The sequence below is a fragment of the Varanus komodoensis genome, unplaced genomic scaffold, assembly GCF_004798865.1.
Source record: "Varanus komodoensis strain SLA01 unplaced genomic scaffold, ASM479886v1 scaffold1, whole genome shotgun sequence".
In the NCBI taxonomy this organism is placed as follows: Eukaryota; Metazoa; Chordata; class Lepidosauria; order Squamata; family Varanidae; genus Varanus; species Varanus komodoensis.
The window spans coordinates 31,701,165-31,845,343 of NW_025335268.1; positions in this window are offsets into that span (position 1 = coordinate 31,701,165).

Sequence of the window (144,179 nt, forward strand, 5' to 3'; positions counted from 1 at the left end):
GCACAAGCAGAGATCATCTTCCGCGTCACAGGCCATGGCACAAAGACAGGATGCTGCACACGGCACGGAAGAGGAATGCTGCTTGTGGAAGTTTGTAGGCTCAATTCCTGGTGAGCACTGAAGAAATACTGGCCATAGCAGACCAAAGTCTGGGCAACTGAGTCCAAAGGACTCAGGGAATCCAAAGGATCCCTCACACTCCCTGGATAGTCTGTCCATATGTGTTGCTCACTCTGTATTACTATTGTTATGATTAGCAGCAGTAGCAGCAGTACTACACTACATTTATATCTCCCTCTTTTTTTCTACTTGTGAAGGACCCAAGATGGCTTACTTGGCTCCAGATTCTCCTCACAACAACCTTGTGAGGTAGGTTAGGATGAGAGCTTCATGACTTGTCCAAAGTTGTCCAATAAGCTTCATGGCCTGGATGGGGACTGAAATCCAGATCTCCAGTCCAAACACCACACTGCACTGGCTCTCACTGTAGCTAAGGGACAGCTTGCTTGGACTTCTGAGCCATGCCAGAGTCAGATGCTTTCTGGGATCAGGTGGAATAAAATCTTTAAACCACTTTGCTGGGCTGTTACTGAGCCACTAACTACAATTAGAGACAGGGGAGAAATGTATTCAGTTCACATATTAATGGGAACATATCAATTTGCACCTCTCAAACTGAATCTCAGTTATACTTCAACAGCCACATTGTTATAAATGTTGTGATGTAAGGCTTCAGCAGGATGCATGAGAATTTTGTCTGTGCTTGCAAAACAGACAAGCATGCACTGTTCAAGGCTACAAACTTAAACATAAGCACATGCTAACTGAGAATGTTCAAAAATAATTGAACACTGGCACATAGAAACAGAGCGAGTCAGAAAGTGACTCCTGGGCCATCTAGTCTGACCCCCCACTCCAGCCGGCTCTGCTCACGACATGCCTACCATGTGCATGTCTAGCCTATCATTGAACACCCACACTGATGGGGCCTCAAACACATCCCGTGGAAGCCCATTCCATACCCTTGAGGTCCTAACCATCAGGAAGAACTTCCTGGCATCCAAATTGAACCTTGGTTCCCAGAGCTTGGCTCCATTGGAGTGTGTCCTGCCCTCCTCTGCAGGGGAGAACCTGGGAGAACATGTTCATCTTGTTCCTGATTTCTGGTTGAGTGTGCATAAATTCCCCAATTGTACAAAGTTTCTCTGTGGACTGAATCAGCCCCACTTTAGCCTGTGGAGAAAATGTGCACGGATTATGAAATATGTGCAGACTTAGAGAGATGCATGCGAGTCTTCCATTGGGTAGCTGCTCCATTGGTGTATTGTCCCCATTCATGAAAAGCAAGAAGCAACTGCAAATGTGAGCAGGAATCAGACATGAGAGGAGCAGCGAGGGATGCTCAGCGAATCTTGATGAGCATGAACATCACGCATGCACACATGCCTTTTCTCCATTCAGACACTGTGTACCAAAATGTGTGTATGTGTATGGAAATGCACGGATCAATGGAAAGGCTGTCCCAAAATGCTGGTGAGTTTCTGTGTGTGTATATACTGATGCAGAAATGATACGGCATAGACTTAGGGTTAGATAACTGGGGGAAAGAGTGAAACCAAAGCTGGCAAATTTGTCCATCCCTAGCTGTAATGCCACCTTGCCATGTTTAGTGGTTGTGTTGAAATAGGATATTGTGTTCAGTTCTAGTTGCCTTACCTGAAAAAGGACATTACTAAATTGGAACAAGTGCAGAGAGAGGCAACAAAAATGATTGGGGTCTGGAGTATCTCCCCCATGAGGAGTGGCTAGGGCAAGTGGGACTGTTTGGCTTTAAAAAATGGCGAGTAAGGGAAGACAAGATAGAAGTGTTTAGAATAATGCATGGTCTGGGGAAAATGGAAAGGGAAAGATTTTTGTCCCTCTCCCATAACACTCAAGCCCAGGGTCATCCCATGAAGCTGATTGATGGGAGATTCCAGACAGATAAAGGGAAGTCCTTCTTCACATGGTGCATAATTAATCTATGGAATTCACTGCCATGGGAAGTGGTCATGGCTGCCCATCTGGATGGTTTTAAAAAGGGAGTGGACAGATTCATGAGGGAGGAAGCTCTCACTGGCTACTAGCCTCGCTGGCTTTGTGCTACCTCCTTTGCCAGAGGTGGCCAGTTGCTGAGGGGCTTGAGAGAGAGTTCGTGCACCCATCCTGCCTGGAAGGTCACGTGGGCAGCTGGTTTGTCACTGTGTGTACAGAGCGCTGGACCAGATGGACCTTGGGTCTGATCCAGCATGGCTTTGCTTGTGTTCTTATGTGCTTAAGTGCAGCAAGGAGCAGTCTGGCAGGTGTCTCTGTGGCAAGCGGCCAAAGCAGAGCAGGGGGTAAGGCACCTTGGTCTTGCCTTCAGCATATTGAGGCCATGTGATCCATGGCCCTGCAAATCCCTGCCTTGACTGAACACCCAGGTGGTGCCATCTTCTCACCAGCTTTAATGGTGGTGCTGAGCGACAGCAGGGAAAAAGCCAGGAAGTCCCTCCTCTGGCGAACGATCAAAGTGGTGCAGAAATGTCTGCTGAACGTGCAGCCTGAAGAAATCACATTGTCAGAGCTAACATGTTGATCTGGCTTGTTCCAGGAGTTGTGACCCTAGTATTATGAGAGAGAAAGAAAGGGGGAAAAAAAACACGCAACACAAATACTTTTATATACTTTACTTACCTATATCCCTATTTACTTTCTGGGCTGCAAACATTGTAACCTTTCTACAGATGGGATGCTTCAGTGCCTTAATAATTTTGGTGGCCATATTATGCACATTTTCCATATCACAACTAGAAATGTTAACAGTATCGTGCGTGTGGTTACACCGTTGATTTGTATAAAGGGAATAAAATCTTGGCAGTTTCTCGATTCCTGTTCTGATTATGGCTAAGATGGATTTTTTCAAATAAGCTACACACTGCTTCTGTTGTCTCTCCACCACTCTTTCTTAAGACATATTGATGGATGAAAGAACATTGCAAACTCCAAGCAGGGCCCAAATGGCTTCAGAGAATCCATTGTTCCCCAAGGGAATCGTTGTAGGTGCATCCTAAGCGTAAAGGTCCTATTCTTCTTGTCCCTTCTATCTAATTTGAGTATTTTTCTTCCCTTGAATGACCATTGATTTACCTTCTACACATTGTGTGTTGTGGCTGCAGACACAGAAGTACCTCTGTTTATAGCAGGATTAAACTTAAAACTTTGACAGCCCTATTCCTTTTGTATATGAACAGTGGAAACAGGTTGTCTACTAGCAATAAATCCCATAATGTGCAATTGCTGGCTGAAGCAGGAGAGTGTGTTTTAAAAGAAACAGATATTGGTGCACTTAGACGGATCAGAGAATACAAAAAGTGCACTGCAGAATCAAAAGCTATTTAAAGTGTTTAATATATCACTAATATTTTGCCCCAGGCACCACAGAAAGCATTGATCCATTCCCAGCGGAATCACGTTCACGGTACTCATAAAAGTGATGCAAAAATGCTCCAGCTGTCTTCATACAATTTTTTTTAACCTTCTAAAAATCCACTTAGGTTCTTTTACTATTTCTTCTTCTTCTGCATTTTAACATATATGCGATTTTATATTGTTTGCAGAAGCTCAGCTTTAAATTTTTTACATTTAAATGTAAGGCGTAAATGGCGCAGGAGTTTCCTCTCTCAAACTAACATGTCATGGATTGCTCTTTTATCCTAATTTTATATCCTTTACTTAAAATGAATTATATAAACTTATATATAAAATATCATTGGCAGGAAGAAGGATCTGAACCCTTGGTTGCAAGAGCAGGAGACCAGATCTAGAAACCGAGGATGGTGTAGATAACCTTAATGCCTCAGAATGAATGTCTCCACTCTGCAAGGACTGGCGAAGCAAGGGCCCAGTTCCTATGGAATGCTATCCCATTATGGATTATTAACCCTTGGTCGGGGTACAGCATTTGGGGGTGCAGCCATGCAACTGCCTGTGCACTTATCCAGTCAGCGTCTGTCATGTCATGCAAACCCAGTAGGCATGGATATGTGAAGTCAAAAAGAAATTAGGGTTAATTTGTGGAATTAACAGAAATTAAAAGTGTGCTTAATCCTGAGCTCTTGTAGAAGCATGTATAAGAGTACCAAGCATCTATGGCTTCAGAATCTAAATACTGAAGTGAGTTTGTGCCAGCAAGCTCTCTGGAGCAGAACTAGAGTACCAGTTAGGAGTCCACAGGGGTGGCAAAAGATCTGTGAAAACTGAAGCAGGGAAATCTGGGGAACCTTCCTAGGAATTATTGAGAGGGAAATCACCCTGCAAATTCACCTTTCTCTGCTTTTAGAAGAGGGATCAGGGCACTTCTCGTTAACTTGATCTTTTAACGTGACCTACCTGTGAGATGGATTGACTCCATAAAGGAAGCCACAGCTGTGAATTTAGAAGAGCTAAGCAGGGATGGCACAGTCAGGAGATTTCAGACGGCTTTCATTCATAGGGTCACCATAAGTAACGACACCTGTGAGGGACTCTAGAGAATTTCTCCTTTCTCTGGCAACGTTTGGCAAAATTGCCCCTCCTTTCATCTGTTGTTTAATTGCTGTTATTAATGTCTTAATTCTGGTCTTACCCTGCTGATTTTAGTCTTTATACTCTTGTTTCATGCATTGTCTTGGTTTTTTTTCTTTTCTACGGAAATCTGGACAAGAATACTTTAAATATATGCCTGTATACACAAATTAAGTGGTTCATTAAGCAATCAGGCTCCTATACTCGCAACACCGTGGCTCGGAAAGAGCGAGGCACGGAGGTGCAAGACTAATGGAGGGCCTGATGGGAAGCAGAGGCTGATCTGTTTGGCCTGAGGAGGAGCAGAAGCCAGTGAGGAGATTTGCAAAGGGGAATCACTCACTGCCTCAGGTGGGGTGACTGAGGACAGAGGGAAGTAACTGCCGTTACTGGTAACCTTTGAGAGGTGGGTGTGGAGGCAGCGAGGCTGCTTCACCATCCTGTCAGTGTCTGGTTGCATGTCAGTTCCTCACAGATGAGCAGTAGTGGGCTGGCTGGTCACCCTGACATGAGCGACTGATGTCTACATGGTAGCACTCCTACGTCTATTGGGGCACTCCCATGTCTAACTCCAGGAAGAGGTGGAGATCCTGGTCTGCTAAAATCTGTCCTTCAATTTCCTGAAAGTTTTCTTCTCCCCTGAAACTTTCTTCCCCTTTGTCCTGCCGCACTTTCAAGGCATATAACAATGGTTTTCGTGGTGTTTTGGCCCTTAGCTAATCACTGAGGCAGCTGAGGGTTGGCTATGAAACATCTCTCCATGGCTCTGACCAGGCTTCCCGATGTGAAAAATGGCCATGAGGTCTTTCCTTTGGGTTTCAGTTGTTGTGTGGGATGCCAACTCTGTCCGAGAGGGTGGTGCAATGGAAGAGAGAGCGCACATGTGTTCTCTTTAACCGTATCCTAAGTAAGCACAAGAAAACTTGCCCCAACCCATGGGAGGCTGTCCAAATTTTTCTTTTCCTTTGAATGTCCTTTTCAAAGCAATTCTCCTTCACAATTTATTGAGAATAGTAAAAATAAGTGTGGAAGAAATTTTCAGTGCAGTGATAATGTACATGCAAATAAAAGCTTTGGCATATATTTTTCATTTTCTCAACTGATCTAAACTACAATTCCTTTTGTAACAGTATGAATGACAGAAGAAACAGTGGCAGTCCCATATTTTTGTATGCCCCTCGTGCTGTACAGCATCTCATTTATTGTAAGCCTTCCTGAGAAGTTTGTAGCAGACGGGTTAGAAAAGCTTTTAATAAATAAATAAGTGTGACTTGGCCTCTCTGCATGTTTAGGGAGCCAAGCTCAACCGGTGACAGCATTCTGAGTAGGAACTTTTAAAGCAAAGCATCTTGTGTATTGATCCATCTTTGCCATTGAAGAAACCTTTGAGATCCCATGCTCAGACATAAGAGAACTGCATGAATGTTATGGTCCCTTACACTCCTTATTTTGCTCTTAGCAGAATTCTCCCCTGCCACAGAATCCATTTTCTCTGACTCTTGGGCCGATTGCCTTGCTGTCACTGATAAAGAGGGCTCCTTGAAATCTTAATCAGTGTAAACATCAGAGAGGCTGTATCACAGCATTAACATGCAGGAGAGCTGGCCAGCTCACCATCTGAGGATTGGGGTGTAACCTGCTTTTTCCAGAGTTGGCTACAGGCACTTCTCAGACAGCTTCTTCTTATATCCCCACACCTCCACCCCAAGCTTATTGCAAGCTGTGAAAACAGACCCTTTGAGTTTGATTCATTGTGACTGATTGGATGAGATCAACTGTGCTATAAATAAATGTGAGGAGGAGAGAGCCAATAGAATGGAGGGTACTGACTTAGTGCCTTTGACCTTTCACCAAAGCATTGTCTGCTCCATGAATCAGATACCAGTAATGATTCCTCCCTGCCTTGTGTAAGAAACTTGCCCACTAATGCCCAGAACAAGCAACAGAATGCAGATGGATTTTCCTCAACAAGCAATGAAACTGTTTCAAGAGATTCAGTTTAAGGATGGGGTGGGGGAAGTGGAATTCATTCAGTTTTTATCTAATTCAGCAAACCAAAAACAATTATTCTTTGACGTTCAATTCTCTAAATTTTACAAATGGAGCTCGCAAATAAAAATGCTTATTAAAATGCACATATTATGAGAAATGTGAACAAAAATTCTGAGAAATTTGCATGTAATCTTAATAATGATAAGCTATTCTTAAAGTTTGCGATAAACCAAGCCTAAGACTGTGGCAAAAATTCTTCAGGTTCAAGATGAACAAAATCTAAGATTGGAAAAAAAGAAGAGAGAGAAACCAAATAGATAGATCTGGCCATCCCTACAAGTCCAATAATCCCAAATAGTCAAACTGAATGTTGTTCAAACACATACAACAAGAGAAATCTGGGCTTGGCCTGAATTTGATGGGGACAAATGTGTTGTGGCAGAACTATTCCAGCTACAGAACGTGTACACTTGCTGTCCATTCAGGTTGTCTAATCTATTGCTGTTGGTCCATCAAGACTTGTAATACAAGGGATGCTCAGGGAATTTGATCGTTGAGATCTAGTATGAATTGGTCTGTTCTGCACCTCCCAGGCTAATCAGTGGATCAGAATATGCTTATCCACAAGCTATTGCACTTGTTGCAGCTGTTGGGTGGCAAGATATCAATATACATTTAGAAATGCACATTTGCAGACTGAACATGTTTGTAGATGCATTATTCTTATAGAAAATGTGTTTAGAAACATGTACTGAAATGAGTACCATGTGTTTTTTAAACATGCACGTATGCTGAATGGTGCTACCTGTGGCCCCTGCTTGTTGTTTGCACATTTTAAAAAGTGTGTTCAAAAGTTATTTAGTTGGTCATTGCAGGAACAGAATTCTGGACTGAATAGGCCTCTTTCTGATCCAGCAGGGCTGTTGCATATTACACCACTTCAGTCTAAACCAAATCTAAGGGCTGAGATGTTGGCAACCCAGCCATTCAACATTCCAGTGCTAGCACTCTTCAGTGTCCTGCCAGCTAGTTAACACAGGTCACAGATTCAGTCAGATATTCTATCCTGTGTAGCTCTGAAGTTATAAGTTGCTTTAAGAAAGTCACACACACTCACACAAACTATCAGAAATGTATAAAGCAAAGTAATTTCTGCCATGTACTTAACAGCAGGACAATCCCAGTTGTATAAGGAGTATGCTTGCCCCCAGAGACTGCATATGGGGTCTCTGAAAGAGGAAAGAAGTGAGAAAACCCCACAAGAAGTTTCCAGCATCTTTGGTTCCATACAGGTTTCCTTTTTCCACACACCAATGCTGAAGAGGGAGCCTCTTGCAGGAACCACAGCTTGGCCTGTAAAATTAGGGACAATCTCAGTCCATCAGTCCCAGGCTGTAGGCCTTCCCCCTTTTTGGGACTCTCTCCTGCTTCTCGCTGGGCTAAGTAGCTTGCCCTCCTGTGCATGATCACATGGAAAGATCTTGACAAGGGTTATGTCAGCTTCTATCATGTTATCAGTGATGGGAAACCTCAGTACCACTTAGAGGCAAATATCATAACTTGTCCTTGATCTTTTTTGTAGTGGTAAGCAGTCAGAAACAGTTGCTTTATTCCAGGGCATAAACATTACCTCCAGTCTTTTAGCTAGTAGAGAAACGGCCTGCACTGTGTGTTTTCATTTAAGCTATAAATTAATTAATTTAGATTTATAGCCTGCATTATCCCTGAAGATGCAGGTTGGGTAACAACCTTTAGGGAATAAAATCAATAAAATGGGATTATAAAAGATTTAATGTCCTCATAAAAGATTCAAATACGTAGCTAAAAGAAATCCTTGCTTATTTGCAGCCATTAAATGCCAGGCGTGAATAAAAAGATCTTGAAATATCTGTCTCTGGGAGATGTTTAGACCAGAAGCTGCATGCAGAGTTGCCCTTCCATGAACAGAAGGGGTCGTGGTGCTTTTGAGAGGGTCTTGGATCCAGTAGCTGTTCCTGCTGGTGGAATGGGGACATATGTTCATCAATTCCTTCTTTCACCCTGGATCACTGCCGATGCTTTTCCAGGAGGGTTCTCAACTCTCAATCCCCCGAGGGAATTAGTGCAAATCCTGTTCCCCTATTTTTGCCAGGGGCACCGGTGAATAGACAGCTGCTCTCAGAATCTCTGGATCCAGACATGTGCGTACCTTCAAAGCAAGAGAATTTCCTTAGAAGTGAAGAGTCCATGATATACACTTAGCAGGATGCAAACAGGGTGCTTTGGGGTGACCCCATTATTCACGGTTAATAGCCGGATCACTGATCATGCAGATGCTGTTTAATGTGCATGTTTACCAGTGGCTGGGTGTACCAAATAAGGCTTGAAAGCACGGTGAAATGACTAGTGGATCATTTATTCATAAACCAGCCAGACTGGCATAAAATTGACATAGGCCATCTATAGAGGGGGAAAAAAGATGATTCATTTTTATCATCAGATCTGTGAAATAGGTCCCAGCAGTTTTGAGTATTCTCATGAACTTCATATTCATTATTAATTTAGCTCCATTTTTAGCTAGGCCAAAGTCTGAGATTTATTAGACTGCTGTTCAGTAGTCCGATCAGTTTAATATGTGAAATCTGATACCTCAGTTCATTTGTTAATCAGTAAACTTGACTATTTTAACATAACTTCTTTTGATTTATTTGACTTAAAATCCAACTCAGACACACTGTTTTAATGAGCATCAAATAGTAAGTGTGTGGTCTGACCAAGTGCAGGCAGAGACTTGCCTTTAAGTAAATGCACACCAGACTTAAGACATACTGAACTAGCTAATACACATTCCTGATGTATCCAAACAGGAATGCCAGTGCTGCTGCTCATTATGTTTATTATCAAGATGAACATTAAATGAATGCTTGATGTGTGTGTAAAAATATGGCCATAAAGAAGTGCTATTGTTATGGGCAGATGCCATCCCTAACTTTCCTGCTGAGCTAGCTTTGCTTCACTTTTCTGTCCCTTGTCGACTTGTTTAGCTGCATTCATATTCTTCCTTGTATTGGGAAGTGGCGTTACCCCATCCCTTCTTATCCTCACATCAACTCCATGAAGCAGGTTAAATTGAGAGCCAGTAACTGGCCCAAAGACACTCAGTGAGCTTCATGAACCCAAGTCTCTTGAGTCCCAGTCCAATGCTCTAATCACTGTACCCCAGTGGCTTTGTTCCTGCCGTCACAAACGCAATGATTTTCTAAAGCTGGGGAAAATGTTGTTATTCTTAGCAGAAGGGGTATTTAGGATTCCCTCATACGTGAAATTTTCCTCTCCCCTCCTGCCGCTTGTGACCTCAGCTCTTATGTTTGTACCAGCACATTCATTCAGGAGGAGAAGGTAGACAGACATACCTGAGATACTTTTCTATAGCATTTTGTTTTGGCTTTCCTTTCCTCCATGAATTAGCACTAAGTAAGTCATTATTTAGCTATTCATTCTGAATGATCCAGGTAATACTGGTCCAACATGGCATTGTTGGGAAAATCCAAATAAATCCTCAAATAAAAAGATATGCTTTTGCATGTTCTTCAATATAATATCTGGCAGCTGTGCTCTTGCTCCTCTCCACTCAAAGGCACTAGAATTTTTCAGCCAGGTCCACATGCCTGGGAAAAGCAGGCAGCCCTGGGGGCTCCAATATTTATGCATTTTCTCTCAGAATCAGACAAGCCCCTAGCAATGATTGCAAGCCATTGGAGAAGCTGTGCTTCCTTTGCAGTGTAAAAATACCTAAGCAGCTCATGCTTTGTCTTAAGGAATTCTGTATCTCTGCTTGCAGAAACCACAACATTTTAAACTGGTTAGATTTCTGTAACTCCGGATGGTTTTATTTATCTGTTACTCAAGCCTCACATGGGTCATAATGTTTTTCCTGATGCCTATAATGATTTCTCAATGTTTCAGTATTATTCCATACTGTCCTCACCTTCTCACCCATTCAGAATCTCATCACTGCCTTGAAACTGTGTACATGACCTCCCAAAATTCTGTCTGTGCTAAGCCAGCTCATAGACAGTTTGGTATACTGGCTACCCACTGTGCTGTTGTATTTGCCTCTGTCAGAGGGGTTCCAGGGTGTTCTGCCCATAAGTTGCTGAGGACTGAGTGTGCATCTTCCATATGGATCTGAAAGTACTTTCTTCTGGTTCTGCGATTCCGAGTTTTCCTGCCAGCATCTATTTGGTTACATTTCCCTCTTTGCTTTTTTCATATGTGCACATTTCATCAGAGGCGGTTGTTGCTTTTTTCTGTTCCACAGAATACTTCACATGTCCAAAAATACATAATGCATCCAGGCAGTGTTTGTTTTGGGTGATTTGATTGGAAATACCCAAGACAAGAACAGATTTCTCAGATATCCCTACCATAATATAAAAGGGAAAAAAATCAGCTGCAGATCCAAGATTCATCCAATGTGCAACAGATTCCCACCTGGAAAATGATTCTTTCTACTGCCATTCAGCTCTGCCAGCTTTTGGCAGCATTCACATCCCTTTGAGAAGGAAGAAAAGGCAGATCTGAGTGTGCAACAGAGGAAAGTTCTCAATGCCTGGCTGTGACCAGACTGCACTGCTGGACAGAACTAAAGTGAGGACTTCACAGAGTCCTGCTTTGAGGTAACACCCCAGAGGGCCTGAAGAAATGTACCACTGACCTCACAAAAGTCACAATTTAGTCTTTTCAAGTCGGAGAACTGAGTTTTGCTCCTTTTGCTACATCTATGAAAACATGAAGCAAAACAAAGACAAACAACCCATGGAAATAACATGTTAAAGCGAAACAGCCATGGAAAGGTGCCAATCTAGAACCTGGGTGGAGCTTAGGATGTCTCCATGTATGGCTGAGAGAAGGCATGGCAGGGATTGGGCCCATTTCTCATATGATGCAGCCTTCAGTGGCTGTTGGCTTGGATTCTGATTCAGTGGTGGAAGAAAAGGAGGAGTTGGAGTTTGCTGCTAAAATGCCAAGGCCATTGGACCCAATGGTAAACCAGTCACTGAAATCCAGATAGTTTCAAACTGGGGAATGGAGTTCTGGAGCAAACTGAGATGGATGGGAGTGAACATAATTCAATTGCATGGCATCAGTTTAAGGGTGGACCCATTCAGAAATGTCAGACAGGACTGGTGATTGGCCCTTGAAGGTAAAGTCAGCTGTTTTTGCTTTGGAAAGAAGTAGTATTCATTTCGGAATCCATTTCATTATCATGCGGTTCCATTCCTCTAATGGCCTACATTCTAACTTTGTTTCTGTCTTTAGCTCTTGACTTCTGCAATACTTTCCACTTGTAGCACAAAGCCAGCCTAGCTGCTCAGTTTTAACATAATAAAGACATTAGGAATACTGATTAGCTGGTCCAGATCTGCCTGGAAGCAGAGGGAGAAGACGGGCTTGCCACAGCTCCCACAGAAAGAGCTGCCATTTTTATATGTGTTCTGCTTTCAATTATCATGGCTTTTCTAACCCTATACTTTGGAATACCAAATGAAACTGACCAGAAGCCACATTCAAAGTCTGGTATTTTAACCATTTGGAACAAGTTAAATAATCCTATTCTACACTTCCATTAGAAAACATGGGTCCCAACTATTCTTTAGGGATGGGTGAGACCGTTACTTCAGTTTGGTTGTGATAACAACTTACAAAAATTCACAGTTTTCTTCATATTTGGGACAGAAGGAATGTGAGATTATTGGTTTAAAAATTGGAGCCATACTGACAGATTCATCCATGCACAGATCTGTGAATTTTTGAGGGGGGTGCCACAATGATGGGGGACACTTAGAAAAATAGTGCTTTTGGCATGTAATGTAGTCATCAAGGGGAAATTTATGGATAGAAGAAGAAGCAGCAACAAAAAGTTGATGGACACAGCATGGAAGCCACCTTATTAATTTCTCTCTCCCCAGTTCCAAGTCAGTGTGTTGAAAAAATAGTCTAAAAGTTTTCTTTTAACTTGGTTGAAAACTAGTCAGCATTATGTTTGTATGGTCTGAAAAGCACTCCATAGTCTGAAATCTAATTTAAAGATGTTTTCCTTTTAGTGAATCCAGTCACAAAAGAGCCTTTTGTTTACCATATATAGTTGTGACCTTTCAGCATTTCTCCTCTGTTCCAAACCAAGTTTGTTTCAAATTAGGAGGTGAATGATGATGTATTGGTTCCATTTGAGGAAAAATGGCTACAGCTGCCTTGATATGAAGAACAGATTCAATTTGAAGACATCTGACTAGTCATTAAAATCAAATTTGCAGTCATCTGACTAGCCATTCAAGTACCTCTGTGAGTCTTTAACTGGATTGCTGAAGGGATTCAGTGTGGAGTTAATTCTACGACTAGGTTTATGTATTGTAGTTATGGCTGCTGGTGAGTTACTTCTTGTGCACAGCAGTTCTTGATTGATGAGTGATTATGACATAGCTCCTGCATTGTGTGTACCTGAGTACCTACAACTTCATGTTGGATGCTCCCAGGGGTAATTGCAACAATTTTCAGTAAGCGACAATGCAGAGGGAGAGGTATTGATATTTCCCATCTCCATTGCCAAGCCCTTGTGATGTCCTGGTTGATGTGCAGCAGTGGAGACAAAGAAACTGGGAATTTGGGTTCTAACTCTCTCTCTTGAAACTCACTGGATCAGTTTGGAGTAGTTACTCATCCTCTGCATATCCTCCTTCACCCAGTTGTTGTTGTGACCATAAAACAGAGTGGAAGAAGACCACATAAGCCACTTTGGGTTTCTTGCAAGATGAAGAAAGGCAAGGTGTAAATCTAACATAATGATAGTAGTAATAATACATTGGAAACTAGAACATTTATTAGCATCATTTCTTTTTGTAAACTCTGGGGGAAATTGCCCCACCACGATCCTTGAAATCTTTCCAATCATTTCTGGGGTGAGTATAGATTTAGAGCATAAGAATATAAGAGCCATGCTAGTTGAGACAAAGGGTCAATCTGGTCCAGCATTCTGTTCATGCAGTGGACCACCACATGGCCATGAGATCTCACAGTCAGGGTCTGAGATCAACAACTCTCTTCTGCCCATGTGCCCTAGCAGCTTATGTTCAAAGGGTTGATGCCTCTGCTGCTGGAAGTATTACATAGTTATAACATGAACTGGCTTCTGAGGCTCTAATCCTGCAAATGACAACGTGATGGAAAAATCAGGGGCCAGCCTAGCTGGAATCTGGTGCCCAAGGTCTCTGGGAGGCATCATCCTCCCTTTGGGTTGTGGGTTGAGAACTATCAGAATTATGACCTCAAGGATGCCAGAGATAACAATGATGACTGGCTAGTGAGTGACACTAGGAGTAAAGGCTGCCCACAAGGAGTGGGAGATGGGCCGTCACCCCACAGGTCAGCTGACCTAAATGGGAGAAAGCCCAAGAAACAAAGCAGTCTTTTGACCCTCTCTTGGGAGGTCCCTTCTGCTGCTGATTCTCCCTGCCAAGGAGTGCTGTGGCATCCTGTGCTTCCTGAGTTAACATGTATAGGCTAGGCTAGAAGCAGTTTGTTATTTTCTCTGTCTGAGTGGGCCAACAAGGCCCTGGGAGTTGGGGTTTGGGTTAAGCCACCAATTTGTATGGGAATTGGATGAATTCATGGAGGAGAAGGCTATCAATTGCTAATTCCTGTGGCAGTAAATTCCATAACTAAATTATGTGCTGTGCAAAGAAGTACTTCCTTTTACCTTTTTGTAAGAAGGTCAGCAATTTCATATTCAAGATCTTTAAGACATCCAGGATGGATACTATCTGGGCTTGGTGATTTATTATTGTTGGGTTGGTCAACATGGCTGAGATTTTCTCATTTTTTGTCACTATTATCTGCGTTAATTCCTACAACTTCCTTCCTTAGCACATCAGTTCAGGAACTGGTATCTATTCTGCATCCTCAGGTGAGGAAACAGATAGAAACAATTCATTTAGCTTCTCTGCAATCTCCTTATCCTTGAGTTTGCCATTAATTCTGTTATCATCCAGCAATTCAACTGCCTTTCTGACTGGTTTTTTCTTCTTATATATTTTAAAGATTTATTTTATTTTTGATAATGCCTTGCTGATGTTAACAAAGTGCTCCTCAAAATGTTTTGATGCTTCTTTTATTATCAGTTTGCATCTCCCTTGGTTTCCTAATTTGGGCAAGATTACCACTTTTTGAAGGAAGACTTCCTTCAAATAGCTTCCTAGACTCTGTTAACCATGCTAAATGTATTTTTAAATCCAAAAATATTTATTTACATTTGGACTTTAATGAGGGTTAGGATTTTAGTCTGATTTCTGAAAAAGCAGATCGGCATAGCAATTGGATGGAACAGAGGTAATTCCCCAAAGATGCCTTACCCATCAATTTGTGGATAGGGACTGCTTTTGCTATGAGAATGAGACTGTGCCTTACTAAAGCAGCTTCAGACTCCTGTCTCCCAGAGCATCCTCTGACCTGTTCAGGTAGCCAATACAGACACAGAAAAAGGAACTGGAACCTTTTTTGTTTGTTTATATTCTGTATCCATATTTAATCATTGTATATCATTGTATTCAATAAACTGCATATCTTTTTCAACATAGGTTTCATTAATTCCTAAACTTTTCTAAAGCTGAAGTAAGGTGCCTTGAGTGGATCAGGCCCTGGAGTTAAAACACAGACCATTCATCCTTCTATTGTTACAAGCATGTGTGTATTAAGCCCTTTAGCACCCCTTTCACCTATCACTATGTGTTTAGCTTTTCAAATTGGCCACCACCTGGAGATAGGATGGAGCGTTTTTTTTAACCCCCTACCCTACCCCCTGGCAACCCTCAAACCCTATGATTAAACTGTCAGGGTAGTCAGCAATACAGACATGCCTTTAGCCCAGGTGACTATTGATTGCATTTTTTCAGGATTATTGCATTAATTTAAACACTGAAGGAAAGATTTGCAAACCAAAGAAAGGGAGGTGCTTATTAATCCTGTGTAACAGTTAATAGGATTATGCATATACTTCTGCTAGACATTATAGCACTGAGTTGGATAATAGAGAGCCTTATTTTAATGCTGAATTCATGTTCTGTTATTCCTGTGCTTTTAAATGCCATCTCATCATTCCCCTTACCCAAAATGTTCCTTCTTGGCTTGGCTTCCATACTTGTCTGTTAGCTTTCCCTGCCCCTCAGCTTAGAAGTTAGAAATTTGAATATCGATCTAATAAAATATTTAGGCATCCTTCTCTGTGTGTGTGTGTGTGTGAGAAGCATTCTCATGACCCACTATCAGGTGATCTGGTCTCAGGCTCAAGCTACCAGTTACATTAAATACAAAGAGTTGGATCCAGATTTAGTCAGACTTAGAGCAACCCATTAAAATAAAAAATACTTGTCTTAGTTATGATTAGTCATGAAATTTCATCAGTCAACGGATCTGCTCAAAGAATGACTAAATCTGGATCCATCTGGATCCAACCATTCTCTACACTTCAGATTTGAACCTGATCATATGATGAAGGGTGCCCAGTCCAATTCAGCGGCAGCCCTGTGTATGTGGAGGGAAGGTCTCAAGATCCTTGCCAAAATCCTCCTGAAAATTAGCTACTGTGAGTGCACACCACTGTTAATGGTGCAGGGGAGACTCTATTGAAGCCCATGGATTTTTAAAACTGCTGCTAAGGGCCATTTCTGGGGATTTTACAGAGGGTTATGAGTGGGCAGTGAAGGATCAAACCCCTTTTCCCCACATAGTATCATCCCAATCCAGCCCTGATGCTTACTTCTGAGTAAAACAAACAATTGTAGAACAGCACATGGGCACATTAGTTTGACTTTTCTGAGAAATGCATGAACTCCTGCATTAAGTACCTTTCCCCGAGAGGATGACTTCCGTGGAGTCCTTCAGCTCAAGGGCTGTCACTTGTGCTGCATGTAAAACCTCCACTCTGGTGTGCCTAGGCAAGGCTGGGAGGTTCCCCTGTGGGCTGCTGCTGCAGCCAGAGAGCCCAGCACTGGGTCATGTAGGTGAAGAAAGGCCTTGGTATACAACAGCTTCATCTGCAGGCACAAAACATCAACCCTGATAATGATTTCTGTAGCTGGCACATTCTAATTTTCTGTCCTTGGTGCAAAGCCCTGTGTATTGTTGCAATGTTGCCTGAAAAGACTATTCTTTTTGGGCTTGTTTTATAGTGAATAGTCACATTCAATAGCTAGCCATCAGCCATCAATAAAAATCAAGTGGAGAGCAGAACGAAAGGTATGTGTCATGGGAAGAAGATGATTTGAGTATAGATTTACAGATACAAAGCCCCCAAATGATCTATTCCACAGCTGGGACAAATGCTTCCTTTTTCACCATTCATTGGACATATGGGGATGAAACAGCACCCCCAAAATATGGAGAGAGGCAGAAAAAGAAAAATCTATGAGCTTTTGGTTGATGGTTGTTACTTATCTTATTTAACCTTACAAGGTCGCTGTGGGTTTCCATTGTGTCTTTGCTCTGAAATATTCTTTTTTAATCCCTGCACTGCTCTGTCGTATAAAGCTTTCCTTCTAGATTTTGGTTGCTCCCAAGGCATTCTGGCAGGGAGAGCCTTGTGGAGCATTGCAGTGGTTTAAAAACAGGAATTTAAAAGGCAAGGGGAAAATGGAAAGTAAAGTAAGTGACAATCCACTCCCCCAAAAATAATTTAAAGAAATGTCCTCCTCTCCCAAGAAATCGATAGAAGAATCTGTCCCTATTTTCACAATAGGAGAACATTTTCAGGCAACGTGACAGAGGGTGCTTGATGTTTTCCTCAGCTCCAAAACTGAAAAACACGTTCCAAACAATGGCTGCCTTTCCAAGGCAGGGCATAATATTGCCATTAGTTATAAATCAATGAAATTAGTACCACAAAACATTTAATCAATATACAATTGAACATACTGGTAATGTGCAGAGAGCTGTATTCCATATGCAACTATGTATTCAGAGATATTAGCGTGACCTATCTGTACTCTGCAAACTTGTCTAATGCAATAATTCATTTTTTTAAAAAATACCCAATTTCACCTGAGTTCTTTTGAGAACAGAATCAATAGCTACACTGGAATTTAAATTAGAATGTAAGCAGATATGGAACAGAAGTTACCTAAATTTCCCAACTGTGGCCTAGTTGGGTAGCCACAGTCTATATATTTTAGAATTAGATATGGACACCTTGGTCTCTATATTGATTTAAGCAATGGTAGTTTATAGTTTTTATTGTCATTGTTGTCATTCCTAATGAAAGAAAGCTGTGTCCAAAGGAAAGAAAGAACATGCCCTTGTTTAAACTTTATGGCTTTTTCCCATCAAAACTGAAATCCACTTCAGTAAGATGTAACTAGCAGTGCCTTGTTTGCATGTTTCATTCCAGTGGTATAATAAACAGATTGTTTCTTTCCAGACTTATCAAACAGATACTGTATACCATCATGACAGATGGTCTCAGTAAAAGAATTTTATTCAACTTTGTAGTTGCCTGGTTCTAGCTGGATTTATCATTTTAGAGAATCTTTATACAAAGACTGGACTCACTTTTATATCTTGGGGACCATCACATTTCTCACATGTGGCCTGTTATGTCATGGCTTTAACTTGGACTAGTTTCCCCAGAAAAGTTTGTGAATGAACCATTGCAACATAATCCCAATATCTGCCTTTTTATGACCTCAGTGTAGGGAAATGTGGCTGAACCTTCTGTGAGAACCAGTGGTTTGTTGTAGCTTGATCTCTAGGGGATGAATCAGGAAGATACTGGCTGGTGTCTCCCATCAACCATGAACTTAGGAGGTGGCCTTACATTATTGATGTGCATTTGATTCACTTAAGACAATTTAGGAGGAGGAAGAGGAGGAGGAGGGCTCAATTTTGGTTCACTTTTCATTTGTTACCAAACGAATTTCACAGATAACAATGAGAAAACAGGGAAAAGGAACTGTGTCATCTTCCCATATCCAATTTGTGCAAAAGTTTATGTGCTCTCTCTTAATCTCTCCCTAGTGTCTACTATCCTATTTTAGTCTGTAAAAATGCTACTATTGTGCTAAAAACTTCTTCCACATTTTTCAATCATTCCCAAACTGATAGAAAAGAAACGTTGTTGTTGTTGTTGTTTTTAAAGAAAGTCGAAGGAAATTTCAGAGAAATTCTCATGGGATGTTCAAGGAGTACCAGTGTACTGATGAACTGCCAAGTTAGCATCAGGGTTTAAAAAGGGATTCAAGGGGAGCCAAGAAATTACAGGCTGGAGAGCTTAAGGTCTATTCCAGGCAGATTGTTTGAGAGCATTCTCAAAAAGACAATTAGTAGAAATAGGAAGCAGAAAGGACAAGCCCTGCTGTAAAAGAAGCAATGTGGTTTCCACAAGTTCCGTCCAACCTTTTAGAGTTCTTTGAGAGTGGAAATAAACTTGTAGAAGGGAGAGATCTGGAAGACATTATTTGCTTGGACTTCCAAAAGACCTTTGGAAGTTCCTCATGATACTCCTGATCAAGCTCCTGGAATAAGAAGAGAGGATTTAATGGATAAGTAACTGGTTAAAAAACAGAAAATGGAGAGTTAGGAATAAATGATGAATTCTACTAATTAGGGAAATAAACAGTGAGGCATCACAGGGACAAATGTTTTTCAACTTGTTCATAAAAAGAGTGGACAGTGAAGTGGCCAAGTCTGCTGGTGACACAAATTTCTTTGGGGTGGTTAAAAGAAAAGGAGATTGCAAAGAACTCCAAAAGTCTCTCCTAACTGGGAGAAAAGACTGCTGTTTCCAATCTTCTCCCCACAACAACCCTGTGAGGTAAATTGGGCTGAGAGGCTTTAACTGGCCCAAAGTCACTCAGTTGGCCCAAGTCCCAGTCCTCTACAGTCACCACACCGCACTGGCCTGGGCAGCAGTTATAGTGAGAAGCAGCAGCAGTGGATTCCACAACTTACTTGCTCATTGGCTTTCTGCCTGCCAAGCAAGCAAAGCCAGCAGTGATGAGAAAGAGAGTGAGGAGAAATAACAGCTAGTAGCACTGGCAGTGAAAAGCTAACTGACAGGAGGAAGGGGGTGATCGGAAAATAGTTTTCCCAAGCTCTTCATAAACCCAGAGCCATCAATGGGTATAATCATGGAAGAAGGCAGCAAAGGAACCCTACACACACACAAGCACATTGCGAGGATCTTCATGTTGTAGCTCCAGGTCGATCCATATTTAAGCCCTCCTGTATCTTCCACATGCGGAATGTAAGCGTGGCGATGGAGGGAGCGGAATCACCCTACAGGCTTGCTCCCAGTGTCAACCTGGACATCTTGCTGCTTGATGTGGGGTGCATTCAGCCCAATGACTGCAAACAGGAGGACCTGCCTGGGGAGACGAAAGTGTGTAGACACCCCCTGAGATTAGGATCCCTGTGTGAATGGGGTTCCTGAAGCACACGGCACCACTGTCCGTTCCCCACATCCCTTTCTCCAAGGGTAACATCTACTGATAGAGAACACAGGAAAAGATTTTACACCTTATTTATTTGTGTCATTATAGCTATTTTGTGATAAATGTTCATGATCCTCAGCACACAGTTATCACTATACTACCATTTAGCATCTCTCCCTCCCTCCCTTTTCTGAAGTTCCGCTTATTAATAGTTGCTCTTCAGTCATTGCTTGTCATTGTCATTTACATTTATAATAGCTGAGACTGCCTCCTCATGTCTCCATTCCCGTGGGTGGGAAGGGAAAATGTGGTCTAGCTGCAGCAAAGGTCGGGGGAGATGGGGACAGAAAAAAGCATGGGCAGTTTCACTCCTCCAGCACTAGGCACGCTTATCAAAGACATCTGTATTGAAATCCTTGTCAAGTAAAATTCTCTTTTGCATAATTATATACATTAAACACATTTTCCTATTTGCCCCTTTTCCTTAAACATATTTTCTCTTATTATGTCAAGTGGCACTTGAAGCTTTTTCTTGCTTTCTTTATTTAAGTATCTCAAATTAGATGCCTTGTCTGAAGATTAAGAAAGGTATTTACTATGCTGGTGAACATACTGACCAAAGTCAATAAGTTGGTGGCCTGTTTAAAATGAATTAAGACCCAAACCTAACTGCAGAGTGTATTTGGAACAGTGCTACAGACTATGATCAATGCTTCAGCCCCTATACCTCATTCAAATCAATGGGGGTTACTTTTGAATAGGCATGTACTGAATTCCTCTCTACAATCCCCCATAGCATCATGTTGCTGTTGTTGTTGTTGAGCAAAGTCGCGTCCAACCCATCGCGACCCCATGGACAACATTCCTCCATGCTCTCCTGTCCTCCACCGTCCCCCGGGGTCCACCCAAGCTCCCACTGACATAGCCTCATGTAGGGAGACTTTACATAAGATATTTGTGTACCTTAGAAGAAGGTCCACACACTGTCCAAGGTGCAGAATGCAGAATCTTGAGTCTCACCCATCAGCATTCCTCCAGTGGCATCACCCTCTTCCTGGTGTCACTGTATTTTCCCCAGATACAACTGTCTGGTATCTCCTTGGCTTTTGAAGGAGTTTTCTAAAAAGTTGAAGGCAAATCCTTTCCTGCTTTCTCTTGCTATCCTTTTGAACTTCTCCTCTTGGAAGTAGTTCTCTCCTGAATTATGCTAGGCTGGTTGTTGATATGATCAAGCCACGTGTGAAGGGTCTGTGTGTGACAAGGGGAGAGGGGAATAGTACATATCTCTGTGTTCCAAAATAGTCACTTTTATTAGTCTATGAAATATTCTTTTTGGCTCTGCTTTTAATTAGTGCCTGCAATGCAATTACTAAAATAATAAATCTCAGACATAGTTTTCCAGTTAACAGCATTCACCTCCATAAAAACATATGAAAGGAATAACCTTGAAAATTGCTGCATTATCCAGACAAATTCATGAGAGGTTTAAAAAAGAGAAGTTCATGTGGCATGTAAATTATTAACTTTCCTGATGAGTTTTTCAAGAATATTCTTAATAAGTGACTAAGATATTAACCTTTTGGCTTATGCAAGTTGCATTTCATTTTTTCATGTTAAAACTATTTAGAAAGCCTATTTGCTATAACTTGATGTCTATATCTTTTAGTTTATCCAAGGCAGAAATGTTTCTGTCTAGCTAACAATCCTGCAAACTAGGGATGCCTTGGGCAATGCTGATTGCTGCTGATCTGTTTCTTTGAAGAGATACAGGATGGAAAACAATGGCCACTCCAAGTGGGGTGCTTGCCTCACTTCTGACACACCCACACCCATCACTCACTCCTTACGCAGCCTTGGAAAGAACAGGTTTGAAGACGAGAATACAAAGGTTGGCTATCTGTTAGTAGGAAAAGAAAGCAAAGCAAAGGAAAGCAAAGCAAAGCAAAGGAAAACCGTGAATTTAGGAAGGATAGGTTCTCAAGGTAGGACTGTACCAGCTGGCAGAGGGAAATTCCACTGTCCTTACCCTTCTTTCGACTTCCCTCAAAGGGTCTGGGCTGCTTGAAGGAACTCAACTCATTTCTGAGGAGAACAGCTTCCTGCTGCTTTATCCTTACTGAAAACTCATGCAGAACTTTATATATTTATTCCACTATTAAACCTCCTAATCGTCCAAGTTATCTTGATGGATTGACACTGCTTGAATAGGCACCTTGGTAGGGATGGTTTCCGGTGCCTTCATAGCTGGTTCCATTCCGTTTGGACTCTATCCATTTTAGTGCAATTAGCAGGCCACGTGAATGTCAGCCACCCCTCAGAAGGTGCCTCATTGGCATGAGATGCCAAATGCATAGTTAGAACCATATTCGTGGAAGCTTTGACATGGACCCTGACTGGCATGGGACGAGTGGTAAGAAAGCCACACATCACCCCTGAACATTTGCATTTTGATACTGACAAACTTTGGAGGAATGTGAATCTTGGAATATATCTGAATTTGGTTTGCAAATTGTTTCGAATGTACAAAGTTAGTAAATTTGTATTTAAATACAAAGCAAGCTAATTTCTCCCTGATGGTTTTACATATTCAAGGAACACATCACAAATTGAAGCACACTGAAACATTTAACCCAGGTGGGGGATTCTTGACTCACCTGTCTTTTAACCCTGGTCTAGTCATCATGTGAGGCTAGCAGGTTATTCTTACATGAGCAGATCTAAATATTCTACCATTTAAAACTGGGCAGCTCAGGCAGACCCCATCCATCTCAAAGAAGTGGACTGAATGAGTGCTGTACTTAGAGGTCTGACCCCTATGAGTTTAACTGCTTATGGGTCTCAACATGTTTCAACTAAGCCACTGGTGGAGTCAACATACTTAAGATATTTAAGTATGGTGGTAATGGAAATACCAGTTTTTACAGAATTTGCAGCTTAAAAAGCAAATGGAAGACTGTTCAAGCTCTCTTCCTCTTCTACACATGGGTATTGTGTGTGTGTGCTCTCGTGAGCTCAGCAGGACCAGCAGAGGTGGAACAGCTGTTCTGTTTACTGCCCCAGGAAGACTGAAAGACTGGAAAGTAATGAACCATCTTTATTTTGAATACAATCAAATACAAGGACAGCATTAAGGCAGCAGACCAGTGCCTGCATACCTTTGCATAGAGCATCTTATCTGCACTGAAATCCTACATGGCTGTGCTCAGAAGGAAGTCCCATTGCATCCAATAGAACTTACTACCAGACAAGTGTGATAAGCTTAGAGTTTGGCTAGTCCTGAGTGTTTTGGACCATGGGATTCTTGGAATAAAGCTGCAGAGGTTTGTTTAGCTGTACCTATCCAAGGGATACATTTCTGAACAATACTAGCCATACCAACCACTCCATATCAAATGGAGTGCAAATCAAATGAATGAATAACAAATGATCAGCAGCCTTAGCTTTTAATTGTCAACCATGGAAAAGGACAGATTCACAGGCTACATTATAGGCACTCTGGTCTTCCTTCCTTCCTTCCTTCCTTCCTTCCTTCCTTCCTTCCTTCCTTTCTTTCTTTCTTTCTTTCTTTCTTTCTTTGCATTTGCTGCTCTCCTTGGCTGCTAACATTCCCTCCGCCCCCATTTTATGATTATTCATGATCCTTGGGGAGAACACAATCAATTTTCTAAGCAGTAGGTCTTGTGGCATCTGCTGCCTTGTTACACAGTATATGAGAGGATGCCACATAATAATAATCTAGTGGTCACATGGATGTTCACTGGTGTTTGACCAATACTAGTCAAATGGGCTTGAGTTAATAAACTTAAGTCCCATTAACTTCAATGGCTCTACTCAGAATAGGATGAATATTGGCTATGATCCTAACTTAAAATGGCTACCCTGTTGATGATGCCTGTGGAAAAATCTGGAAACGTCTAAACAGAATGAGCCTGCTGAGTCCTAAAAATACTGCTTTGCCTTAAGCCTTATGAACAAAACATCCAATCAGTTGCCTTGTATTCTAAAAGACTTGTTCAGGTAGCAACGAAATAATGGAAGAGGCTGATTACTCCCTGCGGGTGACCAGCAATATAGTGCTGGAGATGATTATTACATGAAGGCAAGTTCAACATTTCTCAGCCCAGGAGAGAGCCGCACTTGTACGTACTTCTCCTAAAGTTACCAAGTTCAATTTCAAAGTGCAAAGCAATGCCACTGAAAAGAAATATCTAGAACACTACTTGGATGAACAAATTAGTGACATGGACAGTATCTGAGGAACATGGAGTTGATTATTTATTAATATTTTTACTAATATTAATTCATTTTATATCCCACTTTTTTTCCCTTACAGGAAATCCAGGGTGGATTATATGAGTCTCCTCCTCTCCATTTCATCCTCACAACACCCCTGTGAGGTGGATTACGTTGAAAGTCAGTGACTAGGCCAAAGTTACCCAGTGAGCTTCATGGCCGAGTGGGGCCTAGAACCCAAATCTCCCAAAGCCCCAACACTTTCACCACTGGCTCCTAAGAAGAAATTATTTCCACTGATTTCTGGAAGATATATGGAAATTGGACATATATTTTATTGCTACTGGAAGCAGCTATCTGCCTTTTCCCATTCGAATACACTTCAGATCCTGTCCTCAGATATTCCTCTTGCTGTGTCTTATGCAAAAACATACTCTTTCTTTTCCTTTACTCCTGACCATTTTGAATCCTTCAGTAGTTATTCAGATTGCAGATTCGTGGTTTAAAATCCAATTTCGCAATAAGAAATTGAGATGACTCTTGTAGAATGTGTGATTAGGAGGGCCAGATTCCTTGTTAGCCATTAGTATTTTCCCCACCTCTACTAGTGTTTGCTCTCTTCCGGGATAGTTAAAAAGCAGAAATATGGAATGCATTGGGGTGTGTTTTGGTGGGGGGTGGGAGTCTATGGAGGCCAGATATTCCAGCCAGTTGGAATATTTGGAACAGCATTGGTTAGATGGACGAATTCACCTTTTCCATCCAGCTAGTTAATTTCCCAAAGCTGAATCCATGGGGTCTGAGACTTACTTCATTTGGAGATAAATCGTAACTATACAGACAGCTTGCAGATGTATAAAACTTTAATAGTTGCTTTGGGCTTTGGCAAATATGATTATTATTACATAAAATTATAACATTTTGTCAATGGCAGTTCCTGGTAGCTTGTTCACCAGGAATGCCATCAGCAATGTCAGGACACAACTTTCCAACAGGGAATATATGCTATTTTCCATCCAGTTATTTCATTCTGCAATCCGATAGTCCATAGGAAAGCATTGCAGGGATATGTTGGATCTCCCCCTCCTAGGATGGATAAAGAGGCCCATTTCAAAACCGTCCCCCCAGCTGCAATCAAATCTTTGTGGCCAATTTTGATCCAATGCCTAATACTTGACACTGGAAAGAGGGGAGGGGAGGGGTGCTGGGGAGACTTTTCCATTCCTAGGCATGCCCTGAAATCAGTGGCGGATCTGTGCTAGCCCTGGAATGGGTGTAATTAACCCTCTCTCAGTGACGCCTCTATGAAGGCATTTTTAAATATCTGCAAAAAGAGGTTGTGAGAACAAAAACAACACTTCTTCTCCTTCTCCTTCCTTACTTAGTACGGCAGGGCTGTGGATGCCACAGCTTGTCCAACCACAGCTCTCCCCCCATTTGCATCGTGATACAATTTTCCTCTCTTTTGAGCTGTACTTGGTTTTCTATATCCACAACAGGACCATGCCTTCTTTAGCATCTTTTTTTTATTCTGCAACACAGTTGCATTTTCTCTGTAGCTTGCTTCAAAGCCTCATCAATAAGAGTAGGATGAATTCCATTTTTACGTCTGAGCATTCTAAATCTCGTTTGTAATGATTATACAATTCCATTCTGGCTTTCATTCATGGAGATGCCATAAGTCAGAGATGACCTGATGGGACACAACACACACCAAAGATACAGAAGACAAATAATGTTAATCCCCCTCGATAAAACAAAATGAAAGAGGTGGAATTCTCTTTCACAGTTGCAGCTGGAGCAGTTTCTGATTGGCTGCTGGTCATCTGGGGTCATCTGTAAATCCTTCCCGTCATACAAAGGTAATTACTCTGTACATATCCAAGCTTCCTAGACAATCCCCAGAGTGTGAGTAGTTGAGGTTTGTTTGTTTGTTTTTTTGACAGACTGATTCTCTCTGCTGACATGATGTACATAAACAATATGACAAATACATTTTGTGATTAATTAAAATAACACTTTTTGTAGTATTCATAATCAGAGTTATATTATAGATGTTTTAGATAAGATTCGGAGTGAGACATTCCAAACAATGCATTGTTGCCTGCCAATTCTCATGACTTCGTCCTTTCCCTTTACAACCAAGTGCCCTATAAAAAAGCAGCTAGTCCGAAAGTACCTCTCTGGTGTCCTTACAGGCGCTAGCCCTTCTAGGTAGGGAGAGGGTTTTTAAAAATAATAAGAAAATGTTCCAGGTAGTCCTGGCCTGTGAGGTGTGCCTGCTCTTTGCCTCTCCTCACATGAGCTAACGGTGCTTCAAGAGGAAGAGAAGGAGCTCATGGCTGATTTCTAGAATTTTGCTTCTGTATATGGTAACGCATAAATAGCAGGGCATTTCTAAAGGAATTGAAATCTGAGGCTCACTGGAAATGTAAGATTGCTGAAAAAGAGATAATAAAGACATGTATCTGTCAGGGATGCAGATGGAAACATGGTACCAAAGCTTTTCCTTATGCCTGATGGTACCATCTTGATGCAAAAGGATCCTATTCGCCTGCCAGATCCCATAGAACCCCATGCAATGCCTTACCACCTGGAAGATAAACTTACAGGTACTGCTTTGCAATTTACTTTTAAAGCAGAAGGGTTACTTCAACCTCCTCTTACACCCCTTCGTGTAGTTTGGTATCATGGTGCAAGGCATAAGAGAAAGAAAGTTTCTAAAAATACTTCTTGCAACAAACAAGTTAGCAAAACAGAAAGTGTCCAAGGAACAAGGAGTTAAGAATACATTGGAGCCAAACAGGATGAGAACTTAAAGTAACAGAAGAGAAATTGTCTGAAATGATTTGTCCATTAATCCAGGGCTGTCATGGGAGCCCAGATAAATAATGTGTTTAGTTTCAGCTATTTCCCTAGGTCAGTTATCTTGTAATCCTTCTTGTTCAAGGGCATGTAGTGAGGAGCCAGGAAGGTCATGGAAGCCATGATTATGTGAAATGAAGTGGAAAATCAGACATCTTTTTGGAGCATTTCTGATTTTTGTTACCAAGGCACCTGACAATTTTTCTGGTGAAATGCGCAGTTACAAAGAGAAAACTAGAAGAACAATCAATGCAGAGGGTGGGTGGGTGTGGCAGCCCGCCCACTCACCAGCACAGAAGAAAACAGTGGGTACTGTACGGCAATGGTGTGCAAAGCTGTTCCACAGCAAGTTCTTCTCATCTGATTTTGTGCTGCAGGAAAATATGCAGTGGAAACGAAGTATTTTGTGTACTTGGGAAGATACTTTAGTATGGAACAATGTTGTTTCTGGCAAGAAATAGATAAGAACGCTGTTACATTGCAGGCATATCCTACCTTTCTTCTACTTGCAAGGAACCAGGGGCAGCTTGCCAGTTTCTCATCTTCTCCAGCAACAACCCTGTGAGGTACGTTAGGCTGCGAGTGAGTGACTTCGCCAAAGTCACCCAGTCAGCATCATGGCTGAGTGGAAATTATAACCTGGATTATCTGGGTCCCAGTCCAGCATTCGTAACCATCACACCACACTGGCTCCAAATTTGACAAAGAAGCAGAACATTAAGAAGATTACAGTTTCTTTTCTATCTTCACAGCCTAAAAGTCATATATTATTAGAAGCCATACATTAGAAGGGCCAGCAGCTTGGCTAGTCCAAAGCATATATTAACTTATGTACACAACAATGGCGTATGTAGGTATAGAACAGTGGTGCATGGCAGTACAAATGCTAGAAAGACTGTTTATTTATACATACATACATACATACATACATGTATTTATAGGCCGCCTTCCTATGTGATTCTGCCATGTGCCATACCTCCTCTCATACTATGCTGATGTAATCAGAGAGCCTTCAGGCTATTGTGAGGTATAAAATATATTTAATAAATAAATAGTATCATAACCTATCACACACTCACACGTGTAGAAAGATTGTCAGATTAGCACTATCTGGAACTGGGTAGGTTGAGCAGAATTGCATGTAGGCCCCTGAGAAAATTCCTTTCAATCACATCTGCTCTCTTACTTTATCTGTGTCTTTGGTTCTGTCCTCTCATTTAGTCATCCATAGGTACCCTTTTGCCCTAAGATCACTTTTAATGTGAAGCTGCATAATGTCATGGATGTAAAAGTACTCATTTTCTGATTCCACTGAGAGTCTGTTCCTAGTTATGGACCTCAACGTGACATTCGTGCAGGTGTCAAATCTCTCAGGAGGCTTAGGTGTTCAAAAACGTTCCATGGAACGTTGAGATATTTTTGTACTTTTTAGATAATGTAAGAAAATGAACCAGATGGGACAAGGTCACCTTGGGAAGATCATTGATGCTTTCAAGCAACTCCTCATATGCTAGCAGATCAAGGTCTATCACTAGCACTTTGTGAACTGCTTCCAACTTTACTGAAGGTTGTAAGCTGGCAAAAGGCTTCATAATCAACAACCGATCAACATCAACTTCAAAGTATTGATTCAAGAACTCAACAAAAGAGTCGTCTACTTCATTACAGACAGGTGGTATCTCTCCCATTGTATACCTACTGATTGTGCTTCTTCTTCTTCTTCTTTGTTATCAGTTGAATTCCCTTCATCATCATTATTCAATCTGCCTGTGTAATAGCTTCATTCCTGACAACCTTGATCCACCCATCAAGTCAATACTGCTCTTTCAATGCCAATAGCTTTGATTTTACCAATGTTTTCAGTTTCTTTGTACTGAGGATGGTGGCCCCATCTCCTTGCTACTGGTACCTGTGGAGCAATGTAAGATCATTAACCAGGATGGGCAGAAGTCAAAGCTCATCCTTATCAAGAAGAAAAGTACAAAACTGAGTTGCAGGTCTCTCCATGAAGAAGACAAGTGAATATCATATCATAAGGACTAAATACAGTAGTGAGAAGAAAACCTTTGTCTACTCAGACCTAAAAAGCTTGGGGGTGCAAGGAGACAATAGTTGTTAACTTCTGCAATGTCCCAAAGTTTTCTGGATCTGAATCCTGATATGCAGAAAGATCCTACAAGCTGCTGGAAATGTGTTCACCAACTAAGCTGTTTGTAGATCTCCACGTACCTTTTGACTGGTGGACCCCACATTAGACCTTCAGCTGAGGGAGATAAGATTCTAGATCATCTTATCTCATTCTGGATTGAAAAAGAGTCAACAAACCAGACCTCTTATCTATGTTGACAGATGCTCCATCTGTGACCAAGGTGGCCACAGGCATGAAGATGTACCGAACTGCTGCTAGGGATGTGTGAGGAGTCCATCTAGGAGGTAGAAATCTATCAGGTTTCCTTAGTTCAGAGCCCTGGATCCTAGTATGCTTCCCACATGCCAGTATTGAATTGCTGCAGTGTGAGTCAAACCTATTAGCAGAATTCTATCTGTAAGACAGAATGAAATTTGTGTACTACATTTTTTCAAACTGCTGACAGAACTTTTGCAAACCAGCTCTGAAAAAGTTTGTGACTTTAACACAGTTAGCTCTGTGTGTGCAAATAACACTCAGCCACATGATTTTGGATGCCTTTTTGCACAAAACAAAGATATTTTTATGCACAACAGCACTCCAAAATACATAGTTTGCAGAGACATGTGCAAAGAGCACATTTTGTTGGGTGACATCAGTAAAACATTGCACCAAAATAATATTGTGCAAACATGAAGCTATGAGCCATGAATGCTAACTCTTGCCAAAAGTAAAAGTTGTGTCATGTCAGCAGTGATATTTCATGGGAACCATCAGGGTAATTATTACTTGCATACAGGAAAAATTTTGGATACCATATTTCACAAACTCCAAAGCAGTGGTAGAAAGTTCATTCAGAAGTTACTTTTGCTTCTTCTTGCTAATCGCTTCTGCCTTGAGCAGAATTACAGTCATTCCATCATGACAGTTAATGTCTTTGCCTATAATTCATATTCTTGAATTATTTATACTCAATTACTACTTCTTTCTTTTTCTTTAAATCCACCAATATACTAAAAGAATTAATTAAACCAAATTCCATCTTCATGCCTTTGACCAACTTTTAAAGACAGCAGGACAGACTTTCAAGATTCCTTCTTGTCGCTACCACATGACTGGGACCTGTCATGTCAAGGATGCTACAAAGCAATGGCTTCGATCTTCTTACAGTGAATAAGAAAAAGATAAGACATGAAACAGTCAAAAGGTTAAAAAAGTTAACAAATGACACGTGTCAATAAATATTCCAACCTGAGCAGCAGCAGGACAAAATAATTAAGCTTGCCTAGCAGTGACTGGAGCCAGTGGAACACTAGGAAGGACCCAAGGCTGACATGCTGGCCTGGAAGTCCTGAGTGATGCATGCGAGGCAGCCTATACACAAACGTTTTAGTAATGGGAGACCAAGTGTGGGACCTTCAGCGGCAAGTGTGGGTCAGTTTCCATCAACTCGTTTGGAGAGTCTTAGTCAGGTTGGCTTCATCGCCCAGAACCACCTTCTAGATAGCAGATGCTTTAATTTAATATATGCAACAGGCAGCATGCAGCTGGGGGAGGGACTCTGCAGGCCAGAGCCACAAATCTATTAAGGACGTTCTCCAAAGTGCCAAAATGTGTATGTAAGATTAACCCAGAGGTCATAATCATAAAATATCATTTCAATAGAGTGCGCCTAAGAAACGGAGACATTATTTAGTGCACAATTTCCTATTTCCCAAAAGTGTGACTACAGACAAGCCGTTCTCAGAAACAAGAACAAAGAGGTACAGTCGGTATTCCCCTGCTGCGCACACGTGCAGCCCTCGTCTCTCACACAGTGCACTCCTAGCCAGCATAATTTCCCCTCAGAATTCACTTTTCTGCATGAGGCCATTAATCCAGAGTATCTACTGTTGCTTTTGTTACAGAATTTAAAATCGAGCACCACACAAGGCAGTGTCTTTTCATGTATTTCTGCTACATAACCTCTTGGTGGCACTGTTGCATACTGGACTAGTGTGGATACATAAAAGGAACCAGTATTTCCTTTCCCTTTCACAATTAAAGTCCACATTTTCCCCACTCTACAGAAATACTCACGGAAAGTGCTGGTTAGGAACAGAAGCAAAACTGAATGGTCACAGTATTATCTAAAGAGCCTGTAAATCACCATGGGAGGGAATGATGGATACATGATGAATGTCTTGTGTAGAAAAGTCCAATATGGACTTCATTCTAACACCCTAGAAGATAGAATGAAGATCCAGGGCAATCTTGATAAACTTGAATTCTGTGCTGAAAGCAACAGAATGAGATTCAAGAAGGACAAGTGCCAAGTCCTCCATCTAGGAAAAAGAAACCAAAGGCATTGATACAAGATGGGGAATACATGGCTCAACAGAACTGAACAAGAAAAAGATCTTGGAGTAATTGTGGACAATGGGCTAAACATGAGCCAACAATGAAATGCAGCAGCCAAAAGGGCAAATGCTATTTTGGGATGCATTAACAGAAGTATTACTTCCAAATCACGAGAAGTAGTAGTTCCTCTATACTCCTCAGTAGCCAGACCTCACCTGGAATACTGTGTCCAGTTCTGGGCACCAAGATTTAAGAAAGATGCAGGTAATTTAGAAAGGGTCCAGCGGAGGGCAACAAAAATGATCCAGGGTTTGGAAACACTGCCCTATGAGGAGAGACTGAGGGGACTGGGCATGTTCAGCCTTGAGAAGAGAAGACTGAGGGGGAAATGATATCTCTCTATAACAGGGGTGGGCAATTAATTTTCCCTAAGGGGCCACATGAGAAACTTCGACAGTTGTTAAGGGCCGGACCAATACACTTATAGCTCTGCTCAATATATATCTCTATAAAAACAGTAAATGAAGCATTACAATGATACAATGAAAATGTGGAGCACAGAACAACACTATTTAATGAATATTCATAAAAACATTAACATTACATGAAAAGCAATAAATTCAATTCAATTTAGCAGATCCTTCAAAATAAAAGCAGTGCAGTTGTATTGCTTGCATCTATATTACGACGATATATTGACTTTTGACTTTTAATTTGCCAGTGACCTCATGCGGGCCAGTAAGGGTCAGCCATTGGGCCAGATGTGGCCCGCCGGCCATACAATGCCCAGGTCTGCTCTGTAAGTACCGCAAAGGCTGTCACAAAGAAGGAGGTCAAGATCTCTTCTTACTAATGCCAGAGTGTAGGACATGGAATAATCAGTTCAAGCTGCGGCAACCTAGATTCAGGCTGGACATCAAGAAAAGCTTCCTCACTGTCAGAGCAATGCAGCAGTGGAACCCTCTGCCTAGAGAGGTGGTGGGCTCTCCCACACTAGAGACATTCAAAAAGAAACTGGACAGTCATCTGAGTGGGATGGTGTAATGTGGAGTCCTGCAACAGCAGGCAGTTGGACTCGATGGCCTTCATGGCCCCTTCCAACTCTACGATTCTGATTCTATGGGGCATTCAGGGCTGCAATCCATCTCCCTTCTTCTTGGCTGAGAAGGAAGTTGCACCTTCCTTCTTGAATAACAGCCATGTTCTTTCTTAACTAATGGCAGTAGCACGAGGTACTGGGGATGGTGTTGTGTTGTTTAGGACTCTTCCCACGGAAATGTTGCTGCTGGATGGCCCAGCTCACACTCCACTCCACATTATATGCGTATTTATTTGGCAGTAATGCCCATTGAACCCGAGGACAGTCACTTATGGAGTAACACTGGGTCCTAGGCTCTTATTGCAGGATCTTATTGCAGTGTAATCTGTGTATCACATTCCATCAAAAAAGAATTGCACAGACTGTTCTCAAAATCATTGGAACCAGGTAAACTCAAGCTATACAACATAAGCTTCTGCTGACGCGACTTCCTAAAATGCTGAATTTGGAAATAATCCATGTGACATGTCATTGTGTTAGTGTGACCTTCTCCAACCTGGTGTCCTCCCATGGTGAATGATCAGGAATGCTGGGAATTGTAGTCCATGACAACTTGAGAGTGTCAGGTTCAGGAAAGTTGCATTACTGTTTTTCTTCCCATCCCACTGCATTGGCAGCCACTTGGGGGAGGAGGGCCGTGATGCTCCCCCCACATTTGCTGCAATTACACATCATTGAAGAAACATGCAGGGAGACGGAGGTATATTGGCAGCACTTGGACATTTTTGTAAAGTGGATTTTGAGCAGGACAGCAAAATCATCAGTTGAGACCATGAAGGTCTTGTCAACCAAGAGCTTTTGGTATTGGTTCTCCAGTCAGGTTGTTTCTCTGTGTTTCCTAAAGTTTTATTTATATTCGTTTTCTAGCCAGCTTCCTCTCTCTCTCTCTCTCTCTCTCTCTCTCTCTCTCTCTCTCTTTCTCTCTTTTTATCTCCCCCCCCTCTGCCCCCCCCCAGGCTTTGATATGCCCACTTTCTCCACCGCCTTTCATGTGTAAATGCTGCCATATTTCATTTGCCTATATGTGATTGATATGGGCTTGCATTGCCTTCCACTTTATTTGATCATGGGTTATTTAGATCTTCCATTTAATTTGATCAAACCCGTTCTGAAGCCAAACATTTGTATGAAAAGGGCCAGCACAACGTGTTCCTTTTACTTTGATCAATGTTGATCACTTTAAGCAGTTGTGGAGAATTCAATCACTGGCTAAGGGCAGTTTCCATTTAATTAATAAGAAAAAGACTGGAGGAAAGTGCTCAGGAGATATGCATAGAAGCTGTGGTATCTTAGGCATATGGTTGCAAACACATTTTTCTTTCTTCGCGGAGGAAGAAAATGGAAATGTTACTGCTGGAAACACGATCGATTTCTATTTGTATCATGTGCAAGTGGAGTCATATTGCTTGGCAAGAGGGCTGCAGTGTCACCACTGCCAGGAACTACCCCATCCAGTAATGGGGCAAGGCGCAGCAGAGGCTTCCAGAGGTTTCTCTCCAGTCAGTGGTGCTGCCCGGGAAGCTGCTGAACAATCTGGGAACCAGCTAAACGTGCTGCAGGACAGAGACCAGGAGGAGAGGGAAGACTCCAGGAATATAAAGGAGGCCCTCTGGAGAGTCCATGGAAAGAAACCAGGCAGCACAAATGCATGAAACAGAGGCAAGTCTGTGGGGGAAGGGAAAGATTGGTGAGATGTAGAGCAGGTTCACATGACACGCTAAGCATCTGGGGCTAAGAAACCCTGCTCTGCAGTTTCTTGGTGGGAGCGTCCCCAGGTTGTAGTCCCCCCCACTTTCCTAGGCAGCAAAATGCATCCCAGGAATCTCTGTGACAGAATCAGTGTCCTGTGCTGGATCGCCAGTTTTTTCTTCATTGGTCCCTCTCCATTATACCACTTGCTTTTTTCCCATTGGCCCATTTTATGACCAGGGCATGTTTATGCCCAGGTGTGCTTCCCACCCACCATTTCCTCCACCCCATCTAAGCTTTGCATCATCTGTTCCTGGACAGTGGTTTGAAAACTTTTCTCAGTTCTTGCCCAACCTTCTGCTTGCAGTTTTTGTTTTATTATGCCTCAGTGAAACAGACATAACTAGTGAGGAATGATGGGTGTGAAATGTAAGCCATTCCTACGTGGAGTTTGGGATCCAAAACTGGTTTCAGTATAGATGCAGTGCAATCTGTTGCTAAACTGAACTTGGGAATCAAGTTTGTCCAAGAGAACAGGAGTGAAAACAGTTCTTGGCTGTATTCGGCTCACTAGCTGATTGCCTCATGGCTCAAACAAATCATTGGATTCATTCACATGAAACATTAAGCTATGGGTGCTTAAGCAACCCTGCAACAAGCCATGCTCTGTTAAAATGCCTTTTCAGTCACAAACAACCCCCCTCTCCATGGGAAGCATGTTGGGTTGAGATACCACCATGGCTTAGAATGTCATGCAAACCTGGTTGCAGAGAGGTGAGCTAAAGAAAAGGAAGTTCCTGTCTCCAGGGCCCAATAAATTCCATCCTGGAATCATAAAGGTAAAAGAACTCTCAGAACCACTGTCTGTTATCTTTGAGAAATCATGGAAGATGGGGAAAGTGCCAGGTGACTGGGAAAAGCGAGGAGGAGGAGGAGGAGGAGGAGAAACTGGAACTACAAACCATTCAGTCTGAAATCAATCCCTGTGAAAATTCTGGAACAGATGTGCGATGAATTCATTTTGTGGCACCAGCAGCAGTGAGTTGGAAAGAAGGTTGGCCACTGAGTATGGAGGCTGGCATCCCTGCTCACTGCGCCCCCCTTTGCGTCCTGCAGCCACTCCTAGTGGGGAAGATCGCTTGCTGTGCAGCTGGGGCTCCATGGCTTCCTTTTGGTTCAGCTTATTTTGCAGGACTGGGTGGTTGGACTTGATGGCATTCATGAACCTTTCCAATTCTGTGAAACAGGAGAGGAAGTCCATGAATTCTGGAGGGACGGATTCCAAATGAGTTCATCCCAACGCTATGGGAGAACCTAATTTGCCACCCCTTCCATTCCTTTGTCTGAGGAGATTCCCACCTCATGGAAGGGCCAGCCCCAGAAGGAATTAATGAAGAAGGGTGGACTTAGACAAGATATCTCTCTGGATATCTCTCTCATCACAGCAGAACAACTTCAGTCTTGTGTGGTTGACTGTTTTTTTTTTTTTTTGCTAAAATAGTTTTTAAAAAATTATAAAACCAGAGTGTATAACGAGTCAAGTAATTCTCTTAACAGTTAAGAAAAAAACTAATCTCTGTCAAATGACCCTGAATGTATCCTCTGACTTTAAGAACATAAGAATTCCCTCGCAGGAACCCACCATGAGCCACCTGGCTTTTCATCCTTTGCAAGGATCACTGTAACAGATATACACAGGTGGTCCCCCTAAAACCTGAGATCCTCTGGAGGGCCTGGCACCTGCCTCCTCTCTATACTTGCTGAAGTGCTGCTGTTTTCTCACCTGTGGACTCTCTGGAATTTAATTTACCTACAGAACATCAAATTAGGAACTGCTTCATCTCCCACCCCACTTGCATTCTGCAAAATGTTCACACAGCTGTTCTAAAACACAGTATTGTCTGAAACTCATGAATTTCTGGTTACTTCAGGAACAGTGTAAGACATTTGGAAATCTTTCACTTTCTGCCATTACATTCTATTTCAAGTCATAAAGTGGATGCATACAAACTACACATTATATCTCTCCGCTGCACGCTGCCCTTGTTATTTGTCTGTTTAGTTTCTTAAAAGTTTAAGCAGTTGGCAAGCAATTGTTTGCAGAACCAGGTAACAGTCTGTCCAAGTAATGGACATTCAACAGTCAATTGTACTTCTGATCGAGTAAGCCCTCAATTTGTCTTAAAGGATTTTTTTTTAATGTTAATGTAACCCCTCTCAATAGATTTGGGTTCTTTTCACAGTTTTAGTCTCACATAACAAGTGTTAATTAAATTACTCTCCAACCAACTCCACTGAAGTCTACTTAAAAATCCCCATTGACGGAATGGATTATTCCCTAAGGCAAATGGCATACTGTGAAATGCCACAGTAATTATGAAGGAAAGGCTTCCCCCTTCACAAACCTCAGAGAGGAACAAGGGGAAGGCATCATTCCTATACTTGAGAGTACGCACCATGGAATTCAGTGGTTCCTACTTCTGAGTGGGCATGCCTAGGATTGCATGGCTGCTTTCAACTTATGATGATATTGAGATGGGGAGATCCATCAGCCTGGGTCTTGGTGAGGCTGTCACTTCTTTGAGGTCAAACTCCCCGTCCTCTTTACATATGACCTTGCAGTTTTTTAAGGGAAAAAGGCAATCCATATAGAATTTCATACTATATTTTTACATTAATATCAAACTTGTTTTGGAAGCATGCAATCATTGATTAAAGTATGTTTATGCACAGTTGGATGTGTATTAATTTTCTTTGCATATTTTTCAAGCATTGAATGTATGTTTGGCGGAATGTATCACACGCTTGGAAATGTATGGTCTTCTGTCTGCAGATGATGTTTGAGTCTGTAACTAATTCTGGGAGGTGTGAATTAGGTAAATCTCACTTGACAGCCGTCAATGATGCAGTTTTCTCACACATCCCTTTAAGATTTGAGTGACCACTGAAGCTTTGCTTAATTCCGTTGGCAGTAGGAACCTGATTTGCAAGGCAGGGAGACAATATATAAACTGGAAAGACAGAGAGCTCTGGATAATGATGGCTTGACATTCTATAATTCCAGCTAAGAACACTTTGTTCTGCTTGGTGCCATAGCTTCCCCTTCCCGTTCAGGGGCAGCTTCCCCATTCAGGTAGCAGCACCCGATCTCTATCCCATGGTCTGGAGTTAGTCTCAACAATGAAGTCCAAAGTAAGTCCACATTCCCTGTAATTCCTGAACAGTTTCAGTGGTCTGTGTAGAATAATGTGCCGGGGGTGTAAAAGAGAACTATGGGATCCTCACAAGAGGGAAAAAGATGGGATATATATGTGTGTGTGTAAAGAAGAAATGAATAATAGCTACCATCAGGATCGGTCAGCTGATGAACTGAAACAACAAGGCTAGAAAGCTCCAGTTGAGGAACTTGATCCTGAAAGCTCCAGGCTGGAGTAAGAGACATTTGTGCATCACGTGGCTGTGCAAAGTAATCCAAGAAGTCCAGCCTTGGACATAGGCAAGGTTGGAGCACAATTCTCATCACATTTGGAGGATTGTGCACCGGAGTTTCACCAGAATGCAGAAGAGAATTCTGGGGTGTGCCTCTTAGACCTTCCACTGTCTTCTCTAAACATGCTTTTGCCACAAGCCTGCGGCTACAGAATGGAATGGATGTCTTAACATCTGCATGCAGCTTCTGATTGGCCAGCAAACCTGGTGAATATTTTGAGTGTTATATGCTCAAGTGACCTATTAGGGGAATGGGGACAGAATGAGAGTTGGAAGCTCCAATACAAGACTAGCACTGGACAAATGAGCATTACTCTCTAAACAGTCTTGCTGCATGTCTTGTGCTCTGTCTCCATTCAATCTTCTGACTGCTACTTGCTTTGCACAAACAGGAGACTGGTGCAAATGGGACAATGATCAAAGAGGAGTTTTGCATGTATCTTGCAAAATTTGGACAAATGTCCTTCAAGCATGACAGATTTGAGGACATTTATATAAATTAGGAAATCTCTCAGACTGAACTCGGAACATTCTCACATTTGGGGCTTTGAACTGGGCATGGTTACATGTTTTGTGAGCGAACAGGGAATTCTTATAGAACTTTATATACACCAGCTGTGTGATTACTAGGTGAGGTGAAATATGTTAGATGTGGAATTCCAAACAATCCAGCAGTGGGGTGACCAGATCCACTAAGTTAAATCTCAAAGCAGTTAACTTAGAGAAGGTCACTTTGTCTTTTCTACTTGGGAAGGAAACTGGTGTTGCTTAACTGAACTAAAAATGGTCTCAGAAGAATCTCAGCTGCACTCACATTGATACAACCTGGGCTGAACTCCCTGGAAACACAATGTTGGTAAACTTTTTCTATTGCTTTCACACGTAGAAATAACCCTCGGAATGAGCTCAGACTTTGTGCATTGCTGTGGAGCAGAAAGCATAGTTCTGTAGTTCCTTAGATTTGAAATTTGGATCTCAAATAGGATCTACAGCCTGGGCCTTCATATCAGGAGGGCCTCCTTTTCAAATCTGCAGTCTCCTGACAAATCTTTCACAGAGCAAAACTGCTCCCCCAAATATATCCAGTGTGGTCCCCACTGAAATGAAAGGGAGTCACACAAGAATATTCAGGAATGGGTCGTATTTATTTCAGTGGGGCTCAGGCAGGAAATTATCCCAGTAGATTGTGTCCATAGTTTATTAAAAGCACCTGTTAATACAACAGATCTGTTAATACAGATTGGTTTGAACACAGCAGGAAAGTTACAGATTGTGCTGGGAGAAAAGATGAATACAAATCCACTGCTCAACACATTTATTCAGTGCAATAAACCAATTTCTTTGCATTCACTCAAAGACCTGGCAACTTAAGCTGATTATGGCAGCTCACATTGATTGGCCCAGAGTTTGCAAGAAAGTACAAAATTGGCAATTTTATGAGGTAGTACTTTCAATCTCCAGAAGACCACCCAGAATGCATTTAAATATTGTGTGAGATAGAATAGCTTTTGAACCAGCCCCCCCATATCTGCTTATTATTTAGCTGATACACATATTCGGCAGATTACTTTTTGCAATGCATAATTCAATCAGCTACTGTAAAATAGCCCTCTTGTTTTCCTTCCAGAGAAACCAATCTGACTATCAGTCAACACTCAATACCAGAATTTCTAACGAAATAATACAAAATCTGCTGCATTGGATCTTTCTCCCTCCTTTCTTTTTATGTGCTGCAAATAAACATGTCTACTATTGATTGTGAGGGAAAGAGCAGCCTGGCACTTTTGGGGGGCACCTCTAGACTACAAATGTCAACCATTTTCAGCACCTTCACAAATCTGCAGTATTCAGAGCTCTGTGAGGAAGCAATGATGTTTAAATTGATTTCAAATCAGTTTACACTTGGTAGTGTGGATTAGAAATGTGCAAACTAGCTTTCTCCTTAGTGCGATTTGATTTTGTTTGTTTTAGCCCGTCTGCCCCTCCTGGAAATCAGGGGGAAAATGAAGTGTCTCTTGAGTCCATCTGAGCACAATCCAAATATTTGGAAGAATAACCACTACTTCATTCACCTCCTCCTGCAGGCCCTCCACCCCTAAACTCCCACCTCTTCTTCCAAATATTTGGATTGTCTAAACTCCCACTTCTTCTTCCTTCCCTTCCCCTTCCCTTCTTCCTCTAACAGTGCAGTAGATTCTGGGAGGGCAAGAACATTGACCATTTCTATACAAATTACAAAAAAAAACAAAAAAACAAAAAAACTAACTCCCCAAAAAACCCTTGGAGAATCTCTTATTCAGTCCCACCACATTTCACCTCCATCTATTCTTTTGGAATGTTTCAGGTCCCAAAACAGGCCACTGTTTTGGTGGATGTCATTTTCATAACAATTGCCCTCCTGCCAACACACACACACACGTATGTGCATGCACACACACACATATGCGTGCGCGCACGCACACACACACACACACACATGCACACAATCACCTTTCTTTTCCTTGTTCTTTTGGGAAACCTTCAAACTGTAAGTAATCTTATTTGTCTCTTAAGAAACCTATATGCGGGTCAAGAAGCAACAGTGAGAACTGGGCACAGAACCACTGACTGGTTCAAAATTGAGAAAGGAGTTCAGCAAGGTTGTATCCTGGCACCCTGCCTATTTCACTTATATGCAGAGCACATCATGAGAAAGGTGGGGCTGGATGAATCACCAGTTGGAATTAAGATTGCTGGGAGAAATATCAACAACCTCAGATATGCAGATGATATCACTCTAATGGCAGAAAGTGAAGAGGAACTAAAGAGCCTCTTGATGCAGGTGAAGGAAGAGAGCGCAAGATCACCCCAGATGGGGACTGCAGCCAAGAAATTAAAAGATGCTTGCTCCTTGGGAGGAAAGCTATGGCAAATCTAGACAGTGTACTAAAAAGCAGAGACATCACCCTGCTAACAAAATTGTGTATAGTCAAGGCTATGATTTTCCCAGTTACAATGTATGTCTGTGAAAGCTGGATCATAAGGAAGGCTGAACGCAAAAGGATTGAGGCCTTTGAACTGTGGTGCTGGAGGAGACTCCTGCGAGTCCCTTGGACCACAAGGCAATCAAACCGGTCAGTCCTAGAGGAGATCAACCCTGACTGCTCTTTAGAAGGCCGGATACTGAAGATGAAACCCAAATACTTCGGCCACCTAATGAGAATGAAGGAGTCCCTGGAGAAGAGCCTAATGCTGGGAACAATAGATGGCAAAAGAAGAAGGGGAAGGCAGAGAATGAGGTGGCTAGATGGAGTCACTGAAGCAGTTGGTGTGAGCTTGGGTGGACTCCGGGGGATGGTGGAGGACAGGAAGGCCTGGAGGAATGTTGTTCATGGGGTCGCGATGGGTCGGACACAACTTCACAACTAACAACAACAACAACAAACTGTAAGTACACTCTTGCACAAAGCTTCTCCCCACAACCCATTTGAAATTTGGGATGATTTGGGATGCTCAGAAGAGGCAGCAACCAGTGCAAATGAAACCCAGCTTTGCCAAGAAATAAAGTTATTGGCAGCTTCAGAAATCAAAGGTACTAAGCACAAAAGAAACTGCACTTTTTTGTCTGGTGGGCATAAGCCCTTCATGAAGGATTATTATGCTTGCAGTTCTTGTCAATTTCTGATGAGCAGAAACAAGTTCGAGCGGTTCTAATGATGCTCAGTGGTAGCCATGAAGATTTAGATTTCTAAATCAAGTTTCGGATTGGGTTCTGAAGTGAGCAAGGCAGCTTCTGAGTTGGTCCCAGTCAGGCTGATTTCCAAAGTGCTGCACTGGGGCCTGAAGTGACCCTTGTGCTTGGTGTATACCCCTTACACAAATGTATGCATATACAAAAGTACACCAAAACTAGCACCTTTGATTTGTTGATCTGCTTAATTCATGCCCTGACTTTCTGCCAAAAAAAAAAAAAAGTACCCAAAGCAGCTGTCACTAAAATGGTGCCTGGACTGCAAGCCGTCCCTGGTGCAAGAGCTTCGAATGGCAGGTTCCTTGCTTCTAAGTGCTGCCCTTAATATGAGAGACAGACACTGTATCCGACACTAGCAGAAGCTTTCAAAAATATTAATATGAGAAGCTGGATAGAGCATTCTAAAAAAAATAAAATAAAAAAAATAGCAAGCTAATCTGCTGGAACCAATTTGGCATTCTGATCCAGCTTTTGGAATTCCCAGAACAACAGGGAGTCTACTATACATGTTTGAGTTGCTCTCCACAATCCTGGTATATTTTGACACCAGTGACCTAAACCTGGACTGGCAGGGCAGGGGTCAACAGAAATTACAATGTGCTGGACTTTTCCGCCTGTTCTGAGCTCAGGATGAGACTTATTGCATCTGTGGTTATATTAGTCTCAAGGAATGGTCTGGAACTACCTGGTCTTGCAGCATTTCTGAATCCAAATTGGCATAGATCTGGTGGATGCATTTGGAGGAAAGAGCTTTGGAAGTAGAATAAATTTATTCGTAAGAAAGAAATGGGTGATCCTCAACCTTTGTGTTCCTCTTAATCAGGTCCCTCTCTGTACAAAATACACCTCATCTGTTCTGTAAGATTGATGATTGGCCTTCTTTAGGTGGCCACTCTTTGTAACTGAATTGTATTCCACTTCACTTCCCACGAGCACAGGGCGGCATGGTTAGATGGAGACACGGTGACTGCTGCAATGTCATTCTGCAAGCTTCTGAACTCCTTCTCTGACACACTGCCACTACACTACAAGGTCTCCCATGTCATATGACCAATTACTCTACCATCTATATATATATTTATTTTATTTATATCCCTCTTTTTTCTTACAACAAACTCTAAGTGGCTAACATAATTTTCCTCTTTGTGCTCTCCATCTTATCCCCATAACAATAACCCTGTGAGTAGATTGGGCTGAGAGTCTGTGACTGGCCTAGAGTTACCCAGTTGGCTCCATAGCTGGGTGGGGACTAGAACCCAGATCATCTGCGTCCCGGTCCCATGCTCTTAACCACTACACCACACTGGCTCTTATAACAGGTACTCTAGCTATACTCTCCTTACTGATTACCTGGACAGAGCTAACCTGAAGATGTTCATGGTAAGAAGCCAACATTATTGCCTGCCCAGTTCTATCACATCCCACCTGGCAGTTTTGGAGAAAGCCTGTAAGGAAGTACATTTGAGTACTTCTGTATATGAAGGAACACAATTTCACAGCTTTTGGATAAATTATTACACGGGTAGTGTGGTGTCATGGTTAGCATGGACTGAGGACCTGGGCAATCTGGGTTCTAGTCCCCACTTGGCCATGAAGCTCCTGGTGCCCTCAGGCTGGTCCTCATTCTCATTTTAACCTACTGCACAGGGTGGTTGTTGTGAGGATAAAATGGGGCAGGGGACGCCTTTGTAAGCTATCTTGGGTTACAAACTGTCACACATTTCACACTGCAAGCAAACAACAGGATCCAGAAGTCCACATCAGCAATTCTCCTTTCTGTGCCCACAGATACATAAATGATCTTCCTCCTCCTGATCCTCTTTGGTCGCTGATTATTCATTTGCTTCGAGAAGCATAACAGCATGTTCTGATCTCATCTGCAGTCTTCAGAAGAATATAATCACAGTGAAAGTTTCGGCTTTGTACTCAGGCCAAGTTTTGTATCGGTCTTTTTGCACCAGCTATTTGCTATATAACCTGGCGCTCATGAGGCACGTACAACAGGCAGAAGACGTGTTTGTACTAAGCCTGCTAAAGATTAACAGAACAAGATTACTGAAGTCAGATGGTTACCAAGCATTTCTCTCTCACACAATATGACTTCAAGGAAACCTTCCCGCAAGTCCTGATTTTCCTTTCAGGCCTGAGGAGAAGATGACACCCTGCCCCCCTGCCCTTCCCCAAACTTCTGATTGTTTTGTGGGTTTCCTGATTTTGCGCTAAATTCTCCCCATTCTAAAAAAGGGGGGGATTTAAAATTTTATTTTAAAATTTAAAATGAAAAGGGTTGGAGTACTTTGTGTCAAGCACTGTTACTGGCGAAAAGAGCTTTAAATGAAAATATCCTGTCCTTTTTGCCCTGCCCCACTGGACTGTGGCCTAGCCCACCACTGGCATTTGATCCTCAGACTGAAGGGGGCTCTGCACCAAACCCTGTCTAAACTTTTAATTTTCCGAGCGTCCCTTGGGCTCCCAGGAAAGTGTCTCACTTGCTCAATTCAAGTTAGCACTAATTTTTCTTCTCAGGTGCTTCAGGTCAGCCTTCTCTAACCTGGAACCTTCTAGATGGTTTGGATGACAAGTCTCAGCACTCCTGGCCATTAGCCATGCAGGCTGGGGCTGATGGGAGCTGAAGTCCAAAATGTCTAGAGGGTATCCATTTGGGGAAGGCTGCTTTAGACCATGTTTCATGACCTGGCAACGTGCCTCCAGATAGAGGCCTGCCAACCCTTTGCAGTAATAATCTTAATTATAATTGTACGATTGGCTTCCTGGGAAAAATAGTAATTTAAGGATCACTTTTGGGGTTGCATTCTTGGCAGTGCAAGTCCTACTTTCAGCTGCTGCATTACAGTCTATCCATCAAGAATGTGTAGGTATTAAGGATTCGTTTCTTTAATTCCACATTTTATTGACTGCCTTTTGGCAGGATGGACTTGAGCCGCTTGGCAGAGCTAACAGCACAATCTGCAGCAAGGGGTGTTCTGGGAAAAGTTGCCATCAGACCCTTAGGCAGAAATCCCCATCGTTGCAATCATGTATCAACCGATGTGGGGAATCAGCACTGTTGCATTCAGCTGGTTTCATTGACCAGAAGATGTGTATGGGATTGGGTTGCTACTGTATTTCAGGGGCCAGCAACCTCTCTGGATAGGTGAGCACATTTTTCTCATTCCAGAAAGGCTGTCATGGGCCTTTCCCACTCTCACACAGCCCAAAAGGCTGTCCTGGTGTGCACGGCTAGCAAAACAGCAGCAGCAGCAGCAGCAACAGAAAGGTTCAGAGACTCAGAAGCTCAGAAACTTTGCAGCACTCATTGACCTCCAGCCTTGCCTATCTCACTGGGTTCCTGTGAAATCAAACTGGATTCATTGGAGGAAGGGCAGGACTTTAATGTAACAAATGTATAAGCAAGGGATACGTTTGCTTATCATTGCTAAAACATGCCTGCATCTGCATGAGTTTTAATAATGTAAGTGAATCTGTTTCCCAAGTACCAGGAAGGAGTTTGAGAAGTGAAAATTATTAGTCGGTATAGTATTTTCTGTATTGGGAAGAAAAGAAGCAACTTTTCACTCAACAATCAAGATGTTTGAGGATCTTATTTGGCCTGCATTTCAAAGTGATCTGCATTCTCTGCACTAATGCGCGCAGAAGATTAAAAATTGCATGTCTGATGTGTGTTCAAACATGCATATTTAAATCAGAGTGAAATACAAGTTTTCACATTAATCTTTCTGTCCCCCTTGTAATACTTTTTTTTAAAAAATGAAAACAGTGCTAAAAATAGAAACAACAAGCATGAAGAACATATGTAACAACCCAGCAAGAAATAAAGTAACTAATTCACTGACAATAATTTTCAGTATATAGAGAATTTTTCAGTATATAATTTTCATGGATATAGAGCGGTGGTGTCGAACCTATAGCACGCGTGCCACAGCAGGCACGCAGAGCCCTCTCTGTTGGCACGTGAGCCAAGTCGCCCCAGCATCGCCCCAGCAGCCGAGCATCAGATAACAGCGCACACAGGGGCAATGCGCATGCTTTGAAAGGAGTAGCAGCACCAGGCAATGACATCACGGGCCACAATTCATTAGCCGCGACTCGTTTGAGCTTTCGCAGGGCCAGTCAGTGCGCTGCCAAGGATATATATTATATATTTGCTTAGACTGGCCGTGAGTTGTTTTTTCTAAACTAAAAACTCAGTATTCAGTTTTTATTGCAGTGTTGGCACTTTGTGATAAATAATTGGGTTTTAGGTTGCAATTTGGGCACTCAAGTCTCTAAAAGGTTCACCATCACTGAGATAGAGGATTCCTCCTTAAAGATGGCCTAGAAATAATTTTAAATAAATAAATATGGCTATGCTTGTGGGACAGCTTGAGTTAAACAGACTGAGGAAAACCTCATTATCTAAACAAATTATATTGGTGGTGGTGTGGGGGTTCAGGTCACATATTAATATGGAAGTGGGTGTATCCTGTGCTGGCCCTTACAGTTCTCAAGACCAGATTAGGGTTAGGGTTCCCGATCATGGGAACCGTGCAAGTGCATCCCACTGAATCCCTCTTCAGAACTTGGTGCTTGACATGAGGTCTCATTGGGTACCAGGGTCATAGAAACTCTGTGAGTAGACTGATGTGCAGGCGCTTGTCCCCCATGCTTGTGTTAGCGACACACATAGACAGCATGCAGCATATGGCCGGGATGGAACAGCCTAACAAGCGAATACTGGCAAGCATGACCCATACTGGAAACAGACTGGTCCATCCATCCTTACTGGCAGCACACACATCGAGGCAGATCCCTCCATCACAAATACCGCATAATCATTAGGCTGAGATGTCGGTTGCTTTCAGGGAAACTTGTCTAGGAAAAACCAATTTTCAGCGTGAAAAACTTAAAACGTGATTCCAGGACCAATTTGTCTGTTGAAGAGATGGACATGTGTCCCTGATTAAAAGGAGCTGCAAAGCCAGTTAAGACAAAAATCCGTCATTGCCATTCCTGCAAGCAAGAATTGTCTGAGCTGAGGGGTGGGCTGGTGGAATCAACCAATCAAGCAGGCAAACAAAAACCTGCATCAGTTATTTCTGCTAAGCCAGGGTCTGTGCCAGCTGGGACTGATGGGCATTGAAGGCCAGGTCTTCTAGAGGTCTCACAACTTGACCACTTCAGTGCTAAATAAAAATGTTCTGTGACATGAAGCAATGGGAAATTACACAAAAGACAACTAATTAAACCTTTAGTGTTTCTACTGTGGGATGTTTAGTTAGACTGTGGGTCTCAGGAATTTTAGAAAGAATAGGGGACTTTTCATTCATAACATTTTGGCTCAGGTTTCAGTGGGTGTAGCAAGACTGACTCCAGGTAATGCTTATTTGAGTAAAGTATTCCATGGACACAAGAGGGCCTTGGCTGAGCAAATATTTTAAGACCCACACAAAACTTGCATCTATTCAGAACTATTTATCTTCCCACCTGTTTTTCACAGCTCTTCTTGTCAATCAAAGCAATATGTTTTTAACAAGGATTCTTCCCCATCAGCAGTTCCTATCTTCTACTTATTACCACATACCCTGCAGCATTGCTGGTACAGTGACAATGTAATCTCATCTCTTTTTTTAGTATTATTATTGCAAAAGTCATTAATGGCTGCAGCTGGCAATCAGAACTGGATAAACAGTCTGCCAAGTCAATTGCCCCCTTGCTCATTTTACGTACCTCTTCTTCTGAAGGAAGCTCTGACATTGCAGACAGTGTTAAAGTTTGTGCTTTGTGTGTGTGTAGCCAGAGAGTATCATCTGCAGCAGTAAGCTACTCAAAAGATCCACAAAAGGGGAAGAAAGGAGCTATTCAGTGCAGCCAATAACCCAGCTTCAAGATAAATGGTTGTTCTGAAGATATTACTACAGGTCGAACATCAGAATGGTTACAGCAGATGCTCAAATACACTGCAGGATAGCCGAATCATAAGATTATGACTTCACTGTTCATGAGGCAGAATTCAAGACCAAATAAATGCCTAAGGATGTCTGTTATGTTATTTTTTCATGTATTTTGCATAGAGGCTATATTCCATCTTTGTTCCATCTTTGCTCCATAGGAGCCTTTATTTTCCCCTCAGAAGTCTGTATATTTCTGTGCGCACTTTTTGAAATGCCTGTACTTTGGCATGCATTTTCAGATGTACAGTTTTTGAATGTGTGAACACCCATGAATGAATTGATTTGGCCCAGTAGGTTATGACTCAGGGGTGAGGTGAGCTGGAGGGAAAATGGGTGGTATAAAGGAAATTGAAATGTTTGATGTGCAAGGCAATGAGGAACCCACTTTTGCATCTGTGGCATATGTTACGTTTGCAGTGTTCAGGGCTCTGAGTCAAAGTTGTGATCTGCTGTGGCTGTGTTGTTGCATTGATACTAAAGTTGTCTAGAGAGGAGTAACTGCAGTGTCCAGTAATGATTTTTGAAGAATCCAGTTTATGGGATGGAACCTAATGGATTTCCTCAGCTCAGCCCTCCAGATGCCGTCCCATTTTCTCTCTGCCCTAAGTTGGCCCCACAACAAGTGTTTGCATGGATGTCTGGCAAGATGGGAGTCCAAGTGAGTCCATGAAGCTGGCTGATGCACACACCACTTGCACACCCACTGTGCAAGCAGAGTTCCGCGTGCAGGCTTTGTGCACTTTGCACAAAAAATTATGTACTCTGGGCAAATTACCTGCTCCGAGTACTTTGTGTGAAGAAGCTGCTACCATTTCTGCATGATCACAGATTTGATCTTGGCTCAGCTTGCTTTCTGGACAAACGGAGGATGAGAAAGGAGTCCAGCAAGCACAAGAGAGATGAATTCTGGCTGGATCTTCATATTCCCAGTGCCCAGTTCCTTGGTGAATCAGAAGAGGACCACTGGAGTGACCAGCTCTGATGCTTTGCAAGCACAACTTGCATATTTATATGTTGACTATTGGTTGTGCGTTAATAGACTGTGTACGTTTTAGATCTATATTGCCAACTGCTTTTTGTGTGGCTGTAGATCTATCAATTTAAATTAATCCTTGCAAGTTTTACTCCAAGTAAATCCCATAGGATCCACACAGGCAGAGCTTAAATGTGCATGATTCACCATTTGGCAAAGTGGCTGTTTGCATTTTAGGCATGCATATTTTTTTTTCCTGTTTTCGTGCATTGCAAACTCAGGCATCTTGGATTTCTGACCACACATTGCATTGAAATCCACGTTCTCAGAATTGGGGAGTCTCACACTGAAAAATGAACCCAGGCAATTTATCATGAATCATTTCTGATGAACTGCATTCATCAGAATGGGTGAAAGGCTGTACAGCCTGGAAATGACCATGTTAAGATATCCAAATTGCTGGGGTTTTTTTCCTATGGCTATCCCTGAACACTGCTTACTATTGACATTTAATCATCTGACTTTGAGGTGTTGTTTGTTTTCTGGAAGAATTCATTGCAGTGCAAATATAAAATGTTCCAGCTGCATTGAGAATTAGGGAAAAGGGTTGCCTTCAAGGTATTCTCATTTTTTCCCCAGAATTTTCAGGGTTTTTTTTTAAAGATTTTTTGTTCATAGAGTAAAAGGAGTTCTTAGCATCACCAAATGATACAAAAGCTTTTGCTCTGAGTACAGATAAAGCTAAGCAGATGTTGTTTGATGTAATCACAACAAATTTGCAATCTTAAAAGATCATAAACATATACTCCATGTTTATATTATTTGATGATATGATTGTTGGGAAAGCATGCTTTGCAAATAAGATTAGCATAAGTAATTCACCTTAAAGGGTATCTTAATTAACTGACTACATTGCTTTGGGCACCAACTCCTATTAACCAGACTACGTTATACTTTCATCCAAGAATCTAAAACTGTTTTGCACATAATAATTACACTTCATAAACACCTCTAGCAGACTGTGCCAACAACCCATTGTGTCTTGTCTTCTCAGTGACTATCTAGGGCTCCTGTCTGTCTAGTGAGTGAAAGCTGAAAGGAGGAGATGTCTTCTCAAATCAATCTCACGAATTCATCCTCCTGCCATCCACCTCCTCCACCCTTTTCTGATTCTGTTTGGAAATATAGTTCAATAGCCTTCCCTCCACACACATCCACACACACGGCCAGTCCCATTAGCTGCCACTGCTTTCCTTATGCCTTTGCACTCGCACTCATTACAGGTTCTTTTCCTTCCTGTTTTAATCCTACAGGCAATGCCAGCCGTGTGAAGATCACGACACTGCTATGCCGGCAATCAGGATTAGCAAAACAATTATTTAACTGAAGAGAACATCATGTCAGAGGAAGAGCAATGTTCCCTGATTAGGTGAACACTTTCTGAAGCACTCACCCCCTGCCCCCAAAGTGCCGAAAGCTTCAGTGATCTGTGCTGCTGCCAGAAATGATGGTGGCAAACCGGGAGCTCTTTTGGCTGCAGGCAGGAATTATTTTCACTTATGCCAGGATTAAGACAGAAAGTCCCAGTCAGTTTTCATGGTTTTAATTTGTGTTTCATTTCTTGTGTTTGAAACAATTGTTATGATATTTTATGGCATAGTTTTATGAACTTTTGTAAGTGTCCCAGAGAACTTCAGTTATTGGGTAGTACAAGAATGAAATACTTCTTCTTATGCAATTACTACTACTAAATAATAATAATAATAATAATAATAATAATAATAATAATAATAAAACTAAGTTCAAGGTCTTATCCTTGGTACAACAAATCCTGGGAGCTCTGGTTTGAGAGAACTAGGGACCTCTTCCAGAGAACTGTCAATACTCTCATCAGGTTAGGATTATTTCAGGATACTTACAGAAAGTCATGACAACTGAATTGGAATAAAACCAAGATACATTTGTGATGTAGATGTGCCCTAACTATGACATTTTGCATATTCTTACTAATCCTTCCACAGCTGGTCTTGTAGTTTGTAGTCTGTTAAGGATTTTAGCTTGCCTTCAACCCTTCTGGATATTTGCTGTACTCATCTTTTGTGGTCCACAATGGACCATTATAAAAATATATTCATATTTGCATAAATTGTTTGCAAATTAGGAGCTTGTTCTTGTTCTTGTTCTCCAGTTGGAAGCATCAGTCAGGCTTCCAGGACTTCAGCGTTCAGGTCCCAAATCCCTTCCCAACCTTCCCCCTGTAATAGCCCCATCTGGTTCTTGTAGCATTTACAAAAGAAAGACTAAATTTTGGGCCACTTAGTAATCATGTCACACTGACTCACTGTGTCAGTCCCTCCTGTAGACTGGCCACTAATCTTTAACAAGACATAATTTTACAGGGTTATTATTACTGAAACAATTGCCTCGCTTATATAATGTCTAAGCAACTGTCTGTGGGGCCTGGATTGATTTCTGAGAGGAATGGAAGAAGAGAAGCTCATGTTGTGACACTTGATGATGCAAATAGATCGTCTTCACCATAAGGTTTCTAATTAGCACAACCAGATTTCAGCAGATGTGACATTTATATTGTTTGGTTTGTAGTCAAGCACCATAGGTAATTCAGCTTGTGGAGCCAGGGCTATATCTATAACTCAGTGGGCTTCTCATGAAATGATGCATCTGAAATGCGGGAGGTCCTCAGCCATGCCTTTTCTTATGGAAACAGAAGCAGACGTGAGGTGACAAATGCATCTATTATTAAACACAGCATAACATTTCTTAGTTCATTAGTCAATACATTTTAACAAACATGTTTACAGCACAAAGTTTCCTATATATGAAGTTCATCATTTACCGTGCACAGGATATTTGAACTTGTTCCAAAGATCCTATGCCCATCTGTTGCGACTTCTGTCACCTTCAAGTTTAATAAAGACTTTTGTGGCTAGAGCCATTTTCTAGGTCTTGTTTTTACTGCTATTTTCTTGCTTGCTTGCTTTACAAACAATTTCCCCCCCAAATGTTTGTTAACCTTTCCTTTCTTGAGCATCACTATGCACTCCATACTGCTCACATAGAATCAAAGAAACAAAGTGAGTCAAGGGGAGTCTCCGAGGCCATCTAGTCTGACCTCTGGCTCCATCTGGCTCTGCTCATGTAATCCCCAACATGTAGTTGTCCAGTCTTTCCTTGAACACCCTCACTGATGAGGCCTCAACCAACTCCCTTGGAAGCCCATTCCATATCCTAGGGGTCCTTACGTCAGGAAATACTTCCTGACATCCAACCTGAAGCCTGGTTCCTTGAGCTTTGCCCCATTTGAACACATCCTGCCCTCCACTGCAGGGAAGAACAGGTCACGGCCCTCCTCCATATGACATCCCATCACATACCTATAAGTCACTAAAAGATCCCATTGGAGTCTCCTCTTCTCCAGGCTGTAAAGGCCCAGTTCCCTCAATCTCGCCTTATATGCCATCCCTCCCAGCCTGGCGACCATTCTTGTGACCCTGCACTGAACCAATTCTAACCTAGCTATGTCTCTCCTATAATGTGGAGCCCAAAAATGGACACAGTACTCCAGTTGTGGGTGCACCAGAGTTGTGTAGAGTGGTAGCAACACCTTCCTAGATCTGGAAGTCTTGCTTCTGACTATACACTCAAGGATGGCATTTGCCTTCTTAACCATCATGTCACACCACTAGCTCATGTTCAGCCTTCTGTCAACAAATACCCCAAGATCCCTTTCACAAGTGCTGCTCTCCAGCCACTTGTTCCCCATCCTGTACCTGGAACACCTATTCCTGTGTCCCAAGTGCAAGGCCTTGCACTTATCCACACTGAACGCCATCCTGTTGTCCCCTGCCCACTTCCACAGCCTGTCCAGGTTCTTATGGATCTCTATCACCTGATCCTCAGCTGTGGCCACTGCCCCCACTTTGATATCATCCCCGAATTTAGACAGCAGACAAGTTATCCCCTCCTCCACGTCATTGATAAAAAGGTTGAACAGAATCATCCCAGAGCTGAAACTTGGGGAACTCTGCTCATCACCAGCTGCCATCCTGATGATTCCCCACTTATAGTCAGCCTTAACATGGCCCTCCCTATGTTAGGTGTACTGCATCTATTGAATTTGATGGTGTAGCTGGATAAAAATTTTGTTTGGTCTGTTTCTGTCACTGATTGATTGATTGATTGATTGATACACGTATTTATAGGCTGCGTTAAACTGCCAAGGTCTTCCTAGGAGTCTTACAATACATTAAAAAACATTTGCAAATGTCTTTATATACTGAATAGAAAAAACTTGAAGCTGAAAAAACAAACTGAATGTGGGAAGAAGACAAACTGACACATTTATCCACCAGTATCTAAAATAGCTTGAGAGCAACTATTTGCTCAATAAGTTTCTCTAGAAAAGAGAAGACAGGATACAGAAAATCAGTATCCAACTTCAAAGTGTGAGTAAAAGTTATCTGGTTAGACTTCCTGGAAAGATACATTAATACATTGGTCAACACAAGTCCTAGATTCTCTCCTATGGATTCTCTCCTGAGACTACAGAGATCCAGTGTGTCTCCTACATCCCACTCCCGCTCCAGCAAGCGCCGGCTTTGCTTTGATGTAAGAGATGTAAGATGCTGAATCCTCTTCCCAGCGTCTGAAACAGGAGCTGACAGCTTGCAGCCCTGGGGGCGAATTTCATACAATCCTGAGCTTGGACTCAAAACTCCTCTGGGTGCAACCAGTTCCGACTCCAGGCAAGAGCAAGCTATCCTGGGTGCAACCAGTTCCCTGGCATCCTGCTGCATGCAAAGGAAGAGAAGGGGAAGGGGTGGCAAAGAGAGGGAGTGAGCCACTGGTTGTCGCTCTGCTCTCTCACTGCTGATTTGGCCCACTGACATGCAGCCCCCAACAGATCAACATGACCTTCAACTGAAAAAAAAATTGCCCACCTCTGCACAATATTAAGTCTGGGTCAAGCAGCAGGGCTTCCCTGCTCCACCTCCATTTTCACTCTAGAAAAGCACAGCATGATGCAACCCACATCCAAAAAGCTCATATACCCAGCAATGATGGGTGGCTCCAATGTCATTGGGGTGGTACATTCCCTCCAGGCTTTTAAGGGGGTATCCATGGTGCCGAACCCCAGCCCAAAACAGGTTCAGCGCCACAAATAGCTCATTTAGACCCAGAATGGCTGCACCAGCCCACTGACATTGGGACCACTGGCTTCCACTCTGCATTCCCACATGCACACGCATGTATCCCAATTCAGATCAGACCTTCTGTGTCTAAAGACACGGCTGCTGGACACAGCTTTAAAGCAACATCTGTTTTGGCTTCTAGACAAATATGTGAAATTTGGTCTGTGCATTGGTGGCACAGTCATCACAGTGGGCAGAAAAATGGATCCAGCCCAGGGGGAAGACATATGCTGTGTGCTAAGGCAATGTACACGACAAATGCTGAGATTATTTTGCTTGAAGGGTCTCCTGGTCTTTCAAATGCCATTTATCTGTGGCTTCCATTTGTGGTCTCTTGTGCTGCAACTTTTGTCAATGCTTCAGAATCGGAAGGCATGAGCAAGTGGAAGGTGTGGGCTAGCTCTCCAGAGCCACACAGAGTGGGCGGGAAGCATCAGCTTTCACTTCCAGAATGGTCTGAATGACAAGTGGGTTGGCTAGAAAACATAAAAGAAAAGGGAGGGGGAAAGGGACAAAAAGGGGAGAGGGGGAGGGATGCTCCTGCTTGAGCCTCAACAGCTTGTAATATTCTTGGGATGGGATGGGGGGGTGGCTCTGAGTACATGTTGCTGGGGTACAGATGTAGGAGGCTGCAATTGCTCTTATGTCCTGCCTGTGGGCTTCCCACAGGCAACTGATTTTCCACTAAGAAAAAAGGGTGGTAGATTAGAGAGAACTTCAGAACTAGCAGTGTTCTTCTTAAGAGGTCAATAAACACCCCACCTTTCCATGATATGAAGAAGACCAAGTTACACATGACTTTAATGCATTGGCAAACCAATATATCTCTTAAAAGCCCACCACCTCCAACATTAGGGTCCCAATCCAATGGGAGAAGCTTGACTAATTTAGAGAAACAAAGAAGAAAAGTTGTCACTCATAAGTGTGGATTTCAGTGGTTGTTTCCTTTGGTGTGTACCCACACACAAGATTACCATAAATCAGGCTGTTCCAAAGCTGAGCCTTTTAGTTGAGGAGTTCTCAGGAGGCCCCTTGCCCTCTTCTTGGAACATCTCCCACCCTAAATATGCCTCTAAATTCTGCTCGTTTCTACTGTTGTGTTGCTGTTGCCCACATGAAGATGTCATGAGAAGCAGGGCCATGGCTTTACTGAGTCCAGCAGGAGCTACACTGCTTGGCAGGAGCTCCTTGTGATCTCAGGCAGGGGTCCCTCACAGCCCTGTTTCCTGAGGCCTTTCTAACTGGAGCATGAACCTGGGATTTTATGTATGCAAATCATCACCTTGACCACACAGCTCTGGGAATTCCTTTCCCCTCAGCTGCTAGGTGTTCACCGATGGCCACAGATTCCCTGCTTTTACAGAGGTGCCTTTTCACCTTGACTGGTATCTTTCCTGAAAAGAAAATGACGTGCCCAGCTTTGTAGACACTTAGAAACTTATATTAATTTTCATAGTCACTTTTTTCATAGACAGTTTTACCACCGAAGAGAATGAGAGAAAAAGAAAATCTGCTTCTGGTTATTTTATTTCATTTGCTGTGGATTTACAGGAGCTTTAACTGTTCAGAATTCCTTGATAGATTAAGTAATAATAAGGCAAGCATGAGAGTAATATATTTTATTTCAGAGAACAGGAACATAAAAATCTTTGAGGAGAAAACACATGAGATGGAATCTTTTGCGGCGGTTCATTTACTGATGGCTATAAATACTTCTCTAATGGTCCAGAATGTTTCAAGGTGGTAAATGTACGCGCTAGGTATTCCATTGGCAGGATTTCCCTTATTAAATAAGATAAACAGGTATAGTAAGAGCTTTCTCTTTTTAGCCAATAAATAAAAAAGAATGTTCTTCCCCAAAGAGATGGGTTTGAATCATATTTCTACTATTATGATTCTGCATTTGTTTCTAGGAAGCTAAGTAAAGGCACCACCAGTACAGATATGTTTGTACAATGACCAAACTGGTGTGTCCCACCCAAGGGAGCAGGGCCAGCCCTACCTTAAGGGTGAGTGAGACAGCAGCCTCTGTTGCAAAGGGGCAAAAGCGGGTGGCAAATTACTGGAGGAGAACCTTGTGTATACCAACTGATCTTTCCCAAACTTCCAAAGCCATCTTGCTGCCTTCAGATGCACTGGATGCAGCAAGATACTGGAGGATACGGGAAGATCCTGTCCCACCACCCATGCTGGACTATGATTCAACCTCTAGTCTAGCTGACTTTTGTGCATGTTGTGAGGACACACTCCATCTTGTCTATTATTACTATTATTATTATTATTATTATTATTATTATTATTACATTTTATACTGCCCATAGCCAAAGCTCTCTAGGCAGTTGACAGCAATAATCATACAATCATACACTCAAGTCACCCATCCCATTTCTGCCCAGGCCTGACCCTGCTTAGCTTCCAAGATTAGGCAGGATCAGGCACTTCAGGCTACATGGAAGGCAGCAAAAGATCTTAGCCCAGCCATGCCAGCATGAAGGCAATGACCTCGTCTCTACTCGCTCCCCCAGCCACATTTTTATTGGGCAATAAGGGGAAAAAAACCACCAAAAACAAACAAACCCAAACAGCACCATGAAAAAAGGAACACAGTACAATTCCATAGTTGTAAACAGTTCCACAACACTAATAACTTGTATATGATACACCTTTTTATGTTAGGATATAACAGAACACACTACTGTTATGCAATAATTATGAACAGACAAAGGCAACCTGTATCTCCATATATTTATCCATTTGTAAATTATGCCTAAAGGTCGCCCATTCAAAACTTGAAAGCTTCATTAAATCCTTTACCTATTGTGTCACTGCAGGTAGCCATTTATCTTTCCAATGCTGTAATATTAGACTTTTAGCTGTCAAAAGGGCACATAAAATCCATTTATGCCAAGCCTGAGTAGAAATCCAAAAGATGGATAGGTAATTCGAAAGAGCATGTGTATGCCTGAAAAGCTTTTCATTACAAGATTTATCCAAATTATGATCACCTCCCAAAAGGAAGCTGCAATTGGGCATTCCCAAAACATTTGAAGAAGGGAAGCATTAGCAGCATTGCACCTGCAAAAATTGGACAATTTAAGTAAGCCGTTATTGAAAAGATGTTGTGGCATCCAGGAAAGCTGAAACATCAATTATTAACTGATAATAAGTATTTATAGACAGAAATTGATGGCCAATTGTAACTGTTCAGCCTCAATCAATATTTCCAATAGCACAGGCAGCTCCAAAGCTGTAAAAGCAGCTGGGCCAAACCTGGATTGTAACAATTTATTTATTTGTTTGTTTATTTATTTATTTATTTATTTTTAGTCTTACTATCCACTGAATCAGCCCAAAGGCCCTCTAAGCAGATTACAACCCATAAAACATAAAACAAAAAAATGTTTCAGTTGCATATATTACCAGGCCGTACATACAAAGCACAAAGTAGAAAATGGCAGAATTTTTTGTCAGCACTGACAGGTTGATGAACAAACATTTTCTTGCCACTTTTTAAATATGAATTTTTCCATAAATTTAACTTTGTGTGTGAAAATATTTCAAAGTACAATTGATATGAAAAGGAGCCCAGGGCAATCCACTTGGGAAGAAAGTCTAGAAATGACCATTGCAACATTGACCTGGAAGAGGCTAAATTCTAGTGTAAGTCGACAAATAGGCTGAATGGTATTAGTAAAGAATAGAGATGCCAAGTATACTCTCTTTAAAAGAAAGTTGCACTCTTTTTAAAGAATATTCATGATGACTCCAAAAGCCTATAAAATTTGCAAATAAAACATTAAGCTTCTATAATATTTTCCAGGTATAAATAAAGGAATATTGTGTAAAGCATAATTCAAGGTATTACACTAATTTTAAGTGTATTTACCCTGTCCCATAGGTTTAACTTCATAGACGCCCATCTGCCAAAGTTCCTTGAGACCTCATTAATCAACTTACTCAAATTTAGTTTACTCATTTGTGTTGTTTCTTGGGACAAGAAAAATAATAATTTGAGCACAGATTCTAAATTGCCAATTAGATACACAGTTGGATGTATTATTTCCTATAGACTTGGGTTCCAACTTTGACCAGTTAATAGAATAACTAGATTTATGTCCAAAAGTATTTATCATCAGCATCAAAACCAGAAGAGTTGAATGGAGTTCCAAAATAAACAACAGAAGATCATCAGCATAAAGAGTAAGTTTATTTTCTAACACGTTATGCAGGAATCCATAAATATGAGTATTTTGTCAATTAGCACATGCCATGGGGCCCAGCTTTAAAAAGCAACAACTCTAGAGTTGCATTTAACTGCATTTTGTCCTTGGTAAAAATAAAACAAAACAACCTTTTGCTGCTGTTGTTTTGCTTTTGTTTAAAAACCATAATGGCATTTTCATCTTTCTATAAACGAAATTCTCTTCTGAGGGCCAAGCATCCCAAATGAGTTAAAATATTTTAAATAATTTCATATATAACACACCCGGGTGTAACCTTATGGAGTTTTCTTTCAAGTTATTTGCCAGGGTGGAGGAGGATATACCTGGCTTGGCCTCTATTTTGAGAAGGTTTTGATCTGCCACCTCTCTTGAATGAAACTTGACTCACTGTGCCCCCTTTCTCAAGCTTCACATGAAATGGGTTTGGTTAGAAACATACGGAGAGAGAACCCATTGTAAGGATGATTGGTCCAGCCAGCAACAAAACAGAACCTTGGCTTTTGAAAGCGATAATTCAAGCAGAAGTTAATGCAGTTTTGGCACTAAAAAGGGGGTGGCTAAATTATATGGCTCACATTTGGCAGATGACAAGCTGGATATCTGATACATGATTTCTCAAGTCTAGGGATGCTTAAGGACTTAGATCTAGGGAACAGGAAGAAATTCAATTTAGCTGCTACTACTACTACTACTACTACTACTACTACTATTATTATTATTATTATTATTATTATTATTATTATTATTATAAAAAGAATGCATTCTGTTTGCACCTCCCAAACACAGCCTGTGTTTTGAAGGACGTCCATTCCCAAGCTTGCAATGAAACTTGTGCAGCAAAAAGGATGTTTCAAAATGTGCATATTTGCAATATGCATGCAAATAAATGGATAAACAATTCATTGGTTGGACAAAAATGCATACATTTTAGAACTGCACATAATTGTTATATACATTTGAAAAAAGTGGCATGAAAAACTCACACATTTTCATGTGAGAAAAGCAAAAACAAGTGCTAAAATCCAAAATGAACATGAGTGAGAGCAGGGTTTGAAGTGGAAATCGAAGCACCTTGACAAGCCCGAGCTTTGCTGATCTGCACGTCCCTGCTTAGCTTATTGTGCATTTCTGAATGTAATGGCCTGATCCATATGACTTGGACTAATGTGCAGCTCAACATTTGCATTAGCTCTCCACTGGATTTTGCACATCTCCAAATGTTGTGACACACTTCTTGGCAGTTTAAATGTTTCAGAGTATACACTGAAATACATGTTTTTAGAGAAAATACATAGTTAAATACTTTCTGAGGTATTATTGAAGAATGCTTTTTGAAAGGATGCTTTTAAAGAAAAGAAATCTGCAGATCGATGTGAAAGCAGAACAGAATGGAGTCATGCAGAAAAGTGGCAATTGAGAGTAATATAGATCAGAAAGGGATGTTTTTGCTTATTGTGAGTGAAAGGTGGTGGTGGGGAAATAATGAGAGTCGGAGACCTTTGATATAAACTTGGGCCACGTTTATTTAAGACAGACCTGCAAAGACAGGGACAGTGGGGTTCTTATTCTTTATAGGGAACTACCTGTAATTATATTGGGCAAGGTATCCTGGTCCTAAATGGTGGCATCCGTAAGCTCACTGTCTCTCATATCTACACTATCCCAGTATAGGGAGCTTGTCCCTCCTTAGAACTGCAAAACTCAGAGTGGGCAAAGTGAATTGGCCTCAGGGGCAACCCATATCTCCATAGTGGGCTGCAAAACCTGGATACTGAAGCCTCTGGAGTTGCCGGTCACCGTAAGGGTGCTTTTGGAAGCTCACCAACCCAAACTCCAACTAAGATAATTCCATACCTACCCACCTACCTAAATGTGACCAAATTGCCCTAACAATCAATTAACCTATGATCAGTCATTAATCATTCCTGATGAAAGATCAAAGTAGGCAAAACCAACAGCTGTCTGTGAAAATTTCTACTTGGCCTCTAAAAGGACAATCAGCAAAGCCCACAATGCATGCAGGGAGGGACGGAGGGAACCTGAAGAATGGAAAAGGTGAGGGTAAGGTTCTGAGGGTTAATATTGCCCTGTAAGCCCCATCCATCACCTGGCATCCTTACGCCCCCTATCTCCCCACCCCACCCCAATATCCTTCCATGTCCAGACAGGCTAGGCAAATGTGTATTTCTTGCCTAACCCTTTGGTTATGGAAGACTGTTATTCAAATATCATCTTGGTTTCAGTTTGTTCAGTATTTTTGTATTTTGGGGTTGGTGTTCAACATTTTTATGTTAAATATTTTGTTGTAGCCAGTGTCTGACTCACATCAGAATTGAGCAGAGCATTTAAGGATGGATGCCTTGTCAATGGAACATTCTTTTTTGGATGCAAAATGAGTCTTCCTTCGAGCAAGATTCATCCCACGGTTCCCTGACTGTGCTAAAGAGGAAAGAAAACATTCTGGTCAGGGAAATGAACCTGCTGGCTCTGTCTGCCAGACAGGAACAGCGGGACTCCTCACTTTGGGATGCATAGAAGGAAGGAATCATTGTCATAGCAACATTTGCCAGTGATTTTTAAAATTAATTTGAGGGCTGAGCTGAAACTATTTTTTCATTAAAATTATCAGGAATGCTGAAAAAAATCTTCTCTTTGGAATGGTTCACCTATTCACTGATGTTGTCCTGATGTAATTGTGATGTTAGTATGCAAACAAATGTGATTTGTAGGGGACACTGTGATGCCCTCTCCTTCCCCACGTGGTACCTGATTGTCCAGGATCACCTGAATGGCTGAGCCAAGAAAAAGAAAGCAGCAGAACCCGGGAGAAATTGCACTGAAGAAATGGAAACCAAAGGAATCAAGGATGAAGGACATGATTACGAATGGGTGGGTTGTAGGCAGATGTATCTTTTCCTTTGAAATGACCATTTATAACTTGGAAATCAAAACTTGAAAATATTTGGTAAACTGCTAAGTTATTTGACTTTTCCTCCTTCCCTTTCCTTGGAAGACTTTGTAGAGTGTTGAAGTACTTGTTATAAGCACCAATGCACTGGTACATTTCGAAGTGGCTGTCATGGCAGTCACCACAGCCATGTCCCCAAAGGGAGTCCAACACCGCAGGCAGCTGAGTTGGCCCATATGGACAATCCAGTTCCAGCAGTTTCTGTCTCCACCATGAAGAGGTCTTTTGTAAAACAATAGCTCTTAATGGACCATCCAAGATCAAGCCACCCCAGATCCTTTATATTACAACAGGAAACACTGCAGAGTTTCTATAAAAAATCATTTCCTCCTGCCTGGTGTTAAGATTGCAACTGTACTCAGAGGGCAGACAGACATCTGAGGTGGGGCCCAAGGGAGCTCATCAGGAAGCAATGGTGCGGCATCCCTGCATGTCCCAATTTTGCTGCACCATTGATCCCAAAAGCCTTCAGAGGCATGAAATGTCACAGATGCTGAACATTTCTTTCAAACACTAAGATCCTCAGAGGTCAAAGGGATTTTTAAAACCTTCAGATGGTTCCACTTTCTACATAATTCTCCCAGTTATTGACATTTAAAGCCCTCAGTGGTGAACTTAGAACAGGGCACATAGAGGAAGGCAGTTTGCTAAGTAGTTTGGTCCCAAGCCATTAGGGTTCTATTCATTAAATAAATTCATCTTCCAAAACAATAGTGAAGAAGCTTCTGTTTGGATGAAATCATTTATGGATCTATATTTCCAGGAAACTGCTAAACTTCTTTCTGTGAGCAATCTGAAATTCTGAAGATATGAGTTTCAGGAAACAGAAAGGGCTTTTAACCCTCTTATCCCCAACCCCAAAGATGCTTGAAATAGGGATTGGTGGTAGGATATGCTATGTAACATTGGGAAATGTTCGTATAATTAATTCTGCCTGCAGAGTTTGACTTTTCTGGCTGCATAATATGGGTGCTATGAACATCCATATTCTCAAGCATGGTCTCGAGTATGATATTCAGGAGCCTTGTTTTGGTTTTTAAAGAGGAAGAGAAGAAAAGCTACTAATGATTTTAATTCCTGGGTGTTCACAGGATACAGAACTTAAAAAGAATGGACATTGTTCAATTTCATTATCACACTGTCACAGAATATGAGAGCAAGCAGACATGCAAGAAAATTAGAGTGCAGAAAAGTTTAGACTTAGTATAACAAAATACTTGTTTTCTCTCTTTTTCATCAAAGCAGACAGTCCATGTGCGATTTCTGTGCCTTGGGAGGTCATAAAGAAAAATATTATAACTGTTTTTCAGAAGCTCTTGGTAATGTTAGGATCATTAATAATGTTTGCAGCTATGCAAGCTAAGATAATGATTCAGACGTCAAGCTTCGCTGCATAGGGCCTAGAGAGAGTGTGAAGGAATTTTTTCCCCATGTGCAGCATTTCCCAACAGCCAAGGCTTATTATGGGCTGTTTGTCTTCCTCTGAAGCATCACGTATTGCTACTCCCTGAGGCCAGATAAACTAATGGTCTGATCAAGTATGGCAATTTCTTCATCCTCATCAAATGATTATCCACTTTAACTACAGTGGCAAAAAAGGGAAATGAAAAATGGACAGATATTGCGCATTGAAAGGAAGTGGAGTTTTGGAATGACAGATGTTATAGCTGACATACGTGATCGCATAATAGCACATGTGTGATGTCACATGTCCCACCAATGGTCAGTGTCATCAGGCAATCATATGAAACAGTGAACAACAGAAAATGGACATTTGCTTTGGATCAATTAAACCTATATTATTGGAAAGTAAAGTGAAAAAAGACCCTGAAATCGCACTGCAAGGCTCGCATGGCACCAGCTCTAGCTTCCTTGGAGAATGAGTAGAATACAACTTAAAAAAAAAAACTAAACTAACTGTTTAATTAGCTTACATGAGAAATGACATACTGTAATGGCTCAGAAATTGAACTACAAAGTCCCCACCTATGGAATGCGCTCCCCAGAGAGGTCCGCCTGGCGCCATCTTTATTTGTTTTTCGGCGCCAGGCCAAGACTTTTCTATTTAAATGATATTTTAATTGTAAATTGTTGTTTTTATTTATTGGTTTTTAAATTATGGCTGAGATACTCCAAATTTTTAATGTTATTCTATTCTATGATTATTCTTTTTGTAAGTCGCCCCAAGGTTTCTGCAATGGGTGTGGCATAAAAATGTTATAAATAAATAAATTTAAATCTCATCTCCAACACAAGCTCCATAGGTGGCCTTATGCAAGCTACTCTCATCCTTTGTTCCCACTTCAGTATGTAACTTAATAATATGGACTTTGCATACTGGGTTGTAATAAGGATTACAACCAGATCATAAGTGTGAAATGCTTTGAATGCTGGAGGTCATTACACCAAAGTGTAGTGATAGTTTTCACTGATCTGGGAAATAATGGTGGATACCGAGGAGCTGATCAGGTTAGAGTGAGCATAGTGTAGGGCCAGACTGCAGGGAAAGCTGTATGAGGTGAGACTGAGGGAACTGGGTCTTTTCATCCTGGAGAAGAGAAGATTCCAAGATGATCTGTTGGGGAGGGTGAGAGGTGTGTCACACGGAGGTGGGTAGAGACCTGTTCTCCCCTGCAGAGGAAGGCAGGACGCGCTCCAACGGAGCCAAGCTCAAGGAACCAAGGGTCCATTTGGATGCCAGGAAGCACTCCCTGACAGTGAGGACCCCAAGGGTATGGAATGGGCTTCCACAGGAGGTGGTTGAGGCCCCATCAGTGAGGGTGTTAAAGGACAGGCTCGATATGCACATGATAGGCATGTCATGAGCAGAGTCAGCCAGACCCAGGTGTCAGACTAGATGTCCAGGAGGTCCCTTCTGACTCCCTCTGTTTCTATCTTCTATGTTTCTATGTCCCTTTCCAAAGGGCACCACTCATTTGGTGGCAACCTGAGGATGCATAGATCTAAAATGCAGATAGAGAAATCATCCATTAGGATGAGGGCTTTATGAGTGAGGAAGAGGTGAGTTCTGCATACAATATAGTGAAGCTTTGTGGGAAAAAGGCAGGATATATAAGTAACAAATAAATAATAAACATTATATTTTAAATAGTGTGTTGAGAAGACCCAATAATGCCTCTACCTGGGATGGGGAAAAGGAGGGAACAGGAGGGGAGGAGACAAGGAAATGTGGAAATCATGAAAAAGTCCCACAACCTACTGTGAGGAAGGAGTCATGTGGGCACAATCAATGTCCAGGGCAAAGAAGTCCTGAATTCACCATGCTGCCTTTCGTATGGCAGATGTTCCTCAAAGCGGATGCTTTACTCATATTTAGAGTAGAGCAAATGAAATAAAGCAGGCCTGGCTTAAGTCTTGCTGGGTCTACTCTGACTAAATCCAGTACAATGGTATCCACCCCCACCCCCAGCACACACACACACACACCATTGTACTGCAAGCCCTGATCAAATCAGCTGCATTGAAAATGTTCTCCCACGCCTCAACCAAGGAACATCTGATATTTGCTTTCAGAAGAGAAAAGAAAACGAATTCCTAATTCAGGAATTCTGCGAATGCTGTTGTGATTAACAGCAGTATAGGCAGCACTAGGACCCCTTCAGCCCTTCATTCCTGAAAATGTCTGCAAGAGTTTTAACAGTGTTCTGAAAACCATCATTTTCTTAAAAAAAAGATCAAGCATGGCAAAATAAAAAAGCCCCGAAGCACAGAGCAAAGCTTCCCACTTAATATTTTCCTAAACATGTGTTTATAGAAGGCAATTTGCAAGAATGTTTTGAATCATGCATATTTTTTTAAGAAAAGAGAGGAACCCTCCAGTATTTTTGAGGGACCCCTCCATGTACAGGACAAACAACTCTATCCTGCACACTTAATGCTTATCCTGTCACCCACTGTGCTGGCTGGGAATTACCAGCGGGCAAGAATCAATCTGCTAGCTCTATTCAATAGTATCACACCAGCTGCTTCAGAGGGTGGAAGACATGATATATTATCCTCAAAATAATGTGCAAAGAAGAAGAAGAAGAGAGATGAATACTCAGAGAAAGCAGAAACAATCAGGAGCTGAGAAAATCATCTTAACTCCCATCGCTCTCCTATCTGGAAAGCCAAACAAGACTCAAGGCTTTGTGACACTGGGTAGTGCCAAAGTCACATTTCCTCACACAATGAGATCGGAATGTGGGAGCGCAGGACAGGCACCATAGCTCTTCCCATTGCCCTCCACAAGTCTGAGCATTGGTCCTGCTGCAAGAAGTCACCTTCTTACTTGCAGAAGAAGATTCTAGGAACAGCACTGGTGAGGACACACTTGTGTGTTCTTCCCAACTCTCCCTCATTGTGTGGGGGATTGACAGTGCCTGCATGGGGCTAAAGCACCCATGTTGTTGTTGTTAGTCACACAGTTGTGCCCAACCCATCGCGACCCCATGGACAACATTCCTCCCGGGCTTCCTGTCTTCCATCATCCCCAGAGTCCACTCAAGCTCACACCAACTGCTCCAGTGACTCCATCCAGCCACCTCATCCTCTGCCATCCCCTTTTTCTTTTGCCATCTATTGTTCCCAGCATTAGGCTCTTCTCCAGGGAGCCTTTCCTTCTCATTAGGTGGCCAAAGCATTTGAGTTTCATCTTCAGGATCTGGCCTTCTAAAGAGCAGGCAGGGTTGATCTCCTCTAGGACTGCAGCCTACCTCAAATCTAAATGTTTGGGACTTCAGTTCTCATCAGCCCCAGCTGCCATGGCCAATTATCTGGAATAATGGGAGTTGTGGTCCAAAAATCGGGGCATCACTGGAGGCTGCATTGGTATGTTTGAGCTATAGGTTTAAGCTAAAAATATAAATCAGCAGGTTTAAGATAAAAATCCTGCAGAAGGGACTAGCACATTTTTCACATCAGAGGTTGCGATCCTAAATTTACCAAGCAGCCAATAATGCAGCCCCATTGAACCCACTGGAGCTTGCTTCTCAGTCAACACACTTAGGAAACTGTCTTCTGTAGTAATTATGATGTTGTCTCGCAGAAATTGACAGACCACTACAAAGACAGAACTTTCCCAAAACACAGAGTTGCAGGTAGATCAGCATGTGGATTGTGTCTTTCAGAGCTTACAGTTTTTGAGGTGAAAGGAGCTTCCACTGAGCACTGCGTCTATTGCATTAAACCAGGCCTTCTTTGAGGAGTAAAGCTGGACTTAACCCGGACTTGCAAATTGCAGGCATTTTCCCTCAGAGTGCAATGAGAAAAATATATATAGATAATGATTTCTCTATATCGGGAGATAGAAAAAAGACTAAAAAGTGTTTCTTTCTGTCCAGTGTCAAGTTGCTTGTATGTCGTGTCTTTTGTCCTACAGTATAAAAATAGCATTGCATCATATGAGAATGAGGGTTCTTTGTGTACTCTCACTCCACTGCTCAAGGGCACCCTTCAGATGCATCGCCACTGACCTGAAAGCAGAAGCAGAAGACACAAACAGCAAAAGAATCATAATAGCACATACAAGAGTATCTCAGAGCCTGCTCGTGTGCAGAGATAGAAATACTGAGCAAACGTTGTTATTGTTTAGTTACAAAGTCATGCCCGACCCATCACGACCCCATGGACAACATTCCTCCAGGCAATCCTGTCCTTCACCCAAGGCCACACCCACTGCCTCAGTGACTCCATCTAGCCGCCTCATCCTCTGCCATCCCCTTCTCCTTTTGCCATCAATCGTTCCCAGCATCAGGGTCTTCTCCAGTGAGTTGTTCCTTCTCATTAGGTGGCCAAAGTATTTGAGCTTCATCTTCAGTATCCGGCCTTCTAAAGAGCAGTCAGGGTTGACCTCCTCCCGGATTGACTGGTTTGATCGCCTCACAGTCCAAGGGACTCTCAGGAGCAAACATACCACAGGACAAAGCCAGTGGTGTCTTTGCACACGTGAAAAGAAGTTCCAATTGCACACCGTGGGGCACATGAGTTTTGTTGATCCATTCTATCTGCTGCAGAGCTCCATCTCCCCCAAAATTGAATCCTAAAGAGTAGAAGAGCTTCTGGACCAGCATGAACTTTGGCACATGGTGATGCAGCAAGCAGAGGCATCAGCAAAAATTGGTGCCATGCCTTGCACAATCAGAAATACTTTCCACTAGTGCAGGTACAATACACAAAAAGCAGTGGGCACTAAGCCTGTCTCCCACCTTTTCTGAAGTTAATCCTAGGAATTAATCCTAGGAAAAATTCATTTCAGAAGATGGATATATTTTGGGACTGCTATTAATTAAAATGTTATATACTGTGCAAATGAGCACATGTTGCTCATAAGAGAGATCCAAAGTGATGTATATGTGGAGATGCTTAACACACAGCAAAACCAGACTGGAGTAAAAGCGTAGTATCAAGGCTGCAAAGAGCCAGCCACTTAGACTTCTGGGGTGAGCAAATTGCCCTTAAGTGACCAGGCAGTGGCTCAAGGCCTCTGAATCTTTCCTTCTTGTTCAATATTCAAGGCTGGCCTTCCCATGAGGTGGGGTGAATTGCCTGCCTGGGGACACCACTGAGAGTCCAGAGGATGCCACTGCCACCAGCGCCTGTCCAGTGGTGCAGCTGGAAAGCAGTCATTGCAGATCCCAGAAGCAGCGGCTTCAGTGTGGCCACCCAGCCAAGAGAACTGCCCTGGCCACTCCTAATCCATCTCAGTTTGGCAACTGCAGCTATTTCCATAAATTTCTTTTCCTGATTCCCTCCCTCCCCGCTTTCTAATGCTAAGAATACTTTTTTCCTTCAAATGAGATGAGCTTTGTAACGGTTTATTCTCAGTTCCCCCCTTTCCAACATTGTATGTTAACAGCTGAAAGAATGAATGTGTTAAATAAAGCATGCTCTTTCAAAAATGATGAATGGAAATGAGTTTCAGGAGCAAGCCAAATTACGGGAACAGAATTCGTTGCTATTGATTCTTGTCAAAGTTGTCCATGATCATGACGAAGCATGTCAGAAATTAGTTAAGCACTGAATGGGTGTCTATGAATAAAGCAGAAAGGGCCAAGATACAATCAGCATGATCCTTAAGTGCCATAGAACAGCCAGGATGGATGGAAGCAGTCACTCAGCATCACACCTTATAGCAACCAAGGGTCATAGTCAAAGATGAAGCTGTTTGTACATATTGTAACACCCCAGGCTTAAATTGTGATTCGATGAACACGGTGAATTAGCCCCTTCAGGATTATTTGCCGGCTTGCTTATTTATACTGTAAATGCCATTGAACACTGGGACACTGCAATAAAAATTGGTTCAGTTGTAAACTACTGCCGTCTAGATAACATGCTGGGGAGGGCAGAAGACTGGTGAACCAGTAGAAATCAGACTGAGTCCTTGCTTCCCACCTCCCCACCCTTCGGACATGACCCTTTTCTCCCCTCCAATGGGTGATCTCAGGGAAGGCAGTCAATATGGGTCTTCCCATGCTAGCTGTCAGAGGGACAAGATGGGAGCTCAGCCTTGGGATTCCCAGCTCCAAGATCCTGCAGTCTTGGAGCTCAGACTCTGAATAATCCTACCTCCCCAGACAACATCAGGGGTCCAGAGGTTTGCACCTCAGGTTCTCATTTCCCAATGTCTTGCTGTCTCATTTATAAATAGGGAATTAAATAGGGATGGTTTAACTTGGAGTTCTGCTCTGAGCAGGTAGTTGTACCCAATGGCCCTCCAGCTGCCCCTTACCATACTATACTATAATAAGTCTTCATGAACCCTGATATGTAGCATTGTATACGTTTTTCAAAATATATACATTTTTGTAGTTTTGGTGAGCTGCTAGGGAACGATAGGGCAGCAGTGCAAAACTGAGATACATTAATTGATCAAATTGATCAATTTGTTTCCAGGTGGCTTTCTGTCATAGCTGTAGCTATGGGATTGATGCAGGGAAAGTCTCATGGGAGTTGTTGTTAAGAGATTTCCAGAATGGCTGTTACAATCACAAAATGAGCCCAAACATTAACGTCCCTATACTTCCACCCTCAAATCAAGAAGCCATCATAAATGCCACTGAGAAGGTGGCAGAGGGCTGTGACTCTAAATACTTTTCCCCAACAATTTTCCCTTTAAAATTAATTTTCAAAATACAGAGACAAGCAAATAAAATTGCATGGGATTAAAATCTAGTTATAGAGAGACAGCGCCATACACTAAATGTAGTACATGAAACTCCCAGAACAATGTATAACGACATTCAATTTACTCACATGTTCCAGTTCTTCTCATGCAAGTCAAGTTTGTTTACTGTACCTGAGGAGTGGACAAGTACTGCTAGGTATATACCACAAGTGGCCCCAAACAGCTGCATTGCAATCAACTCAATCCACAAACCTATTAAAGCAGAAGACCTAGATTTTGTCTGTTGGCATTAAAGGGGAAACATCTACAAAGAACTTTCCCAACTTCATATCATCAGCCTTTATTCTCAGTAGACGGATTCTAGCTATGTTGCAGAATTCCTGAGAACTTAGTTGGGAATTCTCTTTTTCAGGACCCAAATTCTTTACAACTCTTTACAACTCCCCCCAAACTTTGAAGTTTAATTAAGACTTTGTAATTAAGCTGTGTTTTATTGTTAGGTGTTGAGTGTCATTTTTAGCAGAAATATGGGATGTAAGCTAATTACATTAAGGCCATTAATTAATTGATTAATTGATCCATACATAATATTCTGCCTGCCTGCCTGCCTGCCAGCCTTCCTTTCTTTCTTTCTTTCTTTCTCTTTCTTTCTTTCTTTCTTTCTTTCTTTCTTTCTTTCTTTCTTTCTTTCTTTCAGCTATTGGGTGATACACAGAAGAAAGAAAGAAAGCTCTCTTGTTGTTTAACAACAAATGTGATGGAGAAAATAATAAGCTGTCAGGGAATTTCAGCCTTCCTGGAGAATATTTGGTGGGTGGGGGGAAGCAAACCCCCCACCACCACCATGTTTCAGGCACAACTGTGAATCCGGCTCAGTCTTTTGTCATATTGTTGAAGCAAGCAGGTTTTGAGCCTGTCTTGATTCAATCCTTTTCTCCTACCCCATTACTTTCTTCATTCAACCATTTGAATGATCGATGCCGTTTCATTCCACATTAAGTCAGGTGAAGTAAGAGAACTCTCCAGAACATCTAAAACTTTCCCCTTTCGGCACCCTGAACTGTTGGAGAAACTATTTATTTTATTCTACTTCTATTCCTCCGAGGGTTTTCCGGGCAGCCTACAAGATGCTGTATCAGCAGATAAAAGAAAAATAGATAAAAGCAATAAAATTTAAATTAAATGTTATAAAAAGGATAAAATGATACAAAATCATAGTCAGACACAAGTCAAATCCAACCAAATAATTAAAATCGAAACCAATCAATTAAATAAATACATCTGCAACAAAACACAAATTAAATTAACCAAATATCTTTTGGAACAAAAAAGTTTTCACCTGGTGCCTAAAAGAAAGCAAAGTTGGAGCCAGCCATGTGTCCTTGTGCACAGTCTGGGCACAACCATAGAGAATGCTCCCCTCCCAGCCCTTTCCCCCTTGGCATCACTTGCCTCACCCTGGAGAATTTTGTCAAAATGCCCCCTATTTTCAGGGGCAAATGATGTGGAGAATTTTAGGAGGATTTTTTTGCACAGTCCAGTCAGAAGTGGGTGATCAGCCTTATATACTCCATGGAATATATATTGCGTTCACAATCAACAATGTCAGTTAATATGGTTACACGAATGCATATCTATACTAGAGATGGACAGATCTGTCAGTTTTGATTTTTCTCAGTTTCCTAGGTTCATCCATCCCAATTTTTGATTTTTTCTCCAATATTAACTGCAGTTTATCCCAAAGTCCTAAAAAACACTTGCATGAAAATCCACATGCATTTTGTGTGCATTTCTCCTAACCTATATTTTTGTGAGCGATTTTGTGGAATATGAACACTTTTTGCAAGTAATTTTCCTAAAAAAATACATGTTGAATGGTATTTTTACCACTGTGCATGTATGTCCATGCACTTTTTAGCCTGGAGACATCTGTTCAGAAAAGTGTGGATTTTGAAGAATAGCTAATTTTGCCTGCTCATTTTGTTCCAAAAGTGCAGAATTGGAAAGTTCCTGCCCCATAAATTTCTGCCCCATTGCTAATCTGCACCAGCTTGAGGCCCTAATAGATACATAGTACTGCCGTTCCAGCTCTTCGACTTCATTCTGCTCTAAAGTAGCTTGAGTTTTGTTAATTCCTAAGCCACATTTCTTGAATGTGGCCAATGCTATCTTGGCTTTCACCCTAATTAAAAAAACTAAGTTAGAAAAAAATAAAAAATTATTTATTTTTTAAAGGCAATGTATCTTAGATATCAAGAGAAACAAATTGCATACCTGATTTGTGGTGTGTAAGGAGTATAAATTAAGGTGCATTGGATATAAATACTATCATTTTCCAAATGAAACTTGCAAAAATGACAGTAATTGGTATGAACAAATCCGCTGAAGCAACACCAGGGAAACACAGGAATTTCACTGCTTTCCTTCATGATATTTGAAAGGGCAATTTCTAAATTGTCTAGAGATGCTGCTAAATGGTCCTTTATATATAGAACTTTGATCTCAGTTCTATTTCACAATTTCAGGGCAACTTCTCTCCATAAATCATAGAAGTGCTAATAAATGTTATGGTTGGGGATGAATCAGAATTAAAATGATGACTTCCCTAAACAAGTTAGTCATAATCTGATATTGATAGAAGGGAGGCCAATTTTGGTGCACAGGACAAAGAGCTTTTGCATTGGGAAAAAACAAGCAGGGGAAGGTACCAATGGATGCGAATGCCTTCAAGCTGCAAGAACCAACAGGATTCTCTTCTGCCCAGCTGCTGATGGGTGAACAGGTGGTTTTTGTAATTGCCCAGATTTAAAATAAAAAGCAAACCTTGCTGCATGTTTTTGTACTTTTCCCACTTTGGTGAAATAGAGGAAGTGTCCATTTCATATGGGGAAAATATACGTTTTAGGATAATATAACAAAAATCTGCACTGCCTCCCATAATCCCATAAACTAATGGATAAAAATGCACTATTTAATGGCGCATGGTTTAACAACGCACATTTTCAAAACATGAATTGTAGTCTGGAATTGATGAGCATTTCAATGGAATTGTATGCTGTTCTGCTCACATTTGGGATCGCAATCGTGGCATCTTTGTAAGATAGACGAACATTTGTTCCTTCCTTGTGCATCCCTGTGAGTAACCTTCCATTGGGAAAGGGCATTGCACTCTGCTGTCCAAGGCTATGCTGTCCAGCATATGGAGCAATGGCTTCCATGGCTGAAACCTCAGCAGAAATGGTTGACCAAGGCATCTGTTTGGGGATGGCAATCTGCTGGATTCCCTCGCCTTGCCTCCCTGGACTCTGGTCTTTGCTTTGCTGTGGCCCAGAGTCCGTGTTCCTGGCAAATGTACCAGTGTTTCTAGTGCACTCACCCAGGACTGAGCCCCAGATGCTGTGCAAGCAGCACCTCTTTCCCCTGCACGCTGCTTCTGATGCCAGCAGCAGCAAGGGGGAAAGCTGGTTGCCAGGAAGGGCACAGCTCCTCTTTCCTAACATGCTGCTGCTGGAAGCAATGGGTGTGGATGAACATCGGTCATCAGGAAGAGCACCTGCTGCACCTGCTGGCAGTGGCCCTCTTCAGCATCATGCATCTGCTCCTGTGCATTTGTGGACTTTCTCTTGGCTTAGCTCACTTTGCAGGACCAGGTTGTACATTAGCGGAAGTCTGTGGACACTGGAGGAACGGATTCTAAAAACCCAGCCCAGTTGATACTGACCCCTGAAATGCTCCCTGACGGAGGAACCCTCCTGCTTGGAGCCCTCTTGGAACGATGCCTGGGCAGCAAGCTGCAAAGCCTTTCCAGTGCTGGTGCTCTTCTCTGTGTTCCTTGGCTCTAGCCTGACAACAGTAGTTCTGTTTGAGATCAGCATGTCCAGCTGGGTCAGCTGGTGCAAGCTGTGTATTGCCACAAGCCTTTAAGAAGAAGAGCAGAGATCTGGGAGTATTGACCTCACTTGGACTCATCGTAAAAAGCTATGCAGAGTGGCTGTTTAATTTCCACAGCAGTGGCCTGTGTCTTTTAGGAAGAATCTCTCCCCCTTTTACCACAGGTCAGGTATCACTGCAAAAATAGCTCAGAGAAGATGTGAGGTGGCTGCCTTAAGCTGGAGCATTTAACAACGGTTAAGCATTTCCTTCTACGGCTGCATTTTATCAATACACAGTATGGGTCTATACTGACCAGTGGCACTGAGGTTCTTCCTAAATTTGTCCTGCTAAGCATGAAATTCAGAATCACTTCAGGCTTACATTAGCAGAATATTTATTTTTCAGTGACAGCTTAAATAAAAGCACATTTTTCCCTCCTTCTTCCATAAATTGCAGTAGAATAGCAACGGAGGCTGACATATTTTGCACTTGACTGGGAGATGTTTTTAGTGCATCTTGGAGCAGTGGGGTGCAAACACTGGATGGCTTCCTTCCACTGAGCATTCAGGAAAGTGTAGTGGTCCTTTTTCATTTGCTGTATTTTTCTGGGAGAGATTTATAGCTGAAGGATTTGCCCAAGCCTTTGCTGTGTCACACCTGCCCTTCCTGTTCCAAATCATTTCAAGCCAAGAGTCAGGTGTTTTGAAATGAACACTGGTCGTGTACTCTTGACTCTTCTTAGATACAAAGCACACAAAGTGGTACTATTAAAATAAAGCAAAGCATCATCAACCGCTTCAATGACAGGTGCATTGTGTTCAGGAGATGAATATACCGCCATGGCCTCGGTTGGGGGCAGAGTCAGGTGCGCTGGAGTCCTATTGAAATCAGGGGGCCCAAGTGTGCTTCATCCCGGTGATGAATTGCGTGCTGGCCCAGGATCATTTGGTGCTTGAGCTGAAGTTGCCCATGTCCCCTGAGTCCATAACCAGTTGAATCTTGCTGCAGCACCATAACATAGGGGTGCCTTCCTCTGTTATTGGTGGGGCAGCAGGCTAGCTTGGAGGCCCTGGTCAGGCCGCATGGCGCACATGCAGCGCCGCTTCTCAGCACCTCGCTGTTGCTTAACCTGAGCTGCAGAGCCCAGCAGCCAGTGGCCAGCACCTTCCCCAAGATTATGCCTTCCAGACATGTGGGGCGCCTCCAGCTCCCATCACCCTGCTGGCATTACAGGGTGGCGATGATGAGAGGCAGAGTCCAACACATCCGGGGGGCACCAGATTGAGAAGACATGTAGTAGACAGTGCGATGGAATTAGCAGCCACTAACCAAGAATAAAGCACCCATGATCAAAAAGTACTGGAGAAATCAGAGCAGCCTGGGAAACAGCCTTCCTTCCAGAAGAAGTGAAACAAAAGGCTGCATCTTTGTTTGCAAGGCAAAATCAGAGAGAATAATCCACATAGGATGGGATTTCCACCACTCCCTTTGCTCTTCATTAGTAGAGAGACTGCAGCCTTACTGCCTACAGGTCTCCCCATGCAACATAAAAAAATCTCATACAGGTTTCTTTACAAGTTAGCCCACTGTGTTCAGTGGAACTTCTTGCTGCAAATGTTTGCAAAAGGTTATAACCTGAGCATATTGTAGGATCCCCAAATTATCTAAATTGCTTCCTTTGTTGTGATTTTAAGGCTCTGGGCGCACATACAAATTACATCTACAGCCAGAATAGCTGCAATGAGCTATCTATATTTAGAAAGATAAGTAGGGCCATAAATATGCTTGTCTATCTTGTGCTTGAAGATTTTCTACATGATGGACCTAGGCCAGAACTAAAAAAAAGCATCCTATGATGCATTTCTTTGCAATGGTGTTGTGCTACTTGAACAGCAATATGCCAAAGACAATTATAATCAGGAAAAGCCATTAACACACTTCTGTCTTATAAGCTCTGCTCCCTGTTCCATTATGGTGCATCACAGGTTGCTAAGGACACACACACTTTTTCAAAGAGCATTATTTTAGAGCAACTCTATAATTGTAATTGATCTGTTGGGTGGGGGGTGGGCATCCATTGGGAGTGTTAACCAAAAGCAGGATTAACCTACTACTCAGACTCTAGTTGTCCTGCCTTCCCTGTGGAAATGCACTAGCAAGGCCATTTTTTCCTTGCTGCCAATACCATCATAGTAAAAATATGGGTCAGTCAATTTCAAGCATATGCTTCTCCATTCATCAGGAAAAAATGAAAAAAAGATTATAATAGCACCATGTCCTTGAGGTCTATCATCATACATCACTGTCCAAACTTATCATTGAAGAAGGTGTCTAGATATTTTAATGATTTGTTTTTAGAGAATCAGGCTTTGGAGAAAAAGAAAGCAATGTCAGGATCCCCCCCTCCACACACAATTTAGTAGCATTTGAATTGCTATTTGAGGAGCAGAGTCTGATTTTCTTGCATGTTAAAAAAGGACATCACTCGTTAAGAAACATAATTGTTTACATCCTGATGAGAGTGCAGTTCAGAAGAATGGAATTCTACCTAGGGATGTTGGAAAAATATGAAACAGAATTAAATTACTTCAGATGAATGTGACCTGTGGACTCCACAATGAACTGCTATCTTCCAAGTCATGCAGATTCCGCAGTCTTGCAGACAGACCTTTGCTTTACTTTCCAGAACTGCATGCAAATTTTGTTGTACAAAACTTACTGGAAAATACATAAATCTATGTTCTATTTATATAAAAGGAACTGCAGGTGGCACAGTGGTTTAAACCACTGTGCTGCTGGGCTGGTTGATTGAAAGGTCGCCGGTTCGAATCTGCACAACAGGGTGAGCTCCCGTTGCTCTGTCCCAGCTCCTGCCAACCTTGCAGTTTGAAAGCATGCAAATGCAAGTAGATAAAAAGGTACCACTTTGGTGGGCAGGTAACAGCGTTCTGTGCACTTCGGTGTTTAGTCATGCTGGCCACATGATCACGGAGACTGTCTGCAGACAAACGCTGGCTCCCTTGGCTAGGAAACGGAGATGAGCACCGCCCCCTAGAGTCAGGCATGATTGGACTTCACGTCAAGGGGAAACCTTTACCTTTACCTATGTTCTATTAAAAATGTTTTAGAGATTTCTTGAGGGTCATGATTTGCAAATGGGTTGGCATGCGTATATGTGGTATGAGAAGGTTAAGTCACATGAGACTTTTTTAAGCCACTTTATTAGAAGATCATTAATGCCAGTGTGGGAAAAGTTAAAGTCAAAATTGTATAATAAACTACCAAGATGGCTTTCAGCTATGGAAGCTTTTGTGTATCCAAATGTATTGAACTTTGAAGGGATCATAAGATATGACGACATTTTGGATAAGGATGGAGGCCTGAAACTAGATCAAGAAATACAAGAACTGGAACTCAATATCTCTTGGTGGTATAAGGTGCAGATGCAATCAAGATATGCTAAAGATTGTAACATATCGGGGTTTTATAAAGATTTAACAGCGTTTGATCAAGTGATGCTAAAAACAGATGAGAAAATAATTAAAAGAGTATATGATTTCTTACTTGACAGGAAAATGGAAGGGGAACAGGTTAAGGAAACTATGATAACATGGGCACAAAATTTTGGATATAATATTGAATTAGAAAAGTGGCAAAACCTATGGGAGAGAAATATTAAGGTAACATTAGCAACTTCATATAAAGAAAATTTATACAAGGAGCGCTTACATCCATATATGCCCAGCCGCCCCTTGAGATCTGCGGGAGAGGCCCTTCTCCGGGAACCCTCTATGAAAGAAATTAGGAGGGTGGGTACTCGGAGGAGGGCTTTCTCTGCGGTGGCACCTAATCTATGGAATGTGCTCCCCAGAGAGGTCTGCCTGGCGCCGTCGTTATTTGTTTTTTGGCACCAGGCGAAGACCTTTTTATTTAAGCGTCATTTTAATTGTTAATATTTTTGGATTTTATCTGGCCAGGGCGACTTATTTTATATTGTTATTTTTGTGTTTTAAGTTTATGTCTGCACTTTAGAAACATTTTAATTTAAGTTTATAACTTAATGTTTGTATTTTAACTTAATGTATTTGTATTTTAACTTAATGTTGTAAGCTGCCCCGAGGCTTCGGCAAATGGGGCGGCATAAAAATGTCTTAATAAATAAATAAATAAATAAATAAATATAAATTGTTCTGTAGATGGTATTTGTCACGAAGTCGATTAGCTAAGATGTTTCCAAATATGTCAAATGGATGTTGGAAATGTAAACATAAACTGGGTACTTTTTACCATATGTGGTGGACCCGTGAAAATGCGAAAAAGTATTGGACTAAAATACATAAATGGCTTGAGGAAATGCTACAAAAACCCTTAGCTTTTAAACCTGAAATTTTCTTGTTAGGCATCATACCGGAAAATATTAGCAAACAAGAAATGTATTTGATGTTACATTTAATCACAGCGGCAAGGATTGCACTTGCTCAATACTGGAAGAGTGAGGAATTACCCACCAATGAACTGATTTTAAAAAAGTTTCTGGACTATGCAGAAATGGACAGATTGACTCTATCACTGAAGGAGAAAGAAGATACTGACTTCTATCAAACTTGGGAACTTTTTTATGATTGGCTGGAGAAATGGGACTTGGCTTAGATTTAAAGATGTTTTTAAATTTTTATAAATCGATTTGAATATGACTATAGAATGTTAAAAAGATATGTAGTAGATGGTTGACCCAGTACATCCGATGTATTTGATGATTGTTTTTAGTTTTAGTTTAAAATCTTAATAAAATCTTTATAAAAAAAATGTTTTAGAGATTTCTGATTCTCTCTCTCTCTCTCTCTCTCTCTCACACACACACACACACACACACACACACACACAGAGAGAGAGAGAGAGAGAGAGAGAGAGAGAGAGAGAGAGAGAGAGAGAGAGAGAGAGAGAGAGATTGTACCCTAAGCAAAGAAGTCTATGCAAAACATTCTGTCCCAGCAGAAGTAACATAAATTGTGGCTGGCCTTCTTCAACTACTTTTCCAAAGGAGGTGTGGGGGGATTAGACTCTGCCAATGAGCCAGCAACAGGATGAAAGATGCCGAAGAATCCACGAAACACACATGGAACTGACTAAACAAAATCCGTGTAGCCCTAATACTACCTTCTTTTTTTATATGGATGTAGCATTGCTGCTAGGACAACACATACATCTCTGGCTCTGGCTCAAACCACAGGACCACCTGGCGCCAAAGCCACCTGAGGTATCTGCAGCCGCTGGCACCTGGGCCAGACTTCACCAGGATGAATGCCACTGGACCTTATAGGCCTTTGCACTGATCCAGCCTGGCTTTCCTTATGTTCATGGGAAAAGCTGCAGAAGTGAGCCCTGGGATGGGTTGGAGAGGGGGCTTCTTAATGCTGCAGCCTTCAGGGATTGGTGGAAGCATGAAAAATTCCCATAGTGCACAGGGGAGGGGAAGCACTGGGACATGGTAGTACTGGGTGCAGACAGCTGGCACTGAAAAAGCAGTCCTCAAGGAGAGATTCACTGGAGAGGGTGAATTTCTTGAGACTCCTGACCCTACTTTTCCTTCCTGAAGAAGGGACAGGAACTCTATTAAATGAACCTCAGGCAGATGAACTCCTTCTCCTTTAGAAGCAGTGAAGGAACTACTTTGTGGAGGAAGTGCTCACGATGAATCCAGAACTGTAGGTGCTGTAGTGTCTGCCTTGGACTTTTTGGGCATAGCATGGAGGCACCATGTCAGAGTCTGCCCCCATGGACATGTCCCTACCCAATTTGCCCTCCATAGCCTGATAACATGGTGTGGATGAAGTAGATTCACACTTCATCCACACCATGCTCCTGTGACTCCCCCTTGTATTGTCCACCCACCTGTCCATCTTTCTTCACCCTCTGATGCATTTTATATACGTCTGAGTGGGGCTGGGAATGAACAAGCTGCTCACCCTGCACCACCAATCAAAGTGACTCAGAAACACGCCAAACATGGGCTGAATGAAATGTTCTGTTAATCAGCTCCATGTGATTGACGCTGCTTCTACCCCCCAAGTTTGTGGGGCCCCATTTTGGATGGGGGCTGGGGTGCTTTGGGAGATAAGGGTTTAATGCTGTCCCCCCCCCCCCTTACCTGCCTTTCTCCTGAGATTCCTTTCTCCAGTGATTGGAATCATCTCCAATGTGATTTCAGTGAAAACTTTTCCCTTTTTTGTAAACTCCCTCCCATGGGGGTATGTGTGGAAATTTTGGGAATGAGGAAGAAAGCTCACCCTCCCTCTCCTGAAGTGCCATGATCCACATCTGTATTGGGGCCATGCTTGTTGCAGGAGACGGAAGTGGGAAGCTATACATTGTTCAGCAGTATGTGCCAAAAAGGGACCTTTAGGTTGGCCCCATTTCCCTCCCAGCTGGGAAGTAGGTTGGCCAAACCTTCAAATCCTATAATTTCTCACCCCGTCCCACCACAACCACCCCAACTCCCAGTCTGTTTTCCTCTCTATGCCTTGCTGTATTGCACGGGTGATAAACCTCTTTTGACCAAGAGTACAGTTCCATTTCAGAGAAGCTCTTGGCAGCTGCAGGCAGGACCAAAGACAAAAGCTGTGGGCCAAAGGCAAAAACAGTGGGGAGGGAAGGAACTACCCAAAATGCTGCCAGGGAGTAGTCTGTTGGGTCTGCTGAGAGGCATTTCAGTCTTGTGGAATGGGAGCAGCAGGAGATGCCAACCTTCCACTCTCACCTTGATATAGAAAATAAAGCTGCACAGACTATGTCTGAACTTGTTAGGATTTGTGAAGGTCAGACATGCCAATCAGGTTGTAACCCATAGTTCCACTGAGTCATTCCCATGTGCCTTCATTCTAGAGATGGAGATACAAATCTGGAATATATTGCTTGGGTAAAATATCCCAAGAATATCAAGTGAAGTGAGGAATATTGCCTGAAGCTTCTGGCATCCTTAAATCTATACAGACCAGGAGGTTGAAACTTGCCTATCTGGGGTCTGAATCTGGTCCTTGGGGTTTCCAAGGCAGCTACACTCTCTGCCCCTTTCCAAAACCACTGATCATTTGGTGGCTTTTACACATTTTTTTACATTTTAGAAGTTTGAATTGCTTCTTCAAAGACTTCCTTACTGACAGTGAAAGCTTAAAGCTATCTGAGTGATCCTAGGCTCCAAGGACAGTGTCTAAGGGGCCACAAGATTGTTCAGATTCCAAGATTTGAGTTCTGGCTTTGGGGCTGTGGATCCATGCTTGGGTCCCTCTTTCTCTTGCAGTTGGTTCAGAAAGAACCACATCAGCTATTTCACTGAGATTAAAACACCAACCTTAGGAAAGGGGAGAGGAGAAGAACAGGTGTGCCAGGGAATGATGGCTTCTGGTAGCACTCCAAGTTCCTTCTCTTCCCCTCTGAAGTACCATAGTTAGACAGAGTGGGAGAAGCAAGGAAGTGAAGGTCACCTTCATGCTTCTCTCCTTTCCTAGGAAGCCTGTAGCCCCCTGACTTTGGTGGCTTATAGGCATCCCCACTGGATTGCATACTAAACTATGTTGGTATTTTTGGCTTTGCCTCTTTTTGTGTTGACCTCACCACAACTGGAATGTAGTACGTGAGAGCTTTTCTGCATTCAGCCCTTGGGTTGAAAATTGATGCCCATGAGACTTGACACTTAAATCAAGATTATATAATTAGCCTACAACAATGTAGGAGAAACAGGTGGATTCTCTTTGTCAAATTCATTGGCTTCAGATTATTCATTCACCTCCAGCAAATGACAACCTATATAACCAGAGACTGTCGAAATCAGGGCTAATTGCCTGAATGGGAAAAGTCCACTGAGAGAGAGAGAAGCCAAGTCAAAATCTGGCAGAAATGCTGGAAAGGTAGATGGAGAACTGCCGTGACATGCTATGGATGACAATGCGACTGAAATTGCCAGAGGAGAGGGCACCAGAGCAAATGAAAAAGGCAGCTGTGTTTGCGCCAGTCCAAATAGTTTGTTCCAACATGTTTGATCTGCTGGTTTTAATTTGTTTCTCTGTCTGAAGGAAACAGTCCCATTCCAGCGATTATGATTCCCTGTCCAAAGTCAACACGTTCATCCACAGTGGACAGAAAGGACAAGTTGTTCACCATCTGTTTCTGACAGTGCAATGAACAGGTATTCAAGATCATCTAAATCTCATTTGCACGCCTGGATGTTTTCAGCCATACGAGCTGTTTTATTCCTTATGAATCATAAGTACTGTGCAGTCTGCAGCTCAGTTCCCACAGATGGAAGACAAAGATGTAGAAGAAAATGCAAGCAGGCCATCAGATGGATTCCCTCCCCATCCCCATTGCCCCAGCGCTTGCGAATCAGTTCGTATGGCACTTGGAAGCACTCTGTAACTTTTGTCAAGCTGTCGCGTTCCCCCCTCCCTGCTCCCCAGGAGCCATGAGGCAGTGCCTTGGCAAGAAACTTAATTAACACCCTCTAATGGCATTATCAGCACTTCACAGCACTGCGTGCCCAGCCATTGTGTGGGGTCCTCCATTACCAAGTGATATTGATGGAAAAAATCTCTCTTCTGTTGTGGAAGCCACTTATGCGATGCATGTGGTAAGGGCTGCTGCACAAAGGCTGAAGCAGGTGTCTCTGTGGCTCCTGTGCAAGGGAACAAAGGGGAAAGGCAAGCAGGAGAGGGAATAACAGAGAACGACTGTGTCGCCGGCAATTAAGGCTCGAATGGAAAGTCCTGGAAGAGTCGAAGAAGATCTGGCTGAAAGGTATTTGCTTTCATTAAGGAATTTCAGTGGCTCACACAGACCCTGCCACATACCAAGCCATTGAGCGGAAATGCTTCCCTGCTACCTCCAAGCCAATAAAGTACACGCCCAAGTGCGAGCTTTTTATTTCCTCCAAAGCTAAAGCATGTTTTGTTGTCTTGTTCCTGCAATTGTTAGCTTTATGATGGATCATCACGGAAAAACTAATGATGCTTTTAGTATCCTGCTTTGAAGTCACCCAGCATAGGAGATAATTATGATAATGTACACAACAGCTTTTGCTTCAGTCAAAGCATCATCTCCATCAATCTCGTTTCTTCTGCCCCCCCCCCCCACCAATCCCTTTCTGCTGACAATGACTTGGGTATTTATAATGGGCCTACAATTGCCCCTCCCCCCACCACTAATGTTCAGTGAACCATGTTTAATTAAAGAAATGTATATTGACATGCATAAAATAACCAGGTCAGGAAATGAAGCTGAAATTGATTGAGTAGAGCTCTTTCACACTTATTTCAATTTCTGAATGTTCAGATGCGGATGGATAGTGAAAAGGTTTAATTTCCGTATGTGTTGTTTTGCACAGTCCTGTATAATGTAAGCCTTAATTGAACATGCTTTCTGTCAGTGTGGGGCAATCAAGCATGTCCATTTTTTCATAAGCAGAGGTCAAAGGGCAGTGCTGAGCAAGTTCTAGCAATCTAGTTATGAAATCGTATCTACATTTGATCCAGCCATGATATTAAAGACTATGGATCTGGAAAATTAGCATGCAGCAAAGTGTGACATCATCAACCAGAATGGCAACTAAGCATCCATGGGGCTGATTTTAGGGCTACCAGAGAAATCTGCAATGGATTCAGATAAATTTGGATTTCTATGAACCTGATCCTTGTGGATTTTGATGAACCTTGTGGATTTCTCAACAGTACAGCTTTTCTTTCTTTCTTTTTGCACAAACACAAGTGCAAAAAGTGAAAAATGCAAAAATGTGCATTTCCACAAGTGGAGCAAAATGTTCACCCATCCCTTTAAAAAGATCTCATTTCATAAGTCAATGGACAACAGAAAAAGACAATTGGTGAAACACAGATGGAGTGGATCTCATGATCCCCAGAGAGGTTCGCCTGGTGCCGATATTATATTATTTTCAGCATCAGGCACAACCCTTTTTATTTTCCCACTATCTTAATGTTTAATTGATTTTAGCTGGGGTTTTAGTATATTAATGGACTGATGCTGCGGGGTTTGTGTTATTCTACTTATTTCTTGTAAGCCGTCTGGAGACGTTGTATAAGAGATGGGATAGAAAAGCTTTTAATAAATCAATCAATCAATCAATCAATCAATCCATACATCTCTATGAGTGTTTTTTCCCTCCAACCTTTGAACATTTTCTTTTCACTTTGTTAGGTTTTTATAGGATTTTTTGACAAAACCATCTTTTTGAGATTCACCTTAAACTGTATTCATAAATTTCTCCCAACTCCATCTATGTTCCATCATTTTCATTTGATATCCCCATGGTATTCATGAATCACACTGTTTTCTGCCCTGTATAAAATATGCAGAATTGTCCACCTGCTGCGTAATATTAAACTGGAGCCATATGGGGTGCTCTTTCAAAAATACTTATTTTGCTAGAGAAGGAGCACTTTATCCACTTGACAATCTCTAGCACTTTACATTTTATCAGCAAATGGACTTTTCCCCCACATTGCCAGGCAGGGATAAACACTTTATACCCCTGTATCTGGTGCATCCACATAACACTTATGCAAATTTTTATAGCCCAAAGTTAGTAACTTGGCATTATGTGAAAAAGAAAAGAAGAGATTATTTGGGGCGAATTTAAATTCCAATGCTGAAAAGCAGCCAATTTATAATTCAGCAAATTTATTTGCTCTTTTATGTGCATGTGAGAACTGTGTTAGAATAATCTTGGATGGGACAAGTCATATTGACACTGGAACCCAGAAATCTGGATGTCTGATCCCTTGTATTATCCAACTGGCTCACAGGATCAGGCCATCCATAAGTACAAGTGTCATAGTTAAATGTGTTTTTAATGTAGTTTATCCATCACTGGGAACATGCAGATTATGTCCATTTTGCAAAGCCAAGCATTTTCTAATGTAAAAATGAAATAGATAGCATGCCTTTTCAGTGGCAGCATTCTCACAGTGAAACTTCTGCGGAAAGATCCATGCCAAGCAAACTTATTCTTATGGTTGGCATTGAAAGATTTTAGCTGAACTGTTTCCATCAATCCTATTGTGATTTTTATGTAGTGTATTAGTATTTATATACAATGTTGATTCTGCTTATGTAATTTGTAAGCCACCATTCAGGCTCCTTTATGGTTCAGTGGAAAGATAAAAAATGCAGTTGTTTCAAATATCAGAAGCAAGCGTAGTCAAATTTCTTAGCAAATGTTTAACCATTCCATAAGGCGATCTATTTGCAAGTTCAATATATCTGCCATTTTTAAACCTCCAGTCCTGATTTTCCATAACAGTATGCCTATAAAATTTATATACCTTCATTTTATTTGCCTTTTTTGCTCCTAAAAGTGAACATTAACTCAGATGTACATATAAGCAGGGCACATAGAGTGGAAAAAACATGTTCAGGGGGGACTTTAGGTGGGAATGAAGAATCAAAAAGCTTAAATATGCAAGAATGTTGTGGAGGCGATGACTATAGGGAAAATGGTGTATCTCTTGACTGTCCACAGCAGGAATGGGCAGCCACAATTGGCCGTCTGAACACCAGTCCTGGGCATCAGGACAATGTGACTTCCTTGGCCACCTGCCAGCTTCACTTTCCAAGACTGTCTCTGGATAGTCACAAAAAATGCAAATACCAGCAGCTGGAGGTCCTCACTTTGCTTAGCACCAACCTACGCTGCCACTAAGGGAGTGCAATATTTTAAAACAAAAAAAATGAAAAGTTATGGGGTAGAGTATGTTAGTAGGTACCCAGAAATGGGTCCAGGAATGCGTTCGTTTCTGCAGGCAGCTTATTGCCTCCAGATGCTTTGTTCCACCACCTTCCATGCTTCTGTGCCCTTCTTTTGGTTTGGATACAAGTCCAACAACTGGTAGAAATTCTTCACTCAAAGCACTTTGTGGAAATTCAGCAGTTTTCACAGGTAAGTTGATCACCACATTTGGGACCAGGGAACAGTTTTCTGACCAGGACTGAATGGTGATGCATAATGTTATTATTGTTATTGTTATCATTTTAAACAGCTTTACTTTTTAGTAGCAGGGCCATGCCATTTAGATTGATGGGAGGAAAGGAGCTGTGCTTTAGGTGAACTTAATCCTTATCTGCAGTTCACTCACCCTTTTGCCCACCGCTCAACAGTTCCCAATTAGGGGCAGCTGATCCGCATTGGGCAACGGAGACTAATCTTTCCCTCTCTGGCAATTCCAATGAAGATGGCATTCTCCCACCCTGCATGGCCATGGAGCACTTTCCAAAAAGGCACCACAAGAGGAGGGGAGATGCCAACAGGTTCACTCAGGAAGGGAGATTTAAACATTTCATGACTCATGACAATATCCGGAGTGTATGGATCAACCAAGTTAGTTACTGTGGCTTGAGGGCAAGGCATAAATATAGAAGAGTCTGAAGTACAAGAAAGACAATGAATATGTAAATCTCTTAAACCCCAAGTTGGCAATGGAAATATGTCAACTGTTATATTTTTGAACAGCTTAGTATCAACATCCTATCCAAGTCACAATTCCATTGATGGCTATTTCTGATCTATTTACCAAAGACAAAATAAGAGCAAAACAACCCCTCCTAAACTTGGGAAAACTTTTCTAAAGAATATACATTTATCTTCAGTACCTACTTTAAAATCTACATTGCTGGTTTAAAAAAATAAGATCATAGAAGAAAGGTTTGATTCATTCATCAAACAAAAAGATTAAGAAGCTAATTAACTAAATCTAAGGAAGAAGAATTTGAAACCATCCTCTTGCATTCTTCTATGAGCCATTGTTTGATTTTCAGGGAGAATTCAAACTAAATAAATAAGATGGGTGAGATCTAATAATTGATATAAGAAACTTTGGGGCATTTGATTTTTCCCTTTAAAGTGACATGTACCACACTGAATTTCTATAGAGCTATTTCTTATTTGTCCCCATAAATAAAACTTTCCATACAGAAACCAGTAGCAGTTCTCCCTCCCTCCCTCCCTCCCTTTTTCTTAATCAAACCTATCTGACTGCTCTTATTTAATCTTACAGCTGAACTGGTCAAGGCTGAAGGAAGTCACTGAATGAGCAGATTTTTCAGCGTGTATCAGATTTCATGACTTGACTTGTTCTAAAACTTTTACTAACCACATAGGAAGCTGAATCAAGCTGGTAATCAATCTGACCCAGTATCTCCAATGTGACTAGCATGGTTCTGCAAGACCTCAGGCAGGGGTCCATGCCAGCTCTGCTGCCCAAGTTCCTTGTAAGTAGAGAGATGAGAGGTGGAATGCAGGAACTTGCACATCAGCTGTTCCACCATGAGCTGCAGGCCCTCCCTGGAGTTTGCACAGTTTCCATTTTCTCATGGCAGCTTGTGATGGAAGTGGTGGTAGATCCGCGTATCATACACTTGGCTGGAGCTGCTTGTATAAACAGGAGCTCTTTGCTGGGTGCAGAGACTCAGTGTCTTGTGCAGGGCTTTGAAGGGATATCAAATATTCAAATCCATCTCCCGTACAATATATGCGTCAGGAGGTCTGGTTTTACTATTTGAGAAGAGAAAAGTTGTGCAATAAGAAGTACAAAAATATATCTGGATTTGAAATGGTGCTTTCTGGCGATGGATTTGGAAAATCATTTATTACATTTATGAAATGAAAGCTCAGTTCATAGCAGCATTCATTATCTGGTAAATCACTGTGACCATTTCTTTTTCTTTCCTAAGGCTAGTCAGCAAGATGATCTTAGGAGGAGAGACCGATGTGATGAGACTATTGCAATCAGATTGGGTGATTGGGATTCAGAGGATGTGCCTGCCTTCTCCTCGGGTTGTGAGGAAATCTTTCCAAAACCTTTTATACACTAGATACATGAAAGCAGTTCCCATCTGCAGTATGTACAACCCCTATTTTTACTTGTAGTAAACCAAGAAGACCTTTCTACCTGCGTTGAACGTTGAGACACTTTTAACCCCTTTTGACTTGTGCCTAACTCAAAAGTGAGTGGATAACAATCAGTGAGCGGATAACAATCTTTGCTGGGAAATGCAAGAATCAGACCCAAGATGCATCTGTCTCAGGATGATGCTTCCAACACTGGCCAGCTGGATGCTTCTGAGGAGTACATAAGCAGAAAATATAATATAAAATAATAAAATAAAAAATGTTTGTTTGTTCCCAGCATCTGGTATCCATTATTGTCTCCGATAACTTTCCTCCCTGGATTTGTATCTTTTTACAGGCAACCCTGAGTGTTTCTGCTCATACCTAAGACTTAGTGGGGCCTACGGCCAGGTTAATTGCAGCGTTCACAACCAATGTGAGTCTGCCAATCTACACACACTCACACAAGAATAATTCCCACTGAAATTGTGGGTGGGGCAGTTGCTTCCAAATAACCAGTTGCAGGATCAAAATAACCATGTACCTGTATGTCAGGCCTCGTGTTCTGTGATAGTGAATTGCATGAATCACACTGTACTGTGTGAAGGACTGCAGCGGTGGTTTTATATTCCAAAAGGAACTGAGGAAGCAGTTTCCGAACTGTCCTTAGTAAGAGACACTGCAGTCTTTCAGCAATGTTTTGACATTGTCTCTTCATCCCCTCTTTGCTTCCTTCACTTCCTTTTCTGGCAAGAGAAGAGCGGAAAAAGGGAGGGGAGTTTTCAAATAATTTAAAAAAAACAGTTTGCTAAGTTCTCACTTGCTGCTTAGCCAGAGAAGGAAACTGGTTTTCCTTCCCACTTGGGCATCTGTAACTTGCCTTCAGACATCCCAGGCACAGGCCGCAATCAGCATACCTGCCGCACCACGGCAGAAGCTTTGGTGTCAGCAACATCCTTCAGAAAGATTGGTGAGGAAAGAAATGAATGTCAACAGGCACTCTATCTGCAGAGAGATTTCCATGTGCTTTTTAGCCTTTCTTTCTCCCTCCTCTGCTGCTGTTCAACTGATGACATAACAACTTGTGAGTTATTAAAAATTTAACATTATTCAGAACCATCCATCGCTGTGCATTGCAGGCACTTCTCATTTATCCACACCCTGGGCTCAAAAGCACTTCCCTTCACGAGCAGCGGTGGGAGGAGAGGGGAGTCCTTCGCAGTATGCGCAGCAGACAATATATGGCGTGAGAGATTTGCTCATGTATATAAATGTCACAACTCATCAACCGTCAAGTATTTCCTCTTTCTCTCTTGTGCTCTCGCCCATGCTCTCTCTCCTTCTCTCTCCGGCTCTCGTGATCATTTTTCTCTTTTTGGGAGCCACGTTATTGCCAAGTGGTTAAAAACGGTTCCGTGTGTCTCTTTCGGCACAAGAGATCACTCCTACCAGGAATGCAGGTGTGCATATCACTTCCCTATGGAAGGGGAGCCAGCATGGGCCCACAGCCTGCTTGCAGTCTTGGGTGCCCCTCAAAATTTCTAAACCCCTCTCCCAAAATACCCCGAAGAACTCTAAATGCAGTGGCATCCAATGTGACCATTTCAAAGTCTTTAAATGAAAAACCTCTTTCAGTACAGGACAGCTATTATGGTGTATCAAAGTTTAGCTTGAAAACACATGCTTGAAAACTTAGCTTGGAAGGATGCTAAATTTAATGCTTTTGGCTCACTGTGGGTGATCCAGACATTACTTACTTACTGATTTACTTACTTGAGCCCCATGGGACAGAGGCGCCATCTGTTCAGGGGTGTGTCAGAGGAATGTCCCCTGGACCTCCTGAAGTTGCCCATGTCTTCTGTAGGGACCACCAGAATGTGCTCTTCCTGGGGTTGCTATTGAAAGCATTTGGCGATTTTCCTTGCACCAGAATGCAGCACCTCAGTGAGTAACTGGCTCCAAGCATTTCTGGAAAGAGACGCTTAAGGAAATTTGCAAATTCTGATAGGAACAGTTCTGATGCACTTCTCCTGGACCCATGTGCTGGCCCGAATGCAGTTGTCCTTCAGAGTTTTGCATTCCCTTGAATGCCGCAGTGCTGGGTGTCCTTCTTCAAGGTTCAGTACCCTCCCTAAGGTCTTCCAGACATTAATATTCTGAGGGATGATGGTGGATGTATCATCCCTAATGCAGATGTTGTGTGTAATACAGAAGTGGAAACTCTGCTTTTTCTGAGAGAGAGCACAAGAAAGAGAAAGAGAGCAAGAGACTCAGAATGCAAGCAAGATGGACTGAGATTTGAGAAAGCATTGGGAGAATTGGTGGCCTGGTCATCCATATGTTATTCTAAGGATGGTCCCACAACAAGGATGAGAACAGAAAAGAACATCTTCCCTTCCTGAGACTGCCCCACTTCCTCACCTGGGTCATTCCTCACTGGCAACAGAGTCACATCAAAGACTTCCTGAGAACAGGGGAAATTCTCTGTGAAGGGAAGAAACTCAGCAGGTCTCGTGAAATTGGCAGCCTTCCACACATTGCATTATCTGTTAAGTGCTGACTCCATTTCAGCAAATGTATATTATATTTCTAGATATTAAGCTAAAGCGAAAAGCCATCATCTGTGGTAATTAAAGAATTATGTATATGCAGCTGACCTTAAAGCTTACTATTAATAAAGCAAGTGTACTAAATTTTCACTATCCTTCTGTAGGATTTCCACCATTTGAATTTCTTCAAGGGCCAAATACAGAAACAAGTTCAGCATGGCAAAGAGGTTAAAATAGAATTTGAAAGCCAGTATTACTACTTTTCTATCAACTGGTGGATATTTTTCAATGGGGAAATTGTACTTTGATTGTAATTCTAATAGCAAAAGTAATCAAAAGGGCCAAGCCATCTAGTTCACAGACCATTAGCTATTGATTTACTCAACTAAAGAGAAATGCTCCCCATGCATAAGTACAATATTATATTGCTTTTATTTATAAATAAATTTAATTTCCATTGAATTATTTATTATTTGACACACACACCACTTAACATTCATTCTAAAAAGTAATAGTAATAATGATAACCATAGCAATGCTATGTTTAGACTGTTATTAATAATTTATATATCACGGTACACCTCTGATTTCCTTTTCCTCACAACAACCCTGCATTGTAGGCTGATCTGAGGGCAAGACTGGCTACCCAGTCAGAGAGTTTATTGGCTAAAAATACTAGAACCTAGGGCTCTCAGACCACACAAATTAATCCTTTGCCTAGTATACCTCATGGAATTGATCCTGAGATATTGAAACCGTAAACATGAACAAGTGGGCTCTCATTCAAACCTAGCCAATGCTTTCCCTAGAAACAAAACTGAGGATGTTATACTTGGGACACATCATGAGAAGTCAAGATTCACTGGAGAAGACAATCATGTTAGGGCAAGTTGAAGGCAGAAAATAAGAAGACCAAATAAGAGATTGATTGACTCCATAAAGGAAGCCACAGCCTTGAATTTAGAACAGCTAAGCAGGGATGTTGTGGTGAGAAAATTCTGGAAGGCATCCATTCATAGGGTTGCCGTAAGTCAGAGATGTCTTGTTGGCACGTGACAACAAACAAATTTGGTAGGAGTTGCCTCCACATGACAATGACATGATATGAGTTGGAAGGCTATCACAAGCTTTCACATGGAATGTCTCCACTTTCGGGCCACATCACTGGCAAGGGGATCTACAGTATAAACATACGAGACCACAGAATTCACCCTTCTCCAACCTGCCACCCTCCAGATAGGTAGGGCAAGTTTGAACACTTCAGGCCATTGGCTCAAATTTTAATTCAAATGTACTATGTAATTGTGAACTTGCAGATCCATACTTACACCAAAACCCAGCTATCCTTCAAAATATGCATTCAGCCACCCATAGCTAAACATTGGTCATCCTAGTAGGAAGTTGATGTGCAAGGATTCTGGAGAACTACAGCTTGGAGGCAGGTGCAATAGTGGGCATGTTGTGAGCGGAGCCGGCTGGAGCCAAGGGTCAGACTGGATGGCCCGGGAAGCCCCTTCTAACTTGCTCTGTTTCTATGTTTCTAATAGTTATGTGTATGGTGGGAACCTGTATGAAGTTTCCTCCTTAATACAGGTGCAGATCAAAATTCTATTTAGAGATGTATGAGAAACTTATTCCAATTCATTTTGGGTCAGGATTCACCCAGTTTCCCTTTCTGGATGGAAGGTGGATTTAGGCACAATCTATGGTCAAATTCTGTCAGTTTCTGAGATTGCAATGTGATTTGTGGAACAACAAAAATAATTTGAAAAATGCTTGCAAAAAGATATGTGCTTTTGAAAAATGTGCACAAATATGCTTCAGGAAGAATGCATAGATTTTAAAGATATGTATAACTGATACATATAAATATCATATATATATATATATGATATAAATATAGGCATGGAAATACACATGGATTTGCATGCATTGGGGTGGGGACACACGCCATCTGATATGGAGTCAAATAGGAGTGAGCTTCAGGATGGAAGTAGAGAACTTCACTGAGCCTGAATTTGGCTAATTCACATACCTCTACCTCTGTTTCTGAAATATGCACAATAGCATGCTCTCACAACCTTTTTGTCACACACACTTATTCCCACCAGTTCTGACTCCCTCTCTCTGACACACTCATATACACAGAGGATTCAGCTTTTCATCTAGTTGTTGCTCCACTCTTCTGCTTCTGCATCATCATCATCGTCTCTATCCTTGCTGTTGTGAAGTCCCAGTCTTGATCACAGGGACTGGGCAGAAACCAATCTGGACAGCAGGATTGGTGGTGACTGCATGAGTTTCTTGATTTTTCCTTGCTTCATTCATGTTCCATTCTCTTTCAGTGGAACACCTTAAGTAAGGTAGTCAACCAACCTCCTTCTCATCAGTGGGGAAGCCAAAGTCAGGCCAGGGCATGAGGCTGACCGTGGTGTGAGGTGATAGTTGTCTGTTTGGGATACTGTGCATGACCTGGATTTTTTTTAAATGCTTGAATATATATACAGAAGAGGGGAGGGGAGGGGGGCAAGTGCAGGTGTGATCACTAGGATGAATTTCCCTTGGCATTGAGTGAGACAGAAACTTCTTTGAACAGCACAGCAAACGTTGATGGGAGTTGTGGTTTCACACATGTAGAGGCATCACAATGGGGAAGGAAAGCTGGGGTAGAGCCACGGGCTTGTGACAGGTAGGTTGCTCTGCTTTTTCACCATCAGCCCTCAGTTTTTTCTTGCTGTTTCAGAAATTAGAGATCTCACAAGAATATGCTGAGGTCTGCTGAACCTCAAAAGTATTTTTGAAGCATGGGGCGGGTGGAGGGAGAACCCCTCCTAGTTATGTTCAGCAAAATGTATAAAGGATATTCGCTTCTGTGGAGCCATGGCTCATGTTCATATAGGCAGCAGAAAAATAAAATGAGGCTATTGATTCTTCACAGTTCACTCAGTCTTGCAGTTCTGAAGCTGTTGCAGAAGGTTCTATATGGAACCAACTTATTGATGAATAATATGCTTTGGATTCTCTGCAGAGGAGGCTGCTGTAAGAGAGAGAAACTTGCACTGATTTGTTTCCAAGAAATTGTAGGTTGAGAGGACAAGCAGAGCCCCCTCCCAGATAAATAAAATGCACCCTGTCTGAAGACTGCCAAAATGTACAAAGCAATGAAAGAACAGTGTTTGCAGAATGGCTGGATGTTACTGAGGCTTTCAGATGATCTATTCTGGTGGTGTTTCATATAAACAGAGCAATAATTTCTACGATTTTAATAGGTGGATGAACAAAGGAGTCCTGGTATGGAGCCACTTCGTAATCTCCTTGTAGACCTGACCCAAAATCCTGATGCATCTACAACAAGGAGTTTATATCCACCCTGGATTTCTGAAGGAGTGGAAATGCAGTGCCAGCTTGAAGTTTTTGAGAACCCTGGACAAGGTGTCCTTAGTTATTATTAAGTTAAGTCTCGCTTACTTCTGGATCCAACTCTTGATTTATTTTATCTGGTATAATGCCTAAGGAAATATAGGAAGGAAACTATTCATATCTCCATCTGAGCCATAAATTTAATAGGGTGGCCTTGAGTAACACATGCTTTCCCAGCCTAACACAGGGGTGAGCAAACAAATTGGGCAATGGTTTGCATTAGATCTCTATGGGCTTCTCACTTCCAATCCTTTAACAAGAACAAGTAAAATTTCAAGGAAACGATGCATCTCCCATGGCTGGCCATGTGCTAAGTGCCTATCTCTTTACTTCAGTGTCACTTGCTTGTAAGGCAAGAGTAGTAAATGGTTCATATCTGACCAGAGCTTCGTGCTGTTGTGTTGTTTGGTTAAAATCACTGATCTTCAACAATTCCTTGTAAAATTGTTGCAGAAGATCATTGACTCTGTAGTCTGCCATTGTCTGTCTGGCAAATCCCCGCAGTCCAGTAAGCAACAAAACAGACCTGCACATCTGACTTCTCTCCACTATTGGTTTCCACTCCAAATGACTTTTTTAATGTTAAAATGAGATAATGCAGTGTTTAGTACCAGAGGCTTCTTGGTGTATCATATAAATAACCTCAAGGGCTTTCTGGGCATGTCCGAGAATCATCTTGGCTCTTTGTGCCCATGGTTACCATTTTTTAAAAAATCAGCCATGGAAAAAAAGTTAAAACAATCAATCTTTTGGTCAAAAGCCTACATGATAGCAGTGTCTGTTACAAAATATTTATGGTCAGTTATTTATAGAAATGTGTACACTGCTTTATATTTAGGCCTTGTGTGTCAAGAGTCTAGGCAGGACCAACTCAGCCTTTTCAGTAAAGCATTGCCTAGGCTGAGCATTTGTTAAAAATCAATCATACAGCAAGAATGAATAAATGAAAAAGCTTTGATGGTTATACCAGCATGGATGACAAAGTGAAAGTGACGTTTAGAATGGCCAAAGAGAAATGAGGGGAGAATGAGAAGCAGTTCCTTTCGTTCTTTCCTGCCAGCTACCCGACTATAAAGGTAAGGTCTTTGTGTCCTTGGCAACTGTGCGGAAAAAAGCAAATCAACCAGCATAGTCTCCTCCACCTCACTTCCACCCAGAACCTTATTGTAGTTTCCCCCGGAAAAAGTTCACCTGGTAGTTTTATCATTCCATGCATCTGTTAAAGGCAAAAAGCCTCTGTCTATTAAAAAGGGGGGATCCTAATTTTCCATGAATGACTAACTCCTTTACAATGGCCTTCCTCAAAGTACTCAAAGTATAAGAATGAATGAGAGCATGATTGCAAAGCATTGTGAACACTGAAAGGTATGATGGGGAACTCTACCACCACTAGGGAATTGCATTTGATTCAGTCAAAACCTAAAGACTGAGGAAACACTGGGCACCTTTAGACCTCTTCTGGGCTTCCCAGGGTGAAGCAGCTTTTCCTCTCAAGCTGTGAGAACCCAAGCTGGAGCCCAGAGGAAGCTTTGTCTTCAGTTCAGACTTTGGAAAGACACAGAGTATGTTTGCTGCAAGGTGTAGGAAGAGAAACACTGGCTTTAAATATTTTGGTTCCTTATAAACAAAGAGGAGGAAGAAGAGGGATGATGTATGACTGAATGGCAGGTCCACCTTGTAATCACATTTCACTGAAACAATTATCTGTGTTTTGAGGACAAGACTGGGCCAGATAAAACTGCTTATCCTGACCTTTATTTCTCAACAGCTAGTAGCAAGCAAGCAGGAAGCAGGTCTGCAATTCTGCATTGCTTTCTGGGAGAGATGACTTCAAGTTCTGCTTGTTCCTAATCTCAAAATCCTTTCCTTTCCTCCATCTTTTCTTGGACCTTTCCCTATAGTGGAGGGAAGTGGGACCTTTTCCAACCTTTCCCAAAATCTTTTCATTTCAGGATTAAAAATTAAAGCTTCAGGTAGATTTTCAAGCATAATAACACCCTAACCCCTGTGCCTAATCTTCAGAAACTTTAATGCTTCATGCCTAGAGAAACTCTATGGCATGTGCCATTGCCTTATACGTTGCTCTCTACAAAAATGGGAAGGAAATGGAGGCAAATCATTCCTCCCTCAAATTTAGAGATTCCTTTTCCACATGCACTTACCCTTCTGAAACTTTGTTGGTAACTTAGGACCACTGTGCTGGCTGTTATTTTCACAAGAATGGACCAAAAGACGTCTAGGTGAATAAGAATCTCATTTTTGGATGCCCTCAAAATATAAAGACCGTTCTTGCAGGAAATAGATATATTTATTCCCATAAAACTAGACAGCCTTCTTTCCCTGAGATAAGGCAGTTATGCTAGCAAATTTCTTCTAGTTCTGCCAAGAAATAACGAACTTATTGGCAGCTATTTTCTCAAACAAGACTTTCAAATCTTATCACGCACACACAAAATAAAATAAAACCTGTACCTATTTGCTGATGAAGAAGAAATAATGAAAATAGTGAAACTGGCACTAAAACTTCAATAAACTAGGATTTTTTTGTTTAAATACCCTTATTCTAGTATCTGCATGCACAATGTGTGTGAACATCTTACTTTTCTCAACAGGTAACCAGTGAGGGTACTATGGGTTGTTCTGCCTTGACTCTCCAAGATCCCAATGCACAATTAGCATTGGATCTACCTGGCTGTAGGGGTGATGGCCACAACTGAGTAGATGATCCAGATCCAGAAGGATCTGAACACACTGTGGAAGTGAGTGGGGGGCAACAGAATGGCATTAAATGTGCATCATGCACTTGGGGCACAGGAATAGATGTCACAGGTACAGGATGTGGGGCAAGTAGCTGAAGAGCAGCACTTGTGAAAGGGATCTCGGGGTCCTTGGTGACAGCAGGCTGAACATGAGCCAGCTGTGTGATGTGACAGTTAAGAAGGCAAATGGCACCCTTGGATGTGTAGCCGGAAAGGAGGTGTTGCTACCACTCAACATGACTCTGGTGCACCCACAACTGGAGCATCGCATGCAGTTCTGGGCTCCACATTATAGGAGAGACGTAGCTAGGTTAGAACTGGTTCAGCGCAGGGTCACGAGAATGGTTGCCAGGTTGGGGGAGATGACATTCGAGGAGAGACTGATGGAACTGGACCTTTTCAACCCTGAGAAGAGAACTGGGAAACTTTTAGCGACTTATAGGTATGTGAGGAGATGTCATGTGGAGGGTGGCCGTGATCTGTTCTTCAATGCAGTGGAGGGAAGGATGTGTTCCAATGGGGCAAAGCTCAAGGAACTAGGCTTCAGGTTGGATGTTAGGAAGTATTTCCTGACGTTAGGACCCCTAGGATATGGAATGGGCTTCCAAGGGAGGTGGTTGATTACCCATGAGTGAGGGTGCGCAAAGAAAGATTGGACAACCACATGTTGGGGATTACTCCAAGCACTCTTGGATGAAACTGATTATCTGGATCCTTTTCAGTCCGGCTTCAGACCCGGGTACAGTACTGAATCTGCCTTGGTCGCCCTGTACGATGACCTGTGCAGGGAGAAGGACAGGGGGAGTACACCCCTGTTGGTTCTTCTGGACCTCTCGGCAGCTTTCGATACCATCGACCATGGTATCCTTCTGGATAGACTTGCAGGATTGGGGGTTGGAGGCACTGCTCTGCAATGGTTCCGCTCCTATCTCAATGGTCGATTCCAGAAGGTAGTGCTGGGGGACCATGTCTCTACGTCATGGCAGCTATGCCATGGAGTACCACAGGGCTCCATTCTATCCCCTCTGCTATTTAACATCTATATGAAACCGCTGGGAGAGGTCATCAGGAGGTGTGGGCTGCGGAATCATCAATACGCTGATGATACCCAGCTTTACCTCTCGTTTTCCACTAATCCAGGTGAGGCAGTGGCTGTGCTGAACCTGTGCTTGGCCGAGGTAAGGGAATGGATGAGGGCAAATAAACTGAAACTCAACCCAGACAAGACGGAGGTCCTGTTGGTTGGCGGATCGGGTTTCGGAGAGGGTGGATTTGACCTGGTCCTGAATGGTGCAACACTCCCTCTTAGGGATAAGGTCCGCAGCTTAGGAGTACTCCTCGACCCAGAGCTTTCTTTGGAAGCTCAGGTGACAGCGGTGGCGAGGAACGCCTTCCTTCAGCTTCGGCTGATTAATCAGCTGCGCCCCTACCTGGAGTACGACTGCCTGGCGACGGTGACACACGCGCTGGTGACTTCCCGCCTAGACTTCTGTAACGCGCTTTACATGGGGCTTCCCCTGAAGATGGTCCGAACACTTCAATTGGTGCAAAATAGAGCTGCCAGGTTGCTGACGGGGACGGGGCGTTATGCTCACATGACTCCAGTCCTCCGTCAGCTTCACTGGCTTCCCATTGAAGCCCGGGCCCAATTCAAGGTGTTGATTATGACCTATAAAGCCCTAAACAGCTTGGGTCCTGGCTACCTGAACGAGCGCTTACGTCCGTATATGCCCGACCGCCCTTTGAGATCTGCGGGAGAGTCCCTTCTCCGGGAACCCTCCATGAAAGAAATTAGGAGAGTAAGTACTCGGAGGAGGGCTTTCTCTGCGGTGGCACCCAACCTATGGAATTCACTCCCCAAAGAGGTCCGCCTGGCACCGTCGTTACTGGTTTTTCGGCGCCAGGTAAAGACCTTTTTATTTAAACATCATTTTAATTGTTAAAACATATGATCTGGCCAGGGCAACTTCTTCTTCCTTCTCTTTCTCCTCCTATATTTTTATTTACTTAATTTATACTGATAATTTTAATCTTATATTTGTAAATCAATGTATTTTTTGTATTTTGTATTTAATGGTAATTTATTATGTGCTATTGTATTTCATTGTATTTTATCGTGTTGTAAGCCGCCCCGAGGTTTCGGCAAGGGGCAGCATAGAAATGATATAATAATAATAATAATAATAATAATAATAATAATAATAATAATAATAATTACATGAGCAGTGCTGGCTGGAGCCAAGGGTCAGACTAGATGGCCCAGAAGGCCTCTTCTGACTTGCTTTGTTGCTATGTCTGCTCAGCTGGTGGCCCAGAAAGGATGGTTTGACATGCTTAATTCTGTGCATACAGAGACCCTTAAGGAAAAGAAGCATTACTGGTGGCGAATGGTGGCTCCAGAATCAATGGGATGGAGTATCCATTCCAGGTTGTACAGGACTGGAGATAGTTCAGCACCATGAACAGCTCCTTTAGAGTTAAGACGAAAGCCCAGAGTGGATACACCACCCCCCTGGCACTGAGCCACCAGTCTCCACTGCTAATATTTTTCCACTGAGCCACCCCTCTTCCATAGAGGAGACAAAACTGGTGAGGACCATTATTGCAAACAGGTGGTCTTGCAATTCTCTTGTCCTTTGCTGGTGCCACTGGAAGGGACAGTTGCCAGGGCAATGACAATATATGAACTCAGCATCTACACAGATACATCATAGTTAGTGATGCTCTTCCTTACAACCTCATTCCTTGTCTGCTTTGGAATCCACAGCATTTATTAAACAGTTCAGAGAGTGAGATAACAGATTGCTATGACAACAACTCATGAATAATTCATCCAGAGGGGAAAGGGGGTGCTCACTAATAAAAACAATTGCCAAAAGTTCCTCCTAAAGATTTGTGGGAATTGGAAGAAAGGCATATTCAGTTTACACTAACGTATGTTAAGCAGCTTTAAAAGGTATCTGTCATCAGAGATGATTTACCAGCTGCCAGGTGGCTTGAAAAAAGTCTACATTTATCTTAGGCCTGGAATAATGGTAGCATAGTCTCACAAATCCGGGCAGGAAATGTTGCTTTCACACCCAGTACTGGCTGCTCTGAACTGCACCACTTCCCAAATTCTTATCAGGCAAGCACATTTCCTTAGCACTCTGGAAGAATTTATGAGCTGCCCCAAAAGCCCTGAAGTGCAGTTTGGAAGCAGTGTGAGGCCACCTTCCTGGGAGAGGCACCAACCCTGTGCAGAACTGCAAGCAGAAGGAGAGCAGCTTCTTCTTTCTGCAAGAACAAAAGGGCCGTCTTTATTCCTACCATTGAAGTTAGACTTTTCAAATGTAACCATGGTTTTCCCCCATCAAGGTTATTTGTCAGGAGGCCTCTGCCCTCCTCCAATGCTCATTTACCCTTGTTTGCAAATACAAGGGCCACACATTCAATGGAGCCATGTCTGAGGGATGCTGAACATCAGCAGAACTAAGATGCAGCTAAAAGACTGGCTTCCAGGAAACTACCACCAACGCCTGTCTTCAAGATAGCATTGCCTGTTCATTGAGTTGCCATTCTGTTTCAGTAAAAATGGTAAAACACTAATTCAATCAGTATCACACATTTTTCTTTCTCCAGAATTAAAATACTTACTCAAAAAATTTCCTAGCAGCAATATAATATGTGCCTATTACATGCAAGGATTAAGTAAAAAAGAAAACACAGATGGTTGAAACATAAACAGCACAAAAACACAACAAAACAGACATTCACTTAGAAGGCATAACACCTTTGATGGGTTCCGTGTGCTACTTCACAGAGTGACTTATTTCTGATCCAGCAGGAAAAGCTATAAAATGTACACCACCAATATAGCCAGCTGATCTGGGAATGTTTTGCCCATCTTGCTGTTACTGAACTCAGCCAGTCAACAGCTAGGGCGAACCCGGGTGGACCCCAGATCCGAGTCCAAAGGAGCCTGAGATGAGACTTAGAGCCCAAACCAGCTTTATTCTAGTGCACTATAGAATAAAGGGGGACAAAAGGAGGCGTTCATCCCAAAGCAGTGTCTCAAAAGTTGCACCCCGGTACATGCATTTTATACCCTAGGAAACCAATTAGGACACCTAATGCACTTCTAATGCATCAATACATCAATGTAGCCACACCCCCACTGCTGTTAGCTTCAGAGTCTTTTCTTCTGTCAAGGACCAGGCATTTCCCATGTCTATTTCTTATCTGCTCAAGATTCACACAGCCTTGCCATGTTCTTACTCCCTGCACATTTGCAACTTTCATGGCAGCTAGAACCAGTTTCCACTGTCCCTTTGATTATTGTATTCGAGGTCAAGCTAGCGTGTTAGCTGTGGGTTACACAAAGTTCATTTTGTCTTATCTGCTCACCCTTCTGGGACAGTATAACTGTGGTGTTTTTACTATGTGGCCTTCCCCTGGCCAAATACTTTTAGGGTGTTTTGGGGTGCTGTAATTGGCAACATTGCTATAAGCTACATTTGATGTAAACTGTAACTAAAATGCAGCCTTTTCTGTTCTTATGTCACATTCTAGAATGATCGATCCACCATTTATGGCATGACCTCCTTCATCTAGAGGATGAGGTGGAACTCCCTGTCAGGATCAGGGCCTGAGTGACCCAGCAAGTGTTTGCAGAACTACGAACACCTTTGTAGGCACTTGCAGGAAACGCCTGCGGAGCAGCTGGAGACCCTGGAGACCAGCATAAGAGGCTTCCCTGCACTGCTGTTCCTTGCCACAGTGACACAAGTTGTTCTGGTGACTCCTAAATAGGATGATGTCATAATGTCAAGTAAACAATCAGATCTGGCTCTGTGATGACATCATGAACCCAGTTCAGAGGGATGACCAAAACCACTATCCTTTAGTTGGAAATGCCTTTGTGATATTACCAAGTAACCAGATCTGTCTGGTTATATAACATCATCACTAAGAAGGTGTATTCTGCTGAGAAGATGCTGGGTTCCCTTGTTTTGTTGTCCTGGACTTTGTCCCATTTTGCAGCAGTCCAGAGTCTGAGTTTCTGGCAAGCATGCGCAGGATCCACCAGGAATCAAGCCAGCAGCAGCAAACAGGGGAGATATCTGGCCCCAGAAGGGCAGCCAGAGCACCCACTTGCTGTGTTCCTCTCCACAGAAAAGAAGGTTGGCTACTGGGGGGGCAGCTGCCGCACCTGCTCACTGCTCCTTTACTGCTCAAATGGAGGCCATTCCTTGCACCAAAGAAGGCCAGTGGCAGGGAGCTTGCTCATGAAGAACCCACCAGAAAAGTATCCCCCCAGTAGCAGAAGTGGCTGCTTGTGTGCAGGAGCAGCTGCTCAAATGGTGGCTGTTCCTTGCAACAAAGAAGGTCAGTTGTGGAGCACCTGGTTGCCGGGCGACCACCAAAAAAGCAGCTCCCTCAACTGCCTTCTGAGCAACTGCTGTGGAGCAGAAGCATCTGCTGCTATCCGTTGCAAGGGCTTCCTTCCTGGTGAGCACCACATGACGGAGTGTGCAGTGAGCTCTGCAGACTTCCTCCTGCTTCAGCTCTCTTTGGAAACCTGGGCTGAGCACAAGAGGAAGCCCACGAAGGCTTGGAGAGACAGAGTCTGGCAAGGTTCATCCCATCCCAGGTTATCGCAAAGCCAACTTGGACCAGAGATGGGCAACTTGTCGCCCACCAGATGTTTTGACATGCAGATCCCATCAGCTCTACCCAGCATAGCCAGTGACAGATGATGGGCACTGCAGGCCAAAACATTTATAGGACAATAAGCTGAGTATGACTGTTTTAGAGAGAGAGGAGGAATCATTGCCCTTCCCAGAATGAATGTTAGGAATGGAACCATATTTCACCCATTTTGAATGTCACTTGGAGATTGAGTTCTGCTGCCCAAATGAAAGATGGAAGACAAATGTGTCTGAAAAGTGGTGCATCAGAAATTTGTCTTGATAGGCATTGATGAAACATGGTGGAACCTGTTTCATAGTACTGGGAATGTCTTAGGGCCACAAAATATCTTTGAATTCTGTCTGCCTGCCCTGTTTGTCTATTCCTTCAGAGTGCCATAGCCCTCTAGGTATTGTGTATCCAAGCATGCAAATACCGTCACTCCTGCTCGCAGCATCCCTCGCTGGGTGTATTTCAGGGATCAAAACTGTTAATGGAAAACACCTCCATTTCAGGTAAATATTCACGTTTTCCCAGAGATATGATAACCACCACATGGCAGCAGCTTCATATTCATATTTCAGTTGACAGACAAGACTTTTGCTGGCAAGAGTGGCAGTTTTCATCGCCTTCAGCAGATGCCGAGTACCCAATCTGAGAAGTGTTTCCTCACTGTTATATTAGATATCCTAATTTTATAGCTGACTTAGGCCTCTGCTCAAAGATAAGCACAGGTCTTGGGCATAGGGATATTCACAATGCAGAGCAGAGTCCAAGCTCAATTAAGAATGTACATTCCTATCGGAATAGTTAGACAAGTGCATCTTCGCCTTCCCAGCACAGTGCTGATTGGCAATATATCAATCGGATTACACGATCCTCCATTTCCCTGACATTCTGCACCTTCCCCTTCTCTCCTTGGCCAGCTGCCCCATTAGCAATGGCTTTTGGTGCTAGCTGACACAGAGACAGTGCACATCTGCCACCTCTTTCTCCGTTTTTCTCTCCGCACACGCTTCAGGTTCCTGGGCAAGTCTGCATGAACAAAACACTTGTTCCATTTGCAGAAGTCCACCAAGGCTTACCGAATCAGCTCTCTGCAAGCTGTTTTACAAGCTCGTAATCATCGGTTGAAAAAGGACGACTGGATCCAAGTGCACCGAGTGCTTGTTTGGTGGAGCCAGGTGCTAAACCTGGACCCTCAAGCCAGCCCTGTGTCTCTATTGTCGCATTGTCATTCCATGCCCGCATCTGTGAACTCTCATTTCTAAATTTTTACACAATGCTCTTCCTGGAGCATATCTAATTAAACAGCTATTGTAGAGACATGGCTTGATTATCATTTTTCGGCCTAATTATCAAGTTACTTCTTCCCATTCCTCCAGTCACTTGTTCTTTATTTAGATATCCTTGCCCAAGGTAGAGTAACTTAATTCTCTCTTGAGCATTAATAACTCCCCTCCCCCTTATTTACCTAGAAGTATGATATGCTCCTAGCAAATATTTCGACTGCGGGCTAAATAGATTTAGTGTTCTGTACCACACCTTTTAAATCATTCCTTTATGTAATTTACCCTTGAATCATGTCTCCAGTTCTTTGCATTTGTAATCTGTCATTTCTTTGTTGCTAGTTTCTAATCAAGCACAAACTGAATTGCACTTTCAATCTACAATCCTATACATAATTACTCAGGAATAAGTCTTATTCCAAAGTGTATAGAGGCAGTATGGTGTAGTGGGGCTGGACTGAGACTTAGAAAATCTGAGTTTTAGTCTTTCTTCAGCCATGAAGCCCACTGGGTGCCTTTGGGCCAGTCACCAGCTCTCAGACCAACCGCCCTCACAGGGTTTCTGTTCTGAGAATAAAATAGAGAGAAGGACTTTGTAAGCTGCCTTGGGCTTGCAAGATGAAGAAAGGTGGGATATAAATGCAATGTAATCATCATCACAAACATTATAAATCATCTCCTTAACATAGTTAAAAACAACTCAACAGAATTTCCAACATCTATTTCTATTAAGCACAGAGGTTGATCAATCTCTTATTCAACTTTTTTTTTAAAAATCTGGTTAAGTTACAGTACTCCAAACTGATTTTAATAAAAATAAATAAAGAAAAAAGAAAAAAGCACACATTAATTGCTTAATTCCCTAAAGCAAAATAACTGTATCATCTAATATCTCATTCATTAATCACCTCTCTTGCTCTAATAACTGTATTTAGGCTATTCTGTCCAGTTGCTGGACTGTGTAATAGTCTTTCCATGACCTTTGCTCATGATCTTGGTAGCTACTTATTAATCCTCTCAGGTGGATGGGAGGTGTTGACACAGGCAGGAGGTACCTTCTCCTCAGCCTACAGGAGGCCCAAATCCCCCAAAGACCTTGCACAAAAGTGTTTTGTTTATTCTTTTAGCAAAGTGCAAACTTAACATGCTGAGCTAATTCATCTTGATTGTCACCCAACATTATAATGATAAATCCATATGTAGGAGGCTTGAGACTGTTCTGCAGAGGTGGATAATTACCTGTTACCTTGTGATAAAAGAGCGAGGTCTTCTTCTATTGGCATGAATCCCTGCACAAGCTCCTTCCCATTTTCACCTAGGTCAAAGTGTATGTGTTGCTCTCATCTCTCGTTTGTGGCTGACAGAAACAAGACTGATTGTTTTTGTGCTGGCTGTGCTAATGCACAGCCTGGATCTAGCATGCTAATACATGAATTGATATCGAATGTACCATTTAAAAAAAATGTATTGTTGGTAACATTTGGATAGATAGGACATTATAAGGTGCCAAAAAAATAAAAAATAAAAAGGTCATATGCGCCAACATTTCAGCAATGAAAATTAAAGGTGGGAAAATCACCTTGTCTTCCCCTTTCCTCAAAATTATGCCCCTGCTCCTAAAAGAGAGAAATTGATTTTCTATTTTTTGGGGGGAGGGGGCTGGTGTGTGTGGGGGAGGAACATCAGCAAATCTGTGCGGAGGGAGTTACTAACCTTTCTTTGTCTGAAGTGTCTGAGCATTTCCCAATTTCCTTGCCTTAATATCTTAATATCCATCTACATAGGGCTACCTTTGAAAATGGCCCAGACACTACAACTAATACAGAACAGGGCAGTGTAACTGCTTACAAGCACTGGCTGGCAAGAACTTATTGCACTGGTCCTCCGGCAGCTTCACTGGCTCCCTGTTTCAGTCCAGACCCAGTTCACAGTGTTGTCTTTGACATACGAGTATAAAGCCCTAAGCAGCTTGGGACCGCGGTACCTGAGGGAGCGCCTCTATCCATATATTCCTACCCACCCACTTAGATCCTCTTCAGAACTCTTCCTCCCAATACCTTCCCCAGTGAGTTCAGGGGGCAAATGGGTAAGAGGAGGGTATTTTCAGCAGTAGTGCCTACACTGTGGAATTCATTCTGCAGGGATATACAGCTAGCACCAACTCTTCTTTCTTTTAGGTGCCAGGCGAAAACTGTTTTTATTTAAACAAGCTTTTGCCTAATGTAATGTAATTCATACTTTTATATTTTGTTACGGATTACTTATTTAATTTTTGGTTAATTTATTGGCTATATTTATCATGTTGCGTGTGGCCATACTTTATCATGAGATGATAAATCTATTATCAATTATATTATTGCTTTTGCTATTATTTTATTGGTTTAACTATTTTATCTGTTTATTAATTGGTTTTACTATATTCTATGCTGTTTTGGTATTTGTAAGCCACCCAGAGAAACTTCAGATTATGGGGTGACATAGAAATGGAAATAAATAAATAAATAAATAAATAAATAAATAAATAAATAAATGGTCTAGAACATGAGAAGAGAGCAAGCGCTCGCTGTAGCTTTCTGCTGGCTGCACTTCATAAAAAAGCCTTGGAGACCGCATGGCATGATACGAAGGAATGGCTCTCCCAGAGCATTCCTAGCATTGAGGCTGGGTGGGAAGCTGAGGGACAGACTTCATGGCTTTTCCTGCTGGCCGCAGTCCTTGGAATGCTGTGCCAGTGACAAGATGCAAAGCACAGTCGCTTTGCTCCAAACGATCCAGGAAGTTCAACCAGCAGAAAGCTGTGGAGAGGACGTTGCACTTCTCACAGTGGTGCAAGGTTCTTTTTAGGTTAAAAAAGCAAGGAAGAAATAACCACAGGCAACTTCTTAGGGTTAAGCAACACAGTGGCAACTCTTTACTGGAAATTTTGGAGAAATTTTGTCCCCCCTAATATAACCATGTCCTATCAAATGAATAGTTGGGAAAGAAGTTTTCTGAAATGTCTAGCCCATTCTACTTGGATATGTTGAGGATCAAAACTTGGACCTTCCACATGCAGATTTCTCTCTTGCCTTTTGTTTATTTTCAAATACCCCGTTCCTGAACTCGCTTCAGAAGCTGGATCTTTTAATCAATCAGATAATGAATATAACTAGTGTTTTTTTCTTTGGTTTATATCCTGCCTTTTTCCTACAAAGGGCTCAAGGCAGCTTACATCTCCTTCTCCATCTTATCCCCACAACAACAACCCTGTGAGGTAGGTTGGGCTGAGAGTCTGTGACTGGCCCAAAGTCACCCAGCTGGCTCCATGGCTGAGCGGGGACTAGAACCCAGATCGCCTGAGTCCCAGTCCCATGCTCAAAACCACCATGCCACACTGGCTCTCATAGTTATGTCCTTGAATTGAACAATACTTATGAGGCAATTTAATCTCACTTTGGATCTGGTTGTAACAGAAATTCAATGTAGAACAACTACAGTTCAAAAGACATCAGTAAAGTTTAGTGCCAGTGAAAAGGCACCTATGGGCATGTGAAGGAAGCCATGCACTGGATCTTTGTTTGCCTCTTAATGCATTTACTTCAGAGCTGGGCAGGAGGCCCGATGGGCCGCTTTCATCCCATGGACTGTCTCTCTCTCTCTCTCTCTCTTCCCATGGTACAGAAAAATGGAAATTAAAAATGGCATACAAAACCAAAAGGGTTACAACTGGTTTGTTTGAAAGCAAACGTTGGCCGTTTTGGTCTCCATATTAGCGACAGAGCACTAAAACAGGTGTCAGAATGGCCATTTGGATGCCAATGCTGCTATAAAAATATGGGTGGCAGCAGTAGAGCATGGAGAAAGTGACACCGGGGGCGTCTGGAGCAGCGCACAGCTGGAGGCCTCATAGTCCCACCCCACTGAACATGCACCCCCACTTGAAGTGAGATGCATCTGACCTGTATTTGTATTTAATTTCTTGAGACCTGGGAGTGAGGGAGAACACTGGAGAATTGCTTTGCGAACAACATATTGTAATTTTTAAATGAAATTCTAAAAGGCTTCCCAAAAAGCACAGGGGCGGTGGCTGGGCTAGGCAGGACTTTGGGCTGAGACCATCAAGCTCTTGGTCTTTATTATAATGATACAGGGACAAAGAAAGAGCAAAAAAGAGGTTGCCCTGGTAAATGGGGAACAGCTGGATCAGATGAGAAAGACCCAAACTATGAAAGGATGAGGCCGAGTACTTGGCTGAGTGTAAAATGTCTGTAAACTGGTAGGCATCAGATGGGGGTTGCTGAATTTGTAACAGGGAAAGATATAGATGAGGACAGAGGTCAGTCACTTGAGACTAGCAAGAGAGAGGCTCTCCTTGAATCTTTTGCGAACCCATCAGGGACTTTCACTGCCTTTTGTTTTATTTGTGCTAATGACAGAGCCATGAGCAATTGCTAATTCAGAGATAAAATGAGTAAAAATTAGGAGAAGAGAGATGAAGCTTTGCACGTAGATGGCGTTATGATCTCAATTAAAAACCGTTTTCAAATCAGTGGATGTGAATCTCTGTGAATTCTGCTTTATCAAATGAATGTAGGGAAGTCTGAATTGCTCACCATAAAGACGGGGAGTGATCGCAAATTGCACATAACTTCTAATCTGTGTCTACAGTGGAATAAGAAAGCAGTCCAGTATTTGAGAATCAGAATTAGCACAATCCTGGGTCAAAATACTGAAAATGACTGTTGATCCAGTACTAATGCAGATCGGGTTTATAGCAGTGGGGATATACTGAGGCTGTCCTGATTTGAAAGAGTACTGAAGATTGAAATTTCAGTGATGGCCAGGTTTCTTTCTATTGTCAATAGTCCTTTACTGATGCTAACTTGCATCTTCATTTTTAAAACAGGAGAACTGGATTGGTGCTATTGTTTGAGGAAGAAAGTACAATGCAACACACCAACAAAACAGGGATATTAAGACACATAGGCTAATAATGCATGATCAGAGAATGTTCTGTGAGACTGGACAGGACCAAAACAAATAGTGTGTCTTTTATTCTTTTTAAAAATTTTAATATAAGAGCCAAAGGGTGGGGTAATTTGGATTTGGATCCTGCTGTGGCCCAATTGGTATTATTCCGAGCAGGAATTGGTTACACTAACATTGTGGACACTATTTTGACTTCCTACAGAGTCCAAACTAGTGATAACCAGGAAAAGAATGAGTACACAAATATTCACAATGCGAAATAGATACAGAGAAATCATGTTGTGGCTCACCATTGATGTCTGCTTTTTAACAGTCAGCACCCTACTTAAATTATGCATTTGGTAAGTATGGCTTTCAGGAGAAGAAGTTGGAATACTTCAGATAATTCATTTTGGAGGATGGAATTGTTTTGTACGAGAAACAGAATGAGAAGTGTGCTGAGGCAATTTCTATTAGTCTGCCCCGGGGGCACTACCAGCCTGCCTTGCACTTTGCAGGGGGTTCCTGTCTCATTCTCCCACTGGGGGAAGTACAGTTTTGGAATGCCTCCCCCCAAGAAGCATGCCAGGCACCGACTTTATTATCAGCCTGGCAGCAGGCTAAGACCTTTTTGGCCGACAAGGTTTTATAGATATTGTTGGATGTTTTCTTGCTATTGTTACCTGCCACAGGATTTTCTTCTCAAAAATGAAAGTGTGGGATATAAATGGAAATAATAATACATAATAACATCTTACACAGCAAGTAAAATAAACTGTCAGTTAAGAGAGCAGATGATGGTGGAGGATGCTATTTGGAGTAAAATCAATAAAAATGTTTGCTAGACAATGTCTATAGGTTAGAATTAGATACTTCTCTTTGCTGGTATATACTAGAGGCCCCTGGGATCCATCTTCTTCCTTACTTGACATTACATGCCCCTTCATCATCAATGGTCCCCTTCCTCTTTCCCTGTCACGGATGCATTTCCAACCACAGTACAAATCAGGCAGGGGTGCAACAACCATAAGATACCACCGTAACACAGCATTACTGTAATTTTTGTTGACTTAGTAAGATTCTTGTGACTGAATACAGAACAGCTCCCATTGCTGAACTGAGGAATCCAGTGGAGATCAAGCTGCAGAGCAAAGCAGAATACCTGGACAACAGGTTTTTCCACAATATTAAATTCAAAACTTCCTTGAAGAGCATGGCTCAGAATTCCTTATGAAGTGTTTGCACAAAAGATTTCACCCCTGGTACGCAGGTCTGTGGGAAATATAGGAAAGCCGATGAAGAAGACCAAAGGGCATCACAAAGGCTACCTCTGTGCAGCATAATGGAGGGGAAAGGATATGCTATTCTTATATTATGTTGTTGTCCTGCCCCTTTTTTCTCCCTCTTTTACAAGGAACCCATAGTGGGCTGCAGGATTCTCCTCCTCTCTGTTTTATCCTCAGCAAAATCTCCATGAGGTAGGTGAAGTTGACAGTGACTGGTCCATAACCATCCAGTGAGCTTCACTGATCTAGAACCCTGATCTCCTTCCAACAATCTAATGAGTATCCTACACTAGCTCTCTTATCAGTACACAAAGTGGTAAGAGAGCCAGTGTAGTTTAGCAGTAAAATGGAATGGTAACTGGCATGATAACAACTCATTCCCGTTCTACAAAATGCTGATGTTGTATGCTTCAGGTGCTGCTTGTGCTTCCCAAATGTTGCTATTACATGGTGTCATCTCCAATGTATGGCAATCCCATGCATGAGCACCCTCCAAAAGAATGAGAGCCCTGCTCAGCTCTTGTAAACTCAGGACTCCGGCTTCCGTGTTTCCCAAATACTCTGGAAGTTAAAGGACATGAGTTGCTAACTGAGGACACGCTGCAGGGCAAGCTGCCTTGATGTGTAAATAAACCTGATTAGTATTTTCCCCGCTCCAAAATGGGATGGGTTCAGGCTTTGGCAATAAATTCTAAAATATAATGGTTATCAGTGAAAAGGCCCAGTACTGGATAAATTTCACAATAAGTGCTCTAGGATCTGATCTTCATTCTCTTGCAGCTGAAATCTTAAAAAGCTTACACTGCTCATCTTCACCATGTAGAGGAGCCAAGCTCTTGGAAGAATTCTAGTGATATGCAGAAGTTTTTCTGTGATGGAAATATTTTAATTCTTATGCTCATCAATGTTGCTGGGAAAAAATATCAGTGGAATAGAAAACTTCACTTGAGATGTGATCGTCTAAGAATGCGTTATTTACCAAGCATAAGTTGGATATTGAAGGAACAATTCTACCAAATCCTCCAAAACACACACTTGGCAACACCTACAAAGTAAAACATATAACTCCATTTTCTATATGGCCCAGCAACATCCACTGCTTTGGAATCCCCAGCATTATGGGATGACTTGGCTAGTTCTACAAAGACAACCAAGCCAACAATATATATTTACAAAAGACTCTTAACTTACAACCAACTTGACATTAAGACACTCAGAATAGAGTGGAGTGGGGAATCAGAATGCCACATCCAACCACACCAATGGAAAACACCAACATCCTCTATACAATCCTTACCTCCTGACCTGAAACTACATCTTAAAAGCTGCACTTCCGAGCATATTGGACCCCACAGTACTGTTTCAGAAAAAAAAGAAGAAAAGAAAAGAAAAGAACTATCACCCCCTAATACACATTGGCAATGTGGGATGTCCAAGCATCATTAGTGCACATGATGTGAAAATGTCCAGGGGTGGCCCCCTTCTGGGCAGAAGTTGTTAGACACACCAGCTTTGTCCTAACTAAGTCATTCTTGTTTAAAGAAGCCAATTTATTGCTCAATTGCATTCCCACGTCCTGCAAGCCATTCTCTGGCCGCTGCAAGTGGACTATATGTCTTGCAGTAGCTAAATATGGGAATAGAAATACAAATCATTTCCTTCAGCTGCTCAGTGGATTGAAGACCTCACAACACTGCATCCTATGAGAGCCTCTACTACCAACAACGACTTCATTCCTACATTTGCTCGAACTACCTCAACCTATATTAGTCATATGGAGCAGAAACTATTTGACTATTCATGTATGCGTGAGCAAGTATGTATACATATATATTATTAGTAATACTTTCAAGATCGAGTCAATGTATCTCTGATCATTACTTACTTGGCCCTTTGAATGATTTTAATTTAACTAGAGAAGCAAGCTGAATACTTGTTATTTTAATTGTTGTTGTTGTAGAAACCACCTAAGACATTTTGCTTTTTGACTCTTAAAAGGGGCATAATAAGAAAAGGGAAACCAGACTCTATGGTGCATTAGTCTTTTCTTAAAAACACATTCATCATGGCCACTCTTTTTCCATTTTAAATTGTATTGCTATGTCATGCTTAACAAAGCATGCTGCAATCTCATAACAGCATACAAAAGAGCAACTTGGGTTTGCAGTTCCTTTAAAAAAAGAGATTCTATATTGTTAATTCATTTTATATTTTTAATGTATTATATGTATTTATATTTTAATTGATGTTTTGTGAGCCGCCCCGAGGCTTCAGCAAATGGGGCGGCATAGAAATTTTCTAAATAAAATAAAATAAAAATAAAGCAAAAGTAGTTTTTTAATATCCTGCTTATATTGTTCTACATGCATCTTTGAGTGTGGAGTTGTGATTCTAGACATAAGGAAGCAAAGCAGAGATGCCCCACTGTGATTTTAATTCAAGGTATAAATATCTAAGAAGGAAAAACCCGAGTGCTAATTTAGAAGTACCAAGGTGATATAGTCACAGGTTAGCATTGTTGAAACTGATTAGAAGGTAAACCCATAGAGAGAAATTGAACTAATTTTCTATAGAAAACTATCTGGGGTGCATACATGATATGGATATAGGCACTGCAACTGAACTTGTTTTGAAATAAAATGAGTGATGTAGGAACAGGGTCCTTTAGTAGTATGGATAGGGTTAGAAGGACTTTGCTTGTCATTTAGTTCATTGGCTGCACTTAAGGAAACACAGAACAGAGAAATGTAGATCTTTCTCCGTGGTCTATTTTATCTATGTTTTTCAGGCCAAATCACATGGCTGTACTTACAGTGTCACAGAGGCTTATATGGTTGAACCTATACCTATTGAAGTTAAGCTGATGCCAAGGGTTTCTAGCTATTTGAACCCACAACATGAGTGCCAAACACAATGAAACTCCTAATCTACCCTTGTCACAGCACATAATGCTTAGTTTCGAAAATAAGAGGTACCAGAAATCAGATCTTTCCCTTGGCCTCGACACTTTATTTTATTTTATTTATTTATTTATTTATTTATTTATTAAAACATTTTTATGCCGCCCCATTCGCCGAAGCCTCGGGGCGGCTTACAACATCGATAAAACAATAAGTTAAAATCCATATAAAATAATCTTAATTAAAACACACATTATAAAATAAGCCGCCCTGGCCAGATAAAATTCAATTGTATTTAGCATTTAAAATGTTGCTTAAATAAAAAGGTCTTAGCCTGGCGCCGAAAAACAAATAACGACGGCGCCAGGCGGACCTCTCTGGGGAGCGCATTCCATAACTTAGGCGCCACCGCTGAGAAAGCCCTTCTCCGAGTAGCCACCCTCCTAATTTCTCTCACGGAGGGCTCCCGGAGAAGGGCCTCTCCCGCCGATCTCAGGGGGCGACTGGGCAAATATGGATGTAAGCGCTCCTTCAGGTAACCAGGACCCAACTTTCCTATCTAATCCTCAGCATCTTCTTACAAAGATACTGGTTGTAAGAATACCATAGGAAGTCAGCTGGATCAGAAAAATGCTCATCTGCTGTGGAAACCATAGACTGGTTTCAGGCAAATCTGAACTCATCTGAATCTACTGCAGATTTCATCAACATTCCTAATGTGAAGTTGGGATTTTTGGGTGCAACATACATCGGTCTACTTTTGCTTACATGGAAATGCATTTGCTATTTTAATGCTCATTCTCCTTTTTGGAGCTCAGTAAACTTGGTCCCTTTGTTTGTTGCTCATCACAAATGTTTGATCATTCATGGAATATGGGAAAAGAACAACTGGACATATGGCAACAAATTTTAAAATAAGTGGGAACAAATCATTTGTTGCTCCATTTTTTGATGAAATTTGGTGCTATCTTCTCTGAATGTTAAGGAGAATCATTTCAAAATAGTGTATTCTTGTTGTCTGAGCCCCCCAAATTATACAAATTCTATTGAACTATAAATGCTTTGTGCTGGGGTTCCTATTTGAGACCTAAGTACAACTCTAGTGCTACTTATATCATGTACTTGAAATGTATAGATCAAGGAATTACACTGTTCTATTACAGATGACATTTTCCAGATTAGAACATTAACTGATATTTTTTTCTGTCATATTTCAGCAGATGGGAGAGTATGGCGATGGAGTAGGAAGGGATCACTGGGGTGGGGAGACTATTGTACCCAGTCTAACAATTTCCGGTAATTGCTTAATCACTTAATTGTATTTATTGGTGATGGAGAGCAGGGGAACCTCCTATGCTTCCACAATCCCAGGCTGGACTGCTGCTCTTTATGATTTGTTAATAAAAAGGTCTCTTAGGATATCTTAAACCTGAGTGGCACTATGCTGATCTAAATTCATGATCTTTATTGCTTTGGAATGGTTTTACGGAGCCTGCAAGGTGAAATGAGATACATAATTTGGCTCTGTCCATACTGGAGACAGCTTGGCGAAAATTAAGTTGATGCACATTTGCAATAGCTCCCCAGAGCTGATCAGATAAATACTTCAGACGGGTCTTTACAGATGAAAATGGACTTGTAAGGTGAGAGCTTTGATTATGAGGGATCTTAATGATACAGACATTCATCAGGAAAATAAGGTAGTGGGGGAAGAATAGACAGAACTTTCCTGAGGGGGTTTTATGCTATCATTTTGATCTGCAGCCTATATAATTAGCAGCTGTTCTAACCCTTCCAGTATTGGCAAGGGTGGCAAAGAAATAACCACTGTTGCAAATCAAATGATTTCCCAGAGATGCTATACAGATATCTCCAGCTTCTGAACTCTCCTGTTTGTTTGTTTATTATACTTATATACCACTCAATTTAATAAAATCTATAAGCAGGCTGCATTAAAATGCATATGGAATATAATATAAAACGTTGTTGCTGTCACCAATCTTATTGTTACTATCATTATTTCTACTAAAAAGATCTCAACCTTACAGAATGAGGTTCTTTTAAAGAGGCAGTACCAGAAAAGAGATTAAAAACCTATTCTTTTCTTCATTTATTTACTGAATGTTGATATCACCCTTCAACAGCTTTTTCAGGGTGGCTCACAAAATACGACTAATCAATAAAATATGATTATATAGAACATCAGATATGCAGTCTAAAGATCTTACTACTTTCAAAGTGATTTTTAAAAAGATAATAAAAAGGGTAATAACATAGGATGAGTAGAAGCATGTCTGGGCAAGTCACCAGAAATCAATGGCCTGATGCTATCCTGTAACTATACTCCCCTCTTCAGAGCATGTAGGATCAGTCTTATGTTATTTTGCCAAAACTACCTACAGTAGACGGTGGGTTTGAACACAAGTAAGGATGCCGGGGAAGGGACAATGAACATAATTTTGCATGTTTGAACAATATGTGAACCAAAACTCAGATACCCTTCAGAAGGCGACATCCAGCAGGGCTGCTCTGCCATTTCTGATTCTGTGCCATTCTTGGGACCCACTGCTGGCACAATGAGGCTTTTGTGCCTCTAAAAATAACCCCTTGATGAGCGGAAATGCTCATTTCAGAGCATGACAGATCAGCAGAGCTCCCTTTGGCAAGCTCTGTGGATCTGCTTTGTTTAAAAAAAGCCCAGCATTTCTGCTGATCTCAGGCTATTTTTAGAATCACAAAAGTCTACTGCACAAGCACAATAGGATGCTAAGCGATATTTATTTGCACTTCCCTGAATTTTGTAGCAGAGCTCTCCCATCAAAAATGTGAATATTGGGGGAAAGTGCGCACAAAAATGCACATACCCATGAAAAACAGTATATTAGGAAAATTGCTCCAAAAATATGGCCTATTAGGTAAAATTGCATGCAAAAGTGCAGGTATTATGATCAACGGGGATAAAAATACCTTTTGTTTTCATGCAACATTTTAAAGATGTCTCAGATAGCCAGGATGAACTGAACTTAAGGTAGAACAAATGAGAAACTGAGAACAGAAATGGACAGATATATGCAACCCTAAACACAATTCTATCTGGATTGCTACCGCAACAGGTACACAAAAAAGCAAATGAACAATTTGGATAGGAACAGGTGAAGGGTTAGAAAAATTCACAAGCACAGGAATAAGTAGAATATAACCATAATTTTCTACACCCTGATAAGACATAAGGTCAAACTACACATTTCATGAAGACCTGAGTTCCCATGATCAAAATCCACTATGGAAAACCATGGTGGATTGTGACACAAGCCAGTACATGTTGGATAGGATTCATATATTCAGTGCCTTGCCAAAGCTTGTTATGTTGATCCTGGTGGTGGGGGTTGGGCACAGGTTAAACAACCCCCACTTAACCCATGGTCTGCACAACAAGCCATGGTCAGACATTGTATATTTAAAATTGTCACCCGCACAAATGGCTGCCCAATAAGCCAAAGTGTGTTGTTTGATCATGTGAACCAGAATGAAATGCAGCTAGCCCGTAGATATTCTTTAAAATATAAATTGTTTCTAATAAGGTGGATGGGAGAGCTGAACATGCATCCTTTCCTCCTCAGCTGTAGTCCTGAGCAAAATCCTTCTTCTGAAGCTGGTATATGCCTGGGGAGAAAACCCCTCATTGGATCCAAAGGAGGATTTCCATCCAGTGCAAATACTACCTCCAGAAGAGGGATAGTCTATTAGAGCACTGCAGGGAGGGGAAGAATTAAATCCCACTGTAACTGCTCTGCTTCTATCATTCTTGTCCCATCTGATGCTTTTTTACAGTTTTTGAAACCTGTATGTTAAATGCAGTGAGACATTTACAGAGCAATGCTATGGTCCTTGGATTGGGTTTTTAGATTTCTACTCAACAGACAGGAGGCACTCTATGACTTTAGGAGCAGGGCTCCAAGATCCAATCTCTCCTCTGCCCTGCATAGCTAGGACTGTGCGGTTTTCTTTCCAAGGTTGCAAAAGTAACTTCCAATGACCTTGTAGGGATCAAAAGTGGGTGTTGCAGTGGATGGGGAATGACAGAAAAGGCTGGGATCTATTCTATCTTGCGGCCTTCCCAGTGCTAGGAGTACCCTGATGAGAAATTTCTCTAGACTGGCTTAGAAGCCTGCCTAGGTGAGAAAATGTGAAAGGGGCACAGAGGCAAAAATTTCTTCCATTGCCTTCTGCTTTGTGGACAACAGCCTGGCTGATCACAGGATACTTGGATGCCTCCTGGATCAGAGACTGCCATCAAACAGGCAGCAATCCTATTGGACTGTGCCTTTAATCTCCTGTATGCATTTGCCCCTTCTAGTCTGTGGAATCTTAAGTACTAACAAATTCAGTCGGATGTAAGTTTTTGCAGATTAACATCACTTCTGCCGCCATAGATCCTTGCCACTTGGCATACTGCTGGAAGAGGTAATGCAATAGTCTTGGTTACTGAACTCATGTGATTAAAAGCCTTGGCTACCATCTTGTCACTTCCCTGTCACATGAAGTGGAGAACTGCCTGACCCATACCTGGAAAATCGGGATGCTTATCTTATATTTTTATATCTGTTTCCCCAGTTTCACCTGTTTCTTCACTCCTTTGTGTATTTTCCATTGTTTTTCACAATCAGTGCTCTTTGTTTCATAGTCATATCAGTTGAACAACAATAGAAAAAATGCACCAACAGCATGATAGGAGTTTTAAAAATAAATAACTTATTTGGTTCATTCTACATTTCTTCCCCATCATTGCCTTTGCAGAAAGAAACCAAATTCACCAATGCAAGATGGAGAATACAGAAAGAACTGAAAAAGAAAAAGATCTTGGAGTTATCGCTAGATATTGGGAAAAGTTTCCTCACTGTCAGAGTGATACAACAGTGGAATCAATTGCCTAGGGAGGTCATGGGCTCTCCCAAACTAGAAACATTCAGAAAGATACTGGACTGCCATCTGAGTAGGATGGTGTAAACTGGTGTCCTGCAACAGCAGGGGGTTGGATCCGATGACCTTCATGGCCCCTTCCAACTCTACTATTCTATGATTCTATGATCCTATCCTCTTTAAGACCCAAACTGGCAGGTAAATGTCAACTCATTGTCACTCTCTACCTCAAATTGATTGTGTGCATCAGTACCTTGGTGAAAGTTTATGGCTCACAGCTGTAAGTGTCATTTATGCCTCAGAAAATGTTCCCCCTTTAAAAAAAAAAAGTTCTTGCATCTGATCTCACTCTTAACTGCAAAGCTCCAAAAGATATTTAGTGGTGATGCTTGAGGCCCAGTGTGGCCTCCCACATATATTTCCTATTGACAGTGTCGTAGCTCATTCACTCTGTTTATGAGTCAAGAGATAATTTTTCTAACTGAAAACTCCACCTGGGAGCTGAAAGTCAAGCTGTGTTCCCTTCTGCCTCTTGTATTATCACCACTAATAAAGAAACTGCAGGCAGGACTTTAGCTAGCAATTTTGCCAATGATGCATGAAGCAGTCAAGTCTCCTGGCTTGCTCTTCCTCAGCTTTATTAGGCAAACCGTAGAAACTTGGTTTGCCATTAAAAGAAAGCAATTTGGGTCAAAAACACCAGGAGAACTGAAGGATGAGGGAAACATCTTGCTTGTGGTCACTTTTCTAGCAGGAACCGCACTTGAGTTTGTTTGTTCATTTGACTATTTACGCCACTGCTCATTTTCCCCATCTTGACTTTTCTCATTCTACCTATTCTGGTCCTTTCTTTCTCCTTTCAGCACCCTCAGCCAGCATGGTTAATGCTTGGGAATGATGGGAGCTGAATTCCAAAATATTTGGGGGTCACCAGCTGACAAAATTCAATCCAAGGTCATTCTGAACTTAATAGTCTTAAACGAACGAATGAACAATACCCGCAGCTGCTGGGCCCTCAACTAGGAAAATGGATGCTTCACACATTATGCAAAATATAACATGCATTTTTGCAATGGCTTCTGGGCATGTGTCCCACCTATGTCTGATTCTAGGTGGATATATAAACCATTGTAATACACTCTGTAAAACATGTTATCTGATGTACATTAAAATCCTTCTTATGCTTTGGTGGGATGACAAGGAATGAACTGCTCTTAGTGGGCCTGCTTGTTTGGCCTCACACATGCTGGAGACACATTTGACAAGTGCGCACATTTATAATATGCGAACTGTCCTTTGCTGAGATATGTTTGATCATCAGCTGGAAAATGGGATCCTGCTCTTCAACTCCACTGGAACAAGAACTTGGAAACATTTGAAATCACAGAAAGCTGAAGCATACAATGATCTCCTCTGTTTACCAGAAGTGGTGACAGGTCATTTGGATTTACACACCATGCTCTCTCTTTTACTGTCAAAAGAATTAGGCACCTTTACATCCTGTCAATCATTACATTACAGCAATTACTATTATTTTGCCCTCAATCTTGCCCATACTTTAGTATTTCATTCTATAACTTGGAAAATGGGCCAATGGTGTGGAAACAGCCACTTTTGTCTAAGCCAGGCTGCCTTGCACAACTTGCAACTCTCCAAACTGAACAAAGTCTATGAGCCATGTGTGGCATCCCAGACCTAAGTAATTCCCCTGGTTTTGTTTGTGGCTGAGTGCCTGATACTGCAATGATGAAGAGGAACATGTTATCTATGAAACATCTGGCAGAGCACAATGTAATTCAGCCTGGTCTCTCTCACTTGGTGCAGGCTTGGACTGGATATACCTTTCAACAGAAGTGTAAAATTACTGCAATTTTGACATGAGTATCAATACTCATGCATTTGTAGAGTTTCCTTTTTCAAACATTGCTAACATTCATGATGGGTATTTGTGTGAATGGAAGAGTGAATGTTTGCCTTTGTGCCAAGAAATCAATATAGACATGATGCTCAAATTGTCCTGTTCAGGCATTCAGCCAAAATATGTGGGTGCACAAATTTCATGAAGAAGAAGAAAGGGAAAGAAAAACTATTGGTGCCAGCAGAGATTTTATTCTTAAGATCCCCCACCACCTCTCTCTGAGTGTGTGTGCGGTGGAGGTAGTGGTGGTGGTGGTGACCTTTGGTGAAAATATTTCTCCCCTATACCCATGTGCACTGTTCCATTCTATGTCATCCCTTCTGCATGCTTAAAGCTAAAAAAGGATCAGGTGTACAGTATATGTTTAATATAGCATGTAGTTTTGTTGTTGATGTTAGTTGCGAAGTCACGTCCGACCCATCGCGACCCCATGGACTACATTCCTCCAGACCTTCCTGTCCTCCACCATCCCCCGGTGTCCACTTAAGCTCACACCGACTGCCCCATTGACGCCATCTAGCCACCTCATTCTCTGCCGTCCCCTTCTTCTTTTGCCATGCATTGTTCCCAGCATTAGGCTCTTCTCCAGGGAGTCCTTCCTTCTCATTAGGTGGCCAAAGTATTTGAGTTTCATCTTCAGTACCTGGCCTTCTAAGGAGCAGTCAGGGTTGATCTCCTCTAGGACTGTCCGGTTTGATCTCTTTGCAGTCCAAGGGACTCGCAGGAGTCTCCACCAGCACCACAATTCAAAGGGCTCAATTCTTCAGTGCTCAGCCTTCCTTATGGTCCAACTTTCACAGACATACATTGCAACTGGGAAAACCATAGCCTTGACTATACGCACTTTTGTTGGCAGGGTGATGTCTCTGCTTTTTAGTATGCTGTCTAGATATGCCATAGCTTTCCTCCCCAGGAGCAAGCGTCTTTTAATTTCTTGGCTGCAATCTCCATCTGTGGTGATCTTGGAGCCCAGGAAAATAAAATCTGTCACTACCTCCATTTCTTCCCATCTATGTGCTAGGAAGTGAGAGGACCGGATGTCATGATCTTAGTTTTCTTAATGTTGATTTTCAAGCCAACTTTTGCACTTTCCTCTTTCACACGCATCAAGACGTTCTTTAGTTCCTCTTCACTTTCTGCCATTAGAGTGGTATCATCTCCATATCTGAGGTTGTTGATATTTCTTCCAGCAATCTTAATTCCAACTGGTGATTCATCTAGCCCTGCCTTTCTCATGATGTGCTCTGCAGATAAGTTAACTAGGCAGGGTGACAATATACAGCCTTGCTGAACTCCTTTCTCAATTTTGAACCAATCAGTGGTTCAGCATGCAGTTGAGCTCTAAGTCGTTCAGCTGAACATGCTTAGAAATTCCCTCCAGACCTTCACATTGAATGATCAAAGGTTGGCCATGGAGGGGAGAGAGTGCATGCATACAGGGTCATGGTGGTTATAAATGCATCCTCAAATGAAGTAAAATACCTGAATAGGACCAATATAGAAATTGTAGTCTTCCTTAATACAGCTCTATGCACCTTTATTTTAACTACAGTGGCTTCCACTTGCTGACTTATCTATAGTTTGTTACTATTCTTTACTCTTTAATGAATCAAGCTGACATTGTTGTCAACTTATTGTACTTCAATTGAGTGCTGTCCTTCTGTCTTTTTCCACACCAGATCCTGCTTTCCCGCACATACACACACAGGCAATACACAATTGCCGTGCCTGGTGTGGACTGCCACAGTTTTACCAGGCTTCTCAGGGCTACTGTACTTTAAGTAAGAAGCTTCCTCCTCTAAAAGGAATGACTTGCATAGCATCTAATTTCCTCCTGTTCATTCCAGGCATTCTTATGAAATTACTTAAGCATTGTTGTGTCATTCAACTGCAATTAGTCAATTGGGACCTCTCTTTGCTGGGTCTCATTTTTTCCCATTCTTTTATAATGAAATAGAATCTGTTTTCTTTTTAAACCAATGATTGAAGACTCTGAGAACAAGAACTGACTAATTACAAGTCAGCTAAGGGAAATACATCAGCCATTTATCAACAATATCAGGAGCATCCTGAAAAAGAAGCATCAGTCGGAAGTACAAGGAAGGAGTTTAATTTAAAGCTGCAGGTATTTGCTGAAAAGAGTCTTCTGAATAAATCATATAGAAAGATGTTGAGATGAGAAATATAGCACTATATTAAAAGTGTAGAACCACCATTTTAAGTTCACTTTCAGATGGCAGTGGAAAACCAATGCCTCATGAGCACAAAAATGGGTGGAAAGTCTTGAGAATCACATTCTCTCAACGATAATCTGATAGCAATCCCACAAATGCAATGAACTGGGCCAGATGGAAAAGAGCAACCCTTTCTCTCTTTCTTCCATTCCTATCTCTGTCCTTCCATCTCACCCTCCTTTGATACATCTAAGCTCCAGTTGCTTATATTGGAAAGTTTATGACACCTTTCATATGTATATGACCCATTGCATGTAGCCAGATGGACTGCTACACTGGGAAGTTTGGAAAATAAAGAAATGGAGGTGGGATGGCAGAAAGAATAAAAGAGTCCAAGAAGAGACCTGGCTGCAATTGTAGAAAAGCCTGGAAGGCTTTGCAGAAGTCCTTTCATGTTCTAAGAATAAAAAGTCATGATGTTTATTTCTGAGCCCATGCTTCAAGGTTTTGTAGGGTGAGAGACTGTCCTCAACATCCATCTCCATTCCGTGTTTAGTAAGCGGAAGATGAAACAGAGGAGTCTGGGTAGACACTGAGCCATTTCATACCACTTGTGAAACAAACAAACAAAAAACCAAATCCTCAAAACCAAAACACATGCTTAAAATCCCAGGAAGAGCTGCTCACAAATTGGGTAGGTGAGGATACTGGGATCAGATAACAGCCTGCAGCTGATGAAGCCTCCAAGAGAAAGTTCTAATGTACATGCTGCCCAGATTCTTAGATTTGCAAGATTAAGTTTCTCCGGTTCTGTGAATGTGAACAGTCGACATAGCTGGCATCAGCCAAGGCAGACTGTCAGTGTGTCTGGTGAGTATGGAAGATTCTGGGGTCCTTCTCCTATATTTGCATAGTCACATTAAAAAGAGACAGAAAGTGCAATCCAATGTGGCAGATGTGTATGTGTCTGAACTCAAAGGCTTGCATGCCTCCAATGTAAAGTCATAGTAAGTTGTTATTTTTTTTAATCCAAAATGCTTTGTCACCCAGGTAAGAACTTAGAGAATTTTGAAAAATCCCTATTTAAAAATTAAACAATTTTTCAGCCATGTACACCAGCCAAAACCAATAAGTACAGCATGGAGAGTATTGCTTAGTACCTGCTTACCATAGAACAGTTAAAATTAAAGGCATGTCAGAAAAAAAAGAGGTGGCAACTCTCATTCAGCACTAATATGGCTGACTAGACAGGAATTCAATTGTTTAAAACCTAATCCTGTTTTTCTTCCTCATATATTCTTTACACATGTGTGGATGCGCGCGCACACACACTGCAAGTCTGAAGAACTTTGCAAATACTAAAAACACTGATCCAAATGGCATGGAACTGAAATTCTCAGCCATTCCTAGCTCACTGTAATGAACTGTAATGAAGTAATGTCTGACTCTAAATGAGAAAATTAATCATCTTATTGATGCAGAGATTTCCCTTCCCACTAACTGAAGGCACAATATCCACATAGCAACTCGAGTTTTCCCTTTTTGAATGTTGGAAAAGACAAAATGCAATTAGTGCTGATTACTCTGTGTTGTTAAAAGGAAAACATATTTTCTATGATCTCGTTTCCCTTCTCCCCCAACCCTTTACTCCCTGTTATCCTACTTTCCACAAAAACCAGCAAAACAACTTCTAGCCGTAGCCATATTTTCACTACAGGAACGTGGGGCATGCCCAGTTCTCTCTTTCCTATCCAGAGTGTGGCAATGCTGTTTCATTTACAGCCAAGATCAATAGCAAGCACTCGCACTGAAGAGCTGAGGGATTTGAGGGATTCCACTGAAAAGCACAGGGATCTGTATTACACGAGCTATTGTTTCCTTCAGAGTTTGATCTTACATAAAACCTGCTCCTTTGAAGCATTGGTTGCTAGCATATATATCTATTTCATACTGCTTTTGAAGTTTACCTGTATAATAGAGCAACTGTGCTATTCCAGCTATCAGTTCTCGTTCTCTCTGAACAGGTCTGGCACTGCCTATAGCTTAGGGTGTTTTCACAGATAGGTCTTTATTCCTATACTGCCAGAGTGGAACACTTCCTGCATCTCTTTGGTGGATTCTTTTACTGCTCCTATACCAGGGAGATGTTAAACCTCTTTTCAGCCTCTGAATTTCATTTCAGAGAAGCCCTCATTCAGTGGTGAATGAGGCCAAAGGCAAAAGGGGAAGGAGCAAAACATTGCAAGGACCAGCAGATATTAGCATAATGTTCTTACAGCCACTCAGCCTCACGAGGGGCTTTTAAACCCTTGACGATGGGAAGACAAATTGCACACAAGCTGGGACACCTCCCCATGGTTGGAGGTCAGAAGGAATGGACTGGGCCTAGGAAGGCAGCACAGCCATAGAGGGACCCTGGAGGGCTAGATTGGGATTGCTATGAGATAAATTTGGCCCCTGGGCCTGAGGCTCTACACCTTTCTGGTACCTTTTGGATGATGATGATTGATTCTTTCCAGATGTTTTGGACTACAACTTGTAACATCCCTGGCCATGGTCCATGCTTACCATGAGCTGATGTGATTTCTAGTCCATCTAGAGGAGGCTGCCCATACCTGCCAGAAAGTATTTGATCATCAGTTGTCAGTATAAGGATAGATATTGTCATCGGCAGCTTTTAGATCTAGGCAAAACTGTGACTAGCACTTCTGGTGCTATCTTTTCTTTCTAGCACAGCTCAGATTTTAAGTCCTGGTGTAAGACAAAAGCAATTGAATATAATTTTGGCCATTTTATTTTCTTCAATACAAGCAATCACTACCTGTAGTTTGCTTCAGAATACCAGAGGCAACTTGAAACGATTACAAGTTGTCTGTTAAAAGGAATTTCTTAAACTTTACAAATGACTGTCAGCTAAAAATAACATTTTGAAGAAATAATACGAAGCTATTTAAGGACCAAGTAGCTTGCTAAAATAGCTGTCAGTTGGCAATCAGCAGTGCAAAATGAAAGACATTGTTTAGCTAAGATTTCAGGTGGTGCTGGAAAGAACAGACTGATTAAATCATTGTGAGGTTATAGATAGACAGATAGATGATAGAATATTCAAAACCGCCATGAGCATCAAAAACTTGATTCTACTTCCAACTACATTAAATGGCCAAGTGCTTCTGATTTCAGTGTCCATAGCATAAATCAGATCAGATTCAAATTACATTCAAAATTGATCTGAGGAGACACTAGATTTTTAAAAAAGAAGATCAAAATGTCATTCTCTTAAAATGATGATTCATAAGCTATAATGACTGGACTATGGGTACATTGAAAACAGCCATTTGTGTTTTAGTTCCTTTTCTCTGTTTCCAAAAATAAGAGCCATGTTTTTGTAATGGGCTTGGACTATTTCTGGAAAGACTACATTTATGGACTAACCATGATAATGAAAGAATGTCCATCACAAGTCCATGGTTGAGCTATCTTTAGTTTGTGAAAAAAAATAGGCGGTGAGAAGCCGCAGTGGCAGTAGAACATGATGAGACAATACCTTGTGAATATATATATAATACAACAGATAACTATTTCTGAGCAGCATAACTAGAAATTTGTTATCTACCGATGCAGGAACTTTTAAAAAGTATTCTGATTACTAGCGTTAATCTTATCAGAATATTTTGTTAATTCTATTTTTTTAAAGAAAAAATGGCACAATTTCACACTCACACAAAATAAATCAATATATTCAATGTATACTCCTAGTTCTTCAAGACAGTTCAAAATATCCCCTATTTTGGTGATTTGTGAGATTTGTGAGAGTAAAGCCAGAGTCCTGGTACAACATTCACCTTTGGCTCCAAGGCCTTCTTGTGAGAGTAAGTGGTTCCTAGAGCTTCAGACCTGGTTTTGGAGCAGAAACTACCTTGGTTGCCCCATGGGATGACCTTTGCTGGGAGAAAATCAGTGGGAGGGCAACTTGTTGATTCTCCTGGACATCTCAGCAGCTTTGGATACCAATGACCATGGTATCCTTCTAGATAGGCTGGCCAGGTTGGGAGAACCTGCACTGCTTTGTGGTGACTCCACTCCTACTGGGCCAAGTGATTCCAGAAGGTGGTGGTGGGGGAGTGTTCTGCACCATGACAGTTATGCCATGGGGTACTGCAGGGTTCCATCCTATCCCCCATGCTATTTAACATCTACATGAATCTGCTGGGGGAGGATATCTGGAGGTATGGGCTGAGGTGCCATCAATATACAGATGTCACTCAGCTTTACCTTCACCAAGCCCAGCTTTACCAACTATGACCCGGTCTGGAAAGACAGAGTCTAGCTACAGTAAAGACAGAGCCTATCTCCAGTCACCATCCGTTTGGATTATTGCAATGTACTGTACATGGGGCTGCCTTTGAAAACAGTCCAGAAACTTCTACTGATGGCAACCAGGGCAGCTTATGAGAACATACGACGCCAGTCCTTTTCCAGCTGCACTAGGTGCCAGTTGAGGTCTAACCCTGATTCAAAGCGCTAGTATTCACATCCAAAGCTCTAAATGGCTTGGGGCCAGGTTATACCGAGGAATGTTTAATCCCATAGGTGCCTACCTGGACCCTGAGGTCACCTTCAGGGATCCTTCTCTGGGAGCCCCCTCCAAAGGAAGTAAGCAGGGTGGCTACCATGCAAAGGGCCTCTTTGGTTGTGGAACCCGGACTATGGAATGAGCTCCCCAAAGAGGTACACCTGGCACCTACTCTGTATTCTTTTCCACACCAGGTAAAACCCTTTTAATTTTCACAGTATTTTAACAGTTAACTTTTAAACTTTAGTTTTAATATTGCATTTTATCCTGTATCGTTGCTATACTACTGTGCTGATTCAGTTGAAAATGCTGTGGTTTTATTACCTTATGTTATTTTTTTTTCTTTCTTGTTTGTGTGTTATTAACTTTTGTTGAAAGCCTCAGCTATTGGGAAGCATAAAAATGAAATTTAAATAAACGTCTCCCTGACTCCTGCAGCCAAGGCTGAACCTCTTTCTTCTGGGGACCTGAACTCATTTGGGAAAACCCCCAAGGGCAATTTTCCAGTGAGTGGTGGAGCCAAAGGCAAAAGAGGTGGAACCAGCAACTCAGCTTTCGGGGCCACATGTCAAGCTGTAGGAATTGGGTGTGCAGTGAACAAAGCTGGGAACTATCCAGGGCAGGGGGAAAGCGAGAAAGTGAGTGGCATGTTCAGCACCTGTGCTCTGATTTTGCTACCCTGACCATCATTCCAGGACTGTTTTTGCTCTTTCGAACAGCCCCACATGGAACACTCACACTGAGTACGCAGCAAAGGCAGGCAGGATCTTGGAGGAACAGCTGCTCTTGAGTTCCAAATTAATAGGCATTTCTCAGAAATGCATACATGTTCTTCACCCATGGTGACTTGAGCACCATGTTGATGGTTAAATTTTCTTTTTCTTTTATTTATTTATTTAGGATATTTGTATGCCATCCTTTGCAAGAGCCTCAGGATGGCTTACACAATAAAATACAAATATCTAACATAACATTAATTAATTAACGACCCACTCTGGCTGCAATTAAAATATGATGATAAAATTCAACATTAAAACTTATTAAAATATTGATTAAATAAAAATGTCTTAACCTGGCACTGAAAAACATATAATGATGGCGCCAGGTGGACCTCTCTGGGGGGCGCATTCCATAGAGGGGGCGCCACCGCAGAGAAGGCCCTCCTTCGGGTACTCTGTCTCCTAACATCTTTCACAGAGGGTTCCCAGAGGAGAGCTTCTGCTGCCGATCTGAGGGGGGTGGGAGAGCAAATAGGGAAGAAGGCGTTCCTTTAGGTATCCTGGTCCCAAGCCATTTAGGGCTTTATAGGTAATAACCAGCACCTTGAATTGGGCCCGGACTTTGATGGGAAGCCAATGGAGCTGATAGAGGACTGGGGTTATATGAGAATAACACCCAGTCTTCGACAGCATCCTGGCAGCTCTGTTTTGAACCAATTGAAGTATCTGGACCGTCTTCAAGGGCAGCCCCACGTAGAGTGCGTTACAGAAATCCAACCGGGAAGTAACCAATGCATGTGTCACTGTCGCTAGGCAATCGTCCTCCAGGTAAGGGATGCAGCTGATGGATTAACTGAAGCTGAAGGAAAGCGCTCCTTGCCACCGCAGTCACCTGAGCTTCCAGGGACAGCTCTGGGTCGAGGAGCACTCCCAAGCTGTGGACCCTGTCCTTTAGAGGGAGTGCAACCCCGTCCAGGGCAAGGCCCACGCCACCTACCCAGGAGCTCGACTCACCCGCCAATGGAACCTCCATCTTATCTGGACTGAGTTTCAGTTTAGTGGTGCTCATCCAGCCCATTACCTCGGCCAGGCACCGGTTCAGTACAGCCACTGCCTGGATCGGTTGAAAAAGAGAGGTAGAGCTGGGTGGGGCATACTGATGACTCCACAGCCCAAACCTCCTGATGACCTCTCCCAGTGGTTTCATGTAGATATTAAATAGCAAGGGGGACAAAATGAAACCCTGCGGTACTCCATGGCGAAGTTGCCATGGTGCAGAGCCATGGTCCCCCAGCACCACCTTCTGGAATCGGCTGTCAAGGTAGGAGTGGAACCACTGCCAAGCAGTGCCTCCTACTCCCAGTCCTGCCAGCCTATCCAGGAGGATACCATGGTCGATGGTATCGAAAGCCGCTGAGAGGTCCAGGAGAACCAACAGAGACGCACTCCCCCTGTGTCTCTCCCTGCACAGGTCATCATACAGGGTGACCAAGGCTGATTCAGTACTGTACCTGGGTCTGAAGCCAGACTGAAATGGATCCAGATAATCCATTTCCGTTTATCCATTTTCTCCCCATTTTTCTGTTGATAGATTCAGCAAACTGAGAACCCTTGTCCTTGAAGTGTTCTGTAATTAGGAGGGTCTTTCTGTTACCATTCCTCCCACCCCTTCTTTTCCCCACTGATGGCTTGAGTTCCTTAGAAAGCCCTGAGAGACCTGAGCCAGGAAGTCCCCCACTTGGACCTTGCACCTGCCTGTTGACTGCCTGAAAATGGAGGGAGTTCTCCTTCTCCTCCCCCTGTCACTAATAGCAGCAACACAAAGCAAAAAGCAAAGCAAAGCAAAACCAGCTAGGTCTCTTTCAGCCTTCAGACACTCAGCAAGAGAGTCCCAAGGGGAAGACATTCAGGCTTAGTGCTCCAGGGGGGCTTTCCAAGAAGCTCAATCAGGCAGAGAAGCACTGAAGCCCTACAGCCTGACATATTTCTGAAAATTCTCCACATCCCAATAAAAGGGGCAGAAAAAACAGCTGTCTCATTTGCAGGGAAACAAAGAGCAAGCAGGCACTTGTTTAGAAGTAATTTCATTGCTCCCTCTGCCATTTCGAAGCAAGCCAGAATCAGAGCAGCTCCAGCCCATCTTAATCAGGACTCCAGCTGGCCTGACTCAATGGACAGTATCCAGTGCTACCTGCCCACTAGTGGAATCCACCACTAGCTGAGCAGGGAACAGAGATCCTTAAAGCCACTTGAGAGAAGCAGAAATTGTTATTTCTGGAATAGAGCAGGTCAGTGGCGTTCACAGAAGGGAGTGTGCCAACCTGTCCCAGGCTCTGCTTGGTTCCAGGGTTGCTTTAGGATCTGCTATCTCTCTATTATGCTAGTACCATGTCTCTGGGAAGCAACAGAATAAGCAAAAGTGGAGTGTTAATACTGCTCAACATACCGATTTCTATTAAAGTCATTTTAAGAAATGCACACTATGGTCTGAACACTTCCTCTGGCTTTTCCTGGGACCCCAACGAAACTTACAGGGGCATTGTGGGAAATTAAAATGGCAGCTCCAAGCCTCCCAGTACTGATCACACACTTACTTGTTGCTGTCATCTCTGGGTAAACTTAATGTGGGCATTTTGCCAAAGCCCACCAAACCTAAAGACATCTCAGTCCATGTTGCATTTTCCCCTGAACCACGATCACATCCATGGCTGTTGACTTCCCACTGTGCAGCCCACCACATGAGCTCTTTTTCTATGGGGAGATGTGCAGGGGAAGCTGGCACCATGACAACCACCCTCTAACAATTCAGAGCTATGGTACAGCACTCCTCTGGCTCTTCCTCCACTACCTGAGTCTGTGTTTTCAAAATGAGAGAAACCGGCATGCTTCCAACACTGCCAATCATTAGGCCACCTGGGAGGCAGATCTATATTGGGGAAGGGAAGGAAGTGCAGCCCTCCTGCTGCTAAGGAATGAAATGTGCTATCAATCCCATGTGGAACGTTCTCCCGGCCTCTATGTCCCTCTGAGAGAAGTCATTTCTTACCAGTCACTCACAAGCCTGCATGGGTCATGTGGCTCAAACATTGAGTGCATTGCAAGCATCAGAGAAGTAAACGATTCCACCGTCCCTCTGGATAATTAAAGGGGGCCCTGCCTTCTCTTGCAGAGCTGTATTGTCTTGCCCTTTGAAGGTACAAGTAATTGACTTGTCTTGGTAAATAGCATTCAGATTGGGAGTTATTCTGTCTGCTCTTCACTGTGAGGGGCAACCTGGCAAGGCATCTACTGGGCAGAAAGTCTTACAGATGGAACCCTCTTGGGAAGACACAACCATGGAGAAAGGCTTAGGAAGTCTCCCCTGACCCTGCAAAATCACACCTTCTGCAAATAATGAAAAGAGAATCTTCTTTGTTTGTTGTGCTTCTGGGAAAAGATGTCGGCAGCCTTCATCTTTTCAGCCTATGAAGAAACAGCAAGCAGGCCAAGGCTGGTTCTGTCCCACATGGTGGGTTGTGAGGTCAATGACCAAGCTAGAATCAAGGGGTCAGACCAAGCTCTTCATCTGGTCCAACATTACCTTCTCTCTCTAGGGACAGCTCCCCACAGTCTCAGAGATCTTTCCCATCAGCTACCACCAGAGGCTCTATGATGGAGATCTCATGGATTGAACAAGGAATCTTGGGCATGCAAAGCACAAAGCCCTGTTGATGACCTATGGCCCAGTTCTTTAATCCAAACTGCCTTCAGGATGCTGCTGTTGCCTCCATGGGACAGCGCAGACAATGTTCCAGGCTCAAAATATGCTCTCATCTGTATCAGGGTGGGGAGATTTTACACACATACACACATGCATCCTTTCTTGGGTATTCAGAACCACAGAAAACAAACTTTTGTTTGGAACTGTCAGTGATCCCTTCTACAATTCTGTTGCTCTCCAATTCCCTGAACTAACCCAGATATGACCAGTTAATGGGCAGGATACCAGCTCCTGTGTTGTGGGGCCAGTCACAAATCCAAGAACAGAAGGAAGGTCGGAAACTTTTTCATGTTCTTTAAAACAGAATGGCCAGGAAAACAATATTGCTTATGTGCAAGCATCAGGTTTGTCTGCCCTTGAGTTACATGTGTGATTGTGATTCTTGTTTGATTTACACTGACAGGAACAGCTAGTGAATATGAAAGTTGTGCAAGTGATCCCCAAATTTGCACTAATTTTCCTCATAGACTAAAATGTGGGTACTTTAAAATCATTTTGGGAAAGTTGTGACTTTTTCAAGAACCTATTATGTGCATATGAAGAGAAAATCAGGAATGTATAAGCATTTTAGGAGAAGATACGCTCCCATTCATACTTGGCGTTGTGAACAGGACATTTTCAAGTGACTTGTGATCTGAAATGAAATTCTCATACATCCCTAGATACAAAAATGTGGAATAGTCCAAATGGAAAGCACAGGGTAGCTGGCAGATATAGGTCCATCTCTTTTGTCTTGTAATTGCTTGCAGGTTTAGGAAGGGCAAATTAATGGCTCTGCTAACGAGGGAGATGAGAAGCAGCAGCAAGAAGGTGGATAGTGCCCTCTACTGTTATGTGGGCTTCGGCAAGTGCCCAATGATACCTGTCTGTGATGCCATCCCTGCAAGCAGGTCATAAGGAGAGATGGTCTTTCAAACAATATCCAGTGTAAGGGTGTTTCACTGGAGACCAAGGTGAAGGCCATTCATACCATTGTATTACTGATCACAATATATGGGTGGAAGAGCTCATAGTGAAGAAAGCTGAAAGGGAGAAAATGGGTGTACCCAAAACATGGTGCTGGAGGACAGGTGGGTCCTAGACCAAATCAAGTCAGAACTTTCCCTAGAAGCAAAAATATAAAAGGTGAGGCTGTCATACTTCATACACATAGTGAGAAGGCAAGACTCACTGGAGGAGACAATCATGCTAGGGAAAGTTGAAGGCAGAAGAAGAGAAGGAAGACTCAATAAGAGAATTGGCTCCATAAAGCAGTCCATAGCCTTGAATTTAGAACAGGTAAGCAGGGTTGTCCGAGAGAAGACACTGTGGAGTGCTTTTATTTTTGTTTTATGAATTATTTTTATTCATAAGTCAGAAGTGACTTGAGGTCACACAACAACAACAGCAACATCGATCACCCTTTAGAGTTTTGTCTGGTAGCATCAGCATCTTGAATTGTACTTGGAAACAAACTAGCCACAAAAAAATTTGGACTATCAGTGTAGCACAGTGGTTAGCATACTGGGCTGGGATTCTGGAGTTGCATCAGGTTCCTAGTAAGATGAAAGAAGGTAAATATGGAAGTTATCATAAATTAATAAAAAAATCTTTCATCTTCATTTTGTGAATTTCGCCAGAAAGTCCACAAGGAAATGTGTATGCATGTCTATACACATTTCTTCTAATCTACACACTTTGTGTACATTTTCCTAGTATTTCCCATCATTTTGCAAATAGTTCTACCATAATATAAAGTGTTTTTGTGCATACTTTCTCCTAACTGCATTTTTGTGTGCACTTTCCTTAATAGACACATTTTGGACAGTTCCTTTTAATTGCAAATTGCATTATAAAATTTTGAAAAGTGAAGATTTCACTGTGCAAACCTATGCTTGCTTGTATATGTAGTCTGCGATATGGCAAACTTGAATTTTAAGAAATTGAACTGAACAAGTGTCTCATCTCTTCCTAGTTACGCACACACACACCATCCAGTTTATTACCAGCCTCAGGCATCCATTCATATAGCAAAATCTGCATTTGTTTAAATTAGACAAGGTGCAAGGGAAAGTGGACATGCCTGGACTGGTTGTCTGTGGTGGAAATATAGAAGCACTAAATTGGTCTGTGCTCTCCAAGGTGCTTTCTTGGGGTAAATTGCTCAGTGAAGCTGTAAAAGAAAAAGGGGAGAAGCTCAGGAGACAGGGCTGACTGGAGTTTTCTCTCCCTCCCTCTTTCTCTCTGTATGACAGTTCTGAACAAACATAATTAGGGGTGATGAGTCACCCATGACTCACTTTGGATTAGCTCTGTAATAAGCTGAGCCATTAACACCCCCAAAATATATCTGGAAATAGCTCTGCTCATTCCTGTGCCCATCCAAATCTGAAAGATTTTCCCAGCGTCTAGAGAGAGAACTCTTCCAGCCCCATCAAATGTTTGCAGCTAGAAATCATGGGAACTTGCAGGTCCCCCTGGCCCTGGGTTGTCAAGGCCTAGCTTTCCAGGGCCAGGAGCACTTTCTCTCTAACGGAGTGAAGCCTTTGACAGCAAGGCATGTGGAAATTTGAAAGCTTCCACACCACATGGCTCCCTAAGGTTGCATGTGGCTGGAAGACTGGTCCCTGTTGCCAAGCAAAGCCTTTGCAAGCCAGAGACTGTGGGGGCTTTCAAGTGGGCTGCAGCTAGCCCACCCTGGGGTCAGATACCCCCCACCCCTCTGAGCCCTGTATGGAATGGCTGGACTGGAAACTAGGGACGGTACATGCTGAAAACTCTCTGCACTTTGCCTGTCCTGGCTTTAAGGGCTGCCTTGCCCAGGCTCAGACTAAGGCAGACTGCTTTGCACAGGCTGAGTTTGGAGTGTGTCTGGGCACCTGAAGCACAAATTTCACAAGGCAGCTCCTCAGTGGCTTAGCAATCATGAAGGGAGAGAACCTGCCCCCAGATCTATGTCCCAGAAAGGCTTTGCTGCGGTTGAATAATCTCTTTTCTGCCTTTTTAAGCCTTTGAGAGTCAAGGAAGCTGGGAGTCATCCTCCAGAATGGATTGAGCAAAGCTGGAAAAAGATTCTGCAGTTTGTAAATCTCACATCTCCTTTGAACTGGGCTTTGATGTGTCCCTGAAGTTCATGGGATAGGCAAAGGTCACCAGCTTTGCTACTTGGGAATCTTGAAAACATGGAAATGCCTGAATATATAATCTTATTGATATCCTTTTGTTTAAAAAAATGCCACTCAAGGCAGTCAATTTAACAAGGCCAAGATAAAAACAAAAAGATATAAACTTAAAAAAGACAATTAAAGGACACTGTAAGAAATAATAACCCTAATAATATAAAAGCTCTTACTGAGGAAAAAGATCAAGCAGCCTATATTGTCCTTTCCATATCTCTCCTGCCACCTGGTACATCAAAATTAAGCCACCGGGTGAGACTAGGGCAAGCATTCGCATTGCAATGAAGCCTGAGCTTGACAACGAACAGCCCATTTGTTTGGATGGGTCTACTCTAAGTAGTGCAAGTCTGCACCCAACTTTCTATTGATCCCTATTCTGTCCACATATGAGCCTTTATTCTGTGTGAGTCCTCATTCCTTTCTGGAAAGAAAAGATGCTCTCTGATAAAGGAATGAATGGCATGTTGAGCTGCCTCGCAAAGTGCTAACATCTAACAAATAAGCTTAAGGCTAAAATGCTACACTTCTACAAACATTAGTGCAGGCTGCTGCTAGCAAGGGAAATACTTCGTGGGGCTCATTATTTTAATTGGTCCCTGTCATCTAGTTAAAAAGGAGAAAAGAAGAACAGCTCCTGACAAAAACAAAAGCCTTCTAGGATGGCTGTTGTTGGCTGCCACCGTTAAAAATGCTGTTCAGGACATTTTTTAAATAGAACGTCCTCTCACTCAATGCAGGGAAATAGAGACGGCCTTGTGTGTGCATTTCTGTCTTGTTCACTGATTGCAACTTGCAGATCCCTGGCAGTAGCGAGAGAGGACCAGGGTCCCCAGTGACCAAGCCCGATTGTGCCACATACCATTTGGGTAACACGCTGTAAGAAGCTGGTGAGCAGCATTCTGGATTTGCTTTGGAATGTGTGACGCAAGGGGTGAGCTTGCCTCTCATGTCCGCCTTCGCAGTGGTTGGTTCCTCCTCGGCATAAAGGGCCGAACAGACAAGAAACTCTCTTGGGGCAATGTTGTGGGGAAAGCCTGCAAGCAGGGCCTATATTCGTCCACAAGGCAGAAGCGGGTTCTTGTACTGCCAAAACACCTGGGCAAAATTCTCTGTGTTCTAGTGCAGAGACAGTGGGAAATCAAATTACTGCCATGCAGGAAAACAGGAAGACTCCCTGGATTACCTGGGATAGGTGTGCAGGACTTCAGGCCTGGGACTATATGCAGCTCATCTGGGCCCTCCTGGCTTCCCCAGACAGGACCAGCATGCCTTATCCAGGCTGTCCTCCCTTGTCCCCAGTCACAAATTACTTGGTATTTTTTTCTTTCTCCATTCTTAAAGCTTGGAATCCCTCTCCTAAGGCTTCATTTCAGGCATAAAAGGCATTAGATAAAATATACTAGGATTTTTGCCATTTTGAAATTATTATTCTGCCTTGAACCCCTCCCACCAGCAGCAAGTAACCCCTGAAAATGGACTGAAAGGCCATGCAGAACTTTGGGGTGCAGAAATTTGTCAATTCAGTTTCTTTTCCTGTCTCTTTTCCAGTTTATCCTAAATGTTGATTTTTTTAAAGTGCTGTGCCATTTTTAAAATCTATTTATGCTCAACTGTTCATTTTGGGGAGAGAGGGATGAAAAGCTATCATATCAGCAGTATGCCTGAAACATGACATTTTTGGATAATATTTTCATCAATTTATGCATTGTTGTGAACACTTTTGTTTAACATGGGGGAAGTGCTAGGCACCAAAAAGATCCAGGTCCACAGAACTAAAGCAAAACAAAAAAAAAGCACAGATGTGTGCATACTATTTTATAGATGCTCTCAAGGATCTCTCTGCGCATCTGTGTGTCTCTTTAAAGGGCCCTATCTCCAAAAGATACCCTAATCTGAAAAGAAGGGTGTATGGACAGGTGAGAGGAAGGCATTTTATTCAACATGGGAGAGAAAAAGATCAGGCAAAATGATTTGGGGAGCAGCAGCAGTAGGCAATGCACATGGAGGCAAAGAGCCAGCTAATCCAGGGAGATCAGTGTAAGATTTGGGGATCCAAATGACAGACTGGGGATCCAGCCCTGGTGGGCCACCCCCAACACGGCCTCTACTTAGTATACACATTTTTTGATTGGAGAACTACAGTGCAAAATTCAGAAAAGTACAAATGGTAAAAGCTAACTGAATGTTAGTTTTCATATTGGTTCAAAGGTGTAAAAATAGGCATTAATTTAGGTTGGCATTAAAATGTGCCCCATCGTTCCCTAACAGGGATAGATCTCCTATTTTGTCATGCTGTAGTGATTGCATTGCCCGCCCACCTGTTCTAGTGTAGCAGTGCAGGGACATGTTCCTGCCACATTCCAGGTCGCCTTCTATTCATTACTAGAATTTCCATGACTTGCTGAGGTGTCCAGCAGGGACAGCTTCCACTTCTGAAATAATTTGCAGCAACTCGACTTCTGCCTTGCAAAGCACTCCAAAGTAATCTTTTCAGACTGGGTGACTGGGCAAGAAGATAGCAGGTGTAGTTCAGAGCGGGCATGTAGAAAGTGAGGCAAAGTTGCATCGCCCTATTGAATTCTGAAGGGTGATCGAGTGATCAGGAAAGGGTTGGGGGCTCAAGGTGAATAGATCAGTCAAAACATTGACACTATGTGTGCCAGTAATGAAAAAGCCAAATTCAAAGTTGGGAAAGGGATCAAAAATAGAACTGCCAATATCATAACCCCTTTATGCAAATCTAGGGAGTGACCACACATGGGATGCTGTGTACAATTCTGGGTATCTCACCTCAGAAAGGAAAGGTTTAGTGCACAACATCCAAAATGATTAGGACACCAGAGTAACTCCTCTACAAGGAAAGGTTTAGGGCTAGCTGGTTCAGAAAAGAAAGGGAAACAGCATAGTAGACATACATAAAATTATGTGTTGGAGAGAGTAGATAGAAAGAAGTTATTTTCCATCTGCCATCATCATAATAGAATGAATAGGGCCATCCAATGAAGCTGAAAGTGGAGTTTAGGACAGAAAGAAGGAAGTGCTTCTCTTTGCAGCACTTGCTTAAGCTATGAAATTTGCTCTTACCGGATGTGTCAAGGTCCAGAGACTTAGAAGGCTTTAGACAAATCCATGGAAGGCAAGGCTGTCAATGGTCAATGAAGGCTATGTACCATCTCCAGGACATAGGCCTTTGGTGTGATATGGCATGGCCCTTCTCCTGTTCTTAGGAGGATAGGAAAGTTTAGGGAAGAACTGTTGAAGAAGTGAATATTGAGAAGACTTAATGAAGAAAACAGCACTTCTCACTGAATAGTATCATAGGCCCAGGCTGGAATTGCAGTGAATAATTTGTAAAGCATGCAAACTTAAAGAGTTGTGAAAGACTATTACAAAAGTTGAAAGTCTCCAGCTACTAAAAATATAGCAACACCATCACCGAAATTGTTGTGCAAAGACATTTTAAATATTCTTTAGATTGCCAATGGTAAGTGTTCAGTTGCTTTTCTTCTTTAGGTTTTTCATTAATGACCTTGACATGTTAAATGATATTGCTCAGATGCCCCATTCTTGCAGCCTGTTAGTTGATTCTATTAAGGCAGCACTGGTATTCCACTTTCTAGATCATTTAAAACCTGTAGCAAAATTAGCAATATTGTTTTGGTTAATTGCCCTCATCCAGGAAACATTGGCAGCTCCCCTGGGTCACTACAAGCTATTTCCTTTTATGTTGGTAAATGCTCTTTTCCCCCTAAGTGAAAATGCACACAGCTTCATTATGCTGCATTACTCTGCCTCCTTGATAAAGGCTACCTGTGGATTTAATGTGGTAAACAACTGCTGCATTTAAAGGAACTGCATCAATGATCCTGATATTTGAAATTCTCTTCTTTCACGAGAGATGGTGGGCGAATTTTATTTTCCTGTCCCTACTATTGAGTCCTTTGCTAGGCAAACAGTTCATCCTTGATTTTCCTATGCAGAGATCAATGATCCTTCCCTTCCCTTCCCTTCCCTTCCCTTCCCTTCCCTTCCCTTCCCTTCCCTTCCCTTCCCACTGTTCTATCTCAACTCTTCTTAGATTACTATATTTTTCTTTTTGTCTAATAGGCTGTGACTGGTCCTACAGGTGATATATGGATATATAGATTGTTGCCCACCATAGAGTTGCTGCATACAATAGATTTTTACATAAAGAAATAATGGTGTGAAATGGGCTGGATGATTGATTAGGAAGGCACATGCTTTTTCTACCCTATTTTATATGCATCTTATTGCAAATCTGATTCTTGCTGCTGAGCTGTCCATTATAGTGTATGAGTTTTGGTAGACGGCTGCAGCTGAATCAAGCTCTGACTGTTCCAGAGGCATTTTAGAGCAGCTGGTTCAAAAGGGTGGATTCCCCTTCAGGGCAAACCCCTTGTACAGGCACTCTGGCTAGGAATGCCATCTGTGAGTGTCGTTGAGAGGTGAGGAAACTCTTTCAATCCATCTCTTTCAGAGGCCAAATTCAGCCTCTGAATGAGGGGATGCATTTCTTAAGGAACAAGGCCAAAGACGTTGGATCAAAGGGGAAAGGGTAAGGAAAAAAATACCAGTATATTTTAGCTTATAGTTCTTACAGCTAGCAACTAAACTTAAGGAGAGACATTTCAACTCTAGTATTGTGGAGGGAGAGAGGAGGGGCACAGAAGCTAGGAAATTACTAGGCGTTATTTGGTGGCAAGGGAGTAGGTCTAAGGAAAGGAAAAGCATAGGGCTACTGCAAGCTGAGGAGTGCCAGATTTGGCCCCTGGGCCTGAGGTTCCCCACCCCTGGATTACAGGCATTTGATTAATGGCTCTGAAGCCTTAGCATGTGCTGCTTAGCACCTGGTCAGCATCCTACGTGAGATTCACAGCTGCTTGCTCATTCATTTTCTCTGCAACCTGTGTGAACAAGATGACTGATTCGGTATGAAGCCACTGCTACTCATTAGTGGGAAATTACGAGCCTGTGTTTTACTTGGGAAAGGAGCATCAGTGCCATACTGAACGCCATTCCATTATGTCTAGTGAGAATGGTAGTTCCATATACACTTAAGCACCATTTAGACCCCCCCCATAAATGTATAAAGAGGGACAGAGATCTCCACCCTCCGTGTCTCCCACCCCTCTGGGGACCTTTGAGTGTTGACCAGAGACACCACAAGGGAGATTCTAAGCATGTGCAACTATGTATACTCAGATTCCCCAGACTTTTGTGGCTAATGTTCCAGAAATAGTTGGTGACAGTGGAAAGAATAAAGAATGAGGTATGGCAGTGGGCTTAGCACCACAAGGTTATGCAGTAACAGTCTTTTAAATTTGGCTTTTTAAATCGGTGTTCAAGTTGTTAAGGTTGTTCCTAACATTTCTTTTCCCAGTTTTGAGTTGGTTCCAGAAAAGGGTTGTAGAAATGTAATAGATACAATAAAAATAAATAAATAGCTGCACTGATATTTGTCACATTTGGTCCCAACCTGTACCTCATAATATTAGCTGCCCCCTAAAATGTTTCTGAAATAGCCCCATCTTATTAACTGCCAGCAATTAAGATAGTAAATGTTGTGGGAAGCTCTTTTTCTCCATACTCGTCCCAAGGGGCATGCTATTTTCATATATGAAATGTTAGAAGGTTTATGTTTGGATCCTGGAAAAAGAGTTACTACCACAATGTATACATTACTTGGGCAAACCTGAGTTTACCACTCAATGTACTGCTACAGAGAGCTCAGACAGGCTGTCTGCCTGGACATGTGTATTCTGTGCTGTGCATTTCATTGACATTACCCTGACACCTTGGCTCAAGTAGCAGGGCATAGAAAACTGTCATAAACACTGATACTGGGCCATAGGGGTAAGACAAAACAGGAGTCCCTTTTTTGTGAAATACTTCGTCCTCAATTTTATCCATATCACAGGAGCTGCAAGAAAAATGGCACAAAGCCCTGACTAATTCCCACAAATGTATCGGGTCCAGTGTGTAACTAGATCTGGATCCCACTCCAAAAGTCTTATGTAGATTCAGAATCAATGCAGTACACCTTGTCTGGTGTAGTTCATATACAAATACACACACATTATTTGGACCATGGACACATACATCATTCATACACACCCCCCTTGAGGTGGTAGCTCCTGTCAAAACCCGTGTCTCTTACCTTTTGAGGGAGCAGCTTGCAACAGAGCTGGCTTTTGCTTGCCCCCTTTCAACCGGTGACTCGGCAGGCTGGGTGAGGGACCCTGGTGGGCTGAAGGCAGCTCATGGACTGAAGGTTCCCCACAGCTGTCCTGTTACTATGGGCGAGCCAAATTGATCTTTGTTTTGCTACAGCAGCTTCCAGAATTCTGCTGAAATGTGTATCTGCACGGGAGGAAGTGGTAGTTTAATGGATTAGCAAGTACAGGGCAGAGCAGAAGGAAGATTTCCAGATGTTTTGGACGGCAACTGCTAGCATTCCTGACTATTCAACATACCAGTGAGGGCTTCTAGATATTGAAGTCCCAATCATCTGAAGATCTACCTTCTGCCCAACTCTGGGCTAGAGGAATATATGTTTGCAATACTTCAAACATATATTAACCCCTAGTAAGTGCACTTCTCCACCCCCACCACGCATGACCTGGTTTTCTTATTCATATAACTGAAGAGAAGGGTGAAAGAGACTAAATTTAATTTCTTGGTACAAATGGTAATTTAATTCAATTTCTTTGTAATAATCTGCACGTAAATATGCATGCAAAATCTTAATTTGAGCTTCTTGAAAGTCCCATCCTGCAGTACAGATAAGTTAATGAGCTTCAGCAAAGCATGAGATAAGCTAAAGAAATGTAAAGTTCTTCACAGTGGCACATTTGTGCCATCACTCAACAGCTAATTCCATTTTTAATGATCTCTCCAAGATGTATAAATGGCATTAATTGTGTCAAATAGTTGGTATTTAAATTATTTCTGATTTCTTTATTGGAAAAGAAAACATTGTCCTTCCCCCGCAGGGTACCTTTAAAAAATAATACTGTAGTAGTGGGTGGAGAGAGAATGAATTGAACAGATCCTTTTCCTCTTGCCTGTTAGTGCTGAATAAATGTTCATTCAATTGTCTGTGTAAAACCAATGTAAGCACAACCTTGCTTGTAATGTACAAGGCTAGTTCACAAAAGGACTTGCCATGAAAAGAGATTAATGACAAATGTGGGTTTTGTTTACCGGAAAATGTGTTATGTGGTGATGGCAGCGGGTGTACGGGAAGAACGCCCAGATTAAGAGCAGTTTGGACAACTGACTGTAATTTGCAAAGGAAAGTCTGGTTGAAATTATGGCCAGTTAATGAGGAGTGCCATATACTTTGCAGAGGGACAGTTGACAGTAAAGCAATTAATTGACTTTCAGTGCCATTTATCTCAGCTTCTTCAATGCAATCTGATCCTTGAACTGAATGGGTTGCCAGAGTTAAGGCCGAAGCTCCCTCTTGCTGCTTTTCCTCCTAATAACATTCTCTGTTCTACTCATGACTGCCCACTACAGTTGAAGCTGCAAAGTTTATTAATGTGGATGATGCAGAACTCAGCCGCATGGGCAAACTCCAGTATCGTTTGACCAGCATGATCACACGCACGATGGGACTTTTCCTTCCTCTCCCCTGCAGAGACCGGTTGCCTCCCCTCCCCTGCTCTGCTCCAGAAGGTCTATCAGTGCTCTGGGCAGGTTTAAAGAGTCTACAGGGAGAATGTTTCCCTCCTCCCTGTTCCGCTGACAGAAGCTGTTCCTGCAGCAGAAGAAGTTCATTTGGTACCACTCTAAGATACGGATCCAATTTGGTAGCTCTGTGCAGAGGCTGCTGCCTGACTTCGAAAATATGCCTCAGCGACATGCTCAGATCCTGCTCCACACCTCATACAGGTATGGAGTGACCATGCGACTGGGGAGGGACAGGTGACTTGCTCTGCTGATGATCTCAAAAGGGTCTCTGACTCTGCTGATGATCTCAAAGAGGCAAAAGAAGCAATCATAATTACAGATCTTCACACTGGATATTCATGTTGTAGAACTTGGAAATGTATATCCTGAAGAACAGTGGAGGATGCTGTATTTAAAGACTGCCAAGTTCTGATCTTGGCTTCTCTGTGAGGCCTCATTTGCATGGAATATGTGGTGTTTTTCCCCCCACAACTTAATGAGTATGCAAGTGGTTTAAATGAAATAAATATGGGAGCTCAGTACAAGGATGTAAAGCTGATAGTTTAAGTGTTTGCATCCCTCACTGACCTGGCGGATGGAAATTCTGCACAAATTGCAAAGCCTGGGAGATTTAGAGTGATGGGGAAGGGAGGCATGGAAACTTCCCTGCTTCTGCAGCAGAGAGATTTTGAACAATTTACGAAACAGAATCTTCAGCACTGAGAAGTCCAAATCAATGGCATTTCTCCGGCTCCTTAGTTTAGAGATTGATACAGCAGGATACTCTAAGCAAGCGACTGCAAGCATCAGAAAATTATAGTTCTGCCAGCCTGGAAGAATATCCAAAGTTCTATTTTTGATCGAGAGCAACAATATGCACAGCTGACTTTCAAGGCTGCCTAAACACGTGAGCTCCCTTTGAAATGGTTTAATCTTCCACCTGAAATGTTGGGGCCAAGAAATAATGACCTATTCCAAGTGGAGAAGCAGCTATTTTGTTTTCAGCACAGAAAATATCATGACCTTGCTGCTTGATTCAGAGAGTTTGTGGAGTTCACTAATGCTCAGGTAGCAGAACTATCTCCAGAGATGTTCGCTGAATGGAAGGAATTAGGCTGCTGAGCTGGAATATTCTGATAGCTGCGGCTTGCCTCTCTCGGTCCATTCTCAAGAGCTTTTCCCAAGCATAAGCCAAGAGTGGCTCAGCTGTGGTTGGATGCTTCTGCAAGGGCTGATAGTACCATACCAGGTGGCAGCTTTGCTGGTGGGTTGATAACCTTGGTGGGACCTGTGTGTGAGAAAGGGCTTGTGTCTCCCCTGTGAGCATCAATTTGTAGGCCAGTTGTCCCAAACCTGATGACCACCTAATGTTTTGCAGTGCAATGCCCGACAGCCCCAGCCAGCAATGTCCAGAATGTTAGATGTTAGATTCAGTGCTAGCCCAAGGCTGCTTGCTCCTTGCTGCAAAGAATAAGATGATTCCCTCCCCCATCACATTTTATGGAGTCAATCATACTCACAGTTAACTTCAACACTGGGGATGAGGCAGTATCCTGAAAGTTGAAAGATGATGATGACAACTCCAACAACTCCCCCTCCCCCTCAAAGGACTTTAAGCAACAGCAACCCCCCCCCCCAAAAAAAAAACCTCTCTCCCAGCCTTCAGGCATTCAGCAGACAGCAACACTGGAAAGTCCCAAGGAGAGAAGTCCAGGCTAAGTTTCTGAAGTGAAACTGTAAGAATGAAAGCAGGGGAAGACAGCAGAAGAAAGAGCACATCACTTCCACTCAGTAAGCAGCACTGAAGTCCTGCACCCTGAGAAATTTCTGTCATTCCCTACATCCCAGCAAAAGAGTGAGGAAAAATGACTGCCTCTTTTGCAGGGAAATGAGGATGTTCTGAGAAGGCAGTAGGGTTTCTGTATAGCACTATTCGGAACCCAAGAAGCTGCATTAGACCGATTTTTAGATCCTCTAGCCCAGTATGGTAAACACTGGCTGGCAGCAACTCTCCAGGGTTTCAGGTCAGAGCTTTGCCTGCTCCGGTGGTGATAGCAGAATTGTACCCAGAGCCTGTGGCCACACGAAAAGCTTGTGCTCTAACGCCATGGCTGTGGCTTTCCATTTTGGGGTGGACTTGGACCTCTATAACATGCCACATGCAACCATTCCCACTGCTTGGGAGCGTCTGCTGGAGGGGAACATGGCGTTTTTTCAGCATTATTCTCCTGGGGGAAAATTAATTTCTGACAAGAGGAGTGTCGATAGTTCATATAAGCCCATCACCGTGTTTGACCTCAGAGAATGTTAAACGTGACTTATGGTGAAATAAGAGCCCCACTCCGAGATGAGTGCAGCTTGCCACTGATTTCTTAAGCAGCATATCTTTCACAGTTCATGTTTCCAGATTTATTCTTCCATGGGCTTGAATTGCTATTAAATAAGACAACACTCACATCCTTAGACAAGAAGAAGGACACTAGGCCTTTTTGAGATTCCTGCTGGTAAAACTGAAGAGAAGCTGTTCTACGAAGTCAATTAATTTAAATTGCATAGGAGTTTCATTCTTATTGTTAATTGTATTAACCTACAAAAGATTCAGGGATTAATGAGAAATGAGGGCCATGAATGAATTGGTGGCTCTCAAGGGAAGCACTAATGTGCATTATCCATGAGTTCTATAATCTGTTCTAAACTCTTAACTTGTCTTAAGCATGTGCATTTACCTGAATGTAATCCTAATTGCTTCCTCTATTGTTAGTTTTATGATTTGGTCCCAATAGCTAATCACTTTCCAAGCTTCCCTTTTGAAGGGCTGATGAGACAAAAAGAGAATAATTCTGAGGCCCCATTTATCGAATTGTAGCAGAGGTTACACTAAAATATGAGAGAGATCAAACTCTTCTCCTTTGTTTAAAATCAAACTTTCATCTTGGACTGATGGAACCCTCTTTTCTGAGTGGTCACAATTTCTCCCCAAGATTAAGCTTTAATGGAAGGGGTGGACAATTTAGAGGGCAGTAAATCAACAGGGATCTTTTTGGTGGGAATATTTCCAGAATGAACCTGGTAGCCTTTAATGTCTGATAGGAAGTCTTGAAATCCTAGTCTGGAGTTCTGGATTGTTCAAATGACTAGCTGACAAGCCATGGGAAATCATATAATAAATAGGCAACCCGCTGTTACGTAGCATTGTACAAATACTTCCGCGGATCAAAAGCAGTTCAACCTTCTGTCCTTGTCCCTTCATGTGAGCCTTTTTGAAGCTTTGTTCACCATGTTTTCTTTGTGCTATCTGTAAGCAGCACCCTTAAGAACCTAGTGTACTCCCTTTAAAAAAATGTTCTTGTTCAACATAAAAGTGAAAGGGAATCCTGAAATTCATATAGATAGGTTTTAAAGGCATAAAAGTGCCTTGCAGCCCATGCTAAGAGTGAAGCCTTTAGATCTATTTCTTTCATCCTGCCTGGATGAATTGTGCATGAGTGTGCTGGGAGGGGCTGGGAGAAAATGGAAAAACTTCATTCATTCATGTCATGCAAATAGACAATGCTTGTATTTCACGGTTTCATGGCAAGCATTTTGTGGGGGAGGGAGGTGCTATGAAGCCATTGAT